The sequence below is a fragment of the Leptodactylus fuscus genome, chromosome 5, assembly GCF_031893055.1.
Source record: "Leptodactylus fuscus isolate aLepFus1 chromosome 5, aLepFus1.hap2, whole genome shotgun sequence".
Lineage (NCBI taxonomy): Eukaryota > Metazoa > Chordata > Amphibia > Anura > Leptodactylidae > Leptodactylus > Leptodactylus fuscus.
This window is the reverse complement of record NC_134269.1, coordinates 108,900,540-109,028,834: the sequence shown is the minus strand read 5'-3', so window position 1 is coordinate 109,028,834 and position 128,295 is coordinate 108,900,540. Positions and strand designations below refer to the sequence as shown.

General features: G+C 40.2%; 1 protein-coding gene across 3 annotated transcripts; it reads left to right on the top strand.

Moving 5' to 3' along the window:
• Positions 1-8,994: 8,994 nt before the first annotated feature.
• On the top strand, positions 8,995-127,893 carry USP6NL (USP6 N-terminal like). 3 transcript variants are annotated; one of them, XM_075273985.1, is made up of 16 exons: positions 8,995-9,134; positions 13,224-13,270; positions 15,410-15,540; positions 71,422-71,495; positions 75,057-75,139; positions 84,455-84,494; positions 86,126-86,206; positions 88,292-88,399; positions 91,328-91,437; positions 92,946-92,994; positions 99,351-99,471; positions 100,258-100,352; positions 104,468-104,533; positions 107,733-107,832; positions 114,651-114,803; positions 123,985-127,893. In XM_075273985.1, the coding sequence occupies exons 3-16, from the start codon at positions 15,513-15,515 to the stop codon at positions 125,388-125,390; spliced, it is 2,514 nt and encodes an 837-aa protein (XP_075130086.1). In that variant the 5' UTR covers positions 8,995-9,134; positions 13,224-13,270; positions 15,410-15,512; the 3' UTR covers positions 125,391-127,893. The 3 variants fall into 3 exon arrangements, with proteins under 3 accessions (XP_075130086.1, XP_075130087.1, XP_075130085.1); XM_075273986.1 differs by lacking the exons at positions 13,224-13,270; positions 15,410-15,540; XM_075273984.1 differs by lacking the exons at positions 8,995-9,134; positions 13,224-13,270; positions 15,410-15,540 and adding an exon at positions 37,170-37,242.
• Positions 127,894-128,295: the final 402 nt, after the last annotated feature.

Sequence of the window (128,295 nt, the reverse complement as noted above, 5' to 3'; positions counted from 1 at the left end):
GTCACCCGTAAATTATATGCCCCCCCTCCATCTCTCCCCCAGTTTCATATACACCCTTCCTTTGCCCCCAGTTTCATGTCCCCCCTCCATCTCTGTCCCCAGTTTCATCACGTTCTCCCCCTTCATCTGCCCACAGTTTCATGTCCCCTGTCTCTGCCCCAGTGTCATGCCGTTCTCTCCCCACCCCCTTCATCTGTCCCAGTGTCATGCCGTTCCCCCCTCCCCTTCATTTGCCCCCCAGTTTCATTGGGCCCCCTCCATCTTTGTCCCCAGTTTCATGCCATTCTCTCCCCACCACCTTCATGTTCTCCAGTGTCATGCCGTTCCCCCCCTCCCCTTCATTTGCCCCCCAGTTTCATTGGGCCCCCTCCATCTTTGTCCCCAGTTTCATGCCGTTCTCTCCCCCCCCTTCATCTTCCCCATTGTCATGCCGTTCCCCCCCTCCCCTTCATTTGCCCCCCAGTTTCATGGGCCCCCTTCATTATGTTCCACCTTTATATTTAATACAAAACACTTACACTCACCTTCCATCACTCACCTTCCATCGATCCCCCGACGCTCCTCTCTCCAGTCACATACGCGATGTTATGGTCAGCAGGGTTTATTAAAAAAAATAAACAAATAAAACCCTACGGAGCCCTCTGGGCCATTACTGCAACCAACCTGGTGTGAATACAGACTAACAGTTCCTGTCACTGCCAGCTAAATTAAATGACCAGGTGTGCTCTGTTGCAACTCACAGAGCTCTGTGCAGTAAAAGCAGCCGCACAAATAAACAAGCTGGCTAGCCTGAACTCCAGGACTAGCCAGAGACCAAAGTAAACCCTGTGTGCAGTTCCACCCAACCACCCAGGCAACTACTGCCAAGCCCACTCCCAGTCACCCTGTCTGGGAATTACTGCTAGCTGACCCTACAGAGTTTTACCACAAACACACGCATACAGGGCAGCATGCCGCCTGACAAACAGTGGCATTGCTATCTCTGGGGTCTTTTGCTAACTAGGGCAATGTTTACAGGCTGGAACCCAAACACACACAACACACATCAATTCAGGTTTTTGAATGAGATCATAGAGCGCCGGGCGTCCAGACCAGCCCCCTTATATAGGCAAGGGGCGGTCACCAGCAAATAGCCCAGCTGCCCAATCCGAGCGTCCATTGGTTGATACACATGTCGATCAACCAGTCGACCACGCCCGGCTGTTGCAAGGCAGGTTAACCCTTGCAACCCTGGATTTTGCAGAGGAACAGACAGCGACGCCGATATCATGGCCGCAGTCTCTGCATAATCCTAACACGCGATTAAAGCAGGAGCTGTGAGTTCAGCTCCTGCTTAGCTGCGGCCCGACTTGCGTGTGTAAGCGTGATGACGTCATCGCGCCTACACACGCAAGCCGGGCCGGAGCTTTAAAGTAGCAGCTGAACTCACAGCTCCTGCTTTAATCGCGTATGTATTCCAGCTCATCGGCGGACGGATGCCGATGAGCTGAAATCGTGACAGGCAAGTGCCGGGGGGCCCCCAGAGGCTCTGTGGGCCCCGGCACTTGCCCGACTATGCCGTGCGCTGACGCCGGCCCTGCCTATAATACTCAGGTCCAGAGTAGAGGACTCAGGAGGTATATAAAGACCTGGGATTGGCCAGAGTAAACCCAGGTGTACACATTAGCATTTATGTTGCTGATAGGAAGTGTGCGCCTGCCCTATGGGCAGGCCCTCTCCGTAGCAGCAGAATGGCTACATGGCAAAGTATGGGCTGCATAGCAAGAAACTAGTGTAACCAGGGGAAAGGGCCTATTTGGAGCATTAGAATGTCAGCACAGAGCACCTGCATTACAGTAAATGTGTAAAAAAAAAACCCCAATGATTCAAGATTGTTGTATTCTTCCTAACTCAAGTATGCTGCAAAGTGGTAGGAACGCTCCAACACCAAAGGATAAAGTTTTGCTGCCGATGTGTTGTAAAATTATAATACAAAGCAGGACATATCAAACAGATTTATTCAGACAACACATGTCAGGTGAAACGGACAAGTGCTGATTGGCCATGTATATCACCGGGAAAATTCCTGGTGGGCTGAATGTAATATGGGCCGCTGGGCGAGCAAGCTAGCTGCCTCGAGCCCAGGCCCTTACCCTGACTATTACTGCAGAGTGCAGCCCAGTATCCCTCAATCTATACTTGCTGCTGAGCAGCACAGAGAGCACATGTTGGACGAATCTTGTGAGATTCATTGTGCAAGGTTTGCCCTAAGGAGTGTCCATAACACAGGACTCCCTCTATAATGTCCATATGTCCTAATAAAAAATATGGAAAGGCATTCTACTTGTAAGAACATCCCTAAGTCAAAAGCAAACCCCTAATAAATAACAGAGCTAGATAAAAGAAGAAAAAATACTCTTAGACAACCCACTTTGCGTATATAACTAACACAATCATTTAAAGCTTAGTCTACCTCTTGTGTCACCCTTTCTATCTCACAAATTATAAGCACTTGACAGCAGGGCCCTCACTCAACAAAGAGAAAAGGTCAAAGAGTTTTCTTCATAGAATCCTAAAGGATTTCTAAGCACCTGAACAACTATTTGGGATTACCTCAGTTTGAGAACCATTATTCTTTAATCATTCATTGCTTGGTAAGGGTAGATATAAAACCACATCAATGTGGATGAATGGTTTCAAGTAGTACAGAATGCTAGATGAAGAAGTGTAAATTGTGTATAGCAATGGCTCCCAAGTTACCACTATAAGTCACCTTGTCCTAAAACGACTGCTGTTTAGATACTAAAGATTTTTGTAACAGCAACTACAAATAATAAGTACTTCTGTCTTTCAATATCTTCATGATTGCTTTTTCTGTCATTGACCCCTGACAGAGCTCGTGAAGATGCAAGTGTAGAAGGAAAAGATAACTCATACTAAATGTGACAAGTAGACTAGTTCATGAGAACTAACCTCCCCTAGAATCTCTATTGACATGATGTTCTAGTTTTTCTATTTATTCATGTTCATTTCCTCCTAGTGCAACCCCCCCCCCCCCCAAAGTATACATGAGCAAGGAAAAATAATTGCCTTGACCTTCTAGGGTTATGTTGAACTGAATATGGTCTAAAGATGACCATGCGCTGGAGATTTTAGATGAACAAGAATTTAGAGCATTTTCTTTCATCTTTTCTTAAAGCAGATTTTGCAGTAAAGTTGATGAACTGTGTTGAATCTTTGGTCATTGTTAGGTGGTGTAGTTGGAAAACCTTTTATTCAAATGAGAGATCTGTAGTCCATCAACAGAAACCAAGGGTAAGCAATAGATCATGGCAAAGGTCAATGAGCTGTTTTGTCCAAATCTTTTAACTTATAGCATTCTTTTCCAAGGCTAAGGCCCCAGGGGCTAAAGCGCTAAAGCGCTGTGGAAAGAACCGCGGCGTGAACGCATTGCGGTTCTTTTCGCAGCGCTTTTAAGAGAATGTTCACAGAGTTTTCCTCTGCGGACTTTCTCTTAACATTATATCTACAGGAAAGACGCCGGCGTTTCCGTAGATATAATTGACATGCTGCGATTTGCAAAGCAGCAACGGCTTTGCAAATCGCAGTGTATCCACGCTGCGATCTTTTCCGCAAAGTGGGGATGGGATTCGCATGAATCCCATCCACTTTGCCTGCACTGTACAATGCTGCGATTTTTCCCACAGCGTCTCCGCTGTGGGCAAATCGCGGCGTTTACGTCCTGTGGGGCCCCAGCCCAAAACAACCTTCAAAGACCAACCATGAGAAACAAGTTACAATCCTTTCAACTGTCTATAACACCATGTCCTCTCTGGATTTTTTTTTTTTTTTAACTGAACTTCTTACATTTCCATCATCTACTAGCCTACCTAAATGTGATATTTCAATTTCAGTGTGTGGTATCCTGAGTAAAATAATTGACCCTCATGAATGGCAGGTTAAACATTAGTCAATTATCCTGAGCAGTGCTCGCTGTCTTCTGGATTTCTTCTCGCTTTGATTAATGCAACTCACTACTACTTGGTCCATTCCTCACCGATTTAGACTCTTTCTCTCTCTCTCTACATATAAAAAGTCAGTTTTTGACTTTTTATATTTATATATATGATGGACTGTAACACACAGACTCTAAGGCTGGGGCCCCATGGGCTGGAAACGCCGTGTTTTTCCTGTGGCAGAAACGCCGTGGGAAAAATCGACGCGTTTTACAGTAACTGCAAGGTGGATGGAATTTATGCGAATCCTATGCCCAGTTTGCGGTAAACACCGCAGCGCGGACACGCTGTAATTTACAATTTCATCCCCGGCGAAACTGGACAGGGGACAGAAACCCGGAGGTTGTGCTATAATCCATATAAAACCCCACACATACAACTGTATGTTTCATCAGTGTGCTATCTTAATGCTTTTGTGGATAGCACACGGACCCCTGACCATTTTTTTCATGGGTCTGTGTGGGAGGCCATGAGCCTAGACACAAAACTCAGGACAGGTCTTTTTTCTGTCCACTCATTTAATGAAGTGTAGGGGTCATTTGAGAACATGGAAACCGCACAGATATTTTTAGTGTCCCGTCAGTTCCGTTTGGATTGTAAAAATGCATGAAAAGAATGTCTGAATTAAAACCAAACAAAAAGCCACCCAAAAACATCCATGAAATTCATGGTATTTTCTTAACTTAGCTAAACAGATATGTTACAAGTAAGCAAATAACTTACTACACTCAAAAAAAAATTATACAACAACAGAATTGTCAGTAAACAATGAAAATTATATTAAACCATAAAAAATCAACATCACAATTCTGCAAAATTGTACCGCACAAGAGCACCATTTTCCGGGCGGTGCATGGGTGCCGCTATTGAAGGGCTCCCAGGCTTGTCCCTGCATTACTTCTATTACAGCTAGACTCTATGCAGCCTGTAATACAAGTGTTTGCATTATTGGCCAAGAGACCCTAAGGGAGTCTAAAAATTACAGACAAAAAAAGTAATAAAAATTCAAATCACCCCTCATTCCTTTCCCTGGGACACATATAAAAAATAAATGAAGTGAAAAACATACACATTAGTTATCCATGTGTCCTAAAATCTCTGGTCTATAAACTTCTAAAATATTTTTCCCATATGGTGAACATGGTAGAAGGAAAAAAAAAAAAAATCAAAGCAGCTGAACTACTTTTTTTCGCCTCTTATAACAATTTGAATAAAAGAGATCAAAGCAATAGACAATCCCCAAAATGGTATAACTAAAAAGTACTTCTCTTGGGTCCAGCAATGCTACCTCTCTCAGGAATTAAACCAGCCAATGATAGCTTGTTGGCTGATTTACTGTTGATGAGCTGGTAGGGGTTACTAGAGTCTGGGGGCTCAATGACTTTCATGACTTGATCATGGGTAATCCCTCAGTGCAAAGACTTGTTCTATACCTGAAGGGGTCTCTTTGCAAGAAGGAGTTAATCAGTCAGATCTTGACCATGGGCAACACCCAGTGCAGAGACTCCTTTTTTAGCTGAAGCAGTCTCTGCTCAAGAAGGTGTTAATCATAGTCAGAACTTGATCGTCGTTAACTCCTTCTCTACCCTCCACTGGTCATGGCTTGACTATGGGTCACCACCTCCAGTGCAGGGACACCTTCAGAACAAAAGGAGTCCTGCATTAAGGGTTAGCCATGGTCAAGTTCTGACTAAAATGATCCCATTTTAGTGCAGGGATTCCTTCTGTTCTGAAGAAGTCCCTGCACTTGGGGTTACCCATAATAAATCCTGATTCTGAATAACCAATTTATAGAGCAATGAGTGCTTCCAACAAATAACAGCACCCTTTAGCGGCATGTTGCTTGCTCCCCGAAAAAAAGTAATAAAAATTCAAATCACCCCTCATTCCTTTCCCTGGGACACATATAAAAAATAAATGAAGTGAAAAACATACACATTAGTTATCCATTAGTTATTGAAATGGAGAATGCATGGTTAGGGTGGTCTCATTATAGTTATTACTGCTGGGGGGAGAGTACAAGGGTTACTTTTGTGGGGACCCCATTGCGGATGGATGCCAACAGATGCACATTACATTTGTATCTGTCACACATTGATCACAATGTTTAAAAAAAAAATAGGTCCATTATGGATGTTTTTTTTTAAAAGACACAAAAGAGTGGTAGTACATGCTTTTTTTTGTCTGCCATAAAAAGTGGACAGACATGACTGGCGTACATAACGAACACTAATTTCAATGGGTTTTTTTTTTCATCAAAGGATATGGGTCCGTGGGTGAATTTTTTTTTTTTTTTTTTAAATATAACAGCTATAAAAACATATCAGATAACATAATCTAAACTTTACAGATGTGGCAAATTTATCGAAAATATTGCTATATTTGATAAATTTGGAGCAAACTAACCAATCCAGACTCTAGAAAAACTGACATTAAAGGGGTTGTCCAATTTCAGACAGATATTAAGGAACAAGTGTATGTAGAATGAAAAGTTATACAATTTTCCAATATACTTTCTGTATAAATTCCTCATGGTTTTCTAGCTCTCTGCCATACATTCTGCTTACTTCCATCAATCAGTCCAAGGTCATGTGATGGACAGAGGTGCACAGTTCGTTACCAGGCATATGTCTGATTACTGTGACTGTAACGAGCTGTGCACCTGTGTGTCCATCCAGTGGCGTAACTAGGAATGGCGGGGCCCCGTGGCGAACTTTTGACATGGGGCCCCCCGACACCGAAGATCTCAACCGAGTCCCTCTTACGCATTCCTGTGCGCTCTATTATGTTCCATAGTGGCCCCTGCACACAGTATTATACCCAATAGTGGCCCCTGCACACAGTATTATGTCCCTTAGTGGCCCCTGCACACAGTATTATACCCAATAGTGGCCCCTGCACACAGTATTATGTCCCTTAGTGGCCCCTACAGGACTAAATACTGTCACGTCACCCGCTGACCGCTATACATGAGTCCCCCTTTGACAACAATAACAAAGGATTAAGTCCCGCCCTTCCTATTTCCGGTCGAAGATCTCTTTCCGGTTTTGAGAGTTTGCCATGTCTAGCAGGGGTATAGGCATACTGTTTCGTGGTTACGACGAGCCTGCTGCAGAACCTCATTTGCTAAATGCTATACAGTATATATATTTATTTGCCGAATGCTATATATATGTATAGCATTCGGCAAATGAACACTGATTCTGCAGCAGGCACGTCCTTGCCACGGGCAGGCAAGAGTTTTTCTCATTGGAATGAATAGTCCGATGTTAGACTCCGCCTCCTCAGACGAGCCTCTGGCAGAACCAGCGTTGATTGGCCAAATCACTGGCAACTGGCCAATCAACGCTGGTCTATTCATTTCAATGAGAAAAAGTCAACTGGTAACAGCATACTTACCTGCTCGTAGCAAGGACGAGCCTGCTACACAATCAGCCTTCATTTGCCGAATGCTATACACTGTATAGCATTCAGAAAATGAGGTTCTGCAGCAGGCTCGTCGTAACCCGAGGACCATACCCTGAAGTACATACCCAGCCCTGGTTAATTCACTAAGGAACAGGAAGTCTTCTTGCCGCCCTTCCATTGCGCATGTGCCAACCGGAAGTTCGCAGGGGGACTCATGTATACCAGGACAAATTGTGGATATAAAATCTGGCCCTGTGCATTACAATTTAGTAACTCCATGTGCCTCATATTAATAGCAGTTAACCCCATCATCTCCCTGACATTAACCCCTGTGTGCCTCACCATAAGGGTTACTGATATGTGAGAGACATGGAGGTAATAATAAAGTATCTTCATTACTATTACCCCCATATGTCTCACATATCAGTAACTCTTATGGTGAGGCAAACAGGGGTTAATGTGAGGGAGATGATGGGGTTAACTGCTATTAATATGAGGCACATGGAGTTACTAAAACACAAGTAATCCCCCCATATGCCTGACATTAATAAGTAACCCCAGTACGTACCTGTGTAGCTTCAGTTTCATTTTCCTTCTTCCTCCAGTGCAGGACGGACGGCAGGAGCTCGGCAGGGATAAGCCCCGCCTCCTCCTCTGATTGGTGGGCAGAGGACAGCAGAGAAAGGGAGGGGGGAGAGAGGGGGATCGTCCTGCAGCGCTGAGAGGAGCCAGACCTGCAGCTCCTGTGTCTCAGCCGTTGCTGCAGCTTCGGGGCCCCCTGTTGGTGGAAAGTATTCCACCAACAGGGGGCCCCGATCATTATACTCGGGGGGTCCGAAAAGACCTCCGAGAATAATGATAGCAGCGGTAGCAGCTGTCACCGGGCCCCTAATGTCCCGGGCCCTGTGGCAGCTGCTACCGCTGCTATGGTGGTAGTTACGCCACTGTGTCCATCACATGACCATGGACTGATTGATGGAAGTAAGCAGCAGAATGTATGACAGCGAGCAGAGATCTAGAAAACCGCGAGGAATTGATACAGAAAATATATTGGAAAATTGTACAACTTATTATCATACAAACAATAACAATTGTTTCTCAATATTGGTCTGAAGTGGCCAACCCCTTTATCAATTCCTGTCATGAAAAATCTCCCTGTATGTATGAAGGAAGGATAAAGTCATCCCTGCAAACTTCAGCGAAGTTGTTGTTTCGGTACGTGGCTGTGAGTAATGTGTAGCTATTTCACAATGCTATTCCACACCTTCACTAATGAAGTCGGTAGTAACTACACCCACATGTAAAGCGGCATTGTAGCCAGGAGATTACTGTCCTCCATACTCCCTGGGAGACAATGTGATTAGCTCAGTTTTGCTATAAATAGTAATGTTTAGCATTACTGAGCCAAACACCACTGAAGATGTCGCCGCCTATATGACGTCACGGCGAAATCTCCGCTGCCTTGCTCTTTCTGACCCAATGCCCTATCCAATAGGAGGAGCTGTTTACTTGGCGGTGGGCGTGGTGGATGACACGACTGGGTGGGGCCGTGTTCCCTGTGAGATGCGGAAGTTGGCCCCCAGCAGTAAGGCGGGTGGACCGGAAGACGCTGTGAGGAGCGGGGATGTCCGGCTGGGGCAGTGCAGTGCCCGGGATTCCGGGAGCCTTAAGAAGCTGAGAAGGCAGCGGAGACCCGCCTGAGACAGAGTCTCGTTCCTGCTCCAGCTATGAGTGAGTGCAGGGTCTGGGGAAAAGTTAAGTTTTAATAGGGGGAGGTTGTCCCGAGCCGGGATGTGACAGGAGTTGTGTGTACTGGGAGAACACGGGCAGACAGGGGGAACTGCTGACTGCTTTCTCCCTATGTACTATGCACTTCTCCTGTGTGGAATTTAGGGTTGCCATGGTAATCTGGGTTGTGTCAGATGGCTGGCAGTGCCCGGGCTCCTTGACATGGAGTCATTCGTTTTGCTCATTTCCATGTATAGTTAGACTATAGTGTTTCAGTCTAATAACTTCAGATCTGGATCATTCAACATCATCTGCAGTCATTTCAGTTCTTGCTGTTCTGGTCGCTTAATAATGAACAATGTCTCTTTACCTCATTATATACTCAATGAAAAGTCTAGCTCTGTTTCATGGGGCTCTAGGTATGAAAGGAACACCTCTTCTTCACTCTCCTTTGCTGCTTGTCCTAGTATAATCAGATGGCGTTCTCAGCTTTTGCTGGAGTATACCCTTGCCATACCCATGTGTCTATTATTTCCACAAACCCATGTGTCTATTATTTCCACTATGGTCCTATATTTCTGAACAGGTTTCCTCCATGTAGCATTATTTTCTAGGTCTTCTTGTTTAGTTTTCTACAACACATGTATGGTCTAAGTGACATCATCAAGAAAATCTTCCCTGGGTAAAGGTTATGCACCATAATACTTCCACAAACAATCCTACTCCATTCACATATTTTGGAGTAACTTAGACATTCTTGTATTTGTTCCCCTGCCCTTCAGAAAAGTGTTTGTATTGCGGAAAGATTTCTGTCTGGTAGGTCTGCTGGCTGTTATACATGCATTACCAAGTTTGTTTGTAAAATCATACATTACTAAAATAGCCCCCCCCCCCCCCCATCATGTTGGAGCAGCTGGCTTGATCAAATACTAGGGTGGCCATTCATGCTGATATACCCATGGGATTACAGCTGATCTCTGGGGCTTCTAGACTTATTACCTCCACCTTCATTGCAAAAGGGCATGTCTTTATGACAAATCCTATTTATTAATGGCCATGGCTAATGGTTATCACTGCTGTCCAGCTGCTGAAAAGCTTGGTAGCAGCTGTACTCCTCAAGGTGAGTTGTAGATGACTCCATAAAAGTAATTTGAGTAAATGCATTCACTTTAGATCCTTCTCCACTCCTAGCATTTTTCCAATGGGTCTGTAATCTCCGTATGTTATTAAAAGGGTTTATGAGGGGAAAGTTTTTTGTTTCCACCCCCCCCCCCCTCCCTTTTTTAAGCAGTGTATTCACTGCACTGGTTGTACATTCTTACTGATATAGATGAGGGTCTGGATGATTAGATTTGCAGAGAGCAGCAGAGTGTTGGAAGTCTGTATTCTGCCTTCTCTGCTACTGTTCTGACTCTGTGACATGTCACTAACTTCACTCTACTCATGTTTCTTTAACATAGAGCAGATTGGAGTTGGTCATGTGATAAAGAGTCATAGCTTTAGCGGGGAGGCAGAGCAATGCAGCGTCTATACAATGTCTGCCCTCTGCAGAACTAATAGTCAAGAGTCCGGGAACCCTCCTCTAAATCGGTAAGATGTTTATCCGGTGTAGTTAATACATTGTTAAGGGGAAAAAAAAAGACAAAAAAACTTATTCTACCCACATAACCCTTTTAATAGGCGCTAGTACGGTAGTCACTTTGAAACAAAGCGCCTAATGACTGTCAGTGTGGTCGTGTTCTGACACACAAGGTAACTTTAAGGGGCCGTTCGCATGACGTAAAATGAAGTGGCATTCCCCTTCATTTTCTAACTCCATTTTCAGTGTAACCCACACTGGGATGAATGGGTCAAATCAGCAGGAAGTCTCAAGTCGCAGCAAGATCGAAGTTTTTTTTTTTTTTTTGCGTCCGTCTGCAATCTCTGCCTCCCAATGAAAACGGTGGGAGGTGGAATCTAATGCCGAAATCAGCGTCAAATTTCTACATGTGAGCGACCCCTTTCCAATCACGTTTTTTAAATATCCATTTAGCAGATGTTTAATGGATGCAAAGGTTCTACACAAACAGATGGGCATCGATTTTATAGACGTACCTTTTTTTTTTTTTTTTTTTTTTTGAAGGTCACAAATATATTTTTAACATGATTTTGTGTCCCTCCAAAAAAAATAGAAATAGATCCATTGTTTTAAACATTGATCTCTATGTCAACGTGTAAAAAACAAAACAAAAACAAAGTAGAATTCATTAATATTACAATATTTTATTTATTAATGGATTAAATTCTGCCAGAAGATCAAGTCACCCAAAAGGGTGGTTTTTCAGTTTTTTGGAACAACACTGCTGCTGGTTTTTATACAGTTTTCTGAGATGGAGTCAAAAGTGGATCTAGTGGGAAGGAAAAGTTTGTCATTCCATAATATTTCCCATTTCTATAATATTAATAACAATAATAATTTTATTTATATAGCGCCAACGTATTCCGCAGCACTTTACAAATCAGAGGACATCTGAACAGACCATATGAGACGTAAGTGAGGGCCCTTCTCACAAGAGGAAATAGGGAGCCACAAGAGTTTTCTTTTGAAACAATAGCTACAGTTGCCTTGTTTGAGAAGAGGGAAGAAAAAAATAGCCTGCATGAAAAATTCCGCAAAAGTCTTTACTAAAAATAAAGACTTTTTTTTTTTTTTCTCCATTACCCAATTAACTCCTGGTTCTTTGTGGTATTGCAGTGTAATTCCAGTCAATTTTATGCAGCAGAGCTCCATTCTCAATGACCACCTTGACTAAATGTCTGCAGTCAGTAGAGTGGCAGGGCACTTGAATGTGAGGCAGTGCCTGAAGCAGCACTTCAGAGAGCATTGAAGAATAAGATCAGAATTATAAAGGTAGCATTGGAGTCAGTGCCAACTGCCTGAATCTATGTGTTTAGTCTAAAACTAATACAATGACAGACTTCCTTTCAATTATGACTGGCAAAATCTTAAGATCCAGGTAACCAATGTTTGTTACAGGTATCTGTAGAAATATAATTGGCGTCTACAGTGTTTATTTTTGTGATAATGTATTGTAACTGTAATGGGTATTAAAAGGTAAACAAATGATAGTTTCACAATCACTTGGAAATAACCTTTACAATATATTTGTTTTGCTAATAAGATGTTGAATGTCTGAAATGTTGTTCCTGATACTTTGCTTCTTTGGATGTAAAGTCTTATGCTGGCCCCACATATTGTGGGAGATTTACTAAGCAAACAAAACATAACATCCTTGTTCCTCCTTGTAGACTTTAGTGAAAAAGGGGTGTAGGTAAAAAGAACCTGGGCCTGGCCTAAGGTGGCGTAATTATTCTGGTACAAAGTAAACCAACTAATAGGAGATGAAATGTTAGACTAGACAGTCTAATAATGCGACACATCATCCAGTACTAGACACCATTATAAATCAGGCAAATGTTGATATGGTCTAGTCTAACGTTGCACTGTCTTAGGCAGTATTAGTAAGTCTACCTCATTGTGTTTTAGCCGCCAGCGTTCTCTCCCGGTCCTCCATAATCATACATACTCAAAGGAAGAAAATAAGCCAATACCAGACACCCCTGGCGATGAAAGGATTGGGTAAATTGCAATCTAGCAAGCCCAATCCTTCTCACAGTTGCCACAGAGGAGTGTCAGGAGTCATTTACACATGTTATGTATATGGCCAGCTGTAGGTATGTGGCACACTGGTATCCTACATTGTGTCACTCATTCACTGTGTTGCACTTTTGTAAGTTGTGAAGAGAAAAGGTTGTGTGAGATTCATAAAACAGACTATAAAACTTCATAAGTGCTTTAGTGAAACTTTCTAGGAAGTTTCTGTGGATTGGTCCATTACACAAATCATTGTCTAGACTAAGCTTTAGAGGAAATTATTTTTTTTTTCTCATTTCCTTTGTCTTTATCTCCAATGCCACTTTATAATGCACTTATATTTGGTTCCACTGTTCTGAGCTGCTCTCTATTTCTGTATAATGTGTGTGTCTGTATATGAGGTGCTGTCATCTACTGCTGTACCCATAACCTGTCCTATAAATATCCCTTTCTTTCAGGACTGGGTGAGAGTTGTTGATGAGCCATATCTTTGCGTTACACCAAGGTAGAATTGTGTTGTTACACTGCATTCATCCCACTAATGGTAGCGTGTGTTGTGGTGTTGCTGTTTTGCATCACATTGTGTTATCACAAAAACAACGTCCCCTTGTTCTACATAGAAATTGTCTTGTGCAGTCTGAAGCATCTGTCTGGTGACAATGAAGCATGGTCACAGAGCTTGCTCAGAGCCTTGCGCGGGCGATGACATCCCAAAGACAAGTGAAGTTTTGTGTCCACTTGGATATGACTTTATTTTGGAGCTTGTGTGTAACAATAGCAATGCTGTATGCTTAGTTATAGTTAAATGTGAACTAACCATCTTCTGGGTGACTCTCAGTAACCATTTCAATGCCCTGTTCTTGTGTATGTCTGTAGTTTCTGCTTCCTTGATTAAAGCTTAGAGTAATGTGCGGTGGCGAGGCGCCCTGCCAAAATGAATCCGTTTGCACTGAAATGACTTCTGTTTATTTGCACGGCTGTTATTCCAACATCTGATAGGCGCTCATTATGCTGCATGTTTATTACTACATTTGAGTCTTTCATAGCATGGAATTACCAGGGGTTTCTCCTGTCTGCATCCAGTTTCACTTGAATCTTTTTTTTTTTTGCCTGCCAGGCTGTAGTTAAGTGTTAGATTCATGCACTTTAGTTTGAACTTATTTTTTATCCTTTTAAGAAGTGTAGCATGCAGAACTTTGCATGCATCATATTGTCACTGTTACTATCTAAGTATTCTACAGGTCTGACTGTTAACGGTCTGTCAGGAAAATGTATCAAAGCTAACAGTGACATCGCCTTGGTATATGTACTGTTGCTAGATTCTCCAGGAATGAATGAAAAGCTGTTGCATGGTGGTATGTTGCAGTATGGCACTGTCTTCCATTTAATCTAAGGCCCAGTTCACATCTGCGCATGGGTTTCTGTTCTGGAAGTGTGCTTGGAGATTTCCCGAATGGAAACCTAATCTACATAAAAAAGCGGTTACCTTAGGAAATTCGCAGATCCCATAGACTAAAATGGGGTCCATGTGGTTTCCGTGTGAAAAATGCGGGGAGAAAAGTGCTGCTTGCAGGATTTTTCTCCGCATTTTTTGTGTGGAGAGGGGAATGGAATAGCCCGAATGCAGATGTGAACTGGGCCTAATCTACGACTTGTTTTTATTTGTGAATTTTTGTACACTTTAAACAGTATTCATCATGGCTGGCCCTTACAGAAGACTGGTCAGCTGTCCTTACATGTCTGTTTTAGTAAATAGTTGTATTCCCCAAGAAATGGCAATTCTAGCGCATCTCTCCTTGTTGAAGGGATTCTATCATTAGAATTCCTTTTTTTTTTTTTTTTTTTTTTTTTTTTTTTAAACTAAATACACATAGGAAAGGCTATTCTTCTCTTACTTTTATTATTCGGATCCGTGCCGCCGTTCCTGAGAAATTTCTTGTTTCTTCCTTATGTAAATGAGTTTTCAGACAGCACTGGGGGCATCTCCCTTTGTTCAAACAACACTGGGGGTGTCCCCTGTACTGTCTGAAAACTTTCCAGCGACGCCTCTTATTCTTCGGCCCGCCTTTTCTCTCCGAACGGGAGAGGCCACAGGAAAATGGCTGATGGACATGCGAAGTCAGTGCTTTTGGATGAAGATGCGATGGGAGCGCGAGAGAAGAGGCGGTTCAGAGAAGCAGACAGCGGCGTTGCTGGAGAGTTTTCAGACAGTACAGGGGATGCCCCCCAGTGCTGTTTGAACAAAGGGAAACATCCCCAGTGCTGTCTGAAAACTAATTTACTTATGGAAGAAAGAAGATATTTCTCAGGAATGGCGACGTGGATTACAATAATAAAGGTAAGAGACGAATAGCTTTACTTAAGCGTATTCCTACGTGTACTTAGTTAACCAAGAAAATTCTAATGATAGTATCTGTTCTTCAAGGAAACATATGAATAATTTGACAACTGGCTGTTGCTGTTTAGTTTTGTCAGCACTGTATCAGACTGCACAGGGGCTCAGCATCTGTTAACACACAATTTGTAGCAGGAATAACAGAGGCCCTGCACAATGAAGAAACAACATCTTTAAATGTTTGATCCCTGTTTGAATTGGGTGACAGTGACACATATTTGTTCATGCTGCTTTATTAATTCTCTGTAGGATTGCCTAAGATGATGGAGCACTGCTTTAAATCAGCTTTCGTATTGGGGTACAGTCCCATGGAGCAAAGTTGGATGGCCAAGATACGGTTACAGTCGTGCAGATGAAAACGGCTCCAACCTGCAGTTCAGGTTTTCATATAGATTGATTGATAATGGTCCTGTGGGTTTGTCGGTAATGGCTAAAAACACTTGCAACCAACTGGCATCTCCTCTGTGAGACCTGTGTGGGAATGGCTACATACTGCCTGGCTTTATTAGGTTTATTGGTTCCATGTCAGCACTGCATGTCAGAAATCAGAACAGTAAATGTCTTTAGACAAGCACAAAAAAAATACGGCAGCGCTCTGTAGAGAGTGTCAAGGTCTATAAAAACAATATGTAAAGGGTAGACTGCATTACTGCTATGATATGCTATATACAAATGTGCTGTTTTTGGTGCACACTTTGATCAAATTGTGAGAGCCCATCTGCCCCAACAAGGCAACCTCATTCAGATGAGACCCTACACTATACAATTCCTCTCTTGGGTCTGAATAGGCCTACAGTTTCGGCAAGTAGGCCTTCTCAGGGCAAGTAAGATCCAGAGATGTGGGCTTGCACTCTTCTCATATGCCCAAGTTTAGTTTTACTACAGTAGAAAATGTCTCTGGATCCTACTTGCCTTGTGTTCACACTTTAGGCTTACTTAGACCTGGGAGAGGCCCTCTATAGTGTAAGGTTCAATCTGAATAAGATTGTGAGAGCCCATTGGCCCAACAAAGCAGTGTGGCATAGTAGTGTGTACATAGTAGTATTTCAGTTTTTAAACCTTTACATATTGTTTGGATATGTCATGGCACCCTCTACAGCAGTGAATAGCATCCTCCAGCCATTGTAAAACTACAACTCTCAGCATGCTCCAGTCACTTCTGTGGGAGCTTTGAGTACAGCTAAGGAAGTATGCTTGCATGCCAGGAAGTGTAGTTTCACAACAGCTGGAGGTTGCTGAGCCCTGCTCTATACAGTACTTCTGCATTGTATTTATTTTTTTGGTGTATGTGTTTTACAGCCATAGCAGGATACACATCTTCAATTTGTTCTGTATTAAATATTTGGGCTTTGGGCCTGTAATATCAAGCGATCATAAACCAACATTGTAATTTGAGTTCACATGTTAGGCTGATCTTACACGACCGTAATGATTCTACGGTCCACATGTTGCTGATCAGCAACACTAGTTGCTGATAGGCAACATAGACTCCACAGATGTTCGTGTCCTACCGCACTCGCCCATAGAGTTCTATGGGTGAGTACGTGCAGTGCCGCAATTCACGGGCATTATGGACATGCTCTATAAATTGCGGACCACGGTTGCGGCCCGGGGCACCACGGATAAAATATCCGGTGGTGTAAGAGGCCGCATTGAGTATAATGTGTCCGCAATTGAAAACCCTCAATTGTGGACCATTTGCGGACTTACATTACGGTCGTGTAATACCAGCCTTAGGGTGCATTCACACTACGTTTCCTGAAGCTTATTCTGAACGTAAATCACGTTCAGAATAAGCGGCGTATAAAGCAGCTCCATTCATTTCTATGGGAGCGGGGATACGAGCGCTCCCCATAGAAATGAATGGGCTGCTTCTTTCACTGCGAGCAGTCCCATTGAAGTGAATGGGAAGTGCCGGCGTATATGGCAAGCTTTGCTCATGCCGAGCCGTACACGCCGGCACTTCCCATTCACTTCAATGGGACTGCTCGCAGTGAAAGAAGCAGCCCATTCATTTCTATGGGGAGCGCTCGTATGCCGGCTCCCATAGAAATGAATGGAGCTGCTTTAGACGCCGCTTATTCTGAATGTGTTTTACGTTCAGAATAAGCTTCAGGAAACGTAGTGTGAATGCACCCTTAGTGTGCATTTAAGGGCCTAATGTATCCTGACTGATCCCTCCTCTGAATTTTTACTATGTGCTGTGTTAAGCTTGTATTCATGGTATGTTGGCACCTCCATGTTGCAGCTACACCAAACAAACAAACTGTTGTACGATACAATAAAGGCTTGCTGTGCATGAGATAATTGGTAACCTGTTTCAAATTTATTTTTTTCTCAGTGATATTAAATGGGTTGTCCCATAACAAGGATCCTATCTATACTGCTAGTTTGTGGATATAAGACTTTTCCTAAATTCATTGGTTTATCAAAGCTGCTTTGTTTGGCCGCTATCTTAATTTATTCACTTCATTGTTGACACCTGCCCTTGAGATTATCTGCTCATTTGTCTAATGATGTAGCAGCCTGCTCTCAGGGGGGAGGGAGGGGCTGACAAGCAACTGAGCTCCTCATGTAGGGGAGGGGGAGGTGAGAGCTCTGGGATTACTGTGCTGTCTATCTTCAGCTTTTCCACTTATCAGCCAGTTTAATTGAATTTGGCTGATAAGGGCTGAGATAAGGAGTCCCTTACCTCTGTATGTAATGCAAGCTGACTCAAATCCAGCTCTGCTACATCCGTTTCCACATCAGCATCATACTGTGGATCATAGCAGATAGAGCAAGTGAAACCCCGCCCATCAATGTGTGAGAAATCCAGGAAGTGAAGAGAGTACAGAGCCTTCAGGCTGCAGAACAAGAGTTATGGGAATTCCCCTTTAAATCTGTTTTCTTGGTGTTCAGCACATTGTGATTGCATTGAACTTCATGAGTTCGTATACCATTTCCCATTGCAAATTATATACCAAAAACTGAACTCCCAATAAAATGTTCTTTACGTGTGTGGCTTATTGTGTTTTCATTAATGAATCGCGGGGTAATAATCCCTGGTCACTGAGCTGGTAAATGGCTTTTGGCCAAATGTTTCCTGCTTTCTTGTCCATACATATCAATGCTTTGTACTTTAATGCTCCCAAATGTTGATTGGCATCATATCTGATCTTGAGCATTGTACCCCTGGCAAAATGTTTACTTGAGCAGTTGACTGCTCTGACTTGGTAAAAAAAACATGAGTTTCTACTGTTTTGTGTTTTATTCTGAGATTTAGTCAAAAAGCATCTCCTACACAATGGCTTTCTGTCTGAACAGCCCACAGTATATTTTCAATTCAGAGACTTTAAAAAAATAATACAAAATGTCAAGGCTAACTTTTCACATTGTGTGTCAGAAAGCAGGATAGTAGTTTAAAGGGTTTGTGTAGGGAAGTGAAAAGCTTTAGTGCATTACCTGCAATGAATAGTTAACCTACTAATCTATTTAGTAGGCCCTACTTCTTGCAAAGCACAGCAGGGGACCTCTGTATTTACCATCTTCCTCTATGAGCATTAACCCTTTCCCGCCGATGGCATTTTTTGATTTTCGTTTTTCGTTTTTGACTCCCCTCCTTCTAAACCCCATAACTTTTTTATTTCTCCGCTCCCAGAGCCATACGAGGTCTTAATTTTTGCGGGACAAATTTTTCTTCATGGAGCCACCATTAATTATTCTATATAATGTACTGGGAAGCAGGAAAAAAATTCAGAATGGGGTGGATTTGAAGAAAAAATGCATTTCTGCGAGTTTCTTATGGGCTTTGGTTTTACGGCGTTCACTGTGCAGCCAAAATGACATGTCCCCTGTATTCTGTGTTTCGGTACGGTTCCAGGGATACCAAATTTATATGGTTTTATTTACTATTTGACCCCTTAAAAAAAATCCAAAACTGTGTTAAATTTTTTTTTTTCTAAAAGTCGCCATATTCCAACAGCCGTAACTTTTTTTATACGTCAGTGTATGGGGATGCATAGGGCGGCATTTTTTGTGGGGCCGGGTGTACTTTTTAGTTCTATCATTTTCGGGAAATGTTATTTCTTTGATCACTTTTTATTCAAATTTTTATTAGAATCAAAACAGTGAAAAAACTGCGGTTTGGCACTTTTGACTATTTTTCCCGCTACGGCGTTTACCGAACAGGAAAAATATTTTTATAGATTTGTAGAGCGGGCGATTTCGGACGCGGGGATACCTAACATGTATGTTTTTCACAGTTTTTAACTACTTTTATATTTGTTCTAGGGAAAGGGGGGTGATTTGAATTTTTAATACTTTTTTTTTTTTTTTTTTCTTTTTGCATTTATTAGACCCCCCAGGGGTGTTGAACCCCAGGGTGTCTGATCACTAATGCAATGCATTACAATGCAATAAATACATTGCAAAAAATCATCCTTTCTTTTGCAGGCTGCATAGACCAGCCAGCAAAAGAGAGAATTTGCAGACAAGCCTGGGAGCCTTCTAAAGGCTCCCGACTGTCATGCCAACGTGACGTCGGCCCTGGAGCATGCTCCATGGAGCCGGCGATCATCGGCAAAATGGCTGCGCCCATGCGCCGCCGGGAAAATGGCGCCTCCGGTGCCTTTGACCGTGGCGCCGGAGGGGTTAATGCCTCAGATTGGTCCGGGGACCGATCGGAGGCATTAGAGCCGGTTGTCTACTACTTAAAGCAGTAGACACCTGACGACTATGGCGGCCGCCAGGCTCCCGGGCGGTCGCCATAGTTACAGACCCGACATGCGCCGTACTATTACAGCGCATGTCGGGAAGGGGTTAATGTACAAACTAACCTGAATCCTTAAAAGGTTAGTGACACAAAAGCTGCCAGAACATCAAAAGTCAATTCAAAGTTTTACTTTGTGTGTTGGATTCCTCAGTGAATTCTGGACAAGTAAGCATTTACAGTAAAATGACTACTGGGCCCAGTCATGCAAATGAACACCTGCATAAATCTCTTACCTGTCTGAGCTCCAAGCCGGACTAGTTGCTTAGCTTGACTAGACTTGTAGCTAATACCTGATACTGTAATGTGTGTACATATTAGTTATTGGGTGACATAAGTTGGTTCCATTTTTGCATAGTATACATACCGTATATACTCGAGTATAAGCCGACCCGAATATAAGCTGAGGCCCCTAATTTTACCGCAAAAAACTGTGAAAACCTATTTGACTCGAGTATAAGTCGAGGGGGGAAATGCAGCAGCTACTGGAAAGTTTCAAAAATTAAAATTGTTTGAGTTTTTGGGTGCAGTAGTTGCTGGGGAAGGGGAGGGGGTGTTTTGGTTGTCTGTCTGCCCCTTCCCTGAGCTTGAGGACTGGTTTTTTTTTCCCCCCACTTGGAATTCAGTCTGGCTGAATATAGGGTATCTGCAGTGCTTTATTAACCCCTTTCCGACAGAACAGGAGCACTGCAGATACCCTATATTCAGTAGACCGGGCACTTTCAGACACAGGGATACCTAATGTGTATGTGTTTCACAGTCATTTTCTACTTTTGTATCTATTCTAGGGAAAGGAGTGATTTAGAACTTTTTTAAACTTTTTTTTAAAGCTGCTTTTTTCCCCCCACTATTTTATGGCAGATTCTATACATTGATATTGCGGCTGGCCATACATCCCCCCCCCCCCCCAAAAAAAAAAAAAAATAATAAAAAAAAAAATATATATATATATATATATATATATATATATATATATATATTTTTTTATGCTGACTCGAGTATAAGCTGAGGGGGGGCTTTTTCAGCTCAAAAACTGTGCTGAAAAATTCGGCTTATTCTCGAGTATATACGGTATGTGTTTCTTTAGTTTTATTTTTGTTTTACATTTATCTACCTTGGCTATACAAATTGTAAAGAAAAAGTCAGTTTATTGCTAAGCTTCTAAAAATCCATGTTCGATACATATTTTTATGCCCAAAAATTGGGCCCTAGGCTAATGCAACAGGCAGCAGATCTCTACAGCCTCTCAAAAAATAGTGGTTTAGGCTTAATTCAAACTACCATGCTGTGAAAAATGGATGAAACAGTCGTCTTTTCTTGGCCAATATGCATCTGTAGGGCAACTGTTTACACAGATCCCCTTAGGGCTAATTCACACAGGGTTTTTTGGGCCGGTTTTTAACATGGAATCCGCTGATTCCGCCGTGGACATTTGCTTCGCGACACCTCCCTCCCGACTACGCCTATTCATTTGGGCCTAATCAGGAGTGGAATACTGCAGCTGGATGCTGGTGCACTGCATCGGCATCCAGTCACGGCTAGCCTTTTTTGGACCAGAATCTGAGATGGCCTCTGTGTCAAATTCCGGTCCAAAAAACTCACGTGTGAGCTAGCCCTTAGTCTTGAATCTATTCTAAAGAATTTGTGAAAGTGGACACGAATAGGACATGTCCTATATTTTGATGGGCTAGTCACATGGTCAGTGAGAAATATGGACATGTGCATAGCCCCATAGATTCTTTTTCTGAAAAAGACATCTCTGTATGTTTCAAATAGCATGGATTATACCACACAGACCGTCCACGGGAGAATCTACTGCCACTAGCTACTACTGATTTAAGACAGCTCATGTTATACTCCTATAATGGAGAGATCACAGTGCAGTCTCCTTGACTATATACAGTGCTCAAAAAAATAAAGGGAACACTCGAATAACACATCCTAGATCTGAAGGAATGAAATATTCTCATTGAATACTTTGTTCTGTACAAAGTTGAATGTGATGACCACAAAATCACACACAAATCATCAATGGAAATCAAATTTATTAACCGATGGAGGCCTGGATTTGGAGTCACCCCCAAAGTTAAAGTGGAAAAACGCACTACAGGCTGATCCAACTTTGATGTTATATCCTTAAAACCTGTCAAAATAAGGCTCAGTAGTGTGTGTGTGGCCTCCACGTGCCTGTATGACCTCCTTACAACGCCTGGGCATGCTCCTAATGAGGTTGCGGATGGATCTCCTCCCAGATGTGGACTAAAGCATCTGTCAACTCCTGGACTGTCTGTGGTGCAACGTGACTTTGGTGGATGGAGCGAGACATGATGTCCCAGATGTGCTCAATCAGATTAAGGGTCTGGGGAATGGGCAGGTCAGTCCTTAGCTTCAATGCCTTAATCTTGCAAGAACTTCTGACATACTCCAGCCACATGAAGTCTGGCATTGTCCTGCATTAGGAGGAACTCAGGGCCAATCGCACCAGCATATGGTCTCACAAGGGGTCTGAGGATCTCCTCTCGGTACCTAATGGCAGTCAGGCTACCTCTGGTGAGCACATAGGAGGGCTGTGTGGCCCTCAAAAGAAATGCCACCCCACACCATTACTGACCCACTACCAAACCATTATGCTGAAGGATGTTGCAGGCAGTGGATCACTCTCCATGGTGTCTCCAGACTCTGTCACATGTGCTTAGTGTTAACCTGCTTTCATCTGTGAGGAGCACAGGGCGCCAGTGGCGAAGTTGCCTATCCTGGTGTTCTGTGGCAAATGCCAAGCATCCTGCACAATGTTGGGCTGTGAGCACAACCCCCATCTGTGGACGTCGGGCCCTCATACCATCCTCATGGAGTCTTTCTAACCATTTGTGCAGACACATGCACTTTTGTGGCCTGCTGGAAGTCATTTTGCAGGACTCTGGCAGTGCTCCTCCTGTTCCTCCTTACACAAAGGTGGAGGTAGCGGTCCTGCTGCTGGGTTGTTGCCCTCTTACGGCCCCCTCCACGTGTACTGGCCTGTCTCTTGGTAGCGTCTCCAGCCTCTGGACACCAAGCTGACAGACACAGCAAACCTTCTTGCCATAGCTCACATTGATGTGCCATTCTGGATGATCTGCACTACCTGAGCCACTTGTGTGGGTTGTAGAGACCGTCTCATGCTACCACGAGTGTGAAAGCACAACCAACATTCAAAAGTGGCCAAAACATCAGCCAGAAAGCATTGGTACTGAGATGTGGTCTGTGGTCTCCACCTGCAGAACCCTCCTTTATAGAGTGTCTCGATAATTGCCAATAATTTCCATCTGTTGTCTATTTCATTTTTTACCACATCATGTGAAACTGATTGTCAATCAGTGTTGCTTGGAGTTACATTGTGTTGCTTAAGTGTTCCCTTTTTTTTTTTTTTTTTTGAGCAGTGTATTTTTATATTTGTAGGGATATGATGGCAGTATACATGAAACCTGGATAGTGTCGATGGAGAGATTGAAGAAAAAAAAAAAGTGTTTTGCCCAGAGTGTTTTTTTTAAGGAAAATTTGCTGGACTTCCATTGTTGATTCCCAGTTAGACCTTTGGATGTCATGTACTTTTTATTTGTGTTGTGTGTGTGTGTGTGTATTTAAAATGTAATGCTTTCCCTGGAATACAGAGGATGTCTTGGACGGTTGTAACGGCTATTGATAGTAAAAGGATCTCTGTAAATGCCAAAGACTACCAGCTTGTTTTAGGGTTGTAGACAAAACTATATACTAGCGCAGAACTACACTGTAGATACTGTTCAGTTTGCACGTCAATAGAAAACATTCATGTTCCTTTCCAACCACAGTTTCCATGTGTAAACACAATTCTGCAACGTGGTGATATAGAAGTCTTTCATTTCAACAGCTTAAACTGAAGTTATGCAGAAAATGTATCTTAACTGAAAAAGATCTTCTGTTTATGCAAGGACTATTCCCAGAAATATCACTGGGATATGCCATCAACGTTTGATCAGTTGGGGGTTTCACTGCTGGGGTTCCTATTTATTAATTTTATACATAATTGTAAATTCCTTATTCTGGGGCACCATAATATCACTCATTTAAATTTACAACACCTAGGTGTACACTACCTTTTTAAATAACAAGTTAACAAATAAGGGAAGGGAAAGTAAGTGGTGAGATATATAGCAGGCTGATGTGATGAAATATAGTGATTGATTGATTACATAAAAAAATATAACAGACAGGAATCCCTATTGGTGTAATGTCCCTTTTGTTGTTAGAAAGAGAGAAAAGGACACCAAGCAGCCAAAATAGTATAGATCTGTTGTGACTGATATCAGAAAATTGTGAGATGTATAGAAAGAATAAGACCAGTTGACATCTCACCTGGAAAGGTTGTGAAAATGCCACAACCCCATATAACAGCATGTATCAGTACCCAGGCAGAGGTGGCAGCAAACACCACTGACTGCACCGAACACCAGACACGTGGACGGGAATGCAATGGACAGATAACCAAAAGGAGTCAGGGAGGTGCACTCTGGTCAAGGAGGTCAGACGTGTACAGGATTATATGTACACTTTATTGAAAAGCACAATGCAGGAGTGTTTTGGGCAAAAAACAGCCCTTTCTCAAGTGCATAAAACTGATTCCCTTTATAGTAAAGCCACTGTTGCTTCAGGTGTGGAATGACTACAAGGAATCTTCAGACATTATGAATCTGATCGGAGCACCAAGTCCACCGAGCGCTGCCTGCACACAGCACAATCCCGGATCCCGCAGCTGCTTTGTGCATTGCGTTGTGCCTTCCAATAAAGTGTACGTATAATCCTATACATGTCTGGCCTCCCTGACTCCTTTAGTTATCTGTCCTTTTCTTGTTAAAGTCCTCCAACCTGTTATTTCACAAACATAAAGAGGCAGACTATCTAGTGTATACAATTTGCCACTGGCTAAAAAGGCAGTACGCTTGTCTTTAAAATGGTACCTGATATTTTGAAATATGTGCAGGGTCTTGCAGGGCAGTATGTTCTGACTGTATAAGCCTTCATACATGATGGCCAATCATTTTTTCTTATGCTAATAAACTCATTCTGGCCGAAACACATTTTACATTTGTCTTTTAGAATGTGGGGATGTACAAAAAGGAGCATTCTGCCCTCCCTTCCCTTTCCAATACTAATACTGTTCTGCCACTAGTAACTATACAATAGCAAACAAATATGTGATAAAAGCCCAAGGTCTTTAAGTGCAGGGAAAATACCCACATGTTAACTGCTAAATACAAGAAAACCAAAAAATAAAATAAAATCTGAGCACAGTCAGTAAAACGTCTTGCTGCCTGTGAACAATATTCCATCTGTAATCAGGAAAAGAAGCAAGAAATAGATACAAGTAGATATAGTCTTAGGGTGCATTCACACTACGTTTACGGCAGCTTATTCTGAACGTAAAACACGTTCAGAATAAGCGGCGTCTAAAGCAGCTCCATTCATCTCTATGGGAGCCGGCATACGAGCGCTCCCCATAGAAATGAATGGGCTGCTTCTTTCACTCCGAGCACTCCCATTGAAGTGAATGGGAAGTGCTGGCGTGTACGGCTCGGCATAAGCACAGCTTGCCGTATACGCCGGCACTTCCCATTCACTTCAATGAGACTGCTCGGAGTGAAAGAAGCAGCCCATTCATTTCTATGGGGAGCGCTCGTATGCCAGCTCCCATAGAAATGAATGGAGCTGCTTTATACGCCGCTTATTCTGAACGTGTTTTACGTTCAGAATAAGCTGCCGTAAACGTAGTGTGAATGCACCCTTACATTGTAAGCTGCGAGATTTGCAGAATCTTTAGTTGTTTGCACAGAGCAACAGTTTGTGGTCATGCCATGAGGAGACTCAACCCCTCACATGAGCCATCTTGCTTCCGTCCTTGTATTCATTACTGGTCTTCCCTGGTGTTAAAAACAAAACAAAACACTGTATAGCATTTATATTGTACCATAGAATGACAAAAGATGGAAACAGATAATGACTACATCATATCTATACAGTCTAGTATAAATGAATATCTCATATGGAGTCACAAACACCTGCTGATATTAGCTGCCAGTAGTATTGTAGTGTACTATATAATGTTACCTAGGGATGACCCTAAATAGTTTATTTTATGCCCCTGCAGTGTTTTATTTCAATGGTGAGCGTATGTAAACAATAGGCAGTGTAGCCTGTGTCAATGTGCACAGCGAGAAGCCATGTGGAAATCCTCCTCTGGCATCCTAGCTGCATTGATTTTCTATTAGGCCATTCCCGCCATCACACTGGGCTGTATTGCCATGTATACTCTCTCCTGACGTATATATACACAGGCTATTCCCAACCAGCTAAAGCAATGCACACATCCAAAATAATGTCTATCTGTTAGATGAAATATTTATTAACTATGTTCATTAGAATTTAGAGACCTTTGTGCCAATTGTTAGTGCTATTAATGGGTTAACAAATGCACCCATATACCTTTAGTGTTTTGAGTGATTTTCGGGTGTCCCGCTCAGTTAGCCCTTCCCTACCTACTTAGTTCAACCCCCCTGACCCAATTATGTACTTGCCTCTCTTCCTTCCAGTCTTCCTCCTGCAGGATGGCCCATCCTTTATTTCTGACTGCCAGCACTGCTCTGTAGCCGATAATCCTCTACTGCGCTGTAGAGGTGGCCCCAGGGATATGGGTAAATATACATTTTTGATAAATTATTTAGAAAGTAGGGGGGTGGGGGTGTTTAGTGTTGGGATTCCATTTTATCCCGGACAGCCCCTTTAACAGAAGTAACTTTCTCCCCTCTGAAGGGAATATCGCTATGCAAACATCCAGCTGTCGTGAGAGTAACAGCATCATGTCCACCAGTGTTTTGCTCATTTAGATGGACAAGTACATCACAATTCACTATAAACACCAGGTGGTGCTATGTTATTTAGGCTGGAGGAACTACACTCACCAGTGAATAATCTGCTGAGATTACATTGGCAACATAATAGATGAGATTTCATTGACTGTCATCCATATGCTGCAGTGCAAAATGACCTGCATTGCAGGTATTAAAAAGCAGCATTTCAACTGAACTGTGGTCTTCTCCAGTGGCTTTTAACATTCACACTACGAAGCTTGGAAGCTGCAGAAGACCTTCATTTATGCTGCAAGCAAAACATAGTCAGGAGAACCCGCTACTCCTTATGTGCAGGATATTTCTTTTTTATCGTGAGGATCGGGACTCAGATGCAGTATTTTATATGTAAATATTACACACATGGATGGTGTGAAGAAACTATGCACATGTGTGGGGAATGGCTTATGCTTTCATTTATAATTTCAGTTAATTAAATGGTAACTTATGTATCAAAGGGAATATGGTTTACATTTCATTAACCTTCAGACCTTTGCTTTTACCAGAAAGGTGCTGATGGTTTCTTTGATCTGTTGATGTGGGTATTAAAATCTCTTGGCTTGTTGAATAAAATCTTATTATATACCGTATAATGTAGCTTGGTGCTTTCTGTTACAAGTGATATTCTAGTTCTATTTGTTATTCTTCTAAAACAAAGCCTTACCTTGTAGTCAGAAGCCTGGCTGTGTATAGTGGCTCGTTGTATTGATAGGAGAACACCACAAGGGTGCTGCATACAGTACAAATGAACCTATAAATATTTTATCAGTAAAGGATGGTTAGGCATTTTAATCAGGATTTGCTGCCTTTTACAAACAACTTGCATTGTGTCTGATTTCCCCCCACGTTTTGAATGGTGTGCAATTTCTAAGAAAGTCGATGGCTACTAATGAATTGCTTCCTAGAAGAGTGCTATATATTTAGAACATTGGACATGACTCTCTTCTAAGTATAGATTTGCCAAGGCTAAATGATTTTGCACGGTGATTGTTATTGTACCCCCTACTGTTCTTAATATTGTAATTGGAAGAATGTATTCAGTCATGTTCTAAATTGACCATGTTCACTGCAGTAGCTTTCACATGTCCGCGATGGCTGCAATTGTACAGACGAGTCAGTGTTTTTTTTTTTTTTTGTTGAATGCCCATATGACATAATGGTGACTATAGGTAATGATGATTTTACTATTGTAAAATGCTTGAAAACTTCATTGGAGTGGTAGTCCTTATTCAATTAAGTTTGTTAGGCTTTTTTGTATGCCTTATTATTAAAAGGTCTAATTGTGTCATAAATCTTATGCAAAATTCACCTCATGGAAATTGTGATTTCACTACTGCAAGTGAGTAGCGTGTGGATTGTATCCATGTGCTGTCCGTGATATTCAGGGTCCTATGGACTAGAAAGGTGCTGTCAGGTGTGCAAGATGGAGCATGGGTATCTCCGTACACCATCATCTAAACTGTACATCACACGTCCACTGAAAGCAGATTTTATTGTTAAACCCTAAGGTGTAAGTGTTTAACCTAAGCGGTCTGTGTGTTGTGGCTGCAGATAGATGTTATCTGTAGATTGAGGTCACAAATTCCTTGGTGAACACCTGCTTTCATTTGCTATTGGCTGCTTAGATCTCCTGCAGTAACTACAGGAAAAATGAATGAAATATGGATTTTTTGCCACAGTTAGGTTATTTTCCTTTATGGCAATCCTCTTTGGTTTTGGTAATGTTTTTCTTTAGCTGAGAGGAATGCCCTTCTACTAATGTAAGCTGCTTAAAAGGCCCCTAACTTTTCAGACAACTTGGTCTTATTCAGTGGGATTTGTGATTCTGGACCAAAATGTAATACACTTTTTGTTTTAAAAATGTTGCTACTTTTTACCTGAAAATTCTCTCTAAAGTTCCTGCCATTCATTGTCTTGTGTGGTTATGGTTGTCTGCTTGATGTGATGTTATTCACAGACAGCAAGCAGAATGCCTGACTGTGCTCATAGATTGCTCTTTTTCCTGCATGGTAGATGTTAGAATGGAGTTGGTACCTGCATGTATCTGCCCTATATTTGAAGTTTAGTGTTCCTGTATACCCTTTTTTGAGTTTCAAAGCATTCAAAATCAGTTTTTGAGACCTTCAAAAACTAATTTCTCAAGGAGAGCCAATCGCAGATGTGATCCCAGCCTCCCTGCTTTTATATGAGTTTCTAAGGCTCTGTTAACGTCATTGAGAATACTTCACATGAGCATATTTCCTGTGCAAATGTTGGCTGCATCCATAGGCCACCATTTACCCAATGGAGGCCAAGAATAGAAAAAAAAACAGATCCATATGCAAGCCAAACAATGCTAGCAATAGATTTTTTTTTTTTTTTAACAAACGTTGCGAGTGTTAGACGTACAAAGTGTATTTGTGCAGCAATGGACCATTAGCCTGGATGTTCTATTAATAATAATAGTGACACCAGCTCACAGCTGTGAAAGACTTGTTATTCACCAGTGTAAACAAGTGTCAAACAATGGCAGCTGCTAAATTTATATCTCCAGAATAGCCCTTCACTGTGTCTCAATGACAACATGATATCCACCTAGCTTCCTGGTGACCATGTATGTAAGATGGCCGACAGTGACTTAGTATACACCCAGACTTCATGTTTGTACCCTTTTGTACGCATTTCATGTTTACCAGTGTACTAGCATTTTCTGTAATCTATTACATATAACAAGTTAGAGATTACTACTTTCGCTATGAATATGTATTGGGGCGTTGTGCCTACATATGAAGACTGCAATATGAAAAATATTGTAGGATTGGGCAATTAATCAAATTAAATCAATTTGCTGTTTCAAAGAAGCGTTCATTTGTTCTTCAGAATTCATTTTACTGCATACTGATATAGATGAGGGGTCACCAGCATCCTGATTATTAGAATTGCAGAGCGCAGCCAGGTGCTGGAAGTCTATGTACTCTGGCTCTATGATGTCACAGACTCCACTCCACACAGTCAGTCATGTGATAGAGTCCGAGTGTCAGCGGTAGAAGCAGAGGTACAAATCTGCTGCACGCTGCAAAGCCAATAATCAGGGCATTGGGGGGACCCCATATATAGCAGTAAACACTATGAAATATTTACTCTCCTCATAAAACCCTTTCAAATGGTCACTAACTTTTCAGACAACTTATGCCTGGTTCACATCTGTGCATTGGCTTCCGTTCAGTGGTCCGCATAGGCACCCCCGAACTGAAACCTAATTCGTATAAAAAAAGCGGATACCTTAGGAAACCCGTGGGCACCGTAGACTATAATGGGGTTCGTACGGTTTCCGCATGGAAAAAATGCGTCGAGAAAAGTGCTGCTTGCAGGAATGGCAGTATGCTGAGTTCTATAGTGAGCTACACCAAAATTGCGCTTGGGCATGCGCAGTACCACTCTGAATGGAGCAGTACTGCGCATGCCGGAGAATTCAAATGCAGCAGCATGATTTGGCAGGAAGAACCTCCAGGGAGGAGGGTCAGATGGAGCACAAGTAATGGAGGGGCGTGAATAAAGGTGTGACGTAGGGGGTGCGCAGAGGTCCTGGGGAATGCCCAGGGTGCTCGGTGGGCTCATTTACATAAAGTAATTAACCAGGATTACAACGGAACGGTGGGGAGAATTGAAAAAATAGAAGGCAGTAGTAGAATAACCTTTTTAAATGCTATCCAGGAATATCTTTGTCTTAAAACCACTGACCCAATGATAGAATCCCTTTAAGAGTATAAATTACATTTTATTGGCCAGACCACCTATATTAAAATATATAAATAAATGTGTGTATACTTTTTCCACAAATTAAAAATCCACTGTTCCAAATGTTTAAAGGGGCTCTATCATTGGGAAAAGTCATTTTTAACAAAGCATATATTTGCATAACCTTTAGAAAGGCTATTCCACATGTACCTTTTGTTTGTAACTCCTCCCAGGCATTTTTGAATTATTTGTGTTCGTTAGGTGGCATGGTGCAGCGCTGGAGTCCTGGGTTCGAATCCAACCAAGGACAACATCTGCAAGGAGTTTGAATGTTCTGTCTGTGATTGCGTGGGTTTCCTCCCACACTCCAAAGACATACTGATAAGGGGGTGGTGGGGGGGGGATTGTGTTGTTTGTAGCAGATATAATACTTAGGACTCCATATTACACAAGGTCCCAACCAGGGGCGTAACAAGTCACCATGGGGCCCTATGGCAAAATGTTTATTAAGGCCCCTTTTATTTTTATTCTTTCATTCTATCAACCCCCTTAATATATACATGAAATGAATACCATGAGTGCTTATGATATGATATACTGTTTCTTCCTGTGGTAAACATATTAACGGCATGTGCAATGTATAAGACATCTGACAGGTTTTCTGTGTAGACGCTGGGATAATGGTATGGATTAGTAGGTGGAGCTGGAAGTTTCTGCAGCAGTTCTCCTGCTGGTTTAGCGCTCTATTAATTGGTGGCACAGAAATCTCTGAAGCCTGGTAGTGTCTTAAAGAGAAGCAGAAATCTTTGAAATAGATTTGGCTGAGTTTGTCACTGATGAGATCTGTCAGCTCTCCTGACATGTCTCTGAGTAAATACTTACATTGTCCGTAAATAAACAAGTTTGGAGCATCATTTTCAAAAAAAACTCTTGTGTAGTTCTTGTTCTGTATTTACAGCCGACTGTAATCATCTCTCCTTGTGTTTTAGGATGTTTCTACTGGCCCTGATACTATTTAATTATTTATTTATTTTTACATTTTGTCCCCCTTTTTAAAAAAATAAATAAATCCAAAACTGACCAAAAGTCACCATAGTCTCACACCCATGACCTTTTTATATTTCTGTGTATGGTGTCTTACTGGGGAGCCTGATGTACTTTTTATTCAATATTAGGGAATGTCTTGCGTTGAATGCTTTTTTATTAAACCTTTTATGTGCCCTGGTGGTGGTGATATTGGCGCCATTCGTTTCAGCACTGATATCTCCTCACTGTCAGAAGGGAGAGGAACATAGCTCAGCATCATCGCTGGGCGGTAAGGAACACCTCCTCTAACAGTACCAGGCTCTTTAGCGGTATATAAGACCACACTTTCATGAGGACAAGAAAGATCCTCTTTAAGTAATTTTATAGGTGTTCTAGGGAAAGGGGGGGGGGGGGAGGAGACTCAAATTTTTTTTTTTTGCCCTTGACCTTTCTAGATACCCTAGGGGTCTTAATCCCTAGGAGGGCAGCTCACTAATACAATTCACTTTTCACTTCATTGCTAATGCATTGCAAAATAGTAGTACTTCTCTTACAGGGTGCAGACTGTAAAGCAGTCAGTAGTGGCAGATATACAATGTCAAGCCTGGGAGACTTCAATAGACTACCGGCTTTATTTGTATCAGATCATTGACACCCCCCCAATCTCACCAATATGGCAGTGCCCATGTCCTCGCCCTGCGCCTTAGTTAGCTTTGAACTGCAACTTATCATAGTTCCATATAGATGCCTATAATAGGGAAGAAGCATACCTTTGTGGCTACAAACCGATGAGGTGATGCAAAGATAATCATCTTTTTATGGATATGCAAATCAGCCAGCAAGTGCACTGATCTGCCAGACTTTCAGCTGCAAGTGCTCCAGCTAGCACACACACACATGTGGCTGATTTGCATATCTATAAAAGATGGCTTCTTTGCATTGCTTTATACCGTAGCTGCAAATGTATGTTTCTGCTCCTATTAAAGACCTCGACTGTTATCTGTTAGACATGTCAGAAATGGCAAAATATCCTATATAACAATGTATAATGCCTTCCCACATAACCTGTGATCCAGCAATGGTACCCAGCTTCTGTTTTATTTTTAGCTGAGGAAAGGAAAGATTTGTAGGTGTGCCTTTTAACCATTTCAATGTGGAGAAGGGACCCCTGCTTAACAGTGTAGGTGGCAAAAAACGGTCAATTGTTGGCGGTCTAAAAAGTCACAAAGCTGGGAAAAAATGTCTGAAATAATCACAAGTAATGTAATTCTCTTCAGTTTTCCTTTACAATGTGAGATTGAGTGGACGGTGTGAGACAAAGCAGGGGCCCAACCTTCAGTTGTGTATTTATTTGTTTTACTAGCCTCTGTCTGCGACTTTGTATGCGTGTATGTTGGCGTCAATGATCCGCCTATATTCAGCAAATTGCTGCCATTGATGATTCGCGTGTTTCGGCAGCTCTCAAGCTGTCCTGCTGCTGAACTTGTTCCTCGCGCCATGCCTGTGATTGTTCCGGCATCTCAGCAGCTCACTGGGACACCATATAATGAACATGTTGTTGGCATCGATGATCTGCCTACTCTGGCGTTTCGGCTGCTTGACGCCTAGCTTGCTCAATCCTCCTCAGCTCTGCTTGACAAGTCTGTGACTTCTGGCCACTTTCATAGCTCTTGTTTTTTTCGAATTAGATTTTCGAATTAGATTTTCGTTTTCCTGGCATGTTTAAAATTGGGAACCTGCCAATTTGAATTAAAGGAGTTTTTCCAATCTGTGTCTCAGCACACTGCCTAGAGGACACAGAACACTTATACAGATCAGATAATATGCAGATGCTTGGACAGAATGGACTCCGTGTTATCTGTGTGTTTACATAGAGAGATAACAGACCAGGCTTTATCAGCAAACTGCAATTAGCTAAGCTAGTGCTGCTGGAAAGAGCAGTTTAATATAGTTGATGAACATAAATTCATAACCGTCGTGAAGCCATATCATTTACCGGGATAAATTGTAGCCTATGTGATAATCCAGGATTCAAACCATCTATGTGCCAAATTTCAATGGGAGCAGACATGCTTTATCTGGCCAAGCCACTTTGTAGTGAAGGGTACTTTCTGCCTCAGGCACTGTTCCCTGTATGTCGTCTGACATCACAGTAATGGATGCTCCAGAATTGTTTAGGATTTTATAAAACCAACGTGCAAACAGTAGAGGCAGGTCCCTATTTAAAGGGATTTTTGAGAAAAGTAATAAAATAACGTTTGTGCTACTTGCTTGTATTCAATGATGGATGTGTCTGCTACATATCCCACCAAATGCCTGCATTCCTTCCTCCTTCTCTTGTAATCTATATACAGTCAGATCTTGAATCACATGTCTTCCTATGGTGAGTAGTATATACCATCCTCATACCACCATTCAGAAGTCCGTTTAGGTGCAGCCATGTGATATCCTGTGGTATCACAGAAGAAGTGCATTTTCCTGTTGGCCTGTATATTACAAAATGAGTCAAAAGTGCCCTTTGTATGATTTCATGCATAATACGTTATTCTTGGAAACCCCTATAAAGTTTCCACCCACTTTGCTTCCTTTGTAAATTTCCACAGATCCAAAGTTCCATGCCACAGCGATCTTACTGCTGTTTATTGTATTTGAGAAATCCTGACCTGGAGCAACACTCTTAAGAATGCAAAGTTGTATACCTGAAGCAAAAATGGAAACGTCATGCCCCTGTATGTGAGCTGTGTCTGATTTCTGCTCCAGATTTCTTGTTCCTTCAGCTACTAGATACTATTTGTTGGCCATAATAAATTGGGCTCCTCCTCATGCCTGCCTTCTGTGGCAACCAGTCACTTTGGGGCAACTCCCCTATCAGCTATTGACTCCTATTTTTTAAAAAGTCTAGTGTTTTTGTACTTTTTTGATATGTGCAGGGTGAATGAGTGCCCATGGCACATCAGAAGAAGACTACCTTGAATATGGGCAGAAACTAGGTGTAGTCTGTCACGCAAGACAAATTCACAAGATCTAGAGTTTTTAAATGATGGCACCAGTTTCTGCATTGCCTTTTTCAGAATTCCAATGCCCATTTGTTTCTAACACTTTCTAGTTAGGAAGCGTAGCATAAATCAGCCATTTGAAAAGCAGTTCAGCTTATAACACTTCCAGAAAATGGCTGATTCCAATGTGTAAATGTTGCAATATATTCAATTCTTAAATCTGTTTATACACCTAAATGATACATATAACAAAATGCTGGTGTGTGTGTGTGTAACATATGTATATGTATGTGTGTAAATATTTATTTATATGAGAGAGAGACAATGATTGATAATCAATGTGGAGTCAACAAAAAAAAAGTTGTTGACTCTGTGTTTAGAATAAAATTTATTATTTTAAATAGAATTCTATAATAATATTGTATGATTAGCTGTATTGTTGGTTACATATTTGCTTTCATAGTATTCAATCCCTGGATTTAATTAGAATTAAAGGAGCTTTACTGCATCTGACTCACCACGGCTGTCATCCTTTTATGAAGGAGTTGCATGTACAGCAGGAATCTATTAAAATTGCAGGATATAGAATTTTTTTTTTTTTTTTTTGGTTAAGGGTAATTAAAAAATTATATATTTTTTTGCTTAAAAACTTTAAGGTTTTTTGGTGACACATTCATTTTAAGTACAACTTGAAAAAAGGTATGTGCCAAAAAAATCTCCATGGAAATAAAACAAACAAACAAACAAAAAAAAACCTAATTGTAATAATGCCATTTTAAGCATTTGTGCTAATTCTCTATATGTTTAAGGGGATTTTATCATTAAAATCACATTTTCTCGATCACCCGTAGATATAGCCTTAAGACAGGCTATTCTTCTCCTACCTTTAGATGTCTTCTCCGCACCGCTGTTCGGTAGAAATCCCGTTTTTCATCTGTATGCAAATGAGTTCTCTCGCAGCACTGGGGGCGTCCTCAGTGCTGTGAGAGAAATCTCCAGTGCCGCCTCCATCTTCTTCAGGAACAGCCTCTCTTCTTCCGGAGCTGAATTCAAACCTTTAAGCATGCGCAGTTAGCTTTGCCTTTGGGCCTCGGGCAGAGCCGACTGCACATGCCCGACTGGTGAAAGCGTCCATTTTCATGTGGCTGCTTACACAGTAAAAAAAAAAAACACAGAAAAATTAAAAAAAATAAATGGCCGTGCGCAAGTGCAGTCGGCTCTGCTTGAGTCCTGATTGCAGAGTCGACTGCGCATGCATAGAAGTTTGAATCCAGCTCCAGAAGAAGACGAGGAGAGAGGCCGTTGCTGATGAAGATGGAGGCAGCGCTAGAGATTTCTCTCACAGCATTGGGAATGCCCCCAGTACTGCGAGAGAACTCATTTGCATACAGACTAAAACCGGGATTTCTATTGTACGGCGGCCCAAAGAAGACATCTAAAGGTAGGAGAAGAATAGCCTTTCTTAAGGCTATTCCTACCTGTGATCGAGGAAAAAAATGTGATTTATTTTTTTTTTAAATGATAGAATCCCTTTAATATGACATGTTTATATATAAATCTGCTATCATCCTATCCAGAAGTGATATTCGCTAGTATGTATTTTACATTTGGCTAAAAATTTGTATCTTTACAAATAAAAAGAAAAAAAAAAACATTGTAGGTGAGAACATTTTATCATTAAGATTAATATGAATTTTATATTGATATATTTTGAAAATTAATATGGATATTAAATAGGTTTACCAAGATTTACAAAATGTAGCCCAAAGCAGAATACTGGATGACCTTAAAAGTAAAACCCCCCCAAAAAACTAAACTCCAGTGGTCACTGCCAGTCCTTGCAGTGTTGCCATTGTGTGTTATTCATGTGACTACTGCAGTTACTGATCTTTACGGTCACACGCTGTACACGCAGTATCCCCAGTGACTGGTTGCACAGACTGGTATGGTAGGCGATTGTACAGTTTGTGCATTCCCATTTAAATATGGTTTCATAAATGATTCAGTAAAGATGGCGGTACACTGTAAGAGAATGTGAGGACATGTCTTCTAGTAATTGTGAGCTGTCTCTTGTGCTGCCTGAGACAGGTGTGTCATCTCCTACAGTGCTTGGTGTATTAGTTTGTGGTTTGAGGCAAGTGCTTCTGTGTAATGCAGCGCTGCGGGCTGCTTGATGCAGATAGCCCGGCATGGGTTTCTAAATGTAATCTTCTAAATATCATCTTTCATTGTATAAAAGTTTCCCAGTGTTTGTGCTTTGCTGTCTTGGTTTTTTTTTGTTGTGTGTTTATTATCTCTCTGAAACATTACAAGAGGTGATTATTCATGCTGCTATACACTACTAGACTTTGAGGGCTGGATATGCCTTACTTGACTGTAATGAACATAACCGCATTCCCTGGTCTATCCATGCTCTGTGCTTCTGCTGCTAGTCCTGAAGGATGCCTTTAAGCTTTCAAAAGAAATTTAGGGAAGCATCTCTGAGAAGGTATGATCTCCTCTTTCTGCAATGCTGGAGCTTCTCCGAGATGAATACATTGAGCTCTAGCGATGAAACCTGTTGGCTTTATGTATAAGCAGCTGGCGTCTTGTCTCGCTAACTAGCAATGATTCAAGTCTTACAGATTGTGAAAGAATTGGTCTCCCCATCGAGACGCAGAGCAGCCACAGCAAAGAAAGGTAGGCGCCTTGGAAAGTGTGATTCCCCAGCTTTTTTTTTTTTTTTTTTTCATCATCATGAGACATAAAGCCTTTGCGATGTTCAAACAAGCAGAGTGGTCGGTGCTGGTGCTACTCTTCATTGCATGTTTCCTCTTTTTCATGTTAACCCTTTTGTACTCTTTCTCTTTCTTCTTACAGTATAAAGGGCTATGGTGACATTTGCTTTCACAGAGGGCAAGCTATACTCGGGTGCCCACAACCCTGATGTATTTGTCTGTAGAATTTTACTGACTTTTATCAGTGATTTTGTTAAAACTTAGGAGGAAGCGTTTACAATACAGATGTGTGGATGTGGTGTCACTTGGCTGAGCTGAATCTGCTAATAAGCTCCATCTGTACATACTATATATCAGCAGGTATTTGACAATGTTCTTTCGGAAATTTAGGAAACTATTAAAATTCAGAGCGAATGAATGTTTAAAGGGGAGAGATAATTAGGTCAGGCGTAATGCATAATAAATAGTCTTAATACTATGTTTTTCCATTATGTAAACGCTTTTAAATTAGCATATTTTTCTTATGAGAATCAGAATAGAGACATTTGCCTAATGGCCTTGTGGTAAAAAAATGCTAAACCATGCAGTTATTAGTTAATCTATAATAAATGCTATTGTGGAGTATGTATGTAACGCAAGCACGTGCACACTCTCATTGACTATTAACAGTTCACTGTCACAGGATGACAGCTTTGTAAACCTTTCAGAAACTTGTATTGATTTTAGATGTAAAGGTACATGTACACAGTGCGGACTACTCACTAATTTTCATGCGGAAAATCTGCCGTATTATACGGTAACTTTCAAGTCAATGAGGTTTTTCTAATTTCATGTACACAATGAGGATCTACCCCCCCCCCCCCAAATACTTATTTTCCTGTACTTATACATATGGTGTGGAAAATTCTTAGCTTGCCAATTCTCTCTGAGCAGTTCACATTTTTCAGTAAGATGGGTAAAATAATAAACAAAAGCCACGAATAGTCCCAAGAAAACATCTGCATACAGAAGTGTATCCCATTTTCTTGCGGAAAATCAACAGCATACACGTTTTGTGCATTCTTAAAGTGGTTATCCACTTTCAGACCAATATTGAGAGACTTATGTTATGGTTTGTATAATAAAAAGTTATACAATTTTCCAATATACTTTCTGTATCAATTCCTCACAGTTCTCTAGATCTCTGCTTGCTGTCATTCATTCTGTTACTTCTAGTGGATAAAAGTCTGACCATGGTCATGTGATTTACGGTCCATGGTCATGTGATTTACTGTCCATGGTCATGTGATGAGCACACAGGTGCCGCTCGTTATAGTCACAGCACAATAATCAGACATCTGCCTGGTAATCAGCTGTGCACCTGTGTGCTCATCACATGACCATGGACTGTAAATCACATGACCATGGACCGTAAATCACATGACCATGGTCAGAGTTTTATCCACTAGAAGTAACAGAATGAATGACCGCAAGCCGAAATCTAGAGAACTGTGAGGGATTGATACAGAAAGTATATTGGAACATTGTACAACTTTTTATTATACAAACAATGACATCTGTGTCTCAATATTGGTCTGAAAGTGGCCAACCCCTTTAATCCCATGCTCGCAGAGTAATCTGGACTAGTAAGTCTGGTCTGTATGTTGGCCAGGTTTCCAGTGATGTGAAGTCCCTGCATCTTTGACTGTGCAGTTCATTGAATTGATTTAAAAGAATTGTGATTCTGATTTTAATCTTAGTCATGAAATTGATGATGGTTCTCCCCTGGGGGCTGATATATTCCATGGAAGTTTTCTTCTATTGCAAACTATGATCAACCGTTCTTTCACTGTAGTCAGTAGTTTGGTAGGAAGAGAAAGCTGCATCAAATATGACTCCCTCCCCTTATGCCTGCTCACTAACCTTTTTTAGTTCAAGTCATGGATGTGGACAATGCTGCATCTAAGTATACCATGCGTCACCACCCTTAGGCTTCCTGAATATACTACGGTGCAGTAGAGCGGAGTGAAGGCAGCGACCCTCCTAGCGTCAGTGATTACTATGATTGGATGTCCAGGTGTTTGGACCCACCGATAAACAGACTTGATTTTTGACACCATATTCCTCCATGTGCTAGGGGCTTTAAAAATTTAGTGCTGCGTGACACAAGTCGTTTTAAGTTTGGGAAGATGTTTACTTGCTCTACAGTGTGGTGACTGTTCATTTGTGGTATCATATTCTCTAAAAAAAACAAGAACAAAAATTCTACAAATTTGCTGTCCTCAACTGTGGAAACAACATTTATACTAAATATATCTAACAGTGATGAAAGAAATGAAAAAACATTTTTCTTACCCAGACTTAAATTTATAAACAGTTATACTATAATCACTAGCATTAAAATAATATAGCGTTTTTTTTGTGGGACTAATATGTTAAGCCGTGCATAAAAGCCACACTTCAAACAGCTGTATGATGGGGGTGCTAGGTGTCTGACCCCCACTGATCTAACATTGTTGGCCTATTATTCCCAGAAAACCCTTTAAAGGACATATGTGACTAGAAAATTACCTTTTTTTTTTTTTTTTTTTTTTTTTTTTTTTAAATCAGGTGTTTGAACTTCCAGGGTCCTACGTAGTAAGGGTGATGTCTACACAAGTCCAGCAACTACTGCTGCTGTTAACACTTGGAAAAGAATTGAGGGGAATGGTAAACTAACTGTGAGGGGGTGGGGAGAGGACTACAGGCATTAAGAAAGGTCTGGTTCACATCTGTGTTCGGTATTCCGTTCAGGGAGTCCGCTTGGGGACCCCCTGAATGGAATACTGAACGCATTGACAAGCGGTGACTAATGAAAGCACACGGACCCCATGGTTTCCACGCAGTGTCTGCATGAGTTATGCGGAGAGAAAAGTAGTTCATGAAGTACTTTTCTCTCCACATGTTCTGCGTGGACAGCGTGCGGAAAACATATGGACCCCATTATAGTCCATGGGGTCCTGTGCTTTCATTCGTCACCGCTTGTCAATGTGTTCGGTATTCTGTTCAGGGGTACGCCAAGAGGACTCCCCGAACGGAATACCAAACACAGATGTGAACCAGGCCTAACAGAGTTGAGAACAGATTGTGAGAAGAGGAGGTAGGCATTTTCACAGAAGAGGTAGGGCAGATGAATAGGGGGCTGCGCACAGCAATCCATGCTAGAAGAAAGGTCCCAAATTGATCCCGTGAGTTACTGATGAAGGTAAAAAGCAGAAAAATGGCACTGTTCTTAGTCATCCATTACTATAAAAGGGATGGTCTTTAAACCCTTTAAATATAGACATATCCCTTTTAAAGATATACATTTTTTTTTTTTTTTTTTTTTTTAATTTATACAAGTATTTATTTATTTTTTCTTAATTTTCCACATCACGATCTTTTCAAAATTACTAAATCCTGAAATTTCACTCTGGCTACTAAGGCTAAAAATAGACTGACATACACCAGTTCTTTGGTGCGATATGACAATATCATATTGACCATCCTAGCACCTGATGCATTTGTGGCTGTCAGGGGTGGACTCATTCCACTTGCTTAATCTTGCACTTACCCTGCATTCAGGCTGCAAATTGAGCATAAGACACAGTCCGTGCACCCCAAATACACGCTGCCACCACTCCTGATTTGGCACAATGGAAGCCTCACCCACACAACACAAAATAACATTAAATTTAACAATTTAATACCCAAAGGGTTCAGTGCTATTTACATACAGAAAAAGAAGGCTATATAATACAAACGGCTTTAAAAATAAAAAGGTATAAAATAGAATAATACTTTTAAAGTCTTTGTCTCCAGGATGCTTGAACGATCTTCTGTAGTGATGCAGACACACTGATATCTTAGCTTCTTCTACAGATGTGATTAAAAATCTAGGCCTTGCTGTGCTGCTGGAGTGTTCTCCCCCCCCCCCCTTCCTCCCCACTACAGGATCCTGAGAAAGAAGGATGTTTTCCTGGCTGCTGGAAAGCAGTGTCTCGGGTTGAGCTCAGGGTTATTAGCCCTCCCTCCTTTGACATCTGTTTGTTTAGGTATAATAAAGCTGTTTGGCCAGAGCCAGAAAGGGCATTCTCTCCTTGTATAGGCATAAAACCAGCAATGCATAGGACTAACACGATTAGGTAATTTGTATATAAAACAACACATGTAAAAGGCAAAGATATAAACTGGGGTTCTCTCATCATCACAATGGCGAATCTAGTTTGGGATAAAAATTTTCGACATGTAGTTGTGGAGGGGGAGTGGTTTAAATGCACCAAGATGAGTCAAAAATGTGTCAGAATAGTGTCAAAAATCGTGTGGCTCAAAGTAATCCAACTGAAAGGTGAACTAATCTTACACTAGAAAGTCTAAAGATATGTTGGCTATATCTTCCATGGTCATGGTATTTTCAGTTTGTCCATCTGTTTGCGCTATTCATAAATCTGGTCCATTGTGGCTGTGCTAAGGCCAAAACTACACTAGCATGTAGGTTTTTTATAGCAGAGCAGCAAGGTCTATAAGGACTTTCTTCTGCAACCTATGAATATGATTGATCTAATTGTATATGAAGAGTCTTTGACCCTCCTTGCCAAATTTAAGAGTCAAACCAGGGTTATCATGGTTATGGGAAGGATCTGGTGTATTGTTTGAAACAAAAACATGAACTTGGAGACCTTTGGCCATCTGTGAGTGAGTAGGCCTGGGGGTAAGATCATCCTCTTGTATTCATGACTAGTGTTTGTTGGATTTTATGTGAAGTACATGAATAAGTTATTTTTATGCTAAGTGGCCAGTTGTACATTACCATTATTAGTAAAACTGCTGTTTACCTGCAACAACATGCCCATTTGTCTAAATACCACATGTTGACATTTTGTCCACAACACAGTAGTACTTTGGAGGCAACATGGCACACTTCCTTGTTTTATTAAAAATAGAAGCTTTTTTTGGCCTCAGAGGCCTTTGTATGCAGGTATCTGTTTTTATGTAGAATATATAAAGCTCACTTTCTAAAGCTATTCATTGCATTCTCATTCTGTTGCACAATCGCTAGACATTTGTTAGGCTGCAAGGTAAATATATTTCGTTTCATTCAACCCTCCGGAGTAATAACTGCATCAGAAGCTTCGGTGATATTGAACATTTTCTGCGGTGTTATTTTGGAGCAGATTCTAAGAAAGGCATTTTCAGGAGAGACCATGCACTAAAAAGAAATGAAAACTATAATTAGAAATCGACTGGCATGATTTTTAGCAAAATGGCTTTCACGATCTGTCTATAGTCATCTCTCAGTGCTTGTTTGCAGAACATGAAATGTACATAGGCTGCGCCTGAGGGCCTTGTAGTGCATTGCTTTGTCCCTGGCAACAAAGTGGGATTGAGTTTGTCCATGGCAATCGAGCCAGCAGGTCAGAATACTTGATAATGTACAGGTGTTAGGAACGTTAAGGTTCCAATAAGCGTCCAAGGAGGGCATGAATTATTGATCGGCTCGCAGGCGGTGACGTTGCTATTGAATAACTTAGTCTGGCTGTATTCCTAGAGCTCATGATATGCCTTAGGCATTCACTACTTTAGTCTTGGAGCTTCTACACTAGGTACATCACTTAGTCCATATGCATGATGGTATGTCATATTTGGGGAAAAATAAACTTCAGAATTTGATTACAGATGATGTTGCTTATATATGCTAGTAGTAACTAGTATTTTACTACTCCTTTCAATACGTCTATGTAGTTTATGCAAAACTAAGTAGTGATCATGTATTGTAGTAAAATTCACAGGCTGGAAACAACATTGTATTGTGCATCTGCTATGACATGGGTTTCAGCGGGGTATGTCAGTCAAGGCAGATGGATTATGGATGGGAGCTGATCCACTTTGTAGTCTATTTGCAAACAAAAATCAAATTGAAGACATTTTAAATCCACAAACATGTTGGAGGGCCTATTAAATCCCGTTCTGACTTTAGCAGCGGATCTTTCAAGTCTTGAATGTTGTGTCGCCTTCATAGATTGAACATTCCAACACATTCCACAGCTGCTTGATGAGACTGACTTCTTACAACACTGTGAACTATTTATCATATTTGTCAAACAATTCATGTACAATTTTTGAAGTCTAGAAGGGCACATATTCATAGTATTTTTGGTGTACAGCAATGTTTAAGTGGTACCTGTGCCATTGCTTACCCAGCTAATTAAAGCATCAAGCAAAAAGTGATTTATCAAACTAGGCCATGTTGTTCTATTACTCTGTGGTCCAGTTCTGATATTCATCTGCTCATTTTATGTGCATATTTAACCCCTTCTCGCATTTACATGTACGTTGGGGAATTTGGGTTATTGGTGCAGACTCTGAAGCAGAGTCTGTGCCATTACCAAGGAAGCCAGGCTGTCGGTTACAACGATCCCAGCTCTTTAACCCTTAAGATGCAGCAGTCAATAGCGAGTGCAACATTTTAGGTGTTTGTATGAAACTGGTTCTTCTAACGCCCCAATCCCCCACCTCCCAGTAGTTAGATTGCGGGGAGCTGATGGGTTGGTTAGTGTATGGTAAAAAATCCCATAAACTCAGTTTTCCAATTAAAATGTTAGTGTGCTTTAAAAAATTAAAATGAAAAAAACTTTACATATATTTGGTATTGCCACATCTGTAACAATCTGACTTTTTAATTTTATTCATATATTGTAATATGCCAAACCTTTCATTTTTGTTTATCCTACCACCCAAATAAAATACAAAGTGAACAAAAAGTTGCTTGAATAACACAATGAAAACTTTACGTTACTCTGCAAAAAAAAAAAATAAAGCTACTCTAAATTATTTGTGGTGTAAAAATCGTGTGGTCAAAAAACACAACAAATCCTGCAAAGAACAAGCTTACATATGACTATATATATATATATATATATATATATATATATATATATATATATATATATAAAAATAATGCTTTGTCATAAAGGACAAAAAGGTCTGCGTCTTTAAGGGGTTATGGCTGGGTTCACACTACTGCTATTAATGTCCATTGCTGTCTTGTAATAGGATGATAGCACCTGACATCAAACTGTTGCAAAGAACAGTCAGACTGATTCTGCGCCTGTTCCCATTGACCCCATCTGCTTAAAAAGCAGTTAGGCGTGGAAACCCATGGACCCCATATATTGTGATGGAGTCCGCCGGGTTTATGCTGAAAACTGTCTGTGTACGATCTATGCAACAGTTTAATGTCCGTTACTGTCTTCCTATGATGGAAGACTGCAACGGACATTAACCACTGTAGTCTGAACCCTGCCTAACTGTGTACAGGGGTCAGCCAAAAAGACTTCAAATATGAATTGAGGTAGTCAAATCTGAACAGAAGCAGCGCTGTTTATTATTCTGAGTGTTCAGTGTCAAAACTGATCATATCCTAGAGGTGCTTGGTGAAATTGCTTTTACTAAGGGGTCCTTGACTTAGAAACATTGTGAATCGCTGTGGTTGAGGAATACATGCATTTACACGTTTCATTTTATGTTATTACTATTGAGAAATACTTCTTATGTAACCCTCTGTGTAATTGGATTGTGTTTTATTCTGGTTCTGTACATGAATACATAAAAGTAACCTGAGTTTCAAAAGAAATTCTCCTCTTGTGCTGTCTTTACTGAAGTCGTGTCATTAACAATGGACTACTTGTCTTGTTACAAAGAGCGGCTTGTTCACTCTCCAGTAACAATGCAATACTTGGAATGGTTTTAAATGGAGAAATTCTTGTATGTAGGATACAATTATGTACGGGATCACAAGGAATTTGGGTTTTGAGCCCTGCTCTTGGAGATATTGTTTTTGTAATACACATGCATTTTCTAATATATTTTTATTTTTTAAGAGCATAATTAAGTGACTAGGTTATTCAGTCCTATGTAAATAAGGCTTATGCTATAGCATTCTTTGTTGAAATCTGCAGTACACCTTCAAATCTATATAGATTTTCCTGGGCTATGGAGTCTGTAGGTGAAACACTCAGACGACTCTATTTTTCCACAGTTAAACTCCGACTCCTGAACTGACTCCGACTTCTTCACAAAGTCTCACAGCCACAGGCAGCCTGAAGCAGTCAAGATTCTGTAATTCATTAAAAATCCACAGATTGTATTTGTATGAAATTAAATATGCAAGAAACTAGACGTCTAATTAATTATACAATATTAACAATTGTAGAATACCGTATAATTAATCACTATATTTGGAAGCCAGAGTCTTGAGTCGATAACTGTTTTCGACTCCATGGGTCTGGATTTTTCAGCTGTCTCTGAATGGAATTTTTCAAATTGGCCAATTTTCTGTAACAAACAAAAACATCATTTGTTTTTTCTTTCAGTTTAATGAATTGAGAGACTAAAATCTACAGCTCTTAAGGTGTGAAAAAATGGAATGAAAACTAACTGCAATGTAGTAATGTTAATTTGTGGCAGAATAGCCTGGATTTACAGGCAGGGGCCATCTGTACTGTCATGGCAGAGCGGATGAGCTGGAAGGGTCTTCACACTATTAGGGTCTTGCGTTGCCTTCCCACTCCTTTTTTGAAAACTTTTTCCAGGCCATGTATATTTTTAGTTCTTGTCTTTCATGAAGTTGCTAACTTTTTTGGTAAAAATCAGGGTTCAGTGAAGGTCGTTTTAAATCCTTCATCTTTTCTTCCTGTAAGAGCTGAATGGTTCATATTGTGTTGCTCAAATATCCAGCTTCTTTCCCTTTCATTTCTATTCACAAAGCTTAGGCATACATCTGTGAAATTTGCTCACAGTCAAATCTGAATTTCGGTATTGCACAACTTTTGTAAAAATTCAAGCTGATGCTTAAAGAGGACCTGTCGCTACTTATGACGTTTGTTTCACTAAACAGTTGCATTCCCAAAAGGTAACGGGACTATGTTACCAGAAAGTGACCAATTTATTTATTTTTAAACCAATGATTTATATTACATATTTAATTTGCTTTATTTAGAATTTTATTTATCTGTTTTCTTTAAAAAGGCTTTAATCCTAGACAGAATTAAATAGAATTTCTGCATTCGGGGAGTCCACTTGGGGACATACTTAGAGACGTTGTTTTTTTTTTTCTTTAAGGGACAGTTTATTGTTGTACTGCCCTAGTTAGGGCAAGAATCAGAGGACGGATTCTAGGGTGAGTCAGGGCGAGAGTGAACCAGTTTCAGCTTTTCTGCTAGCTCTTGTTGCACATTTATTAGCAAACTTTAAGGTGCATTTTTTTGTATTGTATTGGGTTTTGGTCTGAGGTTACATTTGACCTCAACAGGTTCTTTGACTGTGACTGTGTATGCTGGTGGTTACTGCTGTTTTAGGAACGGCAATTTGCTTGGTACTAGTTTTTATTGTGTATTTAGTTATGTTTTAGTGTTGAATATACGTCTTTGCTGGTCCTGTAGTTATGTTGGACGTTTATGCGGATGCATGACGAGCATTGGTGTATTTGTTTGCTGAAGATTGTACCTTTTGTAAGCCAGAAAACTGCCATATCTGCCCCAGTGTAGCTAATGTGCTATACGCTATGGCAGTAGTTATTCTCACCTTGTTAGTGATTTACCAGGATGGCAATAAGTATATATCTCCCATAGAATCCATTTTAAATGGTTTTTACGCAAAAATTTAAAATAATCACTTTGAAGATCACTGCAGTAATCTTTCCTGATAATCTTTAAAATCACATTGAGCCACGTCTTATCTGGTTTTGAAAGTACTAGTTGACAGCCGTTCCTGCCAGCGTTACTAAACTTTTCAACCAGTGTGTGTGCGCTTTTTTTTTTATTTATTTTTTTTTTTTTTATAATAATCTCTTTTATGGAATAATTGATGTCTAGGGTCTTTTGGTCAGAAAAACCTTCTTTATATTGGCTAAAATCTGGTGGCTGTTATCTATGTATCTTCAGAGTAATTAGTGAATGGCGCATAGTCTCCATTAATAAGTGTGAGGGCTGGGGAGGGGGAGATCTTTTATTTCAGTAGTATAATAAAATCAATGTTTTATCTTCCAGGAAGCTCATTAATATGCTCTCACTATTCCACGAGCCTCAGAGTGTAATTGCAAGGCAAAGCTTCATATAAACCCACTGGAAGTGAAGATGTATAAAACTTTTTATTATTACTATAATCCCTCTCCCCTTTTTACCTTCTATTTTTTCCTTTGGAGAGATTGCTAAGCTTTAATCATTCTCTATAGAAATGGTGCTCTTATTATCTCAGGTAGTTGCATTAACAGATAATGTGGAAAAAGGAAAGTATTAGTAGAAGACAAAAGTGCGCTAAATAGAAATTAGCTTTGGGAATGTTTGTTTACGGAATTATTCACTTTCTCCCCCCAGAATCACAGCAGCATATTATAGGGCAGGAGAATCTAATCGGATATATAACTTTGTGAGAGACAATTCACCAGACCTTGTATTTTATTCATGAAATGTCTGCTTAGGAGTCCAGTGGGCGGTTCTCATCAATGACTGACAGCATTCACTGTATGAGTGTGCATTCACTGCTCACTCATAGCAGGTGCATTGTGACTAGTATAGTTACCCGTTACGTCTACCACACAGCCTGGAACATACCATATCCTCTGCTTCCTCTACATAGATCATGTCTGATGAAGGTCCAATGACCGAAACGTTAATTTGATCTATTGTCTTCCTTTTTGCCTATTGCCACATGTCCATGGCACAACGATTGTTTAATTTATGTGAATAAACTTATCACACCCTTAGCAAATGCAGTGTGTGCAGCAGCATTTTTACATTGTTTACCACACAGCAAAGGTGACAAAGTACTTCTGATGAGGATTTTAATGCTTCATAATTTTACTGTGCTAAACATTGTCTAACTTTACAGTCCCCCCCCCCCCCCGCCTTTGCATATATGTGGTGATCAATCTCCTGTCGTCCATTTCTCTATTGCTACTTATATGGGTATTACAATTCTCATAGGACAAAGTATCACTCCCATTGGGTGAAACCTAGTTGTACATTGTAATGTAATAAAATAATCAAGTGGGGTCAGAGGAAGATGTCGCACGCATGCCATGAGTTATATGTCTGTCTGTCTTTGTTTGGCCAAAGTGTCCCTACCTTCAAAGGGTACTTAATGATTGAACGTTTGCAGAGAAGGTGAGCTCCCGATTTGGGATCATAATGGAATTGTACCACAACACTACTTATAGGAAATTACTTATAATGTGCATGTCAGTAGACAGTCAACTGTAACTATGTGTTTCTTACAAGTCTGGAGAAATGGACTGTGTAGCTGGATGCCTGGGAGTCACCTGAGAGAGGCTCCTTGGGTGCATTCACATCTGCCTAGCCAGACTGAGCGAAGCAGATTGACCTCCAGGTAGGGTGTAGTCCCATGTGGCAGCCTGGTTGCTATTTTTTATTTACACATAAAAATCAAAACAAGGAAAAAAAGTTTATGGTGGCACATCCTATCCAGACATATGCCAAAAGGGCTCATTATAGCCATTATGCATATTATTATACATCGGGACCGTTCCTGGCATATACAGTGAAATGCAAAACCCAAACCTGGTGTGTGCATATATCTATACTTGTGTTTATTTGCTAATGCATACAGTTGTCCACATCTACATGGAAGGTTTCACCAAGAGCCTCAAGAGTCACAAACTGAGGCTTTTGACCAGAAGAATAACACTCCATTTGTGACTACTCAGGGATGTGTCTGATCAAAGGGAATCTGAAGGCTGAGAAAAGTGATCGAACGCTTCTCTGTATCCTGTAGATGGAGGGATATGTTATGTTAGTGGGAATATGTATCTTTTCTCGATAGGGTACAGGATAAATTGCTCATTGATGGGGCTCTGAACACTGAGACCCACTCTGATTCTGGGTACAGGGGAGGTTTTGTATCCACCAGGGGTTTGACCGCTTTTCCTGTGGCTACATTAACAATTGGAGTAATACCGTAGTCTCCTGTTCTCAGGATCAGTAGAGGTCTTGGTGATCAGAGGGAAATGTACTGTTTGTAGAATAACTCCTATAATGTACATATGAATTACATATAATGTTATTTGTTTTATATTTTATTAGAGATCTAGTCAGAATAACTCTAACTATAGCATGTGTCACGCTAAAAAGACTTGTATTTCCAGTGTGCCAATGTAAAGTGTAAACTTTGAGGATGATGGCTCGTTTTTTTTTTTTTTTTTTTCTTATATCAGTAATCTATACTAATTAAAATTTGGCAGACATTACTACGTTGCATGCCATGCCTGTTGCCTTAAGAGGTCAGCGTTTATTCCATATTTGGAAGGTATGTTTAGTTATTTTGGAACTTCCCATTATTGTGAATGAGTCAGTTTGTACTCAATTAGAAATGAATATGCGTGTCTACGACAAACACTTCCTCATACAGCTTTGTGAATACTGAACCTGCAGATCTAGAATTTTTTTTTTCTTCTCGCTAAGTTTTACATTACCTGTAGATGTTACCCCATTTGTGTATCAAAGCATATTTATTCTGCCAATCTCATAGTTGGCCAATTTTCATATTGTTACATAGTAGGGTGACTACATAGAGATAATGGGCTGCCTTACCCTTCTCTGTCAGGTGTAGCGTGTTTCTCTTGAAATGGTGTCAGAGCCAGGAAGTGTTTAGTATTGTTTAGACTCCTACAATATACACAACTGTATGAAGTGGCAGCAATGAGATTTCCAATAAACTAACTTAAATTTTGCAAGCATGGAGTGTCACAGAGAGAAACAATATCACAAATTTGTAATATTGAGTTAGATTTATCTGTGCATGTTTGATGTGAAAATCTCTGGTGGAAAATGGAAAGAACATTAAGTGCCCAATCAAATGTAACAAATAGTAAAATGGAGAGTTTCTGATCATCACAGTATTAGATATTTGAGGTAAAAGGGGAAAGGCTAGAGAAAACAGTCTGAAGCTTTGGCATTCTGTCCACTTTGAAGTGTGGAGACATTGTAAGATCTCTGCTGGAGTTCCCACATAGTTTCCTGTCTTTTTAGTGCTTTATATGTCACTGTACTAGCTGACACTTTAAAGATTAGAAGCAAACAAATGATCTGTATTTAAACAAAGAAATTGGAAGGGCATTCTTGTTTTAAAGTGAAAAACAGCCGTCTTTCATCCCATGCAGAATATTTCATAGTGATATCCTGCAGGGAGTTGGGTTGTTTTCGGTTAAGGTTTAATAATATTTAGAAATCCCCATTGGTCAAAGGAAGCAGAATATTTCAAAGCTTTCAAAAAAAAAAAAAAAAAAAATCTAACTATTTTCCTCTTTTTAAAGTTATGCTTATATATATGTATGTGTATAGATGGATAAATATTATATATAATGTATCTCATTAATTATACACGTGTGTGTGTGTGTGTGTGTGTGTATAATCGCACCCATTCTATTAAACACATTTGAGATATAGCATCACATTTTTTTGCATTTTTTTTTACATAACCCTTTGGAACCCATAGTTTTTTAAAGTGTTATTGCCTGTCATTGTACATGGGCAGATGCCTCTGGCAAACCTAGGGCCTTTTTCAGGCTGTGGTTGCCATGCAGAGCCTTCAGTGTTTTGACCTCCTAAGTTGTTACTTGCTCACCACAAGGCATTATAGTCCTTAGATAAACATTGGCTTAATCTGATCGTCATTCCTCAGTCTTGTGGAGGTCACTCACTGTACTTATAGACAGAAGAGTTAGGGATGTTTTGTGTTGTGTTTTTTTTTTTTTTTTTTTTTTTAAAGTGACTGGCACTTGCTTTTTCTGCCCCACTGAAAAAAACCTGGATGCTTAGTTGAGAATGCATGTATATGGGCATATAGCTACCACCTGCATGGGAATTTGGTTGAAAATTGCCTTAAATGGTTACTACCTTTTCAGATATCTGAAAAAACGTCTTCTCTAAAGTTCCTGTCACTAGGCATCTTCCTTGTAGCTAATTTGAAGTTTACTTCTTGTTACTAGGAATTTCAGTATAAAATCATTGGGAACCCAGCGGATCCCATTATAGTCTTTGGGATAAGCGGGGTTCCACATGAAACTGCTTTTTAAGCAGGTAAGGTTTCCCAATGTTTGTGATTACAAATGGGATGATGTTCACCAGCAGCATGCAGTCTTACTGTTTGTTCTCATGAATTACTCAGTTTCTGTGTGAGGGATGTTATAGGCTACATCATGACCGCATGTATTTGTTGTTTAGTGTTCCTGAAGCTACTGTATTATGCTTTTCTCAGCTTTTTCTTTTGCTATTGTACAGTTAGTCTTGCAGCATTACATGTAAATAAACCAGTAATGTATAGGGAGAGGGACAGACTGTTCCTTATTGTACACACACACTGCCATAGACAATATTGTAACATGTGCTGCAGTCATAATGTGATTATGAAGGCTTATACAGTCAGAGAGCAAGACCCTGCACATATTTCAACATTTCATGAAAACTCTGGTACCCTTTAAATGTATGGAGACTTTTTTTATATTACACACTTTTTTTTCTTTTTTCTTTTTCTCTGATATTTAGCCATCCCCTTGTGAAAGTCCTTAGAGAGGATTGCAGTTATTAGTAGTCCAAAGAGTACTCATCGTGTTTGGCTTGTCTACATTTTCTTTCTATTGATCAGCAGATAAAGTTTTGTAAGCATTTCTCTGCTCTCCCCTCCATCAATAAACCTAGGGCCCAAGACCTTTTTTTTAACCTTTATACATGTCTGTCTCATCCCTTCTTTTCTTTATTGCTTTGTGTGATTTCATTATAAAAGCGAGAAGAGTTAAGTGTTCATGTCGCTGACGAGGACAGCTCTTCAATATTACCTTCCAAATCAATTTGCTCTCAGCAATATTCTTGCTTGACAATTCCTTTTAATATTCAGAATGTTATAAGTTGTAACAGAAAAAGGTTTCTGATCTGCTCTTCATGCAGTTTCAAGCCTCTACCTGAAGATATAACACTTTTTTTTTTTATAACATACAGGAACATTCCATGACCCACAGCAAATGCTTATTCTAAGTGTAAATGTTCTCTAAAATAGTGAAAAGAATGGAATAGATTACTCTGAGGCTACTGTTTTATTATTCAAAACAGGTCAAAAGGACTTGGAATTTTGAGGTATACTGGATCTCAAGTGGGGCCTGACTTCTGGGACTGCCACAGATTTGGAGAACCAGTGTGCTCCAATCTGGTCATGACTGGGGAGTAGCCAAGAATTGGTGGGAGGAGTAACAACTAGGTTTTGTTAATGTATTTGTACTAGATAAAAATGTATCCACATAAACAATATTTACTTATAAATTTAAAGGTCCCTTGAGTTATCGTGGCTGACTTCTAAAAGGTAGCATTCAAGCTAAAGTGTGAATGAACACACAAACCACTGTTCCCAACCATTGCCAAACCAGCATTTTTTATGTGGCCCTCATATTTATTGCTTGTTTCCTTTTAAACAGTTGTGTGCTGGTGACTATAATGAAACCATTAATGCAGGAAGGCTATGTTCACATCTGCATCAGATGTTCATGCACCACAAACCCATGCAAGATGGCTGGATGAAAAAGTTCTGCAATGTCTATTATCTCTCCACACACCTTAAGTTTAGTAATTTCAGAGGTTTTTTTCTTTTTTTTGTCTTGTATTTCTCCTGATTTGTTGCAGTCCACGTTTCCATTTTTCTGGTCCAACAAATACTAAAACACACACTTTTAAATAGTTTAATATCAAAGGAATTTTTTTATTATAGTGTTTTTTTTTTTTTGTTTATTTGTGTGCACTTTAAACTAACATGCAGTATTCCCACTATCCATAAATAGCATTTTTATACCGTACTGTGAACGCTGTAAAACAAAAGAATAAAACTAAACTCTCTCTCTCTCTCTCTCTCTCTCTCTCTCTCTCTCTCTCTCTCTCTCTCTCTCTCTCTCTCTCTCTCTCTCTCTCTCTCTCTCTCTCTCTCTCTCTCTCTCTCTCTCTCTCTCTCTCTCTCTCTCTCTCTCTCTATATATATATATATATATATATATATATATATATATATATATATATATATATCTATATCTCCTTGTTCCCCCCCCCAAAAAAAAAAACAAAAACAAACAGTAAAACAAGCGAAAATAATACATACCAATCATTGGTACCAATAAATAGTACAACTTGCCCTGTAACATGTCAGCATGCAGTAAAAAAGTTAGTTATAGTCTGAGTACGGTGACCTCGTTCAGTCATTCATTTTTGAAAAGTAACGTTATTTGTAAAAGCAGTCAAATTTGGCGTACATTAACATACAGACTACCCTGTGTTGTTAAAAGGTTAAATGAGACTAATAATGGCTGAGCAACTTATTAGATATGTCAGTGTTAAACAATTTCTCATATATAACTTCTCATTTAATATGTAGCCGAATAAATCATCTCCTTTTTTTTTGCGGTTACTAGGGACTTTTAAGTCTCTCCATACAGCTAGGGCCTGGTAGTCTGCCTGTACTGTACTAGTGAGAAGCATAGTACATAGACTCTGCATCAAACTCATAGTTGCTGGTTTTATTATGTCCCCTACCCCAGAACCCCCCCCCCCCCCCCCCCCCCGAAAACCAATATGCTATAGTAGGGCTGGGCTCTTAATTGAAATTAAAAGTCAGCGCAATGAATGGATTTGAACTTGCTCACATCAATTATTTCAGTTGTTTTACATCCATGCTATCTTGTCTCACACTGCTCTTAGCCGAAGGGTACACCATTCACTGTATACCATCTAATCAGAATTGCTGATACATGAATAAACATAAACAACATGCAGTGGTATGGCATATAAAACAGCAATGTCCTAAAATAATCATTACTTAATCATAATGGAGGTTAACTGTTAAATTACTCTGGTCCTAAGCTATAGAGTATATTGTGTACTCGAAAATGGTGCCATGAAAAATATAGGTAATAAAACAAGACCTTGTAAGTTATGGCTCATGGAATGTAATATTAAAAAAACCAAAACAAAGCCAAATAAATTGCTTGGCCATGTAGGTTTAGAAATAGGGCTGTGTGACTATGACCTAAATCAGAATCCTGCTTAAAGGAGTTATGCCATGAGGGGATAACACAAGGTCCTTTTCCCCACTGCACGTTTAGCCTTACTGCAGCCAGGCTGTATGGGAGCATAACTGGTAGTGGACGGCTACCATTATCTTCATTGGAAGTGGTAGACACAGCCTAAATGAATGGGAGTGCCGTACACAATCAGTCATGTCCACATTCAACTTTACTGCAGTCAGTTGTAAAGGACCTCTATTCTCTGATTTGGTAGGGGTCTCAACTGTCAGAACCTCACTGATTTGGGACCCCTGGGCAAGACGTATGTTTTGGACCCTATTATGAATTTCAACTTTATACGGCCTCTTCTGCTTATTCTTCCTTCACATGTGCCTGTAACATAAATACAGTTCGGCTGCTTCCATGTTCTCCCCCCACACACAACTATGATATCTCCATGTTCCTCACAACACACACTTTGCTTTCATCTAGAGATGAGCGAACAGTGTTCTATCGAACACATGTTCGATCGGATATCAGGGTGTTCGCCATGTTCGAATCGAATCGAACACCACGTGGTAAAGTGCGCCAAAATTCGATTCCCCTCCCACCTTCCCTGGCGCCTTTTTTGCACCAATAACAGCGCAGGGGAGGTGGGACAGGAACTACGACACTGGGGGCATTGAAAAAAATTGGAAAAAGTCATTGGCTGCCGAAATCAGGTGACCTCCATTTTAGACGAATAGTGGATTTCAAATCCGGGTCATATGAGAATGTGAACTTTGTGACTATGAGACAGGGATAGCTGTACAGGCAGGGATAGCTAGGGATAACCTTTATTTAGGGGGGAATGTTATTAAAAATAACTTTTTGGGGCTCTATCGGGTGTGTAATTGTGATTTTTGTGAGATAAACTTTTTCCCATAGGGATGCATTGGCCAGCGCTGATTGGCCGAATTCCGTACTCTGGCCAATCAGTGCTGGCCAATGCATTCTATTAGCTTGATGAAGCAGAGTGTGCACAAGGGTTCAAGCGCACCCTCGGCTCTGATGTAGCAGAGCCGAGGCTGCACAAGGGTTCAAGCGCACCCTCGGCTCTGATGTAGGAGAGCCGAGGGTGCACTTGAACCCTTGTGCACCCTCAGCTCTGCTACATCAGAGCCGAGGGTGCGCTTGAACCCTTGTGCACACTCTGCTTCATCAAGCTAATAGAATGCATTGGCCAGCGCTGATTGGCCAATGTATTCTATTAGCCTGATGAAGTAGAGCTGAATGTGTGTGCTAAGCACACACATTCAGCTCTACTTCATCGGGCTAATAGAATGCATTGGCCAGCGCTGATTGGCCAGAGTACGGAACTCGACCAATCAGCGCTGGCTCTGCTGGAGGAGGCGGAGTCTAAGATCGCTCCACACCAGTCTCCATTCAGGTCCGACCTTAGACTCCGCCTCCTCCGGCAGAGCCAGCGCTGATTGGCCGAAGGCTGGCCAATGCATTCCTATGCGAATGCAGAGACTTAGCAGTGCTGAGTCAGTTTTGCTCAACTACACATCTGATGCACACTCGGCACTGCTACATCAGATGTAGCAATCTGATGTAGCAGAGCCGAGGGTGCACTAGAACCCCTGTGCAAACTCAGTTCACGCTAATAGAATGCATTGGCCAGCGCTGATTGGCCAATGCATTCTATTAGCCCGATGAAGTAGAGCTGAATGTGTGTGCTAAGCACACACATTCAGCACTGCTTCATCAAGCCAATACAATGCATTAGCCAGTGCTGATTGGCCAGAGTACGGAATTCGGCCAATCAGCGCTGGCTCTGCTGGAGGAGGCGGAGTCTAAGGTCGCTCCACACCAGTCTCCATTCAGGTCCGACCTTAGACTCCGCCTCCTCCGGCAGAGCCAGCGCTGATTGGCCGAAGGCTGGCCAATGCATTCCTATGCGAATGCATACTTAGCAGTGCTGAGTCAGTTTTGCTCAACTACACATCTGATGCACACTCGGCACTGCTACATCAGATGTAGCAATCTGATGTAGCAGAGCCGAGGGTGCACTAGAACCCCTGTGCAAACTCAGTTCACGCTAATAGAATGCATTGGCCAGCGCTGATTGGCCAATGCATTCTATTAGCCCGATGAAGTAGAGCTGAATGTGTGTGCTAAGCACACACATTCAGCACTGCTTCATCAAGCCAATACAATGCATTAGCCAGTGCTGATTGGCCAGAGTACGGAATTCGGCCAATCAGCGCTGGCTCTGCTGGAGGAGGCGGAGTCTAAGGTCGGACCTGAATGGAGACTGGTGTGGAGCGATCTTAGACTCCGCCTCCTCCAGCAGAGCCAGCGCTGATTGGTCGAGTTCCGTACTCTGGCCAATCAGCGCTGGCCAATGCATTCTATTAGCCCGATGAAGTAGAGCTGAATGTGTGTGCTTAGCACACACATTCAGCTCTACTTCATCAGGCTAATAGAATACATTGGCCAATCAGCGCTGGCCAATGCATTCTATTAGCTTGATGAAGCAGAGTGTGCACAAGGGTTCAAGCGCACCCTCGGCTCTGATGTAGCAGAGCTGAGGGTGCACAAGGGTTCAAGTGCACCCTCGGCTCTCCTACATCAGAGCCGAGGGTGCGCTTGAACCCTTGTGCACACTCTGCTTCATCAAGCTAATAGAATGCATTGGCCAGCACTGATTGGCCAGAGTACGGAATTCGGCCAATCAGCGCTGGCCAATGCATTCTATTAGCCCGATGAAGTAGAGCTGAATGTGTGTGCTAAGCACACACATTCAGCACTGCTTCATCACGCCAATACAATGCATTAGCCAGTGCTGATTGGCCAGAGTACGGAATTCGGCCAATCAGCGCTGGCTCTGCTGGAGGAGGCGGAGTCTAAGATCGCTCCACACCAGTCTCCATTCAGGTCCGACCTTAGACTCCGCCTCCTCCAGCAGAGCCAGCGCTGATTGGTCGAGTTCCGTACTCTGGCCAATCAGCGCTGGCCAATGCATTCTATTAGCCCGATGAAGTAGAGCTGAATGTGTGTGCTTAGCACACACATTCAGCTCTACTTCATCGGGCTAATAGAATGCATTGGCCAGCGCTGATTGGCCGAATTCCGTACTCTGGCCAATCAGCACTGGCTAATGCATTGTATTGGCTTGATGAAGCAGTGCTGAATGTGTGTGCTTAGCACACACATTCAGCTCTACTTCATCGGGCTAATAGAATGCATTGGCCAATCAGCGCTGGCCAATGCATTCTATTAGCGTGAACTGAGTTTGCACAGGGGTTCTAGTGCACCCTCGGCTCTGCTACATCAGATTGCTACATCTGATGTAGCAGTGCCGAGTGTGCATCAGATGTGTAGTTGAGCAAAACTGACTCAGCACTGCTAAGTCTGCATTCGCATAGGAATGCATTGGCCAGCCTTCGGCCAATCAGCGCTGGCTCTGCCGGAGGAGGCGGAGTCTAAGGTCGGACCTGAATGGAGACTGGTTTGGAGCGACCTTAGACTCCGCCTCCTCCAGCAGAGCCAGCGCTGATTGGCCGAATTCCGTACTCTGGCCAATCAGCACTGGCTAATGCATTGTATTGGCTTGATGAAGCAGTGCTGAATGTGTGTGCTTAGCACACACATTCAGCTCTACTTCATCGGGCTAATAGAATGCATTGGCCAGCGCTGATTGGCCGAATTCCGTACTCTGGCCAATCAGCACTGGCTAATGCATTGTATTGGCTTGATGAAGCAGTGCTGAATGTGTGTGCTTAGCACACACATTCAGCTCTACTTCATCGGGCTAATAGAATGCATTGGCCAATCAGCGCTGGCCAATGCATTCTATTAGCGTGAACTGAGTTTGCACAGGGGTTCTAGTGCACCCTCGGCTCTGCTACATCAGATTGCTACATCTGATGTAGCAGTGCCGAGTGTGCATCAGATGTGTAGTTGAGCAAAACTGACTCAGCACTGCTAAGTCTGCATTCGCATAGGAATGCATTGGCCAGCCTTCGGCCAATCAGCGCTGGCTCTGCCGGAGGAGGCGGAGTCTAAGGTCGGACCTGAATGGAGACTGGTGTGGAGCGACCTTAGACTCCGCCTCCTCCAGCAGAGCCAGCGCTGATTGGCCGAATTCCGTACTCTGGCCAATCAGCACTGGCTAATGCATTGTATTGGCTTGATGAAGCAGTGCTGAATGTGTGTGCTTAGCACACACATTCAGCTCTACTTCATCGGGCTAATAGAATGCATTGGCCAATCAGCGCTGGCCAATGCATTCTATTAGCGTGAACTGAGTTTGCACAGGGGTTCTAGTGCACCCTCGGCTCTGCTACATCAGATTGCTACATCTGATGTAGCAGTGCCGAGTGTGCATCAGATGTGTAGTTGAGCAAAACTGACTCAGCACTGCTAAGTCTGCATTCGCATAGGAATGCATTGGCCAGCCTTCGGCCAATCAGCGCTGGCTCTGCCGGAGGAGGCGGAGTCTAAGGTCGGACCTGAATGGAGACTGGTGTGGAGCGATCTTAGACTCCGCCTCCTCCAGCAGAGCCAGCGCTGATTGGCCGAATTCCGTACTCTGGCCAATCAGCACTGGCTAATGCATTGTATTGGCTTGATGAAGCAGTGCTGAATGTGTGTGCTTAGCACACACATTCAGCTCTACTTCATCGGGCTAATAGAATGCATTGGCCAATCAGCGCTGGCCAATGCATTCTATTAGCGTGAACTGAGTTTGCACAGGGGTTCTAGTGCACCCTCGGCTCTGCTACATCAGATTGCTACATCTGATGTAGCAGTGCCGAGTGTGCATCAGATGTGTAGTTGAGCAAAACTGACTCAGCACTGCTAAGTCTGCATTCGCATAGGAATGCATTGGCCAGCCTTCGGCCAATCAGCGCTGGCTCTGCCGGAGGAGGCGGAGTCTAAGGTCGGACCTGAATGGAGACTGGTGTGGAGCTATCTTAGACTCCGCCTCCTCCAGCAGAGCCAGCGCTGATTGGTCGAGTTCCGTACTCTGGCCAATCAGCACTGGCCAATGCATTTCTATGGGGAAAAGTTAGCTTGCGAAAATCGCAAACTGACAGGGATTTCCATGAAATAAAGTGACTTTTATGCCCCCAGACATGCTTCCCCTGCTGTCCCAGTGTCATTCCAGGGTGTTGGTATCATTTCCTGGGGTGTCATAGTGGACTTGGTGACCCTCCAGACACGAATTTGGGTTTCCCCCTTAACGAGTTTATGTTCCCCATAGACTATAATGGGGTTCGAAACCCATTCGAACACTCGAACAGTGAGCGGCTGTTCGAATCGAATTTCGAACCTCGAACATTTTAGTGTTCGCTCATCTCTACTTTCATCACATTCTCCTCTCCCACACTCAGCTCTGCTACATCCATATTCTCTCCCATCCACTCACTTATATTCATATTTGGCTCTCTTACTTTCACCCTCCCTCTGAGATATCCATTGGCTCTTGCCATACGTCGATCTTTGCCCGCCCTCTGTGGGCAATCCTCTGCTGCTGCGGTGATCACCCACATGACCAACATTGTTGCTGACTTCCATGATTGGCAGCAAACTTTACATATTTGTGCAATGCATAATGGCTTCAGGAAAGTCAACAAACTCCAGCAGAACCATTTCCTCTCCTTGGCTATTTTTTCCCCCCATTCCCAGATACTCCTTTTTTCCTATTTTTACATATACAGTGATTGGAATGCTCTTTAAAAGTATACAAATAAGTATATCACCAACAATACCTTTATCGACTCTTCAGCAATATGATACACATTATATTACTTCATTATACACTATATTGCTGGCATAAGTTTTGCTCTTTTTTTTTCTTTTTTTCTTTTTCTGCTTCTTTTACTAGTGTGCACCATAGTGATCTGTTTCATACAATCGTGTTATCTTGCACAATATTTACCGAATTTCTTTAAAGGGGTTTTCCTGTGTCAAGGATCCTATCAAACTGCTAGTTTATGTAAAATCAAGAGTTTTCTTTTATACATTGCTTTACAAATTCCGCTTTGTTTGCCTGTGATGTGAAAATAATCCTCACATTGTTACCAATAGTTTCCTTGGTCCCTGGCCTGTATCTCTACTTGTCTAGTATTATTAGGATGGATGACAATGACATGACTGGCTGCTCACTGAAGGGGAGGGCAGCCATGTTCTCTGGATTCCGCTTGCTCTCAGAGCTGTTTTCGTCTGCTTATTGCAGTTTGCTGAAGTCCTGAACAGTGTCTGTCATCTCTCTATGTAAACATAAGGTAACACTGGGTTTACGCAAGTCCATTGTCAGTCTTGGCAGCATGTATAATTTATTCATTTATTGATTTTATTTATTTTCACTCCAAATCTGAGTAATGTAATATACGTTTACTGTCCATATTATTTGATCTGCAATATGATCTACCTCTAGTAAAGATAATAAATAGTCTGTCATGGTAAAGGCAATGACTATATCTACTGAGGTTCTTCATGGTGTCCTGTCCATCAAATAGTCAAGTTCGCCCACCAGATTGAGGAATGCAATGAGAAGAAGAGGAGATCGGGAAAGTTTGTAGGAGGGGGAAATGTGGAAAACCCTTTTTAAATATTCCACAAGGAGAACAACCTGCTGGGAAATGTGACAATCACTTCCATTATATTTCTGATGTACGTGAGATCCCCAGTGGTGCTTTTATAGTGAGACGTTAGAGCCACCTACACGATGTACAGCGTATATTAGCACTTGACTAAAATATAATATTTATTCACCTGATGAGATCACCTTGTCTTTCCACCAGCTATACATATTCCTGCTGTTCAGAACCCAGCAAGAATGCTCGACTTGTTAAATACTGGGAATGAATATCTGAAACACTCTGAAGTGAAAATATATGTATTTTGTTTTCCTCCACCTCTTGTGTAGGGCTGGGCAGGATAGATGTAAATGCTTTGGGCATTGTTCAAACATCACATGCTGACACAGGGCAAGGTGACATTAAATGGATTAGTCTGATGTTTGTCATCATTGAGCAGTTCCTTCTTTATAAAGTGCAAATACAAGTCTAGATGTCATCTACTGTACTAGAGAACTGAAGTCTGTGCATGTGCTATTAAAAGTAGACTTGCTGTATGCAGCTATTTTTCTTCTACTAACGTGCCATAAATAAAGGATGAATCTGCTGTGAAATCCGCATCAACACGTTTATTTTTTCATTGTCCTGCTTCAGTCTTCCTCTCATTAAATACCACGACAGCAGATTTAGCACAAAATTTGTAGCTGATTTTGAGTAGCAATCTGCCTTAAAATTAGCACCAATTCCTCTATATGAAGTTACCCTTAGGCTAAGGCCCACGGGCTGGAACCGCCACGCTAAAGCGTTGCAGGAACAACCGCAGCGTGAATGCATTGCAGTTCTTCCTGCAGCGCTTTGAACAGAAAGTTCAGAGTTTTCCTCCATGGACTTTGTTACAATTATATCTATAGGAAACCTGCCTGCGTTTCCGTAGATATAATTGACATGCTGTGATTTTCAAAACTGCAACGTGTTTTTTTTTTTTTTTTTACGCAACGTGGGCATGGGATTCGCATGAATCCCCTCCACTTTGCAAGTACTGTAAAATGCCACAATTTTTGCCACAGCGTTTCCCCCCCTCATAAGATAATTTTAAATAAACATGAGAAATTCTTACCATGCAAATGGTGAGGAATTTAGTGTGAAATTTCAGCGCTGAAAGAAAAGCCCCCCCCCCCCCCTTTGCTAGCAGAAAAAGGAACCCATTGAAGTCAATGGGAGGCTTTTTTTTTTCAGCAATGAAAATCCACACCAAATTCCTCACCATTTCCGTGTGAATGGCCCCTTACCCTGTTAACATCACACAGGATTACAGTAGTAGATAACACCATGGAACACATTATTGTATTCACAACTGAGAAAAGGTGATGCTTCAGTTTCTCCTCCCACCCACTTGATGGAGAATGTCTATAAAACTCTCCCATAGACCCTCTGACGTGTCTCCAGTATAATAGCTGACTACAATCATGAAACAGTATATCGCTAAGTGCAGTTAACATGGCACAGAAGAAGCTTTAGAAAACATGACACCCCCATAATCTTGTACAAAAACGGAATAAAATAAACCTCTACAATCAAAAAATAAAACCAGACAAAAAAATAATAATTGAGATTTCCTAATGAGTCAATAAATGAAAACATTTGTGTCGAATTATTGTAGAGCATATGTAAGTTCTCATCCTATTGGGGGAAAGGGGGGTGGTAGTTTGCCTACTTCTGTGTAGGACTTGGCACAAAAGAGGCCAGTGCCATGAAGCTCCAGGCACCCAAACATTTTTCAGAGCTAGCACACTGGTTATTCTTTATGGCCTCGTACACACTCCAGTAAATTATTACGATGTGTTGTATGGACAAAACTTGTCTACCTTTCTGTTTTGTGTCCCTGAAGGGGTCTGTGGAGACAGGGGCATCACGCTGATCCATGCTGTTTTGCTGTGTACACTACAAATGTACATGTTTATGTAGCCTTACAGTAAGATCTACTGTACACCAGTAGATCACATGCTACTACTGGCCCTCCACAGGTCTAATGCATGATAAACTAGTCTCATTTTGTGGAACTGTAGAATGCATGAATAATGATAGGGTGATTCCGTGTCAAGTGAACCAATGATTTTTCCCTCTATATTTTTAATTCTTTTGAGATTTTGTTATTTGGTAATAGTGTGTCAGAGAATGCAAAATGTGAAGAAAAAAAAAATTCTAGAAATTTTTTTGGATTTTTAATTGATTTTCAAAGTTCAGAAAGTGCGAATTTCTGTGTTGCCTGCCTTTACATTTCTCCTCATAACTTAGGCTAGAAAAAAGATAGAGAAACAAAATAAACGCCATTCTACTCAGAACTATACAGGCTTTCACCAAATATGTCACAAGAGTATCTTTGTTAATATTTTACCCATGTGAACGCAAACGCAAAATTTTAAAACGCATTTCCGAAAAAAATGTTTTATTTAAAAATTTTTTAAAAATGCACATGGGCCTGCTATGCTCCAAGCCACATGTGTACCAAAATTCAAGTTGGGATCGCGATGGGATAATATTTTAAAATATAACTATTACAGTGTCATTCTGAAAATCTTGAATTCAGATCTGTTCAGCCTGTGGTCTAAAAGTGTGGGGTCTATATGTGAGATATGTACAGGGAATGAGCCACCTCACAAAATTTTAATGTTAACTAGTGTCAGACTAGCAGTATACAGGTCCTGTAATATGACACTAGAGTGGGACCATCTCTCTCAGAGGTGTGTTTCTGGTAGGACACTTATTGTAGATCACCTCAGATAACTACAAGAAGGGAGGTTCCAATCTTCATGTTTGATGCATGTCCCTTATTATTAAAGGTAGAGTAGAGTAATTAATACAGAAGTCATGTTGTTATGTTCTCATATTGCATTGCTCAGTATATGTTGATACAGTCACTGATGTTAGGAATGACTGAGGACTTGATGCTAATGTACAATTACTAGGTAGTATGGAAGGACACTTATTGTAGTGCACCTCAGATAACAAGGAGAAGGGAGGTCCTAATCTTCATGTTTGATGCATGTCCCTTATTATTACAGATGAATGTTAATAAAGAATATAACCCCCCCCCCCAACCACACCAGTGTCAACTCATTAGGTGTGCAACATATAATTACCAAATAATCCATGATTTTTAGATATCACTGTATTATTTTATGTTGATGATAAAAGGCCAGTAGTTTAAAAATGTCCTATTAATTGTTTGATTAGTTCATATTTTATAGAATGAGGATTTATCTACTGGACTATTTTTCTTAATAAATTACATGTTTAGTGATATAATAAAAAACAATTGTTACATGTAGAAATAGATGTTATAAATATTGGTTCTTGTACTCTTGTTAACATCTAATTAGGATGAGACTATTTAGAAAATCGCACTTGAGGATACGAGCAGCTTTTTTCTTTCGGTTTGTTCAATGCATTCAGGTTGAAAATGCTGGACAAGTTGTGTTCTGATGATATTTGTTCTGGCACTTACAATATTTGTTTTTTTATGTTTTTTTATTGTTGCATATAAATGTTGAATTCAGCAAGTTGTAATTTGAAAAGAAAAAAGGAAGAAGCTCACACAAACATAAAATCAGATGATTCAAGGCTTAAAAAAAAAAATTGATCCCAATTTGGTCCCAAGTTGAAAACCTGTACAAATATAACCAAGAACACAAGTAACACAAATGCATTTTTTCACAATTTTAAAACATACGGTTTTTTCACAATTGCGCATCAAAATTTTGAATTTGATTTCTCCAAAACAAAATATAAAGAAACATCATCTTGTGACATATCAAATGAAAGCCTGTATCGCTCTGAGAAAAATGATGCCTCTCCCACCTATTTATCTTAATTCTAGCCCAAGATATGTTAAAAAATGTAAAGCCATACCAGGCCAAAATTCACACTTTTTCAAAACTTTAGAAGTCTATAAAAAATTAACTGATGAAGAAAAAAATTCGAAACTTTTTATTTGTAATTAACTTAAGTTGTACTTCATAAAAAATAAAAATAAAAAAAATCCAAAGACGTCAGGTAAAAAAATATTCCTATTTGGATCACTTGATATGGAATGACCCGATAGCAATATATAATAATTCAGTGTTTATTTCTTCTCTGTGGATCAATACTTTGTTCTATTGTTTGTGTGTAAGTAAATACGAATCTAATAAGATAAAGACAACACTTGGCACGGCGTAAGTGCTGCACATTGCCATCCCAGTGTTGTCAGCCAGCTATGTGTTTTTATTATTGGATTTATTAGTTCCCGGAGAATTGTTTGCTGGCTTTTAATAGCAATATGAAAATGTACAAATTTAAAGTGAGCAGTTTCTAGACTGTATCGTGTCCATATTGTTCAGGAAAGGTAAGCACTACATTATCAGCAGGTAGATCTGTGAAGATTGACCATTAGAAATTGATCAGTCCTGCTAAACATTTTTCCCCTGCTTTTCTGTGAACAGATCGGTCTAGCATTGCTCAATACTAGCTTGTAAGTGCTGTGGTCAGTGATTGACTACATAATATAACTAGTTATTAAAATTATTAACTAAGTCTAATTGGTACTCCAATTCTGATATTAAGGGGACTGTTTTGCAGCCTTTCTACAGCTGCAGGATGTTTTGCTAGCCTGTATCACCTCCTCTTTAGTCAAACAATGTACTCTACCTTGTGTCTCCATACATAGAGTAATGACAGGAAATAACATTTTCTACTAAATAAAGTGAGGTGTAGCTAGCACACTATCTAGTGAAGTTAGGGTCCCACTCTAGTAATGGTACTACCCCTTGTTATGTGTGTGAATAAAACCACTGGAACTGCAGAAAAAAATAGTGCGCCACAGTAGGTTAATATATAAAAGCAATGCTCTCTTCAATGGTCCCCTTCCACTCCACTTCCAACTCTACCTGGGTCCTTCACGGGCCTCCACTTCCTGGTCCCTGTTGACACACAAGAAATGTTTCTCACTGACTGAGGTTGGTTATGGTGTTGGACTGAGTAGTCATTTTCTGTGTGTTGAGAAGGTGAGACAAGTGGGAACTTTGCAGTATCTGAACACTACAGGTGGTGATTGGGGAGTATTGCTGTTTTCAGTGTTTCTAGTTTTTACAACTTGATGGCGCATTCAGAGCATAATATGGTACCATAATTTTGATTTCCTTCTTAATTGTATATCATGTAGTTTAGCCTCTGGCAACTCATCTAGCTGCTATTTACAGAAGTATTCGGATGACTCTGAAATACTAGGCCTCATCACAGATGGAGATGACAGGGAGTACAGAGAATTAAACCGAGATTTTGTGGATTGGTGCCAGAGGAACCACCTCAAGATTAATGCTGGGAAGACCAAGGAGATGGTGGTGGATTTTCGCGAGCGGAGATATGCTCCAAAACCCGTGGACATCCAGGGGACGGGCATTGAGATAGTCAACACCTATAAGTACCTGGGTGTGCTCCTCAATAATAAGTTGGACTTGGCTGATCACATGGATGTGCTGCACAGAAAGGGTCACAGCAGGCTCGATCTGCTGAGGAGGCTGAGGACCTTTGGAGTCCAGAGGGCATTTCTTAGGTCCTTTTTCAATTCTTTGGTGGCATCAGCCATCTTCTTTGGAGTGGCCTGCTGGGGGAGTAACATACCAACCAGGGATGGGAATAGACATGACAGGCTGATTAGAAGGGACAGCTCTGTCCTAGGGAGCCCCCTGGACCCAGTGCAGGTGGTGGGTGACAGAAGGATACAGTCTGTGGTGAGCTCCATGCTGGAGAACAACTCCCATCCCATGTATGAGACCGTGACAGCGCTGGACAGTACGGTCAGTGACCGACTGCTTCACCCCAAGTATGAGAAGGAGCGCTATCGCAAGTCTTTCCTGTCCACTAAGGATAAGCTATTCAGTGAACACCGGGCTAAGTGTAGATCACTCCATACAGAGAACTGAAAGATCCTGAAGTCGTGATATCTCTCCTATTTTATTTCCTTTTTATCTGTACCTACTGTCACAGTAATACCTCTACTGTGGAGCTTTTGTATTTGTATTTTGTGTTGTTACTGTATTATCTATGCTGCTCTAACACACTCAATTTCCCCACGGTGGGACTATTAAAGGATTGTCTGTCTGTGTCTGTCTGTCTACTTATCTATTTATGTTTAAAAGAAGAAAAATGTAAAACTGGATAGTAGCCTGGCCTCAGTGCGTTGCGTTCTAATGCCTGATGCTGGAAATAAGTCATTTTTTGTTCTTTCAGTGCTTCATTATTAACAGGAAAGCCTGTGTGATCCTTACTGTACTAGACAGCTCATGTCATTGCGTTCCTTTTCACACTTTACACCATACAATGGAAAGGCCTTAAATACACAGTGGCAGGGATTTCCTGTTTTTGACTATTGTCTTCTAAAAAATGTGTATGATTGGTAGAATTACTTCCAAATGCATTTTTCTTTTTACACATCCTACCTAAATATGGGCATTGCAGAGATGTTTTGTGGAATTCACGTGTACATTACCATTACCTTCTGTTCTTCACACATGTATTTCAAGACATTTGGAAAAAGTAGAGTTATAAAACTGCTGGCCATACACTAGAGATTTTATATCATTGTTTTCTGAAGGACTTGTCATTGACAGCTACAGTTTTCTTATTTTTTAAATGTTGTGGGTACCATACCAGCAACCATTATACAACCCGCTAGCAATCCTGTGAAAGCGAGCTCCAGAGGTCACCGGTAAAAGCATTTTTATGCATTGAAATATCTTGTGTATTAATACGTATGAGACGTTTCCCAGCATTGAAACACCTTATGATCGAGCATGCAGCAGCCCTGTCCCTGGCCCAGATCATCAGTATTTCAGCAGGGACCAGGTGGTGCACCTTAAAGCGACTACAGTATCTGTTAACCTGTTCTTGGCCATTGGTGAGGAACAAGTTAACATGCTGTAGTCAATAAATCACCTTGCCAACATCTGCTGTACTTTTTAATACATACTATTTAATACATGGCACATGCTCAGGAGTGTGGGTGCTTTGACCACCAGGTCTCCGCAGTTTGACACAATGGAGACCCATCACTGACTCCCGTGAGCAGGGTCCTCTCTTATCCACAGGCATTTGGTATATGTGCGTTCCTCTCCATCCTTTCCTCTCTCTGTCATAAGTTCAAACCTTAACCCCTGACAATTGCCCGATTTGAAGAGGTGTTCTGTGCAAATGATAATGATGACATATCTGTAGGATAGATCCTCTTATATCCCCACCCATCTGTTTCTCTTATCCTATAGAGAACATAGATATAGGCAGATAATTCTGTTCTCTTTGTAGTGACTGTGCCACACGACTTGTGTTCATTTATATAGGAGCCCAGTTGGATTAACTTTGCACATATGTCTACATACAGCTGCTGAAAATAGTTACTGGGAAAGGTCCTGGGTGATATATTGATATAGCAGTCATTGCTTTCAATGGTTGTCTTTAGAAAAATCCAAAATGTGTCAAATTTATTTTTAGAGGCCTACAATTGAAGCAAAGTACATTGGAGTAAAGCATGCCCAATTTATTATTGGTGTATTAATCTACGTCCATGTCTTTTTATTTTTTCTAGTCCCCTGACTTCCAGGTTTTCAATATATATATTTTTTCTTTTTCAAGAAGCTAACTTTCTTCCTTACTAATCTTAGTGGTAACTATGCATCTCAGAATTTTCTTCCCATTGGCCAGAAGTAGGAGCAACAAAGGGACCTCCACATAGTTCTGCCCTTGATAGTTTCATGAGTTAACTTCTATCTTTGCAGCTGACTTTTTCATGTATTATGCCAACTCTCAGATAACCTTGCTTGGTTAGGTTTAGGGGTTGACTGGTACATTTTCATACTTGGAGTTTGCCTCCGTTTTTTTCATTTTACATTTCAAATATTGAAAGCTACAACTAAACTTCTGTATCTGAATGTAGCTTAAGACTGCCTAATAGACATGGAGCTGCAGGGAGGATTTTGACTCTGCCCCACATTGGAAGCATACTCGGTGGTGTGCATGGAGCCTAAGACTGTTGGACACTTAAGGTTAATATGTAGGCTGCTAAGACTGCATTCCCAACAATTTATCACAAAGACCTCTTTGTAAGATCCTAAATGATATGGTAATTGGTACCCTAATAAATTGCAATTGTACTTTGTTCCAGTGTGCTTTATACTTATAGGGGTGTTCCATTTGTAACAGTATTAATAAACCTTTTATCAAAAACAAATGCAAGACAAAGCAATTTATTTTTCCAACTGTAAAGTGCTGTCGCTATATACAGTAAATATCATTACCATTATAAAACCATTATATAATTCTGTATATGAGGTGTTGTAAATAGCCATAGTGTGTTATTTATAATAATCTCATATGTATGTGCCAGTATTTGAAGATTCACTAAGGCTAGTCCCTAAGGCTAGTCAGTTGAACTGTCTGTTGCCATTCCTCAGACACAGAACCCATTGCCTACAAAATAAGACACTTCATTGTCCATTTCACACTCTAGGACCCGGGGCCACATATTTCTTTTACAGTTTATTATTAGATTTGCTGGCTCCTGGTGCTCAAAATCAAAGCCTGAATGAGCTCAGACAGCTGTTTAGGGCCAGGCACTGAGAAAACTGATGTTACCAGTCTAACATTTCCATAGAAAGGCACATTTCCACAGAGAGCAAAAAGGTAATGAATTTCTCCAATAAATTAGGAGCATGAATGGAGGTCAGTGGTGTTCTGCTTTTATCTGCCTCATGTCCTGACACTATGTTACTGACAAGAGGAAAGGGAAATCAAAACTGGCACTTCAGAGATAAGTTTTTTGCTCTGGTAGCGCAATGAGAGCAATGCACTTTTACTGGTTCATCTTTTACTTGCTATAGGTAAAATGGATATAAATATATCTAGAAGCTGAGCTTCCTGGGTACGCTCCGGGCATTTTAGTATAAATGGTCTTATGTGCCTAGTTAATTATTAGCAATCTGTCTGGCTTTTTCGTCTTGATGTTCAGGCGTTTTGTTTACAGCACCTACAACATTAATCTTGTCGCTGCATAACATGAATATAAATGTGCATGGGCAACCTTTCCTAGGAATCCAATGTAAATGCCAAGAAAAGTGGACAGTCGAGTTAATTAAATGTCCCTGGCGGAGGAGTGCATTAATAACCCTCTCGGTAGACACGGCTGGAATGGAAGGGGCTTAGAGGGCACAGCGGTTCTTTTTGTTTCAGTGGCTTTTCATATTCAGTGGGTATGAAGTATTTCCTGGCCTGTACCTCATATTGCCATCTGCTTCTCTCTACATCTATTTTACTTTGTAAATCTTAATAGCATAAATGTTTCTGAAATATGCCCTACAGATGTGTGCAGGGTGTAATAGGTGTGGAAGCGTAAATGCTCCAAATGCAACTGCAAACATGTGCAGTGTTCTGTTGCTTGCCAGGCTCAGCAATATATTTTTCTATAGTGGCTGTGCCTGGTACTGCAGCTCAGTCACATTTATGTGATTTGTTGTTAAAGGGATTCTACCATTTAAAAAACTATTTTTCCTAGGTAACACGTCAGAATAGCCTTTAGAAAGGCTATTCGTCTCCTACCTTTGGAAGTGCTCTCTGCCGCGCCGTTCGTTCGAAATACCGGTTTGTACCGGTATGCTAATTAGTTCTCTCGCAGCGATGGGGGCGTCCCCCAGCATAGGAGATGCGATGGGGGCGTCCCCATTGCTGCTTGAAAACAGACTGCAGCGCCGCCTCTATGTTTTTCTGTATCCTCCCCTTCCTCCTTCGGCTTGATGTCGGACGCCTGCGCAGTACGCTCTATTCGACGAAGACTTTGAGGAACGTACTGCACATGCGCGAAATTGCGGCGTCGGCACTATGGCCGTGGGCATGCACAGTACGTTCGGCAAAGTTTGCCGAACAAAGCGTACTGTGCAGGCGTCCGACATCAAGTTGAAGAAGGAAGTTGAAGTTTACTAACTGCTGCTGATAACACTGCGGAAGGTAATGGCTTCATAGTGATATGACTGAGAGGGGGAACTGTGTGCAGTATCTCAGAGGGGCTATAGGGAACAGATTATATGAGATGCTGGGAGGCATTTTGACTAGTTATGGCAGAAGAAAAGACCATTGGTGGTAGTTCTCAATAGTATTTGCAAGCAGCATACAGAGACACCTTTGCACAGCAACCTACACTACAAATAAAACCAATCACACTGTGTTTATGTCACTTATTAAAAGTGTAAGACAATATAAAGAAATATATTGTGAGTAGACAACTCTTAATATTAAAGGGATGGTCTTTGAGAGGATAGAATGAGAAAAAAAAAAAAAAAAATCACTGGAGTGCCCCTTTTAAGGATGGACCATCATTACCAAAGTGCAGAAAAACCCCTTAGAGAAGGAGTTGCTGGTAAAAATTTTGGAAACCATTTTAAGTATGAACATGTAACTTATGTAATTATTCTTTTTTTTTTTTTTTCTTTACTATGTACAGATCCAGATTCAGAACAGGATGTGGCTTTTAAATCTGCACAAGAACGAGCCGACATAGTTGCCAAATATGACAAGGTGAGTCAGTGTTTATTGTTATATGGATGTGTTTAACATTTTGTGTAGTTTGGACTCAAAAATTCAAACAATGACTCAAGTCAGATATGAAAATATCTGTATTTTTTTTTTTAGTTTTGTACCATTGTAGTTAGTCCAGCTTTTGCCAACATGTTCTACATCATGCTGTCTTTTCTCTTTGTATACAGTTACTATTTGTGCCAGAAAAGCTGCTTATAGGTTCTTGGTGATTTCACCATCATCTTCTATCGGCTGCATGGGGGTTTAATGACAGATGCCTATCACAGATTTCCTATAGTGGCATCACTAAACCGTAGGAATCCATGTTAAAACGTAAACTGTATATTGCATGTTACTTTTTGTTTTACTGGACGCCTCTGTATGCATTTAAGCATTCTGCTAAGCTATTCCATATAGTTAAAGCGTACTTCTAGTTAGTAACAACTTTTAAGAAACTTTAATATATCTTTATTATGGAGATCGGTTTTCTTCTCCACAAGCTGTTCTACTCGTCATCTTCAATCTGATTTCTTATTTACATAAGATCCTGATCAGCCTTACACACAGAGCTTTGTGAAGAAGGGAGGAGTTGAGTAGGGGGCTGCTGCCAGCTGGTAGCCTTGTGCTCTGGTAGCCTCATATCTACAATCTAGTAGTATTAAAAGAGCATAAAGTAGTAAAATGAAGCAGCAGCAATTATTTGAGTCTCTCTTCCAGCCTCCTCAGCCTCTTCATAGACTGTGTAGAAAGTAACTCTACCTGAAAAGTACAGAAGAAAACCTATTTCTTTTATTTAAATTACAAAGCTACTTATCACAAAGTTTCTTATATTTACCTGTACTATTGTTGTTTATAGCTGGAAGTATGTTTTAAAGAGAAACACTGAAGCTCTGATGTGTAGTCTACATTGTGCTGTAGAAAAAAAAGTGACTTAGAATAAATAATTGACTCAAAAGCGCTTGCATACTTGTATTTTCCAGAAAACATTCACACTGAGTGCTCTTGAGACTTTGTTTTTCTGGGTAACTGGTTTCCACTTCCCCCATACAGTTAGTAAAATTTTCAGCTTTGACCAACTTTCCTATAACTTGTGTAGGTACATAGAATACATGAGATACAGAAGCTTTGGAGTCATGGTGGTTTTGTGGTCAGACCTGCTGCTATTTGTCACTGGGTTAATGCACCTTTGCCTAGAGAAGGGGCAGATTTAAGAAAATTAGCTACCTATTACAGTGCAGCTTTTATTTTTCAAGGGTGGGGTTTGAAATATAAGCTGCAATGCAATTGGTTACTACAGACAACAGAAGCAAAGATTTTCTTTTAAACAGTTTAATAAATTTCTACTCTAGAGTTTACACGTTGTCCATACATTCATTCTCTGTGGACTCCACTTTTATCAAACAATCCAAAATACATCTAGGTCTGTCGACCTCCTGTGAAATTTGTATGGTAGGTTTCTGAGTGAAAATTGGCTCTTGGCTCCATGGAGGCTAAAAGTCTAATGCAAGTCATTTACAACTCTGAGGAATATGGCAGCTTTTGCATGTGTGTGAGGAACAGTGTCTACTCCAGTCTACACACTATATCATTCTGTATGCAGACATGAGACTAATAAGCACATATGACAAGATTGTTATTCACTTCACCTTTTTCCATATTCTCACTTCATATCAGCTCTGTGTGAAATAGAGAAACGTTAATGATCGCTGTGCAGCAAGTGGCGAGATCTCAGCATGAGCAAGCAGTATGTCTCCCTGCTTTCTACAAGGAGGGCCTTCACGTTCAAACACGTGGACAACACTTTACAGGCTTTCTCTATTCTTGGTGTTCAGCCCATTGTGTATGCTACTTGTTACTTTCAAACATTTCTGTTCCCGTGATGAAGTGGTCATGTACTTTCTGAGAAAAATGTGTATAATCCAAATTTATGTAAATTGGGTATATATCTCATGGTGCATGTTGTGTGGCAAATTTTGAACAGGTATATTTACATTCAATATTGTATTGGCTTCTCTGAAACTAATGATAGTTTGTCATTTTATTGTACTTCTGTAGAATGGTGCAGTCATGCAAAAAGGCAAGCTCTCCAAGTAAAAGAGATATCATTATCAAATGTGTGCTCACATTTTGCGTAAGATACTTAGTTGCAAATTTTGCTGCATTTTTTTTTGGTTTTTCTTTTTTATTTTTTGAGACAGTCAAGAGTGAATTCAGTAGTTACAAGTATAGTGTTTCCTTTTGTATTTCCCTTTCCTTTTAAAGCCACCCTTGTCTTTGACCAAAAAAACTACAGCAAAATGTATAATGAAAAATCATCTTTTCTACGTGTCCTCATCCCTAGAAGGGATCTCTTGGGCTTTGAGGATGATTGCTTTACTATTTGCCATCACAAGTAGGTTTTGAAATTATATTGTATAACGTGCCTCAAATACAGTTGCCAAAATACAAACAGGAGAGTAAACCTATCTCACTAGGACGTTTCCCATAAAAGCAACTTTATTAAATAATTTAACTAAAATTGTACCCCCCCCAAACAAACAAAAAACCAAAACAAAAAACAAACAAACCCCAAACCCATAAACCAGTGTTCATAACTCAGATCGCACCCATATTTTTGGAGGTAAAAAGCGATCTAAAAAACGGCCAAATAGCCACAGCGAAGTCCCTTCAGGCAAGTAAGACTACTATTACTGTGCCTCCCAGATTCATTTAAATCTTTATGAAGTATCACAGCGATGAGCAAATCATCCGCGGTCATAGAGAAGATATAGCCCCGGATCACGACCTTTGTTAGTTTTTCACCAGTCAACTATCCACATATAGGCTGATATCTACCCTCGGGACTTCTCTACAGTTACTACCTAATAAAACATGCCACCTAACTCATTTCAGTGCCCCAAAGGTATCAACCGGGGCATCTCATCAGAGGTAGGATTAAGATTGAAAATATAGCTATCACTCTATCATTTTGCAGTCTGGATAGCCTATTATATGGAGTGAATGACACTTTAGTTTCTCATTCTAACCCCCCACTGGCATTAGTGTACAGCCGTGCGAGGAAGGGGAAGATTCGGTCTATTTAAGGCATATGCCGGCCCTGCGTGCCGGCTGCATCCATTCATTCCTATGGGTGCGTGGTATTCTAAACAGGAGTTTCGAATAGTACTTGCTCATCGCTAGATATGATGTCACTGACCTGAGAAGAATAAGTGGAGCTCACTATAACCCTTTGGGCTAGTTCACACAGAGTTTTTTGGCAGCAGATTTTCCGCTGGTAATAGAGAAATAGTGAATAGAATAAACAAAAGACAGAAAGGGGGCTTCAGTGCAGAATTTCACAAAAAGAAGCCATTATCCATTAATAAAGCATATTATAATACATATTTATGTCTCAAATGCTAGAAAAAATGAAAAGTGGTTGAAAATGTAGGTAAGAAAAGTATGTAGGATTTTATAAGGTTTTTTTTTTTTTTTTTGCTAAAAATTGTATCTTTTACATATATGGTGCAGTTTTGCTGTCCAAAATAGTTTTTCAATGACTCTACTTTGCTTCAACAATAGGGCCGAGAAGGTGCGAAGATTGAACCTTGGGAGGATGCAGATTATCTCGTTTACAAGGTCACCGATAGATTTGGCTTTCTCCAGTAAGTGTCTGTTTGCAGTGCCTGGGGAAGATTGGACAGAGATATTGTGTGCAGTTTAATAACATTTATTGCCAGAGTATTTGGCTGATTGAGTTTGTGCTTGCATGCCGATTTTCAGTTATTAAACTTTAATGTGTGTCTTTTTAAAATGAAATTATGTTAGTCTGGGGAGCTCAAGTGATTCATTCACAGCGTAAAATCAAGACAAACCGTTTCATTTACTGTTTTTTATTTTCATTCTCTTTCCTCACACTCGCCCGTCGCCACCTTTTTATCAACTTGTTGCGGTTTCAGTTAATATTTAACAAAAGCTGAAGAGTCTTGGAAAGGATTTAACAGTGAGATCTGCAGAGAATATGAAGTTGTACAAATAGTCCACCCCAATACAAAGTGTACAGCAATGTGGATTGTAATAAGCATTAGTTCATTATTGATTTTTTTCACTTTTGTGCACCTTTCAGATGTGTTGACGTTTATGGGGTCGAATCTTTGATGTCAAGCCACTGTCCCTAATACTTGCTTCTCAAAGCTTTTGTATTAGACAGTAGGTAGTCTGCACAGAAACAAAAGTATTATTCGGATAGCATAATCTGTTTCTTAGAGGCCATAACTGCAGTACTGACACAGCAGTGTATTCTTCCTTGGGTATAATTCTGCAGTGCTCCTGTACATTATTGAGTTACATTAAAGGGATTCTACCATTAAACTACCTTTTTTTCTAATGAACACTTCGGAATAGCCTTAAGAAAGGCTATTTGTCTCCTACCTTTAGACATGGTCTCCGCCGCGCAGCCATTTTGAGGTGGCCTCTCTATGCTCCTGTATCGAACTACAAGAGCAAGAGAAGCCAGAAGAGGCGGAGTTGCTGCAGAAGAAGGAGGCGGCGCAGGAAAGAGCTCTCAGGCAGCAATGGGGATGCGCTCGTCGGCCTTTCAGCGCTAGGGCCCGCCCTCATTGCCGCAGAGAGCTCATGTGCATATCGGTTAAAACCAGTATTTCTATGGAACAGCGCGGCGGAGACCACGTCTAAAGGTAGGAGACGAATAGCCTTTCTTAAGGCTATTCCGACGTGGTAATTAGAAAAAAAAGTAGTTTAATGGTAGAATCCCTTTAATGAATACTGCTGTTGTGTACACGGTTCTATTCTGACCAAAGGATATTCTCCCTGTTTAAAGGGAATGTCACACCGAAAAAATTGTAGGATTTTAAAGGGAATTGTCTTTTTTTTTTTTCTATTTTTTTTTCTGTTTCCTGTATGTTTATGGAAGCAACTATCTTGTCCGAGCTGATAGAAAGATATTTTACAGTGGCCACATGGACTATGGGGGTGGGGTTGCCGTGTGCCCATTCCTCACAGCCCAGCAATGATGCTAAGGTATGAGGAACGTCCTTCTGACAGTGGGGAGATATCTGTGCTGAAATGTCTCCACCACCAGGGCACTTACCGGGTGTTGGCTTTGTAGCCAATCGCATATTTATGAGGATATGAAAGATCCTCTTTAATAAAAGACCCAGCAGGTGCAGGGCACAACTGATTTATGGAGAAGCTCTAGCCTTGGTCACAGAACGGGGTTTGAGGCACATGTTTAATACAAGAAAGGGCCTTTCAATAAATGTGCATCACAACACATCCCTCTAAGCCAGGTATGTTCTGTGACTTAGTAGATAAACTTATTGTGAATAATGGGTCCTTTTAACAGAGCTCTTACCTTTCATTGTAATCCTGACTGTAATGAAAATGAGAGCTACGGATAAGTGAACAGGACAAGTCAGCATATTCAGCAGTGTGAACATAGAAAAAGAGTTCAGTACAAAAGCGGGCTGGAACGTAGTATTGACGGGGAATGTACTAACCAGCTGCTCACCCACATCTGCCATCAGGGATCAGAAACACCAGGATTGATCCCTTGGTATCTGCAAGTTAACCGTGGGCAGAAGTTTATTGTCCTGTCCTTACTGAAGAAGGAATGGTATATGCTTCATATAATATGTTTTAGAGCAAGGGAATGCAAATAATGATTGGGCATGTTGAAATTCAACAGCAAAGGAAACCCCTCTTGCCTTGTAATTTTGCTGCCAAGTTCCTTCAAGAACTGTATGCATGTATTCCTAGAATTGATGCTGTTTTGAAGGCAAAGGGTGGTTTCGCCAAATATTGATGTGATTTTCTTCATTCAACAAGCATTTTAAGTGACATTCTTGAAAAGCATTCCTACTTTGCAGCAGTGTTCCTCACCTACACAAGAAAATGCATTGCAACTGCTCACTCACGTGTCCCAAATGTTATTATCGTCTACTGTGTGGTTGCTTTGTTTGAGATGGGAGATGCCAGAATAGAACCCTCTCGGCCTGAGGTTAGGATCCAATGAATCAAATAATCAAATTATTTGATTAATTGTTTTCCACACCTGCCTAAAACTTTTACACTGTACTATTTGTCCACAGTTTTCTCTTCCAGACTTGGGAATTCACTGTTCTGAATTGTTGCTTCTACCTGAAATACTAAGGATAAAGTGTGTCTCATTTTGTAGAACCTAACATTGTGCACTTCACCATTTATGATTTTAGGTTGCCCATTTCTGTACTGGAGTTATATGTTCAGTATCTCTTTATCTACCTCCCAAGTACTATATCCTTATGCTTTAAGTACATTTATAGAAGCAATTTAGATGTTATAACCATTTTAAATTCCGAAGCACTTTTCTAAAATGCTTCGTGTTCTCCTGAATTATGTTATTTTGAGCGGCCATTTTTTTTAGACTTTTATGTTTAAGCAATTTGTCACTTCACACTGTTGCCTGCAGCGCACATAAAAATGTTGGAGATACAAATTAAAACTAGTCTCATATATTATTTATTAGCCATTTCCATGTAAATTAAGTGAGTTACGGGTCTACAGGGTCAGACTGTTAGAGTTTTATTAAATGTCCTGTATAAGAAAAAAGTCGCATAAACTAGCATGGGAAAAATCAAAATATAGTTGTAGGAAGAGTTTGAGAATTGCACATTTATATTTCGTATTTTTTTCTCTCATCTCCTGAATACTGCAAGGTTGTAATAATAGTGAGATAAATTATCCTAAAGAGGTAATAAACAGCACATGAATGTTAATATAGATTGTCCTGAGTAAACCTTCACATCAGATGTAATTTCTCTTTTCACACCATTTTTTTTTTTTTTTATAGTCTTCAGTCTGTTAGTACTACTTTATGTAAGATTTTTGTTGATCTGAAGGTCTTAGTGGTTTTCAATGACGTAATTTATTGGAAAGCATTAGTTCAGTGGACCCATGTATCCTTCTCAGAATATTTAAAGCCCATGGGGAAAAGGAGGATTAGTAAAATATGTTGGATAATGGGTGATAACTTAGGCTCTCATTCCAACAAACAGCATTAGGGCTCGTTCACACGTGGGCAAAGGGGCGGATTTTGACAGCGGATTTCGCTTCAAAATCCGCCCCTTTACAGTGGTGGTCTATGCAGACCGCGATCTTCTTTTTTACACTAGCAGCGGGCTGCTGCTAGCGGAGAAAAGAAGCGACATGTCCTATCTTCAGGGGGAACCGCGGCTCGCAGCACCCTCCATTGTCGGCTCATTCATTTGAGCCGACATAGCAGGGGAAAGCCGCGACCGCGATGGTCACGGCAGACGGGTTTTGAACAGAGAGAGACGCGGCTCGCCGTGCCTCTCTCTGTGTCAAAACCCGCGCGGACGGTTCACATGTGAACTGACCCTTAAAAGAGCAGACCGATGTATCAGTAAGGTGTAATAGATGAGGCACATTGATCTAGTGTTCTCTAGAGGCTCTTGTGTTTAAGCAATACACATTAGATGAATTTTGGCCGAACCTGACGATTTTATTAGTTGTAATCGTTGAGAGGACTAAAAAGTATCTGGCGTGTTGTATGTAAGACATGTGATCCTTTTGTTCTCAGGGCAGATAAGCTGCGTTGTGATTTGTCTGGCAGCATTGGTGCGGATACACCTAAAGATATCTGTCCAATTGTTGCTAGCATCAATATAGATGGCGTAAATGGCCACTTGATCTAACAGAACTATCCATTTCATCTATCAGAAAACAAGTCTGTTATGCATATACGTTATTCTCAAAATTGCTTGAGGCTAGGTTCACATCAGTGTTTGGGGAGGTCCGCTTGGGAACCCCCTAAACGGAAACCTAATCCACTTTAAAAATCTGATATCCACAGAAAACTGTGGACCCTATAGACTATAATGGGGTCTGCATGATGTCCATTTGGTTTCTGCCGAAAAAGGCAAAAAATGCAGAGATGGAAATGGTATCACCGTATGGAGTACAAGAACTGTTGTAAAACCAGTGTAAACAGCTTGTCTGAAGGTTTTGTTTTAGGAAGATGGTAGTGGAGAGTTGGTCACTGGGGAAAAAACTGCTACCAAATGGGTTTTTATCTCTGTTTATACAGAAAAACAGGGAGTAGTTGATATAGGCCAGCTTTAGGGTATGTTCACAAGGAGTCTTTTGCAGGTGGATTTTGAGGCGAAATCTGCCTGCGAAGCTGCCTACCATTCATTTCATTGGGAATCTCTAGCAGTTTTTTCCCAATACCATTTTTTTTCCCCAGCTAGTGGGGAAAAAAATCAACGCACCGTATCTTAACGCGGATTTCGCGGATCAAGACTCACTCCTGAATAGGCACATTCAACCGGGCCTAATCAGGAGCGTGATGATGCAACTGAATGCCGGTACACTGCATCGGCGTCACGGCTAGATACGGAAACCTTTTCTGCCATGTGAACTTACCCTTAGGGGTGAATTTTTCTAACACTGCTTATGTTTAGGTAATTAAAACAAACATAGTCAAACCTCGTAGTTCTTAATGGATTATACTCTGGCCTCCTGGGTGGCATCAGTCGTCCCTGGGTCAATAGGAGGCACATCCGTGTTATGATGCTGGGGCATATGGTGTCGCCCAGGAAGCTAGAAAAGGGGCACAGAGTGCTGGATGCTGCCAGGAGACTCTGAAGAAGTTAGGGAAGGTGACTGTGTATTTTTATTTTTTTGTTAGCGGGTGAGGAACCACCATAGTTTTGGGTTCAGGTCGATCCTGAAAATTTTGAGTCGTATCTGGCTTGATTTGAATGGCTTGCTCATCTCTAATAAGAATGCATTATTGCACATCAACATTGAGGAACTACAGGAGCGTAGCTTTCCTATTTCCACTTGATATTTGCATACATTCATTTAAGAACTCCCCAGTTCTGGATTTCTGATTTTATATCTGGGATAGACTGTTGTTAGCACTATGGGTGCGATCATCTGTTTTCTACGACCAGTGGTAAGTTTCTTCACATTGCAAAAAATGTAATTTAGAAAATTGAATATTCAGCTTGGATATAAGTATAGGTTTGTGTTTTTACAGGTTATAATTTCTTTTCTTTTGACCTGGCTGACATTTTCTACGTGGTATAATAAACATATTATTATTAGCACTATATTCTCATGTATTATGTGAGCCAGAAGATGGGAATGGTCTATGCATACAATGTGGCAGCTTTCTATTATTTTCTATTTCTATTCCCTTTCCCTTTCTATTAAAGGGACTTTTCTAGGAAGAGAACTATATTTAAATTTGTAGTAAATTAGAAGCTAAATAAGTTAAAAATTCAGCAAAGTTTTAAAAAATTTCTTTAACCATCTTAGTGGTGGCAGCTATAATTTCTTTATTGTGGAGAGGTTATCAGACAGGGACACTAAATGCATGAGATGATAACCTGGCCATAATAAAGAAACATGACTCTGTTATTGACAAATGCCATTCCATAGAATGTTTCTATATCCATGGTCATATCCAGTGGCAACCAACCAAGACAAAAGGCTGTCATCTCTAAGATGATTAGAGAAAATCTCTAGAACTGTACAAAATCTTTCATTGCTTGTATTTGTAAAATGTTTAGTTTCTAATTGTCGACACATTTAAATATGGCTATGTTCATTAACTTGCCATAATTTAAGCTATATATTTGCAAAAATTTCTGTAAATCTAGGCTCACATCTGCATTGGAGTCTCTGCCACAGATTCTGTCTAAAATCAGCCGAGAGAAAAGTGTAGCAAGGAGATAATCGCTATTAAACGGACAGGCTCTCTGTTTTTCAGCTCCCTATGTGGATTCCAATGTTGGAGACCCGAGCGCTAGTGTGAACCTACTGTAAGAGGCCCTCTGAGTGTTAAGTAGTGTTCCCATTGGAATGATCATGCTACTTCTAGTTCTCTTTAGTAAAGGGCTTTTCACAGGGACACCCCATTTTCATATGCCCCTTTAGGTTGAAAATTATGGCTAGCTCATTGTTGAAACAGCTGATTGCTAGGGAATTCTGAAGTTAAATCTGCGTCAACCATCTGATCACTGGGCTAGCTTAAAAAGGTTTTCTAATAAAAGAAAAATAAAATAAAAATTCTAAAATGGACAACAATGGTGTACAAAAAGCATACTCCACCTAGCGATACCGTTCCTGTATCTACTTCCATCTGTAGTGGTGATGTCTTGAAATGGGATCATATGACTGCTGCAACTAATCACTGGGGTATCCCTCCAGCCAGTGTATTCCCAATCTCATGTCCTAATGTAAGGAAATAATTGTTGCATTCATCAAGGAGGTCAGTGAAGGTTATTGGAATAGGAACAAATGGGAATTGCAGGGGTGAATATACTTTATTTTTTATTGGGGTTTTTCTAGGACTCTCATATTGATGGTATGGGATCCAGGACCCCCACAGATCAGTTGATTGAAGAGGGCGTGATGCTCACAAGCACTACTGGCTCTTCCCTGTGCTAATGGTGTTATGTATGTTGTACAGTAGCAGCTCTATCCCATTCAAGGGAATGGGGCTAAGCTACAATTTCTAAACACTGTCCCTATGTGCAATGAACATTGAGTACTGTGCTTGGTATTCACTGAAGAGGCTGCAGTACTCAACCAAGTGCTGTGGCCACTTCCAACAGCTTATCTGTGGCGCTCCCAGGTGTCAGACAATCGTTACTAAGTTCTGAAAAAAAAACAACCCTTTTTAGTTTTTAATAGAAGATATTCTCATATACAGTGCTCAAAAAAATAAAGGGAACACTCAAATAACACATCCTAGATCTGAATGAATGAAATATTCTCATTGAATACTTTCTGTACAAAGTTGAATGTGATGACAACAAAATTAAAGTGGAAAAACACTACAGGCTGATCCAACTTTGATGTAATGTCCTTAAAACATGTCAAAATGAGGCTCAGTAATGTGTGTGGCCTCCGCGTGCCTGTATGACCTCCCTACAACGCCTGGGCATGCTCCTGATGAGGTTGTGTATGGTCTCCTGAAGTATCTCCTCCTAGACCTTGACTAAAGCATCTACCAACGCCTGGATAGTCTGTGGTTGGTGGATGGAGAGACACAGATGTGCTCAATCCGATTCAGGTCTGGGGAATGGGCTGACATTCTCCAGCCACATGAGGTCTGGCATTGTCCTGCATTAGGAGGAACCCAGGACCAAACGCACCAGCATATGATCTCTAATGGCAGTTAGACTACCTCTGGCGAGCACATGGAGGGCTGTGTGGCCCTCAAATGAAATGCCACCCCACACCATTACTGACCCACTGCCAAACTTCTCATGCTGAAGGATGTCGCAGGCAGCAGATCGTTCTCCACGGCGTCTCCAGACTCTGTCATGTCTGTCACATGTGCTCATTGTGAACCTGCTTTCATCTGTGAAGAGCAAAGGGTGCCAGTGGCAAAGTTGTCAATCCTGGTGTTCTGCGGCAAATACCAAGCGACCTGCACGGTGTTGGGCTGTGAGCACAACCCCCATCTGTGGACATCGGGCCCTCATACCATCCTCATGGAGTCGGTTTCTAACCGTTTGTGCAGACACATGCACTTTTGGGACTCTGGAAGTGCTTTTCCTGTTCTCCCTTACACAAAGGTGGAGGTAGCGGTCCTGCTGCTGGATTGTTGCCCTCCTATGGCCCCCTCCACGTCTCCTAGTATACTGGCCTGTATCCTGGTAGCGCCTCCAGCCTCTGGACACCATGCTGACAGACACATCAAACCTTCTTGCCACAGCTCACATTGATGTGCCCTCCTGGATGAGCTGCACTACCTGAGCCACCTGTGTGGATTGTAGAGTCCATCTCATTCTACCACAAGTCTGAAAGCACAACTAACATTCAAAAGTGGCCAAAACATCAGCCAGAAAGCATTGGTACTGAGATGTGGTCTGTGGTCTCCACCTGCAGAACCCTCCTTTATTGAGTGTGTCTCGATAATTGCCAATAATTTCCATCTGTTGTCTATTCCATTTACACAACAGCATGTGAAATTGATTGTCAATCAGTGTTGCTTGGAGTTACATTGTGTTGCTTAAGGGTCCATTCACACAGAGTTAAACGCGCGCTCATTTTGGCAAAATACACATGTAAAAATAAGACTCCCATTGACTTCAGTGATACCAAGGACCATCAAAAGGACTGCGCTTTACCCGTAGAAATTTTTGTTAACTGCATACAAGTTTATTAAGGTTCACACACAATGCGTTTCGGGTCCCGTGACCCTTTATCAAGTGTATAAGAACTCCTTCTGCCGGCTGGATGCATAGACTTCAATTACATTTTTTTTTTTTTTTTTTTACACGTGTAAAAAAAAAAAAAAAAAAAAAACACGTCAAAATACACATGTAAAATGTCATTGAAGTCAATGGAAGTCTTATTTTTACACCTGTATTTTGCCCAAATGAGCGCGCGTTTACTCCGTGTGAATGGACCCTAAGTGTTCCCTTTTATTTTTTTGAGCAGTGTATTTGACTCTATTTACATCAAGTTGTTGTTTTTTTTTTTTGTTTTTTTTTTATTTAGTTTGTTTTTAAACATCTGTTTAGCACATCCATTTTAACACGTTTGTTTGCATGTTCCTACACTCTTGAAGTCTTCCTGCAGATTTCTAGAACTATATTATATATAGTTTCCCTGTAATAAACTGTACAAAGACAATAGGGATCGTTCAGAAATAGACAGCTAGCCTGGAAAGGTTGGGTTTTGTCTGCCTGCTTATCCCTATTTACCACCAGTTGACAGGCTGACCCCAACAAGGCCTTTGTCTACACAAATGTATCACTTGGGAAGAATATAGAAATATATGGAAACTTACTGCTAAGAACCATGGAGCATTCAGTGACTTGTCTGATATGTGGATGGTTATAATATTGCAGAGGAATAATGACTGTGCTTATACTGCCTCTAACTGGATGACGAGATGTCGTGCAGCTTATGAATTCTCTTTTCCTTTATTTCAGTGAGGAAGAACTACCAATTCACGATGGAGCAGTTGACAGGGTATGTATACTTGATATGTTAGAATTTCTTTTAACTGTTACGGAACTGCGTATGAAAGTCGTGCCTTTATTTGTGTGGTATTTATTTTGCACATTTAAATTTTTTATTTTTTTTTGCAAACTCCTGATCCAAAAAATGTTTCTAATCTCTTACCAACAAGTCATGAGATTTATTTTCCAGAATTTTTTTTTTTTTTTATCTGCTGTAACATACCATTTGAGCAGACCTTAGTCATGTAAATAAAGTCCCTTCTTATTTACCTGCTTGTAAAATCGTTTACTGTCTACACAGGCGACACTTGGTTTATTTGCACAGTTTTTCTCGGAATGGCAGGAAAAGTGTATTTATATTTATGGGCATTATCTTTGTGTTGTATGTGTTTTCACACAAAACATAGTGTGAGCGGGTGCTAGGAAATGTAAACCGTATGCAAATGTATTATGAGGTTAGAAAGAATTAGGTATACTTAATAGTCTTGCCAAATGTCACTTGCCCTACTAATATAGTATAACAAATGCTAATGCATCTATATTGTTTTGTAGGAAGTGGTAGGAACAATTAGTCTGTAAAGTATAATGTACTTAAGTTTCCTGCTATTTTATCTGTGCTAAGTACTGCTGTGTCCGGGCCGCTTTTCTTAAGTCATGATTACAGTAAGTGCCTTAAATCTAGGGTTCTGTAGTCTGGAATATTGTAATAGTCTTTGATAAAGTACCATACTAGAACAATCAGTAGTAAGATGGGATCTGACACGTTTATCCCAGGCAAAGATTTTTCCGAACTCATCTGCTAGAAGTTTGATTCAGACATCCACTACTCTTTTTGCAAAATAATAATTTCTTACGCTGCTTCAGATCTTATTCTCATCTAATTTCAGATTGTGCGCCATTGTCCTTGTATTTAAAGCCGTTTTCTGGTCTGGACAAGTGATGCCTCAGCCAAAGAAAGAGTAGGGCATAATATGCATATTGATGGGGGTCCTCCCGTTCAGAACCCCATAGATTAGGAGAAGAGGGAAGGTTTGTGTCCTGCTCTGAATGGAGCGGTGATCAGGCAGTGCACGCTATTCATTTCGATGTAGATGCTGGAGTTAGTTCAGCTGCAGCACTGGTCTGTCTGTGGCTAGCCACTGAACAACCACCGCTCTATTCCAAACTGGGGCCAAAACTTACTTGTTCTCTTGTTCAGAGGCGATCTGAGTGGTCAGACCTCACCAATCTGCAAGTTATACCTAACCATGCTCAGATAGGAAGAACGTTTAATTCCTTATTTAAAAGGAACAAAACTCTTCACGTCTATATCTTATTTAAACGGGGTTGTCTCAATATGGAATCAAATACTTGAGATCTGTGGAGGGCACAGTCTATAGTGGGATAACCTCTTTAACACTTACTTAAAATAATAAATTCATGCCTTTCTATTCCCCTCTTCTTTCCACAAGGCTATTCAAATTTCTGGTATATGCAACTATTCACCGAGTGAGATATGTCCACTTATAATGAAGATGATCTGCTATGAATTTTTCCCATCAAATCTAATAACAACATTCTATAATAAGCTGTTATATGAAATTACTAAATTTGTAAGCTCCACATTATGTTGGTAACAACATGAATCTACTATTTTTATAGCAAAAATTTCTAGAAATTGAGAGAACCTCAAAATGGCTGAAAATGTTGAAGAGCTGGGACAAGTATAAGAACTCTGAAAAGGTAATGTAGAAACCATTTCTGAACTGGTTATGCTTTACAGCTTTCTCTCCTGGGTTTAAGTTTACATTGTATAACATGCTGAATAGTGGCGTTAAAGTTTCATGAATAGTCCTATCTTTGTACAGTATTGTAACAGCAGAATCTAAGAGTTATTCACCGATGTCTCTGGTGGTTGGATATCTTCTCATAAAAACATAGCCGGTGTAAACCTTTTCTTCCCGTCCTGGCAGCCCTATAGAATTAAAGTGATCATTGGACTTACATCCACACCATTGCTCCAAAGACCTGGAGCATTCAGAACAACCTTTTGCACCATGTGTTCAAGCTTGCTGAGTGTCCCTTAGTTTAGTCTGCTATCAAGCTGACACATATTCCCTGTCCTGTGCAGAGGGTAATAAAATTGCAAAAACCCTCTCAAAAATTTTCACTTTTTTTTCCCTTCTTCAGATTAATAAATGCTTCTGGTACATAACGCTGGTGCATTTTAACATTAAGCTAGTAACATTTTATCCTTCTCTATATTCCCGCTTTCATACCTTTTTTACATGTTACTTCAGTGTAGAATTAGGACACCTTGAATTTTGTAGGTACATAAGACTTTTTATGAGTTTTTTGTTTTTGAGTGGCGAGGATATCAGAAATATCAGTTCTGTTGCCTGAATTTTAAGGTTGCAAAATATAAGGAGTTAAATAGAAAGTATGCTTTCTGATAATGATGGATAAAAAAAAAAAAAAGTACGGACTACACTTACTTACACTTACCTGGACTTACCATGTTGCGAGAAGCGACGTGTGCTTTTATTAAGTACTCGCACATGCGTGAGATCTGAACTTCTGCCGGCCCTGCATATTGTACACACCTCCTGTGTGGGCTTGTTCCCATTGTGATCATGGATTGGATCACGGAGGGCAGAGGGCGTGTTCAGGAGAGGCAGAGACTTGGGCGCTCTAGCTATTTAGAGCTGAGCCCGAGCAGAGACCAGCGTCGATCTCTTAAGTAACGGGGCCAACCCTCATGGTCCCGTGAACTGCGGTTTTAACCGCATATCCACTGTGCGATTATGCTAGATTAACGTACCTCCTGATGAACAGTTAGGGAAACGCGTCAAAGCATTTTTTATCATAGTATTTATCAGGTGAGGGTCGAATGTGTAGCAGCCTGGTCCTATAGGATCGACGGGACTAGGAACACGAGCAATACCACTAAGACATGACTCACCATAACTGATTTAGCTACATTGTTGTCTAAATGACATTTGAGTGTTATTACACTAGTATGCTGGTGATTTAAAAAGGGTTATCTGATCCTATCACAGGGTTCTGTTTGAACGTAGTAAAAGTGGTGAACTCAAAAGATTCAAGTGAGGGTTGAAACAATTTAACCCTAAAGGGAACTCCTATACATGAAAAGAGGTCCAGCATAGCTAGTCTTTACTAATCTAATTGGGGATCTTCGTGTTTTAAACAAAAATAATAAAAGTTAAATTTTAATAGGGACCTTTTGAAATAATTTGCTAAGTTCCTGTGGGGTTATCTGAATTGACAAGGACAGGAGAATACAAAATCTTCTCTTTCTGCAGACTGTCAGCTGTATGAATTCTCCTGTACACATCTGGTTAAAGTGAAACTTTGTATATGCAGTCTGCTCTAACCTGTGACATGTCAAAAACTAGGTGGGCTAAAGGAATGACTCTTAGCATTAAAACAAGACCAAGGTTGTGGCTCTGGTGTTAGAAGTGTTTCAAGTGTTTTCCATCTCTGCAGTTTCATTGGACATATCTTGCTTAAGGTAAACTGTAATGCACTTTGCTCAAACCCCAAGCAGGTTTTGTCCAGAACCTGTGGGGGAATTAAACAGAAATTGAGGGCAAAGCATATAAGTGTTAATTTCAGAAACCATAGTACATCACTGATGCTGCTTAGAAAAAAGCAACTGTTGAAACTGCATGTACAGTATTTTTCTGCATTTTTCGGTAGTTTGTGCTTCAATTTTGTGTACATTATTTCCTTTCATTTCTCTCACCTTATCGATTGATTTTTTTTTTTTCTTTAATTTTTATTTTACTTTTTTAAATTTATATAAAGCTTCACAGAAGAATTTACAAAGGCATTCCCCTTCAGCTGCGAGGTCAAGTATGGTCTTTAATACTGGAAGTCCCAAAATTAAAAGAAGAGAAAAAAGACCTTTATATGGTAAGATTTTGTTACATTTTGCTATATTTAAAAAAGGTGTTCTTGCTTCAGAATACTGATGATCTATCCTCCGGGTAGCTCATCAATGTCAGATTACTAGGGGAACAATTCCTGGCACCCTAGTTGATCAGCTATTTGAATGGGATGAGGTTCTCATTGTTAGTGCTGCTTCCTCTTCACTGTTTACACTGCTCTGCTTATAGTCATGGTGGTGCAGTTTTTTTTGCCATTCAAGTGAATGGGCCAAAGCTGTAATACCATGAAAGATATTTTAGAGATTGTCAAGTAGGTGTTGCTGCTCCCCTTTTTTTGAAGTGGTCAGCACTCATTAGAGAATGTCCATATGTGGAGGGTCAAACTCTCAACTGGTGACATCCTTTTATTAACTTTTTACTCATAGAAATCTATGAATAAATTATGTTTGCACTGCTTGCACGATAACTGTTGTTCTGATCAGTGCAAAGGACGTTAAGTTTTTCCTATTAACAGATACAAATTGAAGACTTTCCATTTGTATCCATTCACATATACAGTATGTCAACGTTTAAATAAAAATTGAAGGTCTGCAGACTGCAGAGTTTTTTTCCCCCTATCTGTCAGCAGGAAAATCGGTGTAAGATTAATAAAGGCTTCTCCGCTTTCCAAAGATGCCTTCTTTATTCTGTATTACAAATCCATGAAAAGGCAGCGTTTTTTTTTTTTTTTTTTTTTTAAATACAAATTAGCTGAACAAAAGGACTTTAGGGGCCCTGCCCTACATAATTATCCCTAACTGCTGCCTAGCTTCAACCCCTGCATTGCCTGAGTGGCAACTCACAATGTGTCACACTTTGTCTGCAGTTATAGGTGGTTATCCAGAGTGGAGAGCGAAGCTTGGACAGGATTAGAAACTCCTCTAAAGCCCCTTTCCACTAATTTACATAACAATAAAATGCATGAAAATGGAGCTACAATGCAGAAAAAGAAAGGCCACTTTAAAAAATGTAGAAGCAGCCCTATACTGTCATTAGTTTCATAGTTTCCTTCTTACAGACTCCCTTTAATGTCCTTTGCTCTGATCCGCTGACTGACCAGAACAATAGACACTGTTCAACACATGTAAATAAAGATGCTCCACAATTATTATATTATAGTGAGTACAAGTATTTATAGTAGACATGTCAGGAGAGGTGACAGGTTCTTTTTAACTACTTCCCTCCCCACGATGTAGAATTACGTCAAAGATGCGCCTGTTCATGCAAACTGAGGTAAAGATTGTTCTCACTCACAGTTAACGTCTTCTGTTAATTGTTCCAAGCAATGAAAACACTGTCTGCAGCCATTTGGCTCATTTAATGCCATCATCAATATTGACGGTGGTCTCTAAAGGGTCTCTTTGCTTGCCCCGCACCATCTTCTCTGCAATGTGATTGCAGAGTGCCAATGCATTATCATGGTGACTAGGGGACTACTGTAGACCATAGTAAGAAAAGCTGTATGACTCTGCAGAGTTGGAGTGTTATAAATTTAGGCTCCATTCATACAAACTTGTGCATTGCCAGCGTGCTAGCTGTGTTTGTTTCTTCTAACACACTGAACCATTATATCGTAATGGCCCCATCAACACACTTGTGTGTTATCACAGGCCAGTATTTGGGGCTGTGAACCCATTGATAATTCAGGATAGGTTCTATACCTGTCTGTTTTGTATCTGGGCTCACGGAAGTAAAATAATGGGTCCATGAAGGGACATATGGCACATAGACTTCATCCAAGTGCTGTCTGTGTAGTTCAACCACAAAGCTGGCACTTGCACATGGTTGTGTGCATATAGCCTAACTTTCACTTATTGAAGTATAATACATTGCAATACAGAATTATTGTAATGTACTTTACACATAAACGGGCTCCTAGTGTTTAAATCCCAGTAGACTAAGTAAACTAAACATAAATTGTAAAGTAATAACTATAAAAATAACAAAGTAAAAAATTTTTATTACCGTAATCCAGCTATAATAATCCATGCTATTTATAACTTTTAAATAAAACCTTTATCCCAAATGAATGCTGCAAAAAAATAAAAAAAATAAAAAAAAAATACCCACAAAAATGTAAAATTGCTGCTGACCCGAATATAAGCAGAGGCCCAATTTTACCGCAAAAAACTGGGAAAACTTATTGACTCGAGTATAAGCCTAGTCATAAGTTGCAGCTCTTCAATTTGGCATGGACACACGGCCGCAAAAGCGATGGCATCTATGTGTACGGGTCCATTGAAATATAATAGTCCATAATTGTATCTACCATTGCAGATAAAAAGTATGGTCATATGCATTACAGCTTTAGTAACTCCATGTGCCTCATGTAATAGCAGTTAACCCCATCATGTCCCTCACATTAACCACCTGTGTGCCTCACATAAGAGTTACTGATATGTGGGACATATAGAGGTAATAATTAGGTATCTTCATAATTAAGGTCCTTCATTAGTACCCCCATGTGTCTCACATATTAGTAACCCTTATATGAGGCACACAGGGGTTAATATAAGGTACATGATGGGGTTAACTGCTATTAATGTGAGGCACATGAAGTTACTAAAACTAAATGAATAACCCCAAATGCCTGACATTACAGGAATAGTAATCCAGCATGTACCTGGTGTTTCACTTTCACTTTACTGTAGCTTCCTCTCCTCTACTTTGCAGGATGCAGGCACAGAGCAGGGACCTCCCAGGCTTTCATCTCTCTTGAAGGGGGAGTGTCCTAATTCATTACTGTAGCAACCACTGAAGCCCTCGTGAAATTAAAATGTGTGTCCTGAAGTTTTAAGCTAGGCCATGTCCTTAATGGGTTAAGGCGCACCTGAAAGAATTTGAATGTAAATATAGACTATTCAAATGTTTTATTAGTTGCTGATGATTCTTAATGTTTTCTGTGTTTTCTTAGGTTCTGAAACGAAAAGCAAGAATTGTGTCTCCTGATATCAGACAGATTGATCTAGATGTGAACCGGACATTTCGAGACCATATAATGTTCAGAGATCGATATGGTGTAAAGTAAGTAGAGCCTTATATACACCTTCCATTGTGGTTTAACGTAGTATGATATAACAGTCAGATTCACTTTTGAATAAACAAGTTTCACTGGTTTCTGGCAGTTGTGCGATTGTTGAAAATACATTTTTGGATGATCCATCTGCAAGACTCTATTTACACCACATTCTAGGTGTGTTCAGCTTACGTGCAGGAGATATTCCTAGCACATATACTTAATGTATTTTTTAGAGCCCTGTAGACTTGACACATGGGAAACTGGTGTACTTTTGGCAACTGTAGAAGTATTTAATCACTGCAGTGCAACCCTGGAAAAGTTGTTTTTTTTCTTTTCTTTTTTTTTTTTTGTTTAAACATATGAATGTTGTATGCCCCTATTTCTCACATTTTTGGGACTTTACATTTGGCACATACACTTGTAGATGTGACCTGCATAATGAAGATGTGAATTTGAATTTTACATTTTATTAAAAACTAGCAATACCCACGACTTTGTCCACGGCCCCCTTCCCCTTGTGTGCGACACACCTGCAGCGCAGCCCCCCCCCCCCATTGCCCCACACAACACGACACTGGGCTCCCTTCTCCCTCCACGCATGACCCTGGCGAGCCCCTCCAAAGGGACCCTGGCCTCCCTTCTCCCCCCCCCCCCCCCTGGCGGTCATGGCCTGCACCTCCCCCCGTGATCCCGGCCCCCACTCCCCCGCAACCCTGGCCTTCATGTACAGCAGATCATATTTTGATGTGCTCTCTAATATATAGTACTCCTTTACTGCTAAAGGTTCCCACAGGACAACAATGTGGTGATGATCATCATCAACATCATTATTTCTGGATCTAGAAAATTATTCAATTACAAATTTTGAATATTTGGTGGCTATTTTTTAATAGATTAAAATTAAAACATACAGAGATATTATTATAAATAAAATACATATAATAAGTCATTTAACATATAGAAACATATTCCCTTTAATGTCACGTTGAGATTTTATGTACTGTAGTTTTCTCATGTATTGCATAGATATTGAAGCAGAGTCCTTAATGGGAAATCTCAAGACGCCCAATAATCAGAGAAGTTTTTAGACTTTATGAAGCATGTCTGTAAAAGTAGCCTTGCTTTTTCTCAATGTCAGGTTGTACACGTTCAAATAGGATATGAGATGTGAACTTCCTTTCTTATCCATCAAGGCAAATGTTCTTTAAATGAAGACACTTAGTTTCCTTGAATGTTATTGCAGTGTGTATAGCTTGTAATCATGATAGATCCACTTACAATATCGAAGAAGTACGAGCACTGGATGTTTTCCAGGCTAAACTCTATTGAACATTACTGTCAGTACTTCACATATTGATTTTACATGCTTTGTTCCTTTCAGCCTCTTGTTAGTTTATTAGAGCATCGCAAATGGCTTTTCTCATATAAATTCCAATTAGATTGAATTTATGAATATGTCTTAAAGCAGACTGAATTATGCATTGCTGAATTTTTTTTGTTTTTCTCCTCACAGGCAACAGGCATTATTTCATGTTTTGGCAGCATATTCATTGTATAATACGGTAAGTGGTTACTGGAGTAGTTCAGATGATTTTTTTTTTTTTTCTTCAAAAATGCCATAGGTTGAAGGTTGATTTTTATCACCTAGCTTATACTCAGAAATATGGAGACCACTTGTTTCTGAAAATCTCTAGACTTGGCGTACCTACACAAATATAGTGCATCATAGCAGTTCCTGTATCTACCAACAGATGAAGGCCATGGACCATGCTGTGGGGGGTGCTCATATCTATGTGCTAGTAGGCAGAGTAACCTGCTCTGTCCTCCGGGCTGCAGACTCCAGTGCCTTAGGTTATAATTAGAGATGAGCGAGTAGTATTCGATCAAATACCTTGCTCCCATAGGAATACGTGTAAGCAGCCGAACACCAAGGGGTTAAGCGCAGTGAATATTCACTGTGCTTAACCCCTTGATGTTTGGCCGCTTACACACATTCCTATGGGAGCGAGGTATTCGATCAAATACTACTCGCTCATCTCTAGTTATAATGTAATTCTTAATTTCCTGTTGTATTGAGCTAGAGTAATGCCTTAATCCCCAACTCACAGTAAAGTGTCTTTTCAGTTTGTCTGAAGTATATATTCAATATATGTGTGGGACGACTCCAGTGTCATACATTAAACTGATGCCTGTAGCTAACGCCATGCATTGGCATTTAACACCCACAGGACTCCATGTTACAAATGAAGTCCAAATTTTTAGTGGATTTCTCTGAGTCTCCTGTGCTTTTCCATACATAATCTAAAATCTCATACAAATGGAAACCCCGGAAGATACTGCTGGGGAGACTTTAATAAAACTTTGCCTTTGTCAATAATATTTGGGACAATGAGTGCATTTAACGTATGTGCTGTCAGCATTCCTGGCACATAAGGTAAATGTATTTAAGCTATAAAGATGTATGCTTTACATGTGTGTATTTTAATAGTAAAATCTTTATATGTTAAGGAGACCTTTTGTCCACCTCTCTGGTTATTTCACAGTCACTTGTTGTGCTCTAGCCCACCCTGTGAGGTTAACTCCTGACTTGGCACCAGTTCCAATTAGTACATGAAATGAAGATAGATAGTTCCATCTTTGCCAGTATTTTGTCTTCACCATAGCGTAGGGAATGCTGCCAAAGTAGGCAATCTGATTAGGATGGTGATTGATGGCCCAAGCACCATCAAGAGACTCTTTCCAAATGGAGTTGAAATACCCAGTATCTAGCAACTCACTGTATGTAGGATCTCATCAGGTAAAATGCATCCTGTGCAGTGTGTGTAGCTTAACTAAACCTCAAAGCATGAGCTTTCTCAGCACTGTATGTCATGTGTTTATCTCGCTGCACAGATTTATTTTCCTGATATTTGAGCATTCACTTCCATTTCTTACTTAAATGGAATCGAAGAAATAAAACATTTGCTCAATGCATAACCTGATGTTTTATCATTGATTCTCTGGTGTTTTTTATGGAAATAATGTGCAATTTCAAGAGGCCTAATTGTACAGAGTGATGAATACCCTAGTTCATCTGCATTAAATTATAGCTAGAGCACAGAAGGTGCGTGCTGGAAAATATGCTCACATATTGCGGAATCAGAACAGGTGGCAGGGGTAGAAGGTTCTGATAATTTTTCTAATCGCCCAACATGAAGCCTCTATATATAGATTACACTACCTGGGCATGGAAGGTCTTGCAGGTCCCTTCTTCTGTGTTAATATCAGTGGTCTTGCCATCTCTTCTACAAGAACATCTGTGTGTAATTATCATGTTGGTCACAATGCACAGAGAATTCACACTGCTTGGGGAGCACTGCACATGCTAGATCTCTGTACAACCAGATGGTATTTAAGTGTATGCGAGAAATCTCTTGGCAAAAGTTCTGCATGGTGTCAAAACCAGACTTGTTAACCCTCCGAACCTGGCAATGTGTTGAAAGCCTGAATATCTACATTGCCTGTGCTGAATTCAAAATCTCGGAGTATGGACTTCACTGCCTGTGCATTTGAAGAAAGACTTACGATTATTATAATCTTTATATTTCTAAGCACTTTGTTCTTTAGGGTGCTCCAAAATATTAAAAGTTCTGTAATTAGTGCTAAGTATCCTAAGACAGAATTTAATGTCTGAGTCAGGAGCTTATGGGGCTGTATGATGAATGCAGTCTATATATGCATACACATGGATTGCTCTCATATATGAATTAGATGGCTTAGTGCACATTTTATATATATATATATATATATATACACACATCTATCTCAGAATACCCGCGGCTTCGCTTGTGTAAAATATGTAATCTATAAGTAGTTCACAGACAAAAGCGTAACATTGGCTTACAGTTATAAAACTATCTATTGTAGGGCTTTTTGGTAAACAATGTTTCTGGTTTTACCTTCAGGTGCATACCTGTATATGAAAAGATTTTGGGGGTTACCGACTGAAGAGCAAGCAATGTACAACTGTCCAAGTGAAAAACACGGGCTCTACAAATTAATGCCGGCTACTTTAAGTGATTGACCTTGTGCTTTGTTTTGAATAAGTTCACACTGGGTTTTTTGGACTGGAATCTGATTCCGGTCCAAAATACGGGTAGCTGCGACTGGGCCTGTGATTAGGCCACATGGGCCCGTGAATAGGGGGTGTGAATGAGCCTAGTTGGGAGGGAGTGTCTTCAGGCGGATTCCGTGAGGCGAAATGGCGTGAAGAATAAACATTTCACTTCTTTTTCCAGGAGCCGGAACAATATGGCTCCCGGAAAAAAGAACTGACCGGCTCCCATGGATTTCAATGGGAACCTTTTTTTTGGTCAGGATTTTTGAGGCGGATACGGCCTCAAAATCCTGACCAAAAAACCCTGTGTGAACGTACCCTTAGGCCGGGGCCCCACGGACCAGAAACGTCATGATTTGCCCATGGCGGAAACGCCGTGGGAAAAATTGCAGCATTTTACAGTACTTGCAAAGTGGATGGGATTCATGCAAATCCCATCCCCACTTTGCGGAAAAAATTGCAGTTTTGAAAATCACAGCATGTCAATTATATCTACGGAAACGCCAGCGGCTTCCCCGTAGATATAATTGTAACAGAAAGTCCGCGGAGGAAAACTCTGAACTTTCTGTTCTAAGCACTGCGGGAAGAACCGCAATGCGTTCACGCCACAGCTGTTCCTGCAGCGCTTTAGTGCTACATTTCTAGCCTGTGTTTTAAAGTCATAGCAAATGTAAGACACATTGGTAATTGCAGATGCTTAAAATTGAAGGGCATGTCGCTTGGTAGCAACACCTGACACTGATAAGAGATATAATAGGAGGATTAATAAATACACAGCAGCCCTCACGCAGTATAAGGGTGAGTTCACATTACGTAAACGGCAGCTTATTCTGAACGTAAAACACGTTCAGAATCAGCGGCGTATAAAGCAGTTCCATTCATTTCTATGGGAGCCGGCATACGAGCGCTCCCCATAGAAATGAATGGGCTGCTTTTTTCACTACAAGCAGTCCCATTGAAGTGAATGGGAAGTGCCCGCGTGTACGGCTCGGCATGAGCAGAGTTAGCCGTACACGCGGGCACTTCCCATTCACTTCATTGGGACTGCTCGTAGTGAAAAAAGCAGCCCATTCATTTCTATGGGGAGCGCTCGTATGCCGGCTCCCATAGAAATGAATGGAACTGCTTTATACGCCGCTGATTCTGAACGTGTTTTACGTTCAGAATAAGCTGCCGTTTACGTAGTGAGAACTCACCCTTAGGATGCATTCACACGGAGGAAAATGACGCTGTATTTGGTGCTGAATTTTCAGAGCTGAAAAAAGCCTCCCATTGATTTCAATTAGTTTGGCTAGCTTTTTTTCCCACTCGCGTAATTTTCTGCTAGCTAAAAATTCTGCGCCATTTTCCTTTTTTTGCACGGATTTTGACGCTGAATCCGCATTTGAATCCACATGGAAAAAACACCTCCCCATAGAGTTCTATGGGTTCCACTCGCTTTATTTTTCCACTTGTGGAAAAAAAAGCTTCCTCAGGCGGATTCCGCCTGCAAAAACCAACACAGTCAATGGGTGGCGTAAAATCTACATTGCGGATTTGGGCGCAGAATTGGCAAAAACCACACGGAAAAAAACGGTAGCGGTTTTTTTCAGGGTCCATGCATGTGCTGAAGGAAGAAAAAACAAAGACTCAAAAAATGCTTCAAAAGCCACTTAAAAAAACCCCCATTTCTTAATTCCTGAAGTGGATTTTTTCCTCGCCAGAAAACTCTAGCAGAAAAAAAAACAAAACATTGAAGTCAATGGGAGGCTTTTTTCAGTGCTGAAATTCCACACCAAGTGCCTCACCATTTTCCTCCGTGTGAATGGACCCTTACTATGACCTGAAGGAGCTGACATCTCAGTAATGAAAACCGCCTCACAGGCAGACTTGTGGAGTTGCCCATAGCAACCAATCAGAGCTCAGCTTTCACTTTACCTCAGCAGCTTCAGTGATGAAAGCTCCTGTATAGTAAGCAATAATGACAATCTTACTATGAGGCAGTTTTCACCTGACCAATATTGCTGCTAAGTAAGACTGCTTGCACACTACAGGATTTTTCACAGGTCTATGGGCCATGGATTCTATATCTCCGTAGACCTATAGAGCTGCAAAATTCACAGCTTTGTGCACAAAGAAGTCTATGGAGCCACCAGATCAATGGCCTGGAGGCCTGTGGAAAATACTTTAGTGTGAAAACAGCCACTAAGGAGACCGGACGTGTTTTGTCAGTGTGTGTGTGTGTGTGTGCATGCATGTGTGTGGTCCATGTATATGTATGTATGCATGTATGTGCGCGTGTGATCCATGTGTTTGTGCGTGTGCAGTGCAAGTGTCTATGCGTGCAGTAGTTGTGTGTGCTCTGTTCGTCCGTGTGTATAGTATGCATCCATCCAAGTGTGCGTGGTATTTATGGGGTGGTGTTGTGGTATTTATGGGGTGGTGTTTGTGTTGTGTGTTTCTAGAGTGGTCTGGTGTTTGTGTGGTGTGTTGTGGCATTTCTGTGGTGTTGTGCTTGTGGGTTGGTGTATGTGTGCTGTCTGTGTGATGTTTATATGGTGTTTGTGTGTGTGTGGTGTTGCAGCCCCTTTAGCAGCGACTCTTTGGTGCCGTCGCTATAATCCGTCCCTGTCAGTCACAACTGTTGTTTTTCCCTCAGCACTTTCACATTTCCCCATTATATGTATAGGGCCTAACTTCGGGGGCCCAAATCTTATGACGAGGGGATGCTAGCGAGATGTAGCCTGTGCAGTATTCTGCTCCTGTGGGTGGAGAAAGGGCGTGCTAAATTTCACCCAAATGAGTCGAGAACTGTGGCTTTGTATAGAGAAGACTACTATAGAATTTGAGTTTTATATATATATATAGATTTATTATTATTATTATTATTATTATTATTATTATTATTATTATTATTATTATTATATAAACCAGCCAATAGAGGTCTGCGTCAAATTAATGGAACTCCTGGATATTCTTGAAAGAGATGCTTGTATGTCCTCTTTCTATATGTACATCTAGCATCGAGGTATAAGATGATATTAACATGAACGTGTAGCTGGAACAATGATTGTATTTCTAGAATCTAGGAAATATGGTTATAACTTACTTGATATGTAATTGGGCTCATATTGGATGATTACTTTTTACCAATAGATACAGCATTTAGTATAGTCTTCAGTACTGTTTTTTTCACCAAAAATACCAGAACTCCAACAAACCCAGTTAGTCCTTCAAGCTGTTTGGATAAATCATAAAATGAGAACTGTCATGACTGTTAAAAACAGTAGCCACAAGACTATGGTGAACAAAGCCTTTACATTAAAGCCCCCACTGATCAGCTGTTTAAGGAGGAGACCACAGCGTTCGGGTGAGTGTTTGTCATCTTCACTAAATACCAAGCTGATGCTATGCCATGTGACCAATCATGTGACCTCTGTCTTTGGTACAGTGCTTGAGTGCGGCAGCTCCTTCACAACAGCTGATAAGTAGGGGTTCTAGGTGTCAGACCTCTACAGATACATATTGACCTATCCCAAGGGTCATCAATATGTTAAGTTCCTCCTTACCCTTTAAAAGGGAGTTTATCAGCAAAAAATGTTCATAAACTGTACCTTGTAGAGGTGGTTCTACAGTTTTGAGCCCCATTTGCATGTAACTCATGGTTTCATTCATTCATTCGTGAATCTAGAAGTGAAAGCCAAGGCAATTCCCTATTTAGAGACTAGAATCACCTCTACAAATTATAAGTATTTTCCTGCTGACAGACTCCCTTTATAGGTTAACACATTAGACTGTTACTTTTTGTAAATTAATCTTATTTTCTTTCATGCTTTTGTGCAGGAGGTTGGATACTGTCAGGGCATGAGCCAGATTACTGCATTACTACTCATGTATATGAATGAAGAAGATGCCTTTTGGGCCCTTGTAAAGTTGTTCTCTGGATCTAAACATACATTACATGGTAAGAATTTCTCATGTTTATTTAAAATAATCTTATTTAGGCTGGCGCCCCACGGGCCAGAGGGCGGGAAACTCTGTGGGAAAAATCATGGCGTTTTACAGTACTTGCAAAGTGGATGGGATTCATGTGAATCCCGTGCCCACTTTGCAGTTAAAATCGTAGCATGTCAATTATATTTACGGAAACGCCAACGGCTTTCCTGTAGATATAATGGTAACAAAGTCCACGGAGGAAAACTCTAAACTTTCTGTTCAAACTTTTGTGGGAAGAACCGGGATGCATTCCCGTCGCGGTTGTTCATGCAGCACTCTAGCGCGACGTTTCCGTCCCATGGGGCCTTAGCCTTAATGTGAATTCTGTCTGGTAAATCGAGGGCTGGGTGATTTTGCCTAAAAATAGTATTTCTGTTTTTTCAAGCTTTTGAGCGAGTCCCATCTTGAATCTTGATTTTATTTTTGTTTTTACTTAAAGAAAATGGAGAAAGCATACATTGAAGATATTCTAATATGGGACAGGACGAACACTGATTTTTCAAATTCTGATGAAATTCATAATTATGCTGCTTTGAAATGGCAAAGTAAAGCTCGATTTAGATTTTTACGTTTTTAACATCCATTTAGCAGATCCGTTCTATAGACCATCAGTTTACATAGACATCAATGATTAATTGTCCAGCTTCTAAGCTATTGTATCTTGTATGTGCAGTGCAGGTTCTGTCTATATCTATTTTATACATAACACTTATTTACATACATGCTTTTCTTCTCTTTCTTTTTTTTTCTGTAGGTTTTTTTGTACCAGGTTTTCCAAAGCTATTAAGATTTCAGGAACATCATGATAAAATAATGAAGAAATTTATGCCTAAACTTAAACAGCACTTTGTAAGTAAACTATTCAGCATAAAGGCTGGTTACTATATATATCCATCAGGTTATGCTGAGAATGCAAATTTTAGGCTTAATGCGCTTTCTTTCCTTTATTACAAAAAAATATAAATCTTCACTTGTGGAGTTAAAAATCTTTAGAAAATACTTCCAATCTGATTTTGGACTATATGCCATTTTCCTCTTAATCACAATACAAATAAAAATTCTGCTAGTTCCTTATTGTAACCAGTATGTAGCTTATCTGTAGTGAACACACATTGTCAATTTAAAAGCACCAGGTTCTGTCTGTGGGAACATTATACTTTGTGTGGCACACTCAGGACCATTAATTTGTGGAGACACTAATGGGGGGATTATATGGTGGATAATGCTCCTTAGTGCTCCCATACAGTAAAATGTTCCATTAGTGCCCCTGCACATTGAAATGTTTCTTAATTCCCCCTCCCCACGATATAATATTTCCCTTAGTGCCTCTCAACACAGTATCTTGTTCCTTGCTGCCAGTGGCTAATACTCGTCTTGTGGGCCCTGGTGCAAATGTTGACCCAGGCCCACCCCCCCACCCCATTGAAAATGATGGAGGCCCACAAAGCAGGAGAAGGCTATAAGAAGATAGCAAATCGTTTTCAAGTTGCCCTTTCCTCAGTTTGGAATGTAATTAAGAAATGGCAGTTACTTGAACGGTGGAGGTCAGGATAACGTTTGGAAGACCAAGAAATATTTCTAGTGGTTTAGATAACGGTATTGCTTGGAGTCCCTCTCCCGGGATGAAAGATAGAGGTTGGTAAATCTGGCCAACACATGGACCAGGTTGTGAAACTCGATTGTATGAATCTAGCCTGAGGAGGAGGAGCTGAGAATGAAAACGAGAAGAAAGTTTTTCTAAATTGTCTCCCACTGTCCAGCCTGTAACACCAGGTTATCTCACTGCCAGTGGGACAGGATATATGTGGACCTCTCGCATTCAGGGCCGGCTTTAGAGGAGGAGGGGACAAACTGGGCAACTGCACCACCATTAGCTGAGCCAGGCTATGAATGACAGTCTGGACTGTCAGATTGACAATCAGTTCTTGGAAAGCATGACAAGTCACTGGACCCTTAACCCCTTCCCGACATCCGCCGTACTAGTACGGCACATGTCGGGTGTTTAACTATGGGGTGCGCACGGATCGGAGGCATTAACCCCTCTGTTGCCTCGGTCAACGGTGACCGAGGCGCCATTTTCCCGGCTGCTCATGTGTGCCGCCATTTTGCCGGTGATCGCCGGCGCCTGGAGTATGCTCCAGGGCTGACGTCACGTTGGCATGACAGCCGGGAGCCTTGTAAGAGCTGCCAGGCCTGTCTGCAGTGATTTTCTTTTCCCGGCTGCTCTATGCAGCCTGCAAAAGAAATGACGATTTTTTGCAATGCATTAGCATTTTAATGCATTACATTAGTGATCAGACCCCCTGGGGTTCAAGACCCCTAGGGGGTCTAATAAATGCAAAAAAGAAATTAATAAAAAAAAGTGAAAAAAAAAATATATAAAAGAAAATAAAAAATTCAAGCCACCCTCCTTTCCCTAGAACACATATAAAAGTAGTTATATACTCTGAAACACATACATATTAGGTATCTCTGTGTCCGAAACCGCCCGCTCTACAAATCTATAAAAATATTTTTCCTGTTCGTTAAACGCTGTAGCGGGAAAAACCATCAAAAGTGCCAAACCGCCATTTTTTCACTGTTTTGCCTCTGATAAAAATTTGAATAAAAAATTATCAAAGCAAAATGGTAGAACTGAAAAGTACAACCGTCCCCGCAAAAAAAGACTCCCTATATATCCCCGTACACAGAAGTATAAAAAAGTTACGGGTGTCAGAATATGGCAACTTTAGAAAAAAGTTAAGGGGTTAAAATGTAAATAAAAGCATATAAATTTGGTATCCCCAGAATTGTACCGAAACATGGAATACAGATGACAGGTCATTTTGGCTGCACAGTAAACGCCGTAAAAACGAATCCCATGAGAAAATTGCACAAATGCACTTTCTTCAAATCCTTCCCATTCTGAATTTTTTTCCAGCTTTCCAGTATATTATACAGAATAACTAATGGCGGCATCATGAAGAAAAGTTTGTCCCACAAAGTTTAAGACCTCATATGGCTCAGACATCGGAGAAATAAAAAAAAATTATGGGGTTTGGAAGAGAATAGAGTCAAAAACGAAAAACTAAAATCAAAAAATGCCGTCGGCAGGAAGGAGTTAAAGAATAAGCAAACATTTATTTATATTTTGTAAAGGTGACCGCCAGAGTCCGTCTGCGGCCTGTTCGTGGGGAAACCGTTTTTTTTTTTTTTTTTTAGCCTGGCCGCAAAGTCCTGCATGTCTGACTTTGTGTCTGGCTAGAAAAAACAGTTTCCCTGCTAACAGGCCGCAGGTGGACACAGGCAGTCACCTTTACAAACCCATTCAAGTGAATGGGTTTTAAAGCTAGCCGCCGGGTTTCTTTCCCCTGTCCAGTTTCGCCGGGGCTGAAGACGGAAACCCGGCAGAATGTACCTAACTAGGCAGCAGTATTGACACTAGGCTGCTCAGTGGCTGCAGTTGCTATGTTGTGGCAATGTTCATCACCTTAGGCTCATGCAGGCAATGTTGAGGATTGTTCATATTGACTTTCTTGATTCAGAGACAGAAAATGTTGCAAGCAGTGTGGAAAAATTCCTCAAATCTTTTGTTTTCTTTGAAAGGAAGTCCAATCCTGCTGCAGTTGTAGTGCAGTAAACCGTAGTAAAATTGAGTGATCTGCTCACAGACCCCTAGTGGTAACTTCACTAAAAAGCCAAGGCACAGCTAAAATTGAAATGAAGTGACTGCATTTTACAATTTTAAATTATTGGTGGACATCAGTATTAGTACTGCACTAGTGTAGCCAAAATTTTGCACAGATGCTAAATAAGTGAATTTGTAAATTTCATCTGACAAACGGTTTTCATGGAAGAATAGATGAACAATGAAAGCTCTCCTGTTCTGTCATGCAGTAAAAAAGTAGTAATCACAGAGCAGGTTATCACCAATGTGAGATACACTTGTAAAAGCCCTTCAGTGGAATTCTTCATAAATCAATCATGCAGGATCATTTCCTCACTTCTCCCCTCACATTTCTGGGGTTTTGGGTCTCCTCACTTCCTGTAACCTCCCACTTTTGATCAACAAGCTTCCAGATCTGCTGTCACAATGTCTGCTACAGTCAGGACACCTGACTTGCTGATTTGATGACCACAATCGAATTAGAACCTGGGACTGAGCAGCAAATTTAAATTTAATGTACAAATTTCACAGGATCTGTGCGGACTCATTGAAACAATCCCTAATATGACAATGAACATATTAGTTAAAGAGGACCTTTCATATCCTTGGGGCAAATGCAGTTTTATATACCGCTAGAAAGTTGACAATGCGCTGAATTCAACGCACTGTCATTTTTTCCATTATTTGCTTCGCGTGAAGAGCTATTGGTGCACTTACCAAGAGCTCTTCACTGTCAGAAGAGCGTTCTTGACAGTGCTACTGGGAACGCCCCTCCTGACAGTCTGTCCGCAGCATTATACTCTGAGGGGGCTATTCTTTACTGTGAGGTGGGTTAACGCCTTCATCTAGTTACGCAGCCATCATACTAAATCACCTGTGATGCTGGCAGATGGGCAGGGTAGACAGTGAGGGATATGTCAGTCCCGTCACAAAGGGTGCAATTTAGTATACTAAAGAAATCTACATGAGGGGCAACATCGGAAAGGTCATTGCTTGATACTGCACATGATTTAGCTTTAAAGTCAAACTAGTGTAGCTGCTTTGGGAGCATGTTTTAATAAAGGGGCGAGATCAGTTGAGTTGTAAATAGTTCATTTTTACATAGTTATTTGGATGCATTCTTCAGTTGCATTTGATAAAGAAGCTAGGAAATGCATTCATTTCTTCCTCCTCTGTATGTGATATTATTTTACACCTGAGTGCACCATGTTGTTCCCTCTTTGTGTGTTGGTTCCCGCTTGGATTTTGTTCAGTTTTGTATTTGGGTTGATTATTTATATGTGTGTTTGTTTTTTTTCTTATTTTCAACAACTTTCAGGAAACTCAGGAACTCTATACAAGTCTCTATACCATGAAGTGGTTTTTCCAGTGCTTCCTAGATCGGGTAAATATGAACATGTTAGCATGCAACCACATGCCCATTTGTGACCAATAAAAGTGTAAGCCTTGCAAAATTACATTAACCTTGTATATCAGTGGCCAGCATGATGCTGGAATACGATGTGTCCAGATGAATGAAGATTTAGAGAATCTGTCATGGGAGAGCTTCTTATCTGCAAATCTATTCTGTCATAACAAAGGAGCACTAGTTTATACCACTAATAAGGGACTTTTTGTACTGGCTTATTTTGTGTGTGTATATATATATATATATATATACACTCACCGGCCACTTTATTAGGTACACCTGTCCAACTGCTCGTTAACACTTAATTTCTAATCAGCCAATCACATGGCGGCAACTCAGTGCATTTCGGCATGTAGACATGGTCAAGACAATCTCCTGCAGTTCAAACCGAGCATCAGTATGGGGAAGAAAGGTGATTTGAGTGCCTTTGAACGTGGCATGGTTGTTGGTGCCAGAAGGGCTGGTCTGAGTATTTCAGAAACTGCTGATCTACTGGGATTTTCACGCACAACCATCTCTAGGGTTTACAGAGAATGGTCCGAAAAAGAAAAAACATCCAGTAAGCGGCAGTTCTGTGGGCGGAAATGCGTTGTTGATGCCAGAGGTCAGAGGAGAATGGCCAGACTGGTTCAAGCTGATAGAAAGGCAACAGTGACTCAAATAGCCACCCGTTACAACCAAGGTAGCCAGAAGAGCATCTCTGAACGCTGCACAGTACGTCGAACTTTGAGGCAGATGGGCTACAGCAGCAGAAGACCACACCGGGTGCCACTCCTTTCAGCTAAGAACAGGAAACTGAGGCTACAATTTGCACAAGCTCATCGAAATTGGACAATTGAAGATTGGAAAAACGTTGCCTGGTCTGATGAGTCTCGATTTCTGCTGCGACATTCGGATGGTAGGGTCAGAATTTGGCGTCAACAACATGAAAGCATGGATCCATCCTGCCTTGTATCAACGGTTCATTCTGGTGGTGGTGGTGTCATGGTGTGGGGAATATTTTCTTGGCACTCTTTGGGCCCCTTGGTACCAATTGAGCATCGTTGCAACGCCAAAGCCTACCTGAGTATTGTTGCTGACCATGTCCATCCCTTTATGACCACAATGTACCCAACATCTGATGGCTACTTTCAGCAGGATAATGCGCCATGTCATAAAGCTGGAATCATCTCAGACTGGTTTCTTGAACATGACAATGAGTTCACTGTACTCCAATGGCCTCCACAGTCACCAGATCTCAATCCAATAGAGCATCTTTGGGATGTGGTGGAACGGGAGATTCGCATCATGGATGTGCAGCCGACAAATCTGCGGCAACTGTGTGATGCCATCATGTCAATATGGACCAAAATCTCTGAGGAATGCTTCCAGCACCTTGTTGAATCTATGCCACGAAGAATTGAGGCAGTTCTGAAGGCAAAAGGGGGTCCAACCCGCTACTAGCATGGTGTACCTAATAAAGTGGCCGGTGAGTGTATGTATGTATGTATGTATGTATATATATATATATATATATATATATAATATATATATATATATATATATATATATATATATTCGACCATATATTACCTCTTATAACGAAAGCATATCCCCTGACACATCTACTTTAATCCCTTCCCATGTATACTACACCATTTATGCAGACCATGCCAATAGCCTGGCAATTGGAAAAGTGCTGTGGGAAATTGTGTAATGTGTTTTTAGTCTGTGCACCCTGGTCTAATGAAAACTACTTTGTACAGCTCCCATTGAATTCAGTAATATGTTACATATTACATATTGCTTAAATTCAACTTTCCACTATTTTATGTTTTGTTTTGTGTTTTACACTCATCACTATGCAACATTTATCCATGCCTGCCTAAGGGCTAGTTCACACTGGGACATGGACGCTGATTTTGACAGTGGATTTCGCGGCCAAATCAGCGTCCATACAATGTATCCCTATGTGAACTGCTCGCTTTTTTTTTCCTGCTAGCTCGCTAGCAGAAAAAGAAGCGACATGACCTATCTTTCGGGCGGAAGCCGCTCGCGCTGAGCCGCGGCTTCCGTCCAGCCGCAGCGCCCTCCATGTCGGCTCATTCATTTGAGCCGACAGCGGAGGTGAAAGCCGCGACCGCGATGGTCGCGGCGGGAGCAGTTCACATAGTGTGGACATTGTATGGACGCTGATTTGGCCGCGAAATCCGCTGTCAAAATCAGTGTCCATGTCCCCGTGTGAACTAGCCCTAATACTTTTGTAAAATAAGAATGTGTTCAAAAAAGTTAATAATTTTTCTTATTTAAAGAGGACCTTTCATGGTTTGGGGCACAGGCAGTTCTATATACTGCTGGAAAGCCGACAGTGCACTGAGTTCAGCGTACTGTTGGCTTTCCCGATCTGTGCCCCGGGTACCGTAGCTCTTTACAGTCAGAAGGGCGTTCCTGACAGTCAGTCAGGTACATCCTTCTTCAAAGCAGCGCCTATCGTGCTGTACAGTGTGAGCGGAAAGGAACGCCCCCTCCCTCTGCTCACAGTGCTCCTCCATAGACGAGTATTATCAGAAGGGGAGGGGGCGTTCCTCCCCGGTCTCAGAGCACAGCACTATTGGCGCTGCTTTGAAGAAGGACGTACCTGACTGACTGTCAGGAACGCCCTTCTGACTGTAAAGAGCTACGGTACGGTCGGCTTTCCAGCAGTATAAAGAACTGCCTGTGCCCCAGACCATGAAAGGTCCTCTTTAACAAAATTAAGTGAAGAGAGAAAAGAGAAATCTAAATCGAATCAATATTTGGAGTGAACACCCATTGCCTTCAAAACAAGATCAGTTCTTCTAGGTTCACTGAGGAGTCATTCACACTATCGCTGGTGACCATCAGTAGTGTCTGTTGCTATTGTCCATTACAAGAGTCTGCTTGGGGACACGAAAAACGGAAACCCAATCCACTTAAAAAGCGGTTACCCGCAGATACCTTAGACTATAATAAGGTCTACCAGGTTTCCAACCAAAAAATGCAGAAAACAGTCCTGCTTAGACGGAATGGCTGAATGGGCAATGAGCACAGATATAAATCCAGCCTTAGTTTCACGTTGGCATTCTTTATATAGCATTTGTGTGATCTTTAAGCTATGATATGTATTTATGAAAACAGATGAAATGTAACACCCTCATGTGGTTTTTCACCTATGTAGACTCCTTTCACGCTAAACCTGAGGATTTGGGACATTTACATACTTGAAGGTGACCGCGTTCTTACTGCTATGTCCTACACAATTTTGAAGCTGCATAAAAGTAAGTCATTTTTAATTGTGAACCCTTCTGCAGTTAACCACACATTGTCTGATCTTGCTCCAAAGAGAGAAAGAGATGCACGATGACATGTTTTCCTTCAGTCCAGAAACAACTTTGAGTACTTTTGCGTTTATTGTCAGATGGTAATTAACAGTCTTCTTTTTTACGTGGATTGTGTTATTCAGCATCATTTCAGCTGGTTTGGCACTCATCCTCAGTTTACCCTGTGTGTTCACTCTCCCTCAAGGATTCCAATAGTTAACAGATTGCAGTTACTAACTGCCAAGGCTGCCAGCCTGTAGAGGAGAGCATTGGCAAGTGTTATTGTGCAAAACATCCAAAGTCAGGATGTATTTAGTTATTCAACTCCTGAATGGATACATGTAGCAGATTCCTTAAAGGAAGGATGTGTGTGTGTGTGTGTGTGTGTGTGTGTGTGTATATATATATATATATATATATATATATATATATATATATATATATATATATATATATATATATATATATATATATATATATCTCTATCGCACACACACACTAGTTATATTTTCAATAAATACTCCTGAAATTTAAATCTCCCAATATTGAAATCTTTTCTGGATTTCCGATTTTGTTCTGTGCCAGAAGAGCTGATTTATATTACTGTAAGGGCAGAATTTCTATATAAATGATATATATTTTCAGTTTATCTGGTGCTGAAATACAGTATTATACAGAGATGGGGCTCATAACATAATACATACACTACGGTCTACTCCATAGGAAGTCAATTCACCTTTCTGTATGTTTTTTGTTTGTTTGTTTTCGGGAACGTGGAGGGAACGTCCACAAATACAGATTGCATTTAGGTGTATTCTTTAGTGGGATTTGGGTTTCAGAAATAAGATATTCATGCTAACCACTAAGCCACAATGCTGTTAAACCACAAGTGAGAATAAAACTGATGGCTGGAAGTGTCCTCATCCATTACCTGTGATCGTGTTTTTTTTGGGGAACCCTTGTAAGTAAAAGTGATTATCCAAAGCTAACAGTAGTTTTAAAATTCATAAGGAATTCTGTTTTGTCCATCTACATTTTGCCTTTAGGTAGTCTACCATCTCCCCCAAAGCATATTTAGTTATCACCAACATGTTACAGAACACATTACATTGTTTATCAACATGCCTTCGTAAATGTCACTTTCATACATTTGGAGAAAAACTGGTTTTGGCTGGGGCCCAACGGGACCTAAACGTCGCAATTTGGCCACAGCAGAGACGCTGCAGGAAAAATAGCGGCGTTTTACAGTGCAAGCAAAGGGGATGGGATTCATGCAAATCCCATGCCCGCTTTGTGGAAAAAAACGCAGTGCAGACACGCTGCGATTTGCAAAGCCTTCAGCCTGCTTCTACTACCTATAGACAAGCGCAGTGCTCCTGTGAGCTAAAGACCCGTTCCCAGTGCATCAACTACCTCACTTCAAAATGATGTACTTAACAAATACCCTGGTGCCGAGTATGCTTGGAGAAGTAATAAACTCCCTTTAAAGCTTATTTTTGTGCTACATACAAGTGTTATGGCCTTGCTATCTTCATTTATTTAAAACAAAAGAAATATTTACTACGCATAATTGTCTTATTCATTTTGTTAGCCAATTTACTCCGCTTTCTCGAGTCAAAGAATGACATTGTGAAAGGGTAGAACAAACACCAGAATGGGAGAGTTGTATCATTAAGGACCATGCATCTTCTATGGGGAAACTTCTTGTTCAGGCTAGGAAACCCAGTCTTTGTATTAGACATAATTACCTTCCTTAGCTTGTCAAAACTGATGTCCGTTCAGCTGAGCCGTTTTTCCAAACCCGAACACAGACTTGCGAACACAGGCGTAATGGGAATGCTCGAATATGTCCTTTGTATTGATTTTGAAGGACTTTAAACATTCATTATATAACCCACATTTTGTTTGTATTTGTCATTTTTAGCAATACTTCTAGTTCATTGTGTTCCTGATTTAATGGTTTTACTGTAAATCTATTCAATAAGGACCTGTCAACACTCCTCACATGCCTGTTTTAAGTAAAAATATGTATTTCGACGAATTCTTGATAATCTTTTTAAAGAGGTGTATCCCTCCACAGTCTTGTACTGGCAGCTCTGTTTGGTCAGTGTATGAGTATACAGGGACATATCTTGTCACTTTAAGCTCTATTCACAAGAGCCATATTCACGGCTTTCTGACAGTCATGTTCTTTAATGGCTTTCACATGGCTGCATTAAAATCAATTCATGGAATGGGGCTATTCACGTGACTGTTTCTATACAGATTTTCAAAGATCCCTCAATAGTCTCAAATCTATGAGGGCTCCTTGAAAGATGTGCCCCAAGGATTCAAGACAAATGTCAGTTTTTGTACTTTGGTCATTTGAATAGAGTCAAAGTCATGAAGTTCTCAATCTGATAACAGAGCAACTGCACAATAAAAGTTCTAAGTGCTGCTCATGTCTTAAAGGGGCTCTATCAGAAAAATTATGCTAATAGAGCCCCACATATGCATGAATAGCCTTTAAAAAGGCTATTCAGGCACCGTAAATGTTATATTAAACCCCGGTCCCGTTTTTAAATAAAAGCAATAAAACATATATGCTAATCGTACCTGATCGTGCACCATGGGTGGGGATGCACGGTGCGACATCCGCTTCAGGCACGCCTACCTCTTCTGTCTTCTTGTAGTGACGCCCTCTGGTTCCGTGTCTTCTTCCGTCTTCTTGTCTTCAAATCCCGCGCCTGCGTAGTAGCGCTTCCCTCCGGAGCGCTACTGCGCAGTACACTCGCGAACTGCCATTAAGTAAAATGGCGAGTGAGTCTGCGCAGTAGCGCTCCGGAGGGAAGCGTTACTACGCAGGCGCGGGATTTGAAGACAAGAAGACAGAAGAAGACACGGAACCAGAGGGCGTCACTACAAAAAGACAGAAGAGGTAGGCGTGCCCAAAGCTGACATCGCACCATGCATCCCCGCCCATGGTGCGCGTTCAGGTACGATTAGCATATATGTTTTACTGCTTTTATTTAAAAACGGGACCGGGGTTTAATATAACATTTACGGTGCCTGAATAGCCTTTTTAAAGGCTATTCACGCATGTGTGGGGCTCTATTAGCATAGTTTTGCTGATAGAGCCCCTTTAATGCTTCATGACGAATGGTAGTATTTACTAAAGACTTACATGTGCAGAGTGCTAACAGGTCCTCTTTAAATTGTATTATCTATTTTACTTTCATTTGTCCATAAAGGGCAAATTTAACTGGTACATATGGATAGATACATAGCCGTTGCCTGTACATATCCATAACTACCTATATGTCTGGATCTCAGTCTATTTCATAAAATCTGTATGAATATTAGTAAATGTGCTATACGGTGAATTTGCTTTGCATTTGTTCCAATATAAGTCATGTGTACTTTTAGTTGGCTATTATCAGCCTCTCAGGAAATCAGTTTATACAAGTGTGATCCTGGAGCCGCTGTGAAGTAAAAATTACCATTTATAATACAGTCAGAGAGAGACAATTGTGTGATGTATGTCAAGAACAAATGGTGCATTGCTCTCACTACTGAAATATGCATGCTTTTCCTGTGCTCTAAAGGGGAAGATTACATGACACAAAACCGAAGCTTTAAGATGTGTCTATTCATGACTCCCGGAGGGTGCAGTCCATTTCATCTCCATGTTAAAATCTGTGTCTTATGGGCATTGCTTAACCACTATTAAGGGACACCAAGTACATTGATTATGACAGGTACATGCGTGTATAATGCCGTGAGCAATTTTCTTCAATAAAATATCATCCAGATCTGCAGCATTGCTGTTTCATCAAAGAGAGTGATTACACAGGTCAACAAAAAAAAAAAATTACTGGTGTCCAAAATATTTTAATGAATTTGGGGTATTTTTGGGGTGCTGATTCTGAATATGCTATCAGTTTTGCCAGATTGGCTCAAGTTTTTGAGATTTTTGGTATCTTATTTGTAGCACTTGTTGGTAAATGCGACGCATCATCTCATTAATTTCTTTGGATTAGTACTTGAACTGAGCAGTTCTCAATATAGTTTTTTGTTAATTAGTGTTCTAAAAGTTTGTTCATAGCTTGATTTTTGCACTAACTTTATGTTGTTGTCTGTTTTCCAATGAAAAGCATGAACTCATCAAGAAGAAGTTGTCTTAACGATCCAGACTCATTCTGTTACATTTGTGGTGAATATACACTGCAAAAACATAGAAGAAACATAACAGACTTCATAAAAAAAGTGTATTTGGCCTATTTTGAGGTTATGCTTGGGGACCAAGACAAGTCTTGGGCACCACACATAGTGTGCAAAGCATGTATCGAATTATTATGAAAATGGAGCAAATGACAAAGAAAAAGCTTCAAATTTGGTGTTCCAATGGTGTGGAGAGAGCAAAAAAATCATCATGATGACTGTTATTTCTGTGCAAGTGCAAGGATTCAATAAGCATAAGAAACGAAAATGGGAGTATCCTAACATAGAATCTCAAATCTCAAAAACTTAAGCCAATCTGGCAAAACTGATGACATATTCAGAATCAGCACCCCAAAGTTACCCTAAATTCGTTGAAATATCTTTGGCCCCAAAAATGCTGTTGACCTGTGTTATAGAAAAAATGATTTAATCAGAGTAAGTCATCTTTATGCAGCGTATTGTGTTTAGTAACTGCTGAACTCAAATAAATTAATTTTGCATGTTCTGGGCTCTGCTTGGTGTGGTTAAATGTGTACATTGCTTTATCATGAAATTGGTAATTATTGTTAGGCAGACCATACACCATGCTCATTCTGCTGACAGCTAACACCCCTGACTCCCCATCCATGCGCAGTCATGTTTTGGGCAAGTGTGCATGGGTGTTATTTCAAAAGGGAGAATGCTGCTGCTATGCAGGTAGTAGTAAGAAGGGATTTACATCCCTTGAGAGTAAAAGGATTGAGGTATGTTGAAATCCAGTATGCCCCATTTCTCTTTTCCCTCACATCCTCCAATTGCCTCAAACATGCCATGCATGACTCCTGTTGACTTAAAGAGCATCCTGTAATGTGCTCATGGTTTGCCTGGTAAAATGTAGGGAGCTATCTTGCACTTTATTATAGAAATTCAATTTATTCAGGTAGGAAGTTGGATAAGAGGTGAACATTTATTTTCAGGTGCAGAACTATATATGATTGGACTGTAAGCAAATCTAAACTTTATTTTTCTCTTTTCTTGAAATAGGTCTTTTCCATTCACTTTGAACAGTTCGATTTGTTCTCCATGGAATAAATTGTGGCTAAAAAGCACCTGCATAATTCAGAGTCTTTATAAATGGTTAAAAGAGCTCACACTAAATTACCCATAATTATCTCAAAGACGCTCTTGTGTTTGATGAAATATGCAGGCTTTTTATTCTCATTTTATTATATGCCTTAACTGCTCTGCCAGTATTTTATACCTTTCCCTAAATGAGGAGTGAGGAAAATGGTAACTTTAGGCTTTCTCATGTATACCATATTTAATAAAAATATTCCTGATATTTGATCAATAAAACCTGAACTACACTGGACATTGACTAAGAAAAAGCATATTCTTCTTTTCTGGTATCCTAGCAGGGACTATGTGTGTTCCCTGGTTTTAAGCATATGCAGCTTCCTTACTGTTTTATTGATTAACTTAATACAAATGCTTTAAGTGAACCGTGCTGAGCTGCAATACCGACAAAAAAAAAAAGAAAAAAAGTTATAATAATTCAAAAGTAAGATATTCAATTTAACACATTTTTATTAAGTTGCAGCTATTACAACTTGCATCATATAGAGTCTAACAGACCATGCATGCAGAGATGCTGAGCAGATTGATGTAAAAAGTTTTGTTATAAAGTGTTTAAACATCTAATCGTTTTGGGGTTAGGAGTCCAGTGGGTTGTCCTACTCTGCCATGAGTGTGCATACAGAGATGGTTGTCAAGCATGATCACTGGAGTAGAGCCACCCATTGGACTCAGAATCCTTGAATGAGCAGAGACATGGATGAATAGTTGACATATTAGGCTAAAGCCCCATCTTGCGTAAAGGGTCTTTTTTTTAATTTTTTTTTTTTTATTTTATTTTATTTTGGAGCCAAAGCCAGGAATGGATTTAGTAGAAGGGAGATGTATAAGTGCTTACTTCATATTTCCCAGGCTTCTTGAAGTCAATTTTGACTTTGACTTTTCAGCCTAATACTAGAACTTTTCTAACAAAATTATATCTAATTGTGTTCACCACACATTTTATACTTGCGTTGTTGTTCCTGGTATATTGGGCTGCTTTTTTCTGTTTTACTAAAAACCCTGGTTAAGGTTCAAGTGAATTCCCCATATACTATACCCTTTTTTTTAAAAAAAATTAGTTAGCTTTATTAATGTTTCATAACGCTTTCCCTGCCTGTATGTTTAATTATGACTTTCATTTTAGGTCCGCTATGTTTTTTGGTGAATGGCCTAAAAAGAAACAATTGGATACATTCACAGTGTGTTTTGTATTAGCTGGGATGTGCCAGCCCTCATTAATATGCTCTCCATAAAGCCATACGTTTTTAATGAAGTTTTATAATTTAGCATAGTGTTTTTCCCAGTATTATTATTCCCAGTTTAATTATTCATAAATAAGTAAATGCTAATAATCTAAAAGCCATAATGATGCCTTTATAGCTATTGCAGCTTGTTATGTGATGGAATAATTTTCTCTTCTCTTTACCTGCTCCTTTTGTTATTAGAAGTATAGTGAGTAACCTCATTGTGTTATTCTTTAGAATACTTAATGAAGCTGACTATGGAAGATCTAATAGAGTTCCTGCAGGAGAGCCTAGCTAAGAATTTCGGTTACGAGGATGACTATGTAATTGATCAACTCCAAATCTCAATGACAGAGCTAAGGCGAGCGAAACTTGATCTCCCTCCTCCAGGTAAGGAACTTTTTATGTCTGGGTGGATTTAGAATGAATGTAGTGAATCCCTCACCATTATATCCAGTTGCATTAATATGCTTTTTGTGTATATGTAATGTTTTGTTTTAACTTTACTTACAACAGCCTATTATGCATGCCTACTCCTTTTCTTTCAATATAACACACTGCTTTTTATTTTTATTTTTACACACATCATGTATACTCCTCATTAGGGTTGAGCAATTAATGAAATAGCCAAAACTGAGCATCAACCCATCTGTTATTTTGGGTCGGTTATTATATTTTGTGAGTTTCCACCTGCAGTTTAGTTTGGACCAAACACATTTGAACTGAAACTATTGTTAGACTCTGGGGTCTCTTCATACCCCAGAGTTTAATAAGTGGAGGCCCAGGCACAATAACCTGTCCTACTTCAGCTTTCTGACTGACATCCAGGACTGCTGAAGTCTACAATTGGGCTTCAGCTGTTATGTGGCTTTGCAACCATGCCTGTGTCTGTGTTATACTTAAACATGATTTGGGAGGAATAGCTGTTACAATTTAGCTTTCTGTCAAAATGTTATGGCCATTTGTAGTCAAAATCATACCCTAAAGCTTGAAAGCTATATTCAGAGATACAAAGCATTATACTTGGGATCTCTTAATGCTGTAAATCACATGGAAAGTGTGTTTTAGAGATTTATTAATCAAATTGAGACAGAATTCTGGTGCACTTTTTCTGCAACATATTTAGAAAGTGTTTTAGACAAAATTAATGCCACACTCAACAATGTGTATTAAAAATGGTGATCCCCAGCATCTGTAATTAACGTTCCTCCTTTAGTCCATTACGTTAAAAAAAAACAAAACAGTAAATCTATATCTGATAAAAGCCCTAATCTTGTCTATATAGGTAACAACGATTATTTTCCGAGTTTCATCAAAGAGGTTATTAATACCTTTTATCGTACTAAGAAAAGTTATTACACTTTGTTGCTTTTTATGTCACTGCAAGCTTTTTTTGTTGCCATCCTGTTCTAGTCGTGGTTACTCAGCTGCTGAGGGTTCTTCTATGACTGAGGGTAGTTACATACAAATAGCCTGGAGTCCACAGCATTAATGACATTTGTGCTCCAGCGTTTAGCTCACAGAGGATTGCCACAAATTCACCAAGTGTGTTGGCATGCATCTTCCCCCTTTCCTTTTGTAAACAAGTTTCTCTTGGGATTGGTTAGCTTTCTACAGCTCAACTTGGCCTCATGTTGCAGAAACAAAGTAAATTCTTCTTTTCAGAGATACGGACCTGTAATTGAAAATCCATGCACAAGGTCCTTTGGCCTCATTCACACTTCTGCAGTCAAGTGAGGTTTTTGCTTTTTCACAAACTGCACCCCATCCTGCTCATTTGCAGATACTGTGTTTGTGTTTGATCCATTTTTCACTTCAGTCAAAAGGTGGTCATATATAGATTTTTTGTTTTATTTTTTTATATTTTTTATTTCTGTGTCTGTGAAAAAATAATGTAGTAATATATATCAGGCACTCAAATTTGTTGTGCAAAATTAATTCATTTTATTTGTAGAGCTTGCTATTTGTTAAAAAACGGGCAGAGCGTCAGAAGAAAGGTAGGCGGGTTTACCACCAAGGTAGGTGGTAAACTGCCCGAGTAAGTATGCTTGGGCACTTTACCACTTACCTTGGTGGTAAACCCACCTACTATTCTTTTGACGCTCTGCTTAGATTTTCCTGTTTCTTCTAAAAGGCAATTCTTGTCTGACAAAGGTCCATGGTGTGGACTGAAAAACGTCTTACTTTACTTAACTTTTTTTTTTTTTTTTTTTTTTTTTTTTTTTTTTTTTTAATAGATTGCATGTTCTACAAATAAAATGAATTTATTTTGGGCAACGAATTTGACTGCCTGATATATACTACTATAGTCATTGGGGTAAAACCCTATCAGAGGCCCACCCGGAAAATAGGAATGCCTTGGCTCTCTCCAGTATTGTGAAAAAAAGGCTAACTCATGGATGTCAGCAATTGTTTTTCACTGACCCATAGACTTTCATTGATGTGTTGCATCTGTGGAAACGTAGAGCGTTTTATTTTTTTATTGCATTCCTACCAGCTGCAGTAAAAACCTGGCATCTGAATAAACAAAATAAAATGAGTATGTATGCTATCTGTGAAGATACCGCATGTACATGTAATGCAGATGTGTGAATAAGGCTTCACACAGACAGGACAAGGGGAGAAGTTTCAGAGATACCAATGAGAATATGCAGAGAGCTGTGTGCTGGAACATAAAGCTGTGTGCACATAGTTATGCAAACTAAACAATGAATGAGGCGAAAAAGGCGAAGGGGAGAGGTAAGCTGTAGCTGCAGGTGAAATAAAAACAGAAGAGATCATGTGACCAGTGCTTGTCTAACTCTAAAAGAGGTAGTAAATTGGAAATAATAAGGGTTGCTGAATGCATGAAAGTTTAGTATAGAAAACCCCCCCCCCCCTTTTTTTTTTAAACTCCAGGATTCCTGGAGTGACTTATTTTTGAGGAATTTGATTTCACAAGTAGCAGGACCAGTAGTAATGTAGTTGCTGAATTTTATCTTTATGTATTTATTTGGCATTTAGGATAAGGGTAAATTTAATCCTGTAATCTGGTTTTATTCAAGCAGTTTACAGAGCACCTCAGTGTTATAGAAGATTCTGACTTCATAAAGTCCTTCAAGTCTGTCACACACCTTTTTGGAATCTCTTTATATATGTGATAGTACAATGTGCAAGCAGTATGTCTTTCTATCAATTGCAGTTGTAACTTACACAGTTTTGACAAATTAATATTCTATAGACAAACCGTGCTTTGTGTTTGATACGTTGTGTGGTGACAGTAATGTCAATGATCATAATACTTAAATAACAGAAGGAAAAGGTGACCACATAGAATTGCATTTACTTTCTATAATATATAGCAAAAGGGCTTGAAATTTGCACTTTTGGCTACTTTGGAAACCATAATCTTGCTAGTTTTCTTCTTATGATATAGTAGATTTTAGCAATAAGATGTAAAAATAATTAATCGTCGGAGTGCCGCATGCATGTTACTTTTTTTCTGTGTTTATGGATACAGTTCAAGATCTTCCAGCTAGATTTTATGCTAGGTATTATCAATATGATGATGGGTCTGTCTGTTACTGTTTTATAATCACCTCTTCAGGGTGTTCTTTTTAGATGTAAGTTATATTTATTTACAGTACAGTTGAGCTGTATATGCATTGGCTGAATGTCCGCTAAACCCATTATCCATCAAATGTGTACAGGGGTCTCATGACCTCAATGGCAGGTGTTGGGGGGAATGGGATTAGGAAGTTGGATTTCATCTTGCTCAATTCTTTTCTTATTGAGGGAGATAAGCCACCACCAGAGGTTTCTGTTTTTTGTAGTCTTTGGCAAATCTGAATTGTGAATAGATTTGGATTTTGATAGTACCTTTGCTTGAACATAATGGATTAGGTTGATTAATCTTGTCTAATCTTTAGAGAGGTTGACATTTTGGAGGGAAAAAAGAGACAAGGACCACCTATTCTAGTTTTATACATTCATCTAGGTTTCTCAGCAAAATCCATAAAACTGAACATGAAGTTCTTAGCACACATTTTGATCAAAGTGTATAAAAGCCACTGCACAGCCACCTCTCTTTAGTGGGTCCCTACTCTATTGGGGGCAGTGCAGCTTGGCGACCACCACCACTGCAGGTAAGTGCCTACAAGAGGAGCAACCCTGCAACCGTACCACACCCCTGTAACTAGGCTAAATTCCTATGCTCTGTGCCTAACCATATCACAGTCATATGGCCACAATCGCAGCAGCCATGCAGAACTTCCACTATGTAAACAGAACGCAAAAGGTTTACAGTCACTTAGAGGACGGAGAGCTAGTAAGTGGATTCCTTATGCCTTCTTCTTCTAAGAATGAGCTGCAGTGGTATTGTTGCAGTGCAGTGCCACAGGAACTCAACATACAGAGGTCACACACAAGTGGTTAGTGGGCTTATAAATTTTGCTCAAAATGTATACAAAAAAACTTTTGTTCATTTTTGTAGATTTTACTAAGAAGCATACTGTAGATGAAAGTATAATATTTGGACAAGAGTAGAGATATTGTTTCTCTAAAATGTCTACTCTAACCTTTCACCACTTATTTTTCGCCACGTGTTGCCATACTTTTTTTCACAAGTTTACCCCTTTGTTTTGTGAGGTGCAAAAAGCATATAAAACAGTTGTGGCACACAGCATGTACATCAGAATTCTGGTGTATTTTGTTTTTATTTAGTAAACCTGCCCCAATGTCTCACTGCAAAGTGCTTCCATGTCATTCTTCTCATGCATCCAAGAACATGTTAGTACAAAAACAATAGAAGAAACCTTTACTCTTGATAAAACATTTAACGCTCCTGTGTCGGGGTGCTCTTCAGGGGCAGAATGTAAGCTACAGTAGAATGGATTTGAAGTGGTCTACAATGTGTTCTTCTGACATTCGCTCCTGTATGATTCCCAGAATCTATCTAGTGTTGTGCAGAGAGCTAGAAATCTATATTCACACTTTCTGCTCTAGTTATGGCCATTTTCTGGTCTAGTACCATATTCCTATAGCAGCCTTAGTATAGAGGCATAAGAGGCTTTGATTTCACTTGTAATTTTCAACACATTATTTTTCATCATAATGACTGCTAAATGCTGCAGCAGGATGTCAATTTTTTATCACTGCAGAAAGCAGGTGCTTTCTTGTGACATTTAACTAAAATAAAGCAATGCCTGCCCTTTCTTTAGACTTAATCCATGCTGTGATAGTTAAAGGAGCATTCAGTTCTTAAGGAAGTGATTTTTTTTTTTTTTTTTTTTTTTTTTTAAAGCAAGGCTTCGTTAACAGTTTCTGCCAAGGCAACAATATTACCTATCTGTCTGTCTATCAGTCTGTCTGCCTGCCTATCTAGCTTTCATTTTTCTGTTGAAGTTGCAACATCCTTGGTATTACTGAATGTACCTGATTTTTTTTTTTTTTAACCTCTTGCTTTTTTGCTGTTGAATGCTTTATGCATATTTAACCAGTATTGTAGACAGCAAATTGCTCTAGGATGTCTTGTAGAAATTCATGAATGATAACAACCTTACCGTAGACACATTAAAATTTAATGAGCTTTACTTATTGTATAACTTCACACCCTATTAGATCCCCGAAATGTAACATTTTCTTTGTTTTATTAAATGCTGATTTCAGCCATCAAAGCAGAGGTTGCAGGCTGGTAAATTTAAGCTATTTCAGCTAACCTCGACCTGTACTTGATAGAGATGATGGCTTGTTAGTGAAAATAGCTTTAAAGTGGACTGACTGCAGTGCTGAGGTGTATTGCCACTAGGGGGTGGTATGCAACCACAAAATAGAGAGAGGGAAAATATATATTCTACATATATATATAATATATATATATATATATATATATATATATATATATTCAAATTCTTAAGTTTGACAAGTGCAAAACGCAATCAATCCTACAAAAAACAGATTGCTGACAGATTTAAAGGGGTTGTCCAGTTTGACCAATATTGATAGACCTATTATTGTTTGTATAATGCTAATTTCTATAAGTTTCCAATACACATTTTGTATAAATTCTTCTCAGTTTTCTAGATCTCTGCTTGCTGTCATTTATTCTGTATATTTCTAGTGTATAAGAATTAGTCCATGGTCATGTGATGGACACACAGGTGCACAGCTTGTTATAGTCACAGTCCAGTGATCAGACATCTGCCTGGTTACGAGCTGTGTACCTGTGTTTCCATCATATGACCATGGACTGATTTTTATCAGCTGAAAATAAGCAAAATTAATGACATCAAACAGAAATCTAGTATGTTGGAAAATTGGAGAATTTTTCAATATACAAAAAAAATAACAATTATTTCAGTATTGGTCTGAAACTGGACAACCCCTTTAATGCTGAAGCTATAATAGAAAGGTGTCTCAACACAATGCATCACAGTTTGCTGTGCATGGGGCTGCATAACCACAAGCCAGTGAGACTTTGCCTGCTGACAGCGGTCTACTGACAAAAGCACCTACTTTGGGCGTATGTGCATCAGAATTTATAATTCTTATACCAGTTATTTTAACAATTACCACCTACCTAAACAATGTTCCAGACCACATACACCTTCTCATGACACTGCTGTCCCCTAGGAGTAGTTTTTTTCATAGGATAATATTCCCCTCCTCTAAAACAATAGTTCAGAAATCTTTGAAGAACTTAAGAAGTGCAAAGTGTGTTTTTTTTTATAGATAAATGTTGTACTTTCCCTGCCATGGATATGTCATATGTCCTGACAGACATGCGCTTCAGTAGCCAAGGTGTATGTAATACTCAGGATCTGTAAAATGACACAGTTATGATGATGGTCCCTATAGATCCAGGGTGATTAACTTTATCAGTCAATCACCCTGGATCTATAGGGACCATCACAATTGTGTCATTTTACAGATCCTGAGGATTACATACACCCTTGGCTACTGAAATGCATGTCTGTCAGGACATATGACATATCCATGGCAGGGAAAGTGCGGCACATTTCTTTATACACTTTGAACTCCTTAAATGCTGTTAGGTTTGAGACCTGCAGATCTACATTACAAAGTTTGTCTTATTAGCCCTTATGGATCATGAGAAATCTGGTATTTTAGTGTCCTTACCCCTTCTGTAATTAGGCCTTAGAGTTCACGTGGTTTACTCCTGGGTCATTATGTGTCATAATGCTGGAGTGACCCATGTGACTGCTAAGCTCCAAGTACAGGTCTAAGAGGTCTCTGACATCATTGAAGAGGACCAGTAGAGGTGAGTAACACTGTTATGTTTATTCATCTCCCCTGAGTATCTGATCTGAAGGGGAAGTTGAAGGGCTGTGGACAGGAGTGGGGTTGGTAAGTAAATAATAGCTGTTATCTGTTTAAATAACTCCACCAGATAACAGCCCATTTAAAAAATAAATTAAAAAAACCCCGCAGTCTCAGGCCCCATAGCAGCTTCTATGGCTGTTGCAGCAGTAGTTGCGCTACTGGATGGGCGTAATGGCGTTTGTTTTTGTTTTTTTTCCCCAAATGTACTAATTTAGTTATGCTGTGGAATACCTCTGAATATTTTACTATGTAATTTTGCTGGTTAAGGTTTTTTTCTTTGTGAGTTTCACCTCCAGACCTGCTGGATTTGTGAGCTCAGGTGTTAAATCTGACTTCACGTGGTATTTAAATTCCGAAATCAGCATAAACCATGGAAAGTGGGAGGCAAGCTTAAGATAAACTCCTGAAAGAACTGCAGGAGTGACATTATTAACAAAGGGGACATACATTTAAATACCAAGCAAGACAAAGATGGATTATATTAAAAGGCTTTGTTTTATAAGGGTGCTACTGGCTTTTTTCCCTCTTCGTTTTAACAAATTATTTCTCAAATATACTTGTGAAAGAATGTACTGAATAATTAACCTTCCAGCAAATAAAACCCAGCCATGCATGGATGTACAGTTTCAGATACATTGCTACTAAATCAAGGGTGACGTAAATGACAACATATTTCCCCTATAAAAATTAAAGCTTAGTGTGTTTTATGTGAACTAAAAAGAAACACAAAAATTCACAACCATGTTTTGTGTGTCACCACAACCACACTCAATATGTCTTTAGTATAGAAAGATCTGAAGTTTATGTGAAGTAAAATAAAATCTGTTTATAGTCATTTTCAGAGATGTTGGATAACATATCATTGCACAGCTGGAACATGTAGGTTTATGGCTTCTGTAGACTTAGAATACAATTACTGCCTGGAAATGTTCATTTGCCAAAGGTCAACCTGGATTGTTTTTCTGAAGGAACTTTATATGTCCTTTGGACATTGCTTCACTTATTTTAAATATATAGAAAATAAAAGTACAAGAAATTTATATATCATTGTATAGCATTGCTCTGAAAGGCTTGACTTGAATTATTGTTAAACTTGAAAGCCTATATTTGGCCTTTCTATCACCACATTGATAAAACAAGAAGCCATTTCCCTCTTATGATAAGAAATACATACCTTATTGAGAAGCCCTGTTATGTAAAGCCTTATAAGGGTACATTCACACTGAGTAACGCCGGGCGTGTATGAGAGCCGTACACGCCGGCATTACAGCAGACTGCCGAACACTTCCCATTCACTTCAATGGGAGCGCTCGTAACAGCGGCGTTTACGAGCGCTCCCATTGAAGTGAATGGGAAGTGCTCGGCAGCCCTGCTGTAACGCCGGCGTGTACGGCTCTCATACACGCCCGGCGTTACGTAGTGTGCATGCACCCTAATAAGGGGAGATAGCTCTTACTGGAATGCCTTCTGTGCCATACTTCAACTCACATCCAGTTTTTCTTCAGAAAGTATCATTGTACAGTTCATGGTACTTTTATGTATTTTCTTTATATAACACAATTAATTCCATGATGCTGTAGATCTGTGAAGGGTTTTGCATACATGTACAACCAAATGTACAAGAAACACAAGATTACTAACAACTAGATGACTAACCTGATACAAATAGGAAAGCTGACCATATCAGCAAGGTCTTATAATCTATTAGGGAAGGTAGGTGGTTTAGACTTGTACAATATGTGATATATGGCTCTATACTTTTTCTGTTTCCCTGCTTCAATATACAGTATGTTCAGAGGTCTAAATGCTTTGAATTGAGTCTGCTGCATTTAAGCTGATGTATGAAGGCTTCAGGCTTTGTTCTCTTGTCTACAACTATAGCAGAGAAGGGTTATACTGTTTCCGTAACTCCCCCATACCTGTATGGACATTACATAAACAACGTAATACATCTGTATTCACCTATTTCCATATCTCCCAACCACCTCAAGGAGGTGAAGACAGTGCTATTCTCTTCTCAGCTATGAAAGGGTGAGATGGGAATAACCCTTTAACACTTCCCTCAAGTGAGAATCTCTGCAATTGCTTTGCTTTGTATCTGGAAACTTTTAGGTCACAACTTTTCTTAAAATGCCAGCAAGTTCTATGTGTAAAGCTTGTTGCCACTTTATATAGTAATATTTTAAAGATATGCTTACTTTAGGTTTTTTTGTGTCTCTTTAATATAATTTTGTCTTTCTTTAAATCTCAGGAAAAGAAGAGGAACAGCCTAAAAAGCCACTTGGTCAAGTTCCTTCTGAATCTGCTCCAATATTTACAAATCATGTTATGAATGGACAAAAGAGTGCCAGCAAGTTTTCAAACCAAGTGAAACCTGAAAAGGTTTCTTCTCCAAATAAAGCACAGCAAGCTTCCCCAACCGAGAAGAGGAGGAAGAATTCCATTGATAAGTCAACCTTGAAATCCATAAAGAGAGAGTCTGGAGAATATCGTTCTGAACAGATTAAGACAGATGGACATCATAGGAAGTTTCCTCAGCCTGTAACTCCTACTCAGGACAAAGTAAAGTACTATGACCATGCTACCGCTAACCAAAACTCAAATGCAACTTCCAGTTCAGCAAAGGGAATAACTCCTAAATGGAATTTGCCATCAGAATCCAAAAATAAAGAGCTTCTACTAAAGCATATAAATGATGGAAAGGGCAATCCACCAGAATATAGTATTTTGAGTCAGTCTGAATCTCAGGGTTTGGCAGTGAAGCAGAAAAATAGAGTGTTTGATGCAGGCGGTAAGAGGGGATCTAATGCATCGCAGTACGATAATGTTTCTGGTGGTGAAAATGAAATTGACAATCATGTTGAAGATTCTAGGCATCAATCAGATATGTCTGACAAAAATGTGATGTATCTTAATAGCACTTCATCACGTATTCTTTCAAAAGGATCCAGTCCACAAAGAGCAACTGAAAGTAGTTCTTCTATTGGTATGCAATCACACTCTCCAGGACGTTTAACACCATTTCAGGGTACTGGTGATGGATACAGCCCAAAACAACCACCACCTTCTTACAGTAGCCCACCGCTTTATCAGGGTAATTCAAAATACTCAATAAGTAGACTTAATAATGAACACCATTCACCAAACTGGATTGGTCCACCAAATAGATCCTATGATCGCAGTTTTGATTTTAACGCAGATAAAATACTTATGAACTCTCCTGCTCGGCAAAATCCAGTTACATCACCCTCCAACAGAATTGAAGTTCTGCCTGTAGAGGAGAATACTACATTACGCTTAGGTAATTTTAATCAGAGAGAAAGGCAAAGATATATTCTTCCACCTATAGATTACCAAGCGGACCACACGTTCTTTCCTGATGATGTGTCTTTTGGGACATTTGGACAACCATTAAACAGAGAGGCATCAAGAAGTTATTTGTCAAATATTCAAAAATCCCCAGGTCCACACCAGCCCTCGAGTCCAGGGACAAATTTTTCTTCTCTATCTGTTAATAGTCCAGTGAGGCTAAGGACTTCACCACACAATGACCAAGTAACTCCACCACGGTATCTGCATTCCAAACCTGGAGTTAATGCACCGCACTTTCGTAATCCCCGTGATGGGCTAATAATGCACGAGTCTGTGATGCTATGAACATTAAAACACTCATAGATTAAGAGTGGAACTCTGTTGCTTGTGTATACAAGCAACATTTCAAGAATTAACTTTTGAATCGCTTAAAGTTGTGTAGAAAGTGTCTTCATACCATAACACGTGGAAGCATTCAGTTGACCTAGACTTACTAAGTAGGTGTTACACCCAGAATCTTAGAATGTTCTATATGTAGCCTTTTATGTACATATTTGTTCTGAGATATTTATTAATTCTTTAGCTAAATAACTTTAGTGCCTCTGTAAGAAATTATTTAAAAGATTTTAGATGATACAGCCAATGTTATAAGGTAAACTTTATGAAATGGTATTCTTTTACGTTAAGAATATGTTTGAGATTTTTTTTTCTAGGATGTTAATGTATTCCAAACTTCTGGAAGTGTTTAGACTGTTACCTGTCTAGATCAAGGCCTCACCTTCTACAGTATGTCTGTATACTTATTCATCAAAGAGTCAATGAAGATGTGCCTATTACTTCTGTTCTCTTTATCTAACCTGTTACGTTTCAGACTAATGAAACTTTTTATGTAAACTCCATATAAGTACTAAGTTGAAGAACTGGAATTCTGAGTTTGCCAGGGTCATTTTGACTCTGAACACAGTACGCAAAAGTATTGTTCTAAAGTCTAATATAAGGTTTAATGCAAAGGATGACTCGGATGGTTCTCCATTTGGGAAAACTTTTCTTAATACTTCAACATTGAGCAGCGGCTGCTATAGATTTTGCCTATGTTGTATTAGGCTTAATGGTTTGTCTTCCAACAACTCTAGCCTACTCACGCTGTAAAATGCTTTATTGTATCCATTTGACACTATGCACTTTACCAATATTGATTCTGAAAGTGCTGCACCAGCTGTGAGATGTAGGTGTTGAGTGCATCCCATGCAAAACAAAAGCTAATGCAAGAAGCTCAGAATGTCCACATTAAAGTCACAGAAAACCTGCATTAACATTGACTAAGAGTCATTCCCAAGACTCCTTTTGTATGGTATAGCAAACCTTCTTTATTAGTAAAGAAATGTAAGTTAGGTTTTTAGTATGTGCCCATGGAGGGTGGCAGCACAACGCCTCTAGGTATTACAGTCATTGGCTTTGGTTATGTCGGCTTGTTCTAAACCTTAATTCTCCTCTAAGCAGGACCACCAAGCATCTCTGGAAGCAGAGATACAGGGCTAGAGGACCTAGTATAATGTAGAAAGCTTTTCTTTCACAGGTGAATGTCCTCCTTGATATCTCTGCAGTGTTGCTGCAATACTGTGTGGTGCCTTCTTTGTTTGACAGATACCTCTTGTCCATCTATGATGTTCCACACTGTGTATTTAGTACATATTTCTCCTCCTAACATTACTGACACACTGCATTGTCTTTTCTTTAGATTTATAGTCCCGGCAATGTTTACATCATTTCTATTGAGTTGAACAAAGTGTGTGTATTTGTAGCAGTCTCATGTAATCATGCTCATCTGTTTACTTGCCTCTCTTTCACAAACCTAACACTTTGCAATTGGTCGCTGACTACGTAAACATTACACTTTTTTCTAGCTTGTATTCATTATTTCATGCATGCTTTCAGCTGTATCTCTCCCCGCCTTCAGTAATGATGTACTCTGCTCCAACAGCATGTGTCTTTCACTATGTGCCTTGGCTTATAATGGCTTAATGTCTGCTGTTTTATCATTACACCATCACACCTTTTATGAAGCAATGCATTGTGTTCTGAAATGACACTAATAGTTAAGAGAAGGCAAATCAATTTGACTTGTCTGCTTTATTTCCAAGTGCTGGGTTGAGTGGGTTTTTACCTACTTCTGATTGACACATTATTCTTTGATATTTTTTTTTTTTTCGTGCTTTCTTTAACTGTTCCAGAAGAAGAGTATAATTTTAGTCACTTCATCTTTCATGCAGCAGCGTCACAAACCAAAGTAGTATAGCACCGTTTTTCTTTGCAGGGAAAACACAATACCTTAATCACATTGAAGTGTTAATATTTCTTTTTAATATTCCAGAAGTATTTACGTTGGATAAAGAAAGTTGTATTTTTATGTCTCTTGAGTTTTAAGGTACAGTTGTAATAAATCTTATAAGAATGATAAAACTAGTTAGATGTGCAGTAGTAATATCTGCAATGAGCGATCTGTGTACATGATTGATCATAATGGTTAGTGTTAACTGATGGCTGAACACTACATTACAACAAATGGCAAAATTCTTCTCTCGTGATTGTTAGTTGTCTGTGTTGCTGATTATTTCCAGGAATGCAGAGATGCCTCATAATACAATGTACATAAATGTGACTGTAATAATACTCATGTCCTAATTACAGGCCTGTGATTCCTAATCAAGCTGTACAATATACTGTGCTGAGCTGGTAACACTGCTCCTAAAAATGTATCGATGATGGTAAATATTGTAGATTTAATGTATAAATATATACACACTATTTTCATATGTCATCCGCTACAGTTTTTAACTGTTCTTTTTAATGTGACTGTATTTTTTAATATGTTAAAATTAATATTATTAAGTACTTCTGGAGTGTGTCTCTTATTTAGAAACTTGATTATGGTTTTTATGTTAGCATGCCAAATCAAAGATGAGGTTGTTGACACCAGGGGGCACCTTCCATGAGGTGACCTGAAATGATGGCCTTAGGCGGTTGCCTCATGGAATAAACTGGGAGGTGGTATTTTTTTATTTTTAATTGGCACCTGCTTATTGTGTCATTGCAATAAGCAGATGCCAATTGTTTGTACTCTCCTGTCCTTGCACCTGTCCTGGCTGTCTTCCGCTGCTTCCTCTAGATGGCGATGCACTTACGTCTTGAGGTTGAAGAACGTTGGGATGCTACGTACAGCGTCCCAGCATTCTTCAGTCTCTGCTAAAGC

Excerpts from the sequence above, each read along its gene's own strand:
- USP6NL (XM_075273984.1), top strand. The coding sequence starts at position 37,170 with ATGATTCAAGTCTTACAGATTGTGAAAGAATTGGTCTCCCCATCGAGA. Across the intron at positions 37,243-71,421 it reads AGCAGCCACAGCAAAGAAAG|ATCCAGATTCAGAACAGGAT; the intron begins GTAGGCGCCTTG and ends TACTATGTACAG. Across the intron at positions 100,353-104,467 it reads CTAAACTTAAACAGCACTTT|GAAACTCAGGAACTCTATAC; the intron begins GTAAGTAAACTA and ends AACAACTTTCAG.